The sequence below is a fragment of the Nyctibius grandis genome, chromosome 7 (assembly GCF_013368605.1).
Source record: "Nyctibius grandis isolate bNycGra1 chromosome 7, bNycGra1.pri, whole genome shotgun sequence".
Lineage (NCBI taxonomy): Eukaryota > Metazoa > Chordata > Aves > Nyctibiiformes > Nyctibiidae > Nyctibius > Nyctibius grandis.
The window spans coordinates 18,348,284-18,492,462 of NC_090664.1; the positions used below are offsets into that span (position 1 = coordinate 18,348,284).

General features: G+C 39.0%; 1 protein-coding gene across 1 annotated transcript; it reads right to left on the minus strand.

Moving 5' to 3' along the window:
• Nucleotides 1-5,835: 5,835 nt before the first annotated feature.
• On the minus strand, nucleotides 5,836-118,487 carry PLCL2 (phospholipase C like 2). The gene is made up of 7 exons (XM_068404608.1): nucleotides 118,211-118,487; nucleotides 116,928-117,453; nucleotides 54,719-57,205; nucleotides 51,048-51,251; nucleotides 33,454-33,529; nucleotides 16,120-16,229; nucleotides 5,836-7,103 (listed from the first exon to the last, which is right to left on the minus strand). The coding sequence occupies exons 2-7, from the start codon at nucleotides 117,228-117,230 to the stop codon at nucleotides 6,924-6,926; spliced, it is 3,360 nt and encodes a 1,119-aa protein (XP_068260709.1). The 5' UTR covers nucleotides 117,231-117,453; nucleotides 118,211-118,487; the 3' UTR covers nucleotides 5,836-6,923.
• Nucleotides 118,488-144,179: the final 25,692 nt, after the last annotated feature.

A 144,179-nucleotide genomic window follows, 5' to 3' on the forward strand; every position in this document is an offset into this window, starting at 1 on the left:
CGTAAAGTGGATGGTTCTGTAAAACTGAGTGCAAATAAATGTAAGCATAAAATGCTGCACTCTAGAGAAGGATGTTCAGGAAATGCTATTTCCAGTCCTGCTTGCTGACCGCTCCCTGTCACAGGCCTGAGGCTCTCTGAAACGGAGGGACAGCCATTACTCTCCTGGGAAGCTCCCTGCCCACCTCCACAATTACAGATCCCTGGTCTAAGAGGTGATCCTTATTTTTCTATCCAAAGGAATTCTGTCTTTTTTCAGTAATCCTGGCACAAGTAGCAGCACCAGTACATTATATAAAAAGATATTTGAAGATTTTGTTACATTTTCAGACTGGAGAAGTTTAATAATTATCTGGCTAAGGACGTATCAAAATCACAGCAGGTATCATCAGTTCTGGAATTCGGGACAGAGACTGAGATCTACAGCTGAATCCTAGGGCTTTTTCTAAGATTTCTGGGAGGGGTTTCTTTAATCCATGAAATACCGACTGAGATAAAAAGAAGTGCTCATGCTGTGAGCCACAGCATAAAGCTCATATTGTAAGAGTGTAACAAAATCTTCTTTTACTCTCTTACTAGACAGTAAAAATACTGAACTCCCCAGGACTTGGGACCCCACACAGACACGCTTAGTTTATAATCAACTGATAGGATTTCTATTTCAAAACCCTCTTCACCAATCAGTAGCACATTTGAGTACGTCTGCTAAGTACACGCCACTGAAAAACTACGTAGGGATTAGTGCGCTTTGCAGAACAGTATCTAGTGAAACCTAATGTACATGGCACTCAAACACAAGAAGCGCTGCCTTCTCACGACGTACTATTTATATGTCAGTTTATTTCGCTCCTAGCCACCTTCTGTGGGGGTTATTTTTTTTTTCTGCAGTTACACAGTATGTTTCTTCTGCTACCTCAGAAAGTGGTAGGCGTCATTTCCTCCAATTTATCGATGGAGGAAGCTGAGGGCCAGAGAACAAAGCCCAGGCCTTCGAGTTCCTGCGCTCCGCTTCCTGGCCCTGCTGCTTTCCTTCTCCCAGACTCCACCACCGCACAGGCCAACGCCGCATCCAGCCGAGAAGACCCTCTGCTCCTCCTCGTTTATCTCCATGGGAAACAGATAACTACTGAAACATCTAAGCTCATTCAGAAAGCTCTTCTACAGACTGCAAGATGGCCTAGCAAGGCTGGATTGCTCTTGACAAGGCATGAGAGGTTCATGACAGCTGAATCTCTGGTTGGTTGTGCTACTTCCACTCCAGCTCAAGCTGCCTCCGTTCATACCACCCTCCCACACCACCTCTTGAACACTCCTCTCCTGGTAACACACACACACACACCACCCTCCCCCTTTCCTCTCAACTCTGGCGTGCCGAAGTGGCACCAAGCAGGAGCTCCTCAGAGCGAAGTGGCACAAGTACGTACGCCGAAGTGGCGCATGCAGCTGCGCACAAAAAGCTAAATTTTCGGCATTCACACTTGACCGCTCTCCCAGCATTGCTGCTCTCTTTGCCACACCAGATAATATTGTCAAGGGAAGAAACATTATGCTTTTGTCCCAAGGTACCGGTAATATTTCTAGTACCACTGGGAAGCATTAGAGATGCCGCAGGATGGCACTGGGACCATGCCACCCTGTGGTTTCCCATACTCCTGGGCTAAATTTTTTTTTTTCCCCATCCAATTCTGCATATCTTCCTCCTCCTCACTGCTGCCTTTAAGCCCTTAACTGCCTTTCCAACTCAACTGACTATGGCAGATGCTCCCCTGTGCCTATGGGGGCTTGTTGCTGGTCTTGTACTCAAGCCTTGCTTCTAATCTTTCTGCTGTGCTGCTTTTTGCTACCCTGTCTTTCCACAGCCACACAGAGAATAGAGGTGATGAGTCAGAAAGGGAAGTTTAATAGTGTCCAGAAACAGAAATAACCAGAAAACCTCAAGAGTTTTACTGCCTTTTTCTTATTGAGAACAAGCAAGTTCTAATGAATAAAGAGCGTCACATGGGTTAGTTTTGACAATTATCAAACTGACCTGTCCCACAGCTGCTTTCAAAATACTGAGAGCAAAAGGAATCAGGCAGTGGTAAGAACTGCAGAGATTTTTTTTTTAAATGTTTATAGGAGTCCAAAAGACTGGAGATAATTATAGGATAAATGCAGATCTATTGATTTTTAAACCAAGTTGTTAAATAGTCCATTTAGAAAACTTAATTGGTCAGAGTGGGTGGGTGTGAATAGAAAAAGAAAAAATGTGGTGAAGTCCTACACCCATTACAGTCAAAAGAAGCAAGCTGGTGAATTCACTAGTTTCAGAATTTTGCTCATGGTATTAAAACCCCATGGGCTAGTCATCCTCTGGCAGCAGTGCTCCAATTACTAGCTATATCATAGAATCACAGAATGGTGTGGGTTGGAAGGGACCTTAAAGATCATCTAGTTCCAACCCCCCTGCCACAGGCAGGGACACCTTTCCACTAAACCAGGTTGCTCAAAGCCCCATCCAACCTGGCCTTGAACACTTCCAGGAAGAGGGCATCCACAACTTCTCTGGGCAACCTGTTCCAGTGTCTCATCACCCTTACAGTAAAGAATTTCTTCCTAATATCCAACCTAAATCTACTCTCTTTCAGTTTAAAACCATTACCCCTCGTCCTATCACTACATGCCCTTGTAAAATGTGGCTCTCCAGTTTTCCTGTAGGCCCCCTTCAGGTACTGGAAGGCTGCTATATGGGGATAAAAAGATTTCACAGTGAAGTACATGCCATTGCAAGTGCGTATTGTGCCATGAATATGGCTGTACAATCGCCCTTTTCACAAATATTACTCTTTATGTACATTTTGAACCTTTAATTAACACAAGTGTAAAGCCAGGTAGGCTAAGGCTTAATGAAAGATTATTATACCACGCACAGGACATTCAGGAGTTTCCTTGATCTGTGCAGCAAACAATGCATATAGCAAGAAGAAATCAGTGTGTACTAATAAAATAACACTAATGCAGTAGAGAACTAGGAAATCAAACAAACAGAAGGGAAACTCAAGCACTGCAAGAGTGGAGGATTGGGTCCTTTCAGATTAGTTCATTTGATTAGTAGACCAGAGTTAAAATTTTTAGTCATCTTGGAACTCACTTCCATTTTTCATGCTGGCAACTCTGAATCATCTCTCTCTCTGCTGCTTCAACTGCAAAACAGGAAAAAGTGAATACAGTAACCAGCCATGGAGTCTTATGAAAATATTCTTGTGCTGCATGAAGTAGCTGAAAAAAGGCTTGACTCATACAGCATCTTTCACCATGCTGCATGGCAAGTTTGTGAAATTGTGTGGGGCACCGATCTAGTACTCCTTGCTGCAGCAATGTAAGAATGTGAAGAGAAGGTAAAGAAACAAAAGACCTGAGACAAAGGGGAAATTTTGCAACACTGTACTTAAATCTTGATCCTGCTGACTTGAGTAGACGACTACCACCGACAGCAGAAGGGCCACAACTTCACCAGTACAGCCTGGCCCCCAGCTCTTTTGAACACTTTTACTGTGTTGGTGGCACCAATAGTGCCCTGCACTAAGTGCTGCTGGGGGTATTCCTGGAGAACAGTTTTCTTCTGTAGCTGGCCAGTGTGTTCAGAGGATGAAGGGCACAGTCCCGGGCTCTGTAACTAAATCTCCAATGGCTGCTATGTACCACACCAAGCACAACCGATGAGGAGGGGAGTTTAGGCAGGAAGAATGCAGATGAGGCTTAGAGAGATGCTCCTTTTTCAAAAAGGCACTGTTCATCCTTTTTCTTGTGTTCAAAAAAAAATTCACTGTTAGTGTCTACATGGTTCATCTGTATGTGAACTTTCCCTTTCTCAATTAGTATTTTCTTTTAAACTGAGCAATATGTTGACTTAGGTCTCCATACGTACCCATACTCACCCACTGATTACTGAAGCCAAATGAAAGCAAAAAAGGCAGTTGGATAAAGTCACTTGTGTTTTGGCTCCATCTTTCATAGTCCAAACCTATGTAAACAGTTCAACTGTATTACAGCACATTTAAGAAAATAAAGGCAAAGAAAAGCATTAAGTCAACCTGTGATTAATTTTATTTTGAATCTTAATTTATTTGAATCTGAACCACCAGATCTTGGGTGGTTCTTCTTCTATATAATCTAAAATAAACACTGTAAAAAATGGACTAATAATAAAAGTAAATTGCATCATGGATGCAAAGAATGCTTTAAGAAAATACAACTGAGAAAAATATGCTAATAAATTTGGTTTTGAAATCATCATCACTGGGTTAACAATAGAACCTGATACTTTGCTTGCAGGTGTTTGTGCTGCATTCTTTTAACAGGCAACATGTAAACTCCCTAAAGGATTTTTAGCTACACATCATCTTTCAAGTAGCTGCTTGACTGAGTTCATTTTAAGGCTTTATGGTATGTACAGATCTGGACTGAGTATGAATAATGCACAAAAGTGACCTCCATTTTAAGGAATCAGCACTACACAAGATTCCAAAGACATTTAAACAGTCACTTTGTTAAATGCATATATTTTAACTGGTTTGTTTTTTTTTTTTTTAAAAGCAGACACTATATAAGGATATTATTCAAAAAAAGTATTAACCGCCTTTTTAACAAGACAGAACAGAATCAGAGTAAGCAGAGTTATATATACTGTAGAGTTTAACACACAAAATCTGTCAGCCCTAGCTCATGTGATACTCATCTTACACGTACTTTTTTTGCCTTAAAGCAAAGAAAAAAACACCAAACTCTTCAATGCTTTCAACGTTCCCTGATCTCTTTCAAGGATGTATTGTGCTAAACAGAAAGATACAAACACTAAGAATACCCAAGCCATCAATTCTGATAACCTGGCTGGAGAAGACGAGTCTACAGAAAAGCTCCATTTATGATATGAATTATGTCATTCTGTAAATGCCAGGAAAACAGCAGTGGGCCAGGACTGCTACTGGAGCTTTACTGGGTTTTAGGCCTCTTTGAAGAACCACGCTAACTGTACCGACATTTTTCCACAGTCTACACCTTTCTATTAGGAATAAAATTCAGAACTAAAATGCCAACAGCCTAGGTTTTGGGTTGTCTGATAAAGTGAAACTGTGCTTTTATATTTATGGCCCAGCTGAATCTTGATGTAACACAGTTATATTGCTATAGGTAAATCAGATTTAGATCTTGTAGATTTCGCCCTGGAAGACTAATTTCGTACTGGCTGGGAGTATAGTTAGCAACAGGGAATTTCACATTGCTTCCCATCAACTTCAGGTGCAATCGGAAGACTCCCAGCTGACAACATAGAGAAGGACTGTCTAAAAAGCAACGCTTGCAGGTATTTACCACAGGTTAAATGTTTCATTTTGTACAGCACAGAACAGAACTCACTCCTGGCAAGATCGTAATATCAAGGCATAGAATCTGTCACTAGACACTGAAAGAGCATAGTACCTTCCAAAACTGCTCCCAACCCATGCAGTTTGACATTTAAAGTTCAGGCTCAAGATGTGACATTTACTGTTTTAATTCTGCCCCCCCCATTAATTTTATAATGACTAGAAAATAAATTTAAGTCCCTAATAATTCAGATTAAGTGCAAGTATACCGATGTTCTTGGCCAAAGCTCCATTGACTTGTACAGGATGTTATATATACGTAGATGTTCATTACAATCTGAACGCAGAAACAGCATCTTGAATTGGTTAAAAAAATAAAAATCAGTATAGAACGCATGTCTTGAAGACCTCTAATTAAAACAATGCTTTTCAACAAACATCATCATCTTCCCCTTTTTCCCCATAACTGAACAAAAACTGCATTTTGATCTCTGTAGGATTTTGCTTGTTTTTCTTCAAATTTATTAGCTTCTGTAAATATGGAATAGTCAATTTTATTGTTAAATCGGAAACAGCAAGAGAACACTCTAGGTTGGTATAGTCATTTTACAATGAGCATATCAGCTACAATACCTTTACCTAATGTTGTCAGAAAACCAAAATAGAACCAGAACAGCAATTTTGATTTCGTTTTGACAAACCTGCTTATTGAGATATCACCTATTCTGTAAGGAATAAAATACTTGAAAAATAAAAAAGTTAAAATTTAGTTAAAGGCTTTACTTGTCTGGGAGCAATCTCATAAAACTCTTTTTAATATGAGCACTTCACAAAATGAAAAACTATTTACAACATTTTGCTTGCAGTTTGGTCTCACTATCTACACACATTTGCAGAAGATCTCAGGCAAAAGAGGTTATGTATATTCTTCTGACATAGGCTATCAGATAGATTGCACATTTTCCTTTTACATAATGGCTCTCCTATAGTGCACTGAAGTCAGTGATCACTGTCTAATTACATTCTCATTTGAATTTATGGCTCAACAATAAAATCAATACCACTTCAAAACCAAATATCTAAGAGGCTGAATTACATATAGTGTGAAACATGTGGATTCTACTTGTTTGGACCTGATTTTCAAAATAATAATTCACCTTACTAGCACAATTAAAAAATCGTGCAAAGGAATAAAGGACCTGTGCATCTAATTCATTTGAAAATCAAGGCATCTTGTCAAATTCTGTCAACTGATTTCCCTCTAGTTACAGCTCATTTAAAAAATATTCATTTCTCTATGGCACTCTAATGAACTTTTCAGCACGCTATTACTGAATTACAGTATCTTTTACATATATACTACATTTTGGCCAATAATGTAATTTCCATGTTACAGAATATCATTGCCTTCACAAGCAGAGTTGCTACATACATTCACAGTTTCAATAGATTGTAATTAGCTTCTCCAGTTGTGCTTTAAAAATTCCAAATATTTTCCAACAGTAAGTGCAAAGCAAATGTCCTATGCAGCTACAATTGGTCACAGAGTTATAAACTCCATAATTACGAGAAGAGCATTCTCTCATTCTCCGTTTTCATCACCTGCTTTTTCAGGTATCACCTCCAGACTTCGACGGGGCTTTGAGATTTCTGCATTTTCAGTGCCTGGCTTATTGAGTCCACATGAAAGAGTGGCATAATGGATTTGTTTCAGATTCTCCAGTGCTTCATTTTTAGCATATTTGAGAAGATCAGCTTGTCCCTGTAAGAAAAATACGCAGTTAGAATACACAATTGATAATAGGATTCTACTTTCCCCACCCCCTTCTGTTTGTTTCAGATTAACGCTACAGTTGTCCTGCTCAAAAAAAAAAACCCAAAATGCCAAAAAAACTCAAAATAAAACTCAAAATTGGATTACTTGAAGTTAGTAAGAACCAAGTTATTTGCTTTCTCTGGAGCCAACTGCTTGCATAAACAAAGGGATAGGGATAATTTCTACCTAACAGCTTTCAGGAAAGTAATCTATGCTGTATTTTTAATCCATGGGGACTATAAATGTTTCTGCATAGAGAAAATTGTGAAGCTGATTTTACTACTTCAGGGAGCAGTCAAACTGTTTCGGTTTTTGGTTCTTTGTGATTTTTTTCCTAGCAATGTGATTCATTCAATAGTAGCATGGTAAAGGATCAATGGTTGTCAAAGCATGAAATATGAAAATACAGGTTGGCAAGCAACGTGTAAAAAGGACAGTGATGACAAAGACTTCACAGGGTTGTTTGCAGTTCAGCGCTATCCCCCTTTACTTGCCATCTTACTTTTCATAGTAAGTAAGTTTTAAGTAAATCTGTAGGAGAAACTGTCCCAGACTCAGGTGATTTGGCTCTGTCCTGCATTATTAGCTACTCTGTTTCGTTGTGTTGATTAAAGACCCCTAACAGCAACAGCTCTCATTAGGAGGCTATGGACCAGGCAGTTCCTGCAGCCGTTATCTGCCCACCCTGCCGGTACGCAGGGAGTGAGCAAGCCTGTAGCACATGGTGAGCACGCGTGTCTTACTGGCGGACACAGAAAAGTTCACAAACATGTACAGAAGGTCTGCAAGGGCCAAAGTGATTGAGCTGGGTCTGCACTCCTGAAGGAGAGCTGCCCCACAGCTTACAGAAAACGCAAATGATGCTTCAAAAATACCGTATCTTAAACAGCGACATTTCACACACACACAAAACCAAACAAAAAAAAACAGGTACTGTAGTTCCTTGAGACTGTCAGTTCCCATAATGTCTAATAAGGTACGAACACTGACTGCACCTTTTCCTGTAATTGGGGTACTCATGTCTGTCCCGTGTAAATTCTGGCTCCTCACAGACACTTCTCTTGAACAGGTGCTAATGTCTCTTCTAGAGACGTAACAGCTATATTGCCTCTCCTCCTCTGCCAAATAAGGTTGAAATCCAACTTTACCTTTTGATTTAAAAAATAAAGGAGGAGAGGCAGAACAGCAGTCAGATGAAAACACGTGTGCACTCATGGTGTGATACTTCAGCCTTTCTTCTTTAGCAACTCAGAATATAAATACTATCCTATGAAGTAAGCAGAACTATGCATTTGAGGCCCACAAATTGAAAAAAAATATTGCTTTCTTCAAAGAAATAATGCCCCCCCTCCGCTTATCCAAGACAATAATAGCCAAAGTGGTTTCTTCTGATTACCAGACAGGAAAAAAATCTAGAAGCTCACCAATCACAGCACAAGCTTCAGTAATATTTTCTTCTACAGAAAACCAAGGCTACTTTTTTTTTAAAAATCACTTTTTTCCAAACTGACAAACAACTAAAAGCTAATTTAAAACACTCCAGTAGACTAAATGAGTCATATCTGGAGTGCATCTGTTTCTAGCCCAAGTTCCATTTTACATGGATTAGTAGAATATAGTTCTGGAACTTTAATCAAGTTGTTTATTACAGGAAGAACTGCTAGCAACAGTCTATGAATAAGGTTGCCCAAAACTTCTCATTTAAAGAAAACTGCTTTCAGTTGCTTACATGCTTGCCAAGCTTTAACTACTTTAGCTGATACTCTCTATGCAGGATCTTTGCATTTGGCAGATTTTATTATTATTACTGTTTAATATTATTCTTTAACCTCATCCATATGGTTCATTTAGTTCTGAGAATAAAGACAGGAAAATGCTGTCAGAGTTTTTTTAACAATCAATCTTCCATCCTTCCCTCCCCACTCCCACTTGGGGTAGGGACTTGTCATTCGAATGACTTCACGGACCCAGAGCAGTGGATCCAAGTTATGAGCTTTTAATGAACAAAAATCAGATTTTGAACGTGGTTAGTACAATCGCTCAAGATTTCGTTCTTGACCATTCTTCATCTCTTGACAGCTCCAGTATGTGGCAAGACAATGCATATTCCATTCCCACACAATAATGAATATGCGTTAGAAGAAAAAGTTGGGTTTTTCCTGTATGACTTCTCCAGCTTGCCTTACCACCAACATTTGGTTGCCAATGCAGGCAGTTCAAAAGCCAGACTGGAGGAGGGGAAGGAAGAGCCTGGGACAGGGACTCTGGCGAGGAGGTGGATGGAGAAAAGGAGGAGGCAAGAGCGATCTCTGGGACTGACCTGGCAAGAAGTCTAGGACTGCATATACGGAAGTTGGACTGTACTATACAAAACAGAGACTAGATCTTACTGAAAGAAGAGGTTGAGAAATAATGAAAACTGAACACAGTGCAGCAACACTGAATTTGGACCAAACAGGTGAGTGGAGAAAGGGAAAGACTGAGGCAACATTTGGGACTGGAATACAGAAAAAAAATGGACTGACAAAATCCACCACGTTGAAAGAAGTCTGAAAATGACAGACAAGTAGAAGGACTGACAACTCAAAAAGAGCAGGAGAGCTTGGAAATGAGACTAAAAGCTGGTGAGAGAGAAAAACAAAAAAAAAATGCAGAGCAGGGAGAAGACTCAGAGTACAATGCAATCAGGTAAGGTGATGAGAAAAGTAAAATTAAGACTCATCAGGAAGGATCTCTAGAGAACACGAAGAGGGGGCAATATGAACTGGAAAGCAATGGGAAAAAACTGCCGGAAGAGAAAATCAGGCACCAAGTGGGAACAGAATACCGGATGGAGGAGAGAGAGGAAGGAGGAAGCCAGGGGTCAGTGGGAATGGCTGGATTTTCAGTAGGGAACTGGGAGTATTCGGACAAGATTGATCAGAGATGAACTTCATAGACAAGAGAGGACCTGGGATAAGGGGCTGGATTATTGAAGGCAACAGGGGTTCAGACTAAACACCTTCAGCCAAGTGGGATCAAGTTTAGACCAGGGTGAAATAGAAAAATGAACCTGTGTACATTAGATACTCTCTTCTCCAACACTTAGAATTAAGCAATTGATTTCTGAATGCCACTGAACTCAGAAAAAATTTCATGAAACCAACTGTGTTGTCATTATCTGCTGGCACGTCTTGATCCAAAGACAAAACAAGAGCAACTACTGCTACCAAATACGGCACAAGCTCAAGTGAGAGAAGTCTGCGCAATTGATGTAAAGTGCCTAGCTCTGTTGATGTACCATCATGAAGCCACATGCTGGGGAAAAAAAACAGTATGCATCTTAAAAATTCAAGTTGTAGTCACAGTGAACACTGTTGAACAGTAATACAACACATCTGAAAGGCAGAAAAGTAAAAAAAGTCATCCAGATCTGAAAAAAATGCCCCCACGCACTCAACTGAAAGAACTCAAAAGACCTTCTTTCTAGTTATATATTAAATGTCTCTTGTCCAAGGGCTCTCAAGATTCAGTTTCACAGAATCACAGAATCACAGAATGTTAGGGATTAGAAGGGACCTCGAAAGATCATCTAGTCCAATCCCCCTGCCGGGGCAGGATTGCCTAGACCATATCACATAGGAACGCGTCCAGGCGGGTTTTGAATGTCTCCAGAGAAGGAGACTCCACAACCTCTCTGGGCAGCCTGTTCCAGTGTTCAGTCACCCTCACCGTAAAGAAGTTTTTCCTCAAATTTAAGTGGAACCTCCTGTGTTCCAGCAAATTCTTTATATTCTATGCATTCTGTAGCTGCATAAGATCCTGTGCCACTGAGTTAATAAGTAAATTAATACTACTCTCAGTTGACTACAAGCTGGAACAGAGGAATCTCCCACATCTATGGGCTACTCGGAAGCCTTTCACCTTGTTACCAGCTTCAAATGGCCATACGCTACTTGCTCTTAAACTGCATACTGTAAAGCCAACACAAGAAACCTATCAACAGCTCAAATCCTAGTCAAGCAGATTATCATGAGGAAGTACAAAAAAAAGTATATTCAAAGAGACAAAGCTGGTCCACAGAGACAATTCAATACTGGAATCTGGAGCAGCTGCAGAACCAAACCCATATAACATTTCTCACTATATTGTAGTGCTGTCTCTGTCAGCCCTTCACCGCAGGTAAGTGTAAATGAATTCAGTGCTTTAGTGTTATTTGGCAAATACAGCACAAAACTCAAATTTACTCCCAGGACTGTGGTTAACAGGCATTTTGTGGTAATTCCCATCTAGGAACAGGACCAATACAGGCCTTCCACACCACAAGTGCAGAGCACTGCAAGAGTGCTGTCATCACAGCAGCAGATGGCAACCGTTGCTCCCTTTCCTTCACCATCATTAAAATTCACTAACAGAACCAAGCACTATGTAACTTTAATACCTATTTCACATATTGATGTTTACAAGCTTCGGAAAATGAATCAAGCATCAAGCTGTTTTGTAGGCAGACACAAAAAAGACCTTAAAAAACATCAAAGAACAAAACTGATATTCATTCATAAGCTTTTAATAAACAGCAATGATAAAGGATGTGAATTAATGTGGAAGCCCAATTCAATACCTTTCACAGTTCTCTGTCCCAATATGCCTGCGTCAACTACTCTGTTTTGTTTTTTTTTTCAAATCAACATTAGAAGTCTTCTGTTTGTTTTGACGCTTTTGGCTAAGAGGCAGTGTTTTTATATGATAGCTCCTGAAAGGTAATTAAAAACAAAACCAAAATGGTTCCTATCAGTTCTCTACCTATGAAATAAGATATCATTTCAGAGTCAATCAGATATAGCAACAACTAGAATGTCTCAGCACCGCTTTATAATTTGGTATGTATTCACTCATGATTTTTGGTTAACAGGTTCTTCAGTGAGTGAACATGAAAGCAAAACTGTAGAGATGACAGCTGAAGTAACTGCATGAGCACCCCTTCCCGCCCCCCGCAAAATCCCAAGAAACTGTATTGACTGGGCTTTAGCTCAGGTTCTGGGACCCAAAGCTCGCATCAGGAAAAGTAGGAAACCAGTATCCCTTTCTCAAAGCGTTTCTCTGAGCAGTGGCTGCTAGGTACAATGGGACATACTGCAGTGCTCCACGTCCACCTGACGTGCTCTGAATGCATTTACAGAATCAGGACATAAAAGACTTTAATTCCTAACTTCTAAATATGGGTTTAATTAGGAGCCAAAATCCCATCAGTCCAGAAACATCAAGAGACTAGTAGTTTTAGATATTTAAATTTAACTGGGATGTGGGAGGTTTTCTGAGTACCTACAGGACTAGGCAGCAGCTATCAAAGGCTTTACAAATGCCCCATGGTTGACAACAGTGCTGCCTTAATCCATTTGTAGATTTGGTCCATAAAATTCAGGGTTTTTTTTAATATATATTTAAGAAGTGGCACCCCTATAAGTGCCTCAAGTGTTTCATTTATAAATATACTTATGAAAATAATGTAGGTGCAGAACCAGTGTCATTACAAAGATAACAGATGCCATGAACTGCATGTCTTGGGATTTCTTTCAAGAGAAAGTAATTCATGTTTTCTAATGTGACATGTCTAAAAACTCATAGCCAACAAGTATCTAAAAAACACTGGAGTTAGGAGTCCCACCTTCATTCAAGTACTTCTATTGAACTCTCCCTATGTGTTTAGAACAGCTCTTTGTCGCAAAGAGACTAATTTAAAGATGCTGTTATGTTCCTACTATGGGCACCTCAAATTCTGAGCCTATATAGGTTTCTTTTAAAGTTTTGCTATGCCAGGAAAGTCCATAAATTGTTACATTATGTTGTTTGTAGGATTCTGCTGCAATAGTACTTAGAGTGATTTTCTTTCTTCAACTGTCTGCTCCTTCTGGCAGGAAATGTGATTACCTATGTTTAGAAAATATGAGTACTATCAGCCTGAGTAATAACAATAAATAAATTACAAGCAAATGATCTTGAAAACTGCCTATTTGAAAGAGAGGAATAATCTGATACTGTACAATCTCTAAATCTCTCAGGCAACAAAGTTCACTAAAGCAGACTAAATTTACTCTAAGTGATGTTCTGAAGTTAAACAAATATTTGTATGTGCATATACGGGGTGCATAAGAATGGGAATGCGTGCATGTACACATACACAAATTGAATAGAGATATTTCAGCTGAATTCAAACATACCATACCAATAATAAACCTGGCCACATGGCTTCAAATTAGGAAAAATAAAATCCTTTAAAATAGTAATTGTAATGTGTGTGCACATGCACACACACATATAGATATTTAATAACTACATCAGATGTTCTAAACAAAGAGTTCCTCTAGAATTAAGCTGTCAATTTTGTTATTTTATCAAAGTTTCCATTGCATCAACTCTAGTCACAATGTCCCAATTGAAGAAAAAAGATCAATATGTACCTTGAGGGTAAAGTGCAGCTTAACTGGTTTGGAAAACACATCAGCCACACCATGTGAACACTCTGCAATTCCTCTGTGCGGGAGCTGAGGATGGTGCACATGCAGAATTATTTAGTAATGCTGTTCAAAGCCACACAGCAATTCCTAAACCACAGCCATGAGACTAAAATACCATTCCTAAGTACAAGAAGAATAAAAAGTTAAATCCATCCAAGCATGGCACTGCCTTCGGTGTGTTTGTTGTTCAACTGCCTTGCTTGTTGAACAGCAAAGTTGGGGCCACTGAATAGACAGGGTTTTATTTTTGTGCTGTTCAAGAAGGAAGTAAATTTGACATAGGCAGGGAATTGAACAGAAAGAAGAAATTCTTCTTAAAGTGGCTCAGATTCTCACTCTCCTGATCAATTTTTACTCTAAAGAATGTGGGCATTCACTTTCAACCCATCCTCACATATTTTTTAGAGAACTGGAAAAATGGAAAATGGAAATGGAAATATATAGTATTAGATCAAAATTATGACTGCAGGTCTTTTTCTCCAGACAGGAAAAATAGTGTCTTAGAAACTGATAAACTTTTTCTATTTAATTATGTAACACAAGAAAAGTTAAGGTTACAGCCTATAGTTAAGAGTTTGGAGTGAAAAACCTCAATGTGTCATTTCAAACAAATCACAACCTCTAACTTTCTGTACATCTAAATGTGAATAACAGCACTTAATACATGCCTATGTGAACTGTAATACTTGCAAATAACTTTTAAGATGTAAGAACATACCAGAACTTTCTGTAACACCTCCTGTTAAAGTTTCAACAACAGGCTGATTAAACACCTCACCAACTTTTTTTATAAAGTACTAATTATGGGACAAATTGTACCTTCCTATAGAAAGGATCTTAACCTGCGAGTAGAAAAAAAACAAGTCAATGTTGAAGAGATTTTCTCAATAATCTCTTCAAAAGGAAGGCCTTCTAATGTCGTAATTATAAGGATATGCACAAAAGCCCTTCAGTGCTCTGAAGAGCCAGATCTACCATGTGGGTTCTCTGATTCCTGGCTTACGCCAAAATCACGACTTCATATTTCAGTCACTCATCAACTGCAAACCTGCCCCCCACCAACCCTGGTGTTGTGAATAGAAAGCAGAGATGAAGCAAAGTTACTGCTGTTTCAGGCAGCATTAAAATAGATTTGCCTATCCAAGCTAGAAAAGTAAAGAAGAGCTAAGAATTTATTTCCTTGACACTTGCCCAGACCCACTGAACTGACCCCCCCTCCTCTCTGTCCCCTAGGTAGCACAGGAACAGTACTTTACACATCCCATACAATGTCTTCAGGAAACTCCAATCTAATAAAGGAAAAGTGATAGTCTGATCCTTTTATGTATAAGCAGAATCTGTGTATTTTTAGGCGTATTTTTAGAATGTATTAACCATACATGTTGTAGCACATTTAACCTCTTTTTGATTCTCCTCCACATTGGACTTTTGCAGTGTAACACAAGGTGGACTGGAGCACCAAGCAACACCATGAAAAGCTTAACAGTTGAAACCAACATGGAACGCTGGAGAAATACACATGTATTCCTGCTTTGCTGTAGTAGTTTGCTGTAAGAAGAAGCGATAAGGAATTCTATTTTCAATAAGAATGAAAAATTAAAAAATAAGTGGGAGAAAATAATTTTCTTCATAATCACAACAGACTTTATAGTTTAATGTAGTGATGAAATATTTGACTGAGTGGGACAGAAGAACTCATTAGTGGATGTAAACACAAAACTTGAATAATTTGGGCCAGAAGGACAGTGTCAAGGGAATAAATTAAGGGAGGCAGTTTGCTATCTCTATAAATTTTGAAGTACTCTGCTGAGACGAAAAGCCAGTGATAAGAAACCTGAACTGTTCCACATCCTAGTTTCCTGAGGGTCTCTGGCTGAAAGCTTTTATATACTTCATCACTTACTGTTGTGTCAAAACATAAGCAAATGCACTCGGCAAAATGCAAAGAGAATCTCCAGCTCATATACACTCAACTTACTCCAGTCTGGATTACTAATATAATTTGTGTGTATCATTAATCACCATTCATCACTGACTGCAGCAGCAACAGCTTCCCTTTTGTTTTTCAGTAACTGCATTAACCTTAACACTCGTACTCCCTTTCAAATCACAAAGTAGGATTTAAACAGCGGCATAGCTTCCTCCCAGCCTGAGTCACTTCACGGAGATCAATACGCATTGTTTCATCCATGTATTCAACATTACAGTGGATCCTGTTAACGTTAAAAGGTTGTAAGAAGAAAATGTCAGACAAACTAAATGAAACAACCTCCCACAACAACAGAAAAGAAGAAAAACTCACATTGAGAGTCTGATGTGTTTTCAAGATATATAAACTAAAATGAATATGGTTATAGAAGTGAATAAATCCAGTTGGAACTGTGACATAGAATAATGACCAATAACAATATTAGAATGTCAGTTGTGAATGGAAAAATAGAGTAACTAACCAAAGGAAGACATATTACCTTTAAAATTGTAATGTTCCAAGTAAAACTTTCTACTGATTTTTGCAGTTTTCTTTCTTTTAAGCCTTCTCTTGCTCCTATATTGTGCAGGTTTTCATGAAACTCCATTGCTGTGGAGAATAAAAGAGGGAGGAATATAATATCTATTTAAATGCATTTTTGTGATCACAGAGAGAGCGATTTGAAACTAATAAGGCAAAAGGATAGTGAAAAAGCTTCAGAAATTTTATTTTTCGAGCACAAATTTATCTGATGTAGTAGTGTGCAACGTTATACAACATGCCAATATACACAAATCCCTCTAAGCCAAAATCCACACTGAAGTGCCTGTTGGGTCACTGCCATACAAAGATGGAGCCAAGCAAATATTTACTATACAAAAATACTCTTAAGCACAACTGAATTTGTTGCACTATATGTAAAAAACACTTTGTGAGGTGCTATAGAATGGAAACAGTAATTTCATTACATACTCTATCCCAACAAATTTATTTTGTGCCTTGCTCTTTTATGCACTAAATTTACATCACAGCTGTCCGGCTATCAGCTTATATGCTGGGGCCAGCCTAGAAAATAACCTTCTCACCTTACCCCTGAGGAGAAAAGGAATAACTGTGAAGAAGGAGTGCCAAGCAAACTGCTAAGGACATTTTGCCACACCCATGTAAACTTCTGTGTCCACAAAACCTGTACCTGACAAACTCCAAACCAAAAATTTCTGGCAAAATTCAGATTAGCTTGTTCTAAACATTGAGTACAGTGACCTGAGTTTTAGTTTTAACCCACGACACTGCACAGATATAAGAAACATGATTTGCTTTCCATGCTGCTGTTACAAGTCATATAAAAATGAATTTGAAACAGTTTTGTTCATGCAGGGGAAGTAAAATGTCCTTCCATGGATACACACATCAACACAACACGGATTACACCAACTCTTCTATGGAATAAGAATACACGAAACTGTGCTCTCAGGATCTCCATCCATAATAACATAAAGGGTATTTTGAGGGAAGAAGTTGGCAAGTGGTAGTGACTTACACCTATGAACATAAAACCAAGTTTAATTACAAATTATAATTTTAACTGTGCTGATTGAGATCTATTTGCGTAGTGATTCAAAATTTATATGTAATTAATTATCATGGAATAAGCATACAAACTTGAGTTGGCTGTCAATCCTAGAGTAGAATGACTTTTAAAGACATTAATAGTATCTGTTCTTCGTAATCTCTCTACCCTACACTCATGTCTCTTTACAAGAGAGAGATGTGACTGAATGTTTTCATTGTACATTCCCCTACCTTACTCCTCTGTCTGTGTATATATATATACACGTTTTAAAAATTATTCATCAATTCATTTGAAAGACCAGATTGTGCTTTTTAGCTTTTCTTACTATTTTAAATTTCACTACAAGTAAAATAAATGGCAAATATCTTCCCTGAATTAAACTGCTGTTTTATTTTTATTTCGAACACTTCTCTATAGCTCTGACTCTGCCTCTAGAGTACAGTCTTAAGTAAATCATTCATACTATATTTCTCCAAAACAGTTCTCAAACCAGGTGAGAAATTAAAGTTCTTTCATCCATCACTGTTTCCAAGTATCCATTTCCTGTTCACATCATCCAAAAAAATAAACTCCCAATATGATCATGGAAAGATTATGCACAGATCCATATTTACAACATTACACTTCTAGAGCCACCATGAAAATACACATTTTCTGATCTGTACCATGAATTCTGAAACTATACTGTTAAACTTTTGGAGTTCTGTACCTCATTTCCATCTTTATAAATATTGCCCTTCAAATCCGCAGGCACTAGTGATTGATAATATCCTTGAACTGAAGCTGCTCAGAGAGAGATTACAAACAATTCTGAGGGCCTGCATGATCTATGTGAAATTGGTGCTTTGCAGATTTCAGATTATTCTTACGTATACAAAGTCACTAGTATCTCAAATGCAGAGACAGTGGTGACCACATACTCTGCTAGCCAGAAGAGCTCTTTTCTGGTTCACTGACTACCTTCTATGGTGACTCTCTTCCTTCTTTGCACTCATGCCACATGACATTTCTGTTCTGCCAAAGCCACTCCACTCCAGCTAAATATTCCTGGCAGTTAGCAGCAACATCTCAGTGCGCTTTTTCAGAAAATGGAACAAAGTCAGATCAACCTGCCAGGGCACACACATGTAAACCCTCAGCAAACACGTGCCTTGAGCTTAAAACAGCACTCATCACACCCCTCTCCTCAACATCACTTATGGACTGGATAGGGCACCTCCCCATTATTATGGTAAACGAAAGCTATCCTACTCTAAGGCTAAATATACAACCAGGGACAAGTAGATTTGAATTTTATTTCTATTACTAGCTTGCCTGATAGATTGAAATGGGTTATTTCACCCTTAAGACACAGTTTTTCCATCTGTTGAATGGAAGGAATTATATTCACTATGCAATATATGGGCAACTTCATTTTAAAGTATGAATGTAGCACAGCATTTAACTGTTGACTACATCTCTCTTGGTATTGCTCTTCTATGTTCCTGCTTGTTTTTCTTGCATTTTGTCTTGAAACCATTTAATGCATTCGTAGTGGCAAGGTTATAACAAAAGTGCTAAATTCCAAAACAAAACGGGCTTCTTAGAAGATGAAAGAAAAAGGAAGAAGATAAGAGCTTTTAATTTACAGCTAAATTAATAAAATGAAAAATATGTTCATATAAACTCATGCAAAAGTGCCTTTAAGATATTCATGAAAGATAAGTGGATGTTAACTTTTTTTAAATAAATACACATAATTTTATATCTCCTTACAAGTAAAAATTAAGATATAGTAAGCAAATTACTTTTACAAGGCTTAATTACTTCTAGAATTATTAGTCCATTAGTCATTTCAAACTGCCTGAGAGCACCTGGATGATAACAGACATAATACTAACCTGATTTATCACTCAATATATTTCTGCATATACCACCTGCTTAATCCAAAAAGCACAAGTTACTCATGTTTTCCATTTTTACTGGCAGATGTTAAAAAGGATATCATCCACAAGTTTCTGAGTGATTGATCATGAAGATTATGTAGTATACGTGTTCTTCTTGTGTTCAGATGGAATTTCTTGGTTTTTCATTTGTGCCCATTGCAAAAATGGTTTTATCTATAATGAAGTCATTATTGATTGTTGTCTTGAGCCAGAAAGCTGAGTTCTAAAAATTTCTTTTGATTAGAGATGTCAACTTTACTAAAATCCTAATTTACATAGAATCATTGAGGTTGGCACTCAGCATGGCTTCACCAAGGGGAAGTCATGCTTAACCAACTTGATAGCCTTTTATGAGGATGTTACCCGGTGGATAGATGATGGTAAAGCTGTGGATGTGGTCTATCTTGATTTCAGTAAAGTGTTTGACACGGTCTCCCACAGCATCCTCGCAGCTAAACTGAGGAAGTGTGGTCTGGATGATCGGGTAGTGAGGTGGATTGTGAACTGGCTGAAGGAAAGAAGCCAGAGAGTGGTGGTCAATGGGACAGAGTCCAGTTGGAGGTCTGTGTCTAGCGGAGTCCCTCAAGGGTCGGTACTGGGACCAGTTCTATTCAATATATTCATTAATGACTTGGATGAGGGAATAGAGTGCACTGTCAGCAAGTTCGCTGATGACACAAAACTGGGAGGAGTGGCTGACACAACGGAAGGCTGCGCAGCCATTCAGAGAGACCTGGACAGGCTGGAGAGTTGGGCGGGGAGAAATTTAATGAAATATAACAAGGGCAAGTGTAGAGTCCTGCATCTGGGCAAGAACAACCCCATGTACCAGTACAAGTTGGGGGCAGACCTGTTGGAGAGCAGCGTAGGGGAAAGGGACCTGGGGGTCCTAGTGGACAACAGGATGACCATGAGCCAGCAGTGTGCCCTTGTGGCCAAGAAGGCCAATGGCATCCTGGGGTGGATTAGAAGGGGTGTGGTTAGCAGGTCGAGAGAGGTTCTCCTCCCCCTCTACTCTGCCCTGGTGAGGCCGCATCTGGAGTATTGTGTCCAGTTCTGGGCCCCTCAGTTCAAGAAGGACAGGGAACTGCTAGAGAGAGTCCAGCGCAGAGCCACAAAGATGATTAAGGGGGTGGAACATCTCCCTTATGAGGAGAGGCTGAGGGAGCTGGGTCTCTTTAGCTTAGAGAAGAGGAGACTGAGGGGTGACCTCATTAATGTTTATAAATATGTAAAGGGCAAGTGTCATGAGGATGGAGCCCTGGCATCCCTTGACAGGACTAGGGGCAATGGGTGCAAGCTGGAACACAGGAGGTTCCACATAAATATGAGGAAAAACTTCTTTACGGTGAGGGTGACCGAACACTGGAACAGGCTGCCCAGAGAGGTTGTGGAGTCTCCTTCTCTGGAGACATTCAAAACCTGCCTGGACGCGTTCCTGTGTGATACGGTCCAGGCAATCCTGCTCCGGCAGGGGGACTGGACTAGATGATCTTTCGAGGTCCCTTCCAATCCCTAACATTCTGTGATTCTGTGATTCTGTAGTCCAACCGCCTTGCTCAAAGCAGGGTCAGCTAGAGCAGATTGCCCAGGATTGCTACTCCCTCTGAGTAGCAGCACAACTATCTGCTATATCCAGCCTCCTCCAAGTTTTGTGTCTTCTGTCAGCTTGCTGAGGATGCACTCTGCCCCATCATCCAGGTGATAAACGAAGATATTTGAACAGTAGTAACTCCCAGTATCAGCCCCTGTAGCACACCACCAGTGACTGTCCTCCAGGTGGACTTCATGCTGCTGATCACAATGCTTTGAGCCTGACTAGTCAGCTAGTTTTCAGTTCACCTCACTGTACACTTATCTGGCCTCTACTTCCTTAGTTTGTCTATGTGGATGTTACAAGAGACACTGTTGAAAGGCTCAGTGAGGTCAAAATAAAAAACATCCACTGCTTTCCCCTCCTCTGTCAAGCCAGTCACCTCACTGTAGAAGGCTGTCAGATTGGTTAAGTCTGATTTCCCCTTTGCAAATTCATGCTGACTTTTCCCAATCACCTTCTTATCCTTCATGTGTTTGGAAATGGTTTCCAAGAGGATTTACTCCACCACCTTCCTAGGGACTGAAGTGAGGCTGACTGGCTTTGTCCTACTTTTGACCCTTCTTGAACTTGGTAAACTGTGGTAACTCTACCACTTATGACAGTGTGATGAGGTTTCAAACATCATTACTGGATTCTCTTCTGAGTTTCTGCTTGTGGAATATTAGGGCACTTGGTTTGCATAAGTTGCATTAAGCCTGGTCACCCCTATCCCACTGTAAGTAAGGGCTAGCTGACAGAAGTCATACAATTTTCTAAGTGCATGCAAAATAAAAACACTTCCATCTTTCATAATCTGATTCAGGTTTTCCATGTTAAGGGCTAGCTTTTCAGTAAGCATTCATCCCAACTATTCTAAGTCATGTAAAAACACTGTTATATATGTAACAAAATAGCAACAGCATGATTTTACAGCAGGTTTTAAAACTGAACAAAATACTACCTACAAATTTTCCCAATCATAATGAAAGATTTCACAGCATATCCTTCTCCACTGCAGTACACCTTTTTAAAAGCATTCTCATAAGCAATTCTTCAGTATTTCCTAATAATTAGTTTTCCCCCTCAGTGAAGAATCACTTTCTGGCTCTCCCAGTGAATGCTGATTAGTTTAGTTTTAATTTCATTATTGTCTCAGCTTTTCCTTCTGTCTCAGACCCTCCCTCCTACCCCTGGAATGTATTAGATGGCTTTAACACTTCTTCATCCCTTCTGGGAACACATTACCATTCAAGATGCTCTTCTGAAATTTTATGTACCATTCTTTTCACCCATTTTCAATAACTTCAAACAGCATGAGGAGAAGAGAAGTGCTATAAAGTTGATCAATGCAATAGGAACTCTATATCATGTGAGGACACTAGTAAAAGTTTGCTTGGTTAGTCTAGCAAAAAGAAAACCAAGAGAATTGCTCTCTAGACACACGTCAGTCAGGTAAGACCTTGGACATCAAAGAATCATCGTTTCAGCTAAAGGACAATATTAAGATGAATGTTCATCAGCAAAATTGGAATTTATGAAAAATTTATAAGCACTGTAGATGTGGTTCTGTAAGCAGCCTTGAAAAGGAGAAAATTACTCAAATAAAAAACTCATTCATCTTAAAGTAGCGCTTGGCATGATTAATTTCCAGAAATTCTACCTGGGAGTAGACTTCAGGACCTTCCAGTCCTATGTTTCCTCAAGCACCTGCGTGATGAATCCTCTAAATAATATTACATGGCCGACCTCAAACCTCAATTTATGCTCAGCATATTCTGATGGAATGTTTATATCCATAAACTAAATAAGAACTGATCTGATATGACAGTATAAAAACTGGCATGTCTTATTGCTATGACATAGTTCAACAAAAATCTCTTTTCTAAATAAAACATATAAGGCAATATAACAGTCTTGATGGGCTGATAAGAATTCTGAGCTATCACTTGTTAGAATAACTTCCAGATTAGAACCTTAGCTTTATTTTATAGTCCTGTTTTTTTAATCAGTATTTTAACTGTCACAAATATTTTCAGAAGATACAAAACCCTTCATAACTTACAAAAGTATGTGAGCTTATAATATTTATGTTATTCTTTTGCTGATGCTTGAAATGCTGGAACAAGGAAGATCCATTTCTGTTGCTGCCCTGCATATTGGATGTGTTGGCTTTGTAGTGCCAACATTGTATCTTCAGGTAAAAAAGTTTTACTTGGAGATATATTTCAGAAACAACACTGTAGATACTATTGTAAGTTACTAACTGCCAACTATATTTAGCTTGGAAAAAACAGTTTCTTAATGTCTTCAAAATGAGATAACCTCATATGAAATTCACTATCCTTAATTACTAACTAGAAATGACTCCTATTGAAAGTCAGTTAGCAACTCCTCCCACTACTGGGCTTTCACTATAGTTCCAAGGTACCACACTTAAGACACTGATTAAAATGTGACATATAAAGCAGCGTAAGTGACTCTGCTATTTTTAAATTAGTTAAGATGCATATTTAAAAAAGCAAGTAGCCTTAAGTCATAGAGCTCCATGTGTTTATATTTTTGCTTTTGTACTGTACCATACATATATGTTTCTTGGAAAACTCTGATGATAACTACATGTTTATTAGAATCAAGATGTGAAGAAAGACTGAAACATGCAGAATCGGAGTGCGTGTGTGTAAGGTAGTGGTAGTTCAGACAGTTTGGAACTCTGCGATTTGTTTGCTTTTGTAAGAGTTACTATCCCAAAACTCTGGCATACCACCTCAGTTCATAGGAAAAAAATTCACACCTTTTCTTTTAACTGAGAGTTGAGATACTAATTCTCAAGGAATCCTTAGCAAAACAGTGTGCACAACACTTGCTATACTGTATTTCTAAAGCCAAATTTCTACTTGACATACTCGTTTGTTTTCTTTGACAAAAGCTTTCCTGCCAAGAGCATCATTTACAACCCAGCTGAGACTTGACTACACAGCAGGTGGGCTCCTTCTGGTATAGGTTTTTTCTCTATAAGAACGAACTTCATCAACGAAATAGCACAATGCTAAAACTTTGGCAGTAAGTGTATATACTGAGTAGGCCTAATATGAAATGGGTAGCAAACAATGTTTGTCTATACCTATATAAAATACACACTTATAATACTGCAGGTAAGCACTTAACTCCAGTCAAGCCAAATATATTTAATTTCATTCTTTGCAGAGCACTTGGATTTAAAAGCAAATAAAATATTTTTCAAAAGAGTAATAAATAAGTATTAAAAATGAAATAAACATTAAATATTTTTAAAATGGAAGGAAAATATCATACAGCTCTTGATTGGGTTACTACATATTGTAGATCAATTACTATGTATACTCATCTCGAATGCTTACAAAGTTTCTGTGAATAATTTGTATACACAGATTTGTTCTTTACAAGAAAAAAATATCCAAGAAAGCACTTTATACACTAGAATATTTCTTCCTACACTGTGTAGGTTAAATGGTAATATAGGAAAGGAAAGAATTCTAGGAAAGAATTTATACTGTAAGTACTCATTTCCACATGTAAACATTTAATCTGCACCTACAACTGCTATATTTGGCCACATCTTTGAAAGCCAGGCTTTAATTTTTTACAGCATTAAATGTGTTATGAGGAGAGGCTGAGGGAGCTGGGTCTCTTTAGCTTAGAGAAGAGGAGACTGAGGGGTGACCTCATTAATGTTTATAAATATGTAAAGGGCAAGTGTCATGAGGATGGAGCCAGGCTCTTCTCAGTGACATCCCTTGACAGGACTAGGGGCAATGGGTGCAAGCTGGAACACAGGAGGTTCCACATAAATATGAGGAAAAACTTCTTTACGGTGAGGGTGACCGAACACTGGAACAGGCTGCCCAGAGAGGTTGTGGAGTCTCCTTCTCTGGAGACATTCAAAACCCGCCTGGACGCGTTCCTGTGTGATATGGTCTAGGCAATCCTGCTCCGGCAGGGGACTGGACTAGATGATCTTTCGAGGTCCCTTCCAATCCCTAACATTCTGTGATTCTGTGATTCTGTGTTTCCTAATATTTTTATTTCAGATCACATTCCTTAAACACTCAGGTATTTCAACCTCACAAACAATTTCCTCTTAAAATGGAGTTTATCTGAAAAGTGATTGGGAAAGGAGTCTGGCTACTACATCACATCAACAATAAATCAAATAAATCATATTAGAGAAGCAACAGAAGTCACTACACTAACTGCAAAAACTGCGTCTTAACAGGAACCAGGATTAGATCCTCAAGTACTTCCAAGCACCTACTTCCCACTGAAGTCACCCAAAACATTTTACGTCATAACTAGAGAATCAGAATTTCTTTGCAGATTTGGAGTGTTCTGTGCTTCAGCTTCAAGAAGCTCCAGGTCTGAATTATTTGCATTCAAAATATTTAGGTTAATACTTGATGAAATAATACATTAAGTAAATTAGTTGCTCAGTATTTTTTAATTATTTCAACTTCTTTGGCATTGTGAAGTATCTCTGTAGTAAGCAGAAATGTTCCCCAGACACAGACAGACACGTACTGCCTCTACTTAGATGGTTAAAAATACATTTTGGTGCCTGCTGCCCTTTTATTCTTTTAAAAGTAGCAAAGACAAATTCTACGCCTCAGATAACCTTCTTATCCCAACACCCCAAATGACAACGGCATCACAGCCTGCCGAAAGCCATCCTCCCTGCAAGGACTAAATTAGTATTTAGTCTTACAATTCAGACTCATCCAGTTCCATATACAATGACAATAATTCAGTTTTCAACATAAGACACTTTCTTTAATGCTAGGGAACCACTTATGACATAAGACTGTCACCAACCTCTTTATGAACCACTGTCAGAAGAGATTCAAAGTAGTTGCAGCACCAAACTTATACTGTTATGAAGTTAACAAAGAGGATGTTTCTGACATCTGCCCTTGATTTAATTAAAACTCTGCCACTTCCAGGGGTTGAGTAACCAGCTCCACCTTCCTCAAACACTTTCAAGTACACTCCTGCATAACATTAACCTTCTAGACACCAAAGTCAACAGTATGTGTATCGAGCTACAAACACATAAACCCCACACACCAACACTTTTTGTGTACCTCCAAAACAGCAGTCCTACAAAATACACAGAAAACCAGGCCTTCACATATTAAAACATTTGCTCTGAAGAGAAGACTCCTGGTATTTCACCCCCAATGTAGGGAAAACTTTCATCCACAAGGTCAGTCCTCCACGAAGATGGACTACATTTCTGAATGTGGGTGAAGTTAAGCCACTACCATGTATGAGAATGAATTAATGCTGTCAATAAAAGGCAGAAACACAGAGCTACAAGGGAGAGGATTTTTTCCAGAGACTGCTGTTTCCATTTTTTATTTATCAGCCTTGATTGTCAAGAGAGATGAATGAAGGTCTAAGGAAAAAAGATCCTGATTTTATCGAATGCTAGAAAGCAGAGTTAATATAGTACATTATAATTTCCCAGTCTTCAGATCCTGCTAAGCCCACGTTGTTTCACTGGCAATAGTAATTACAATCTCTTTTGCTTCCACAGGAATGTAACCTCTCCTTTCTTTAATATCACTTTCTGCTTCATAGAAGTTGAATACCTTTTTCTTTCAAATTGCCTGATTAACACAATTACTTAAACCCAGAGCCACTTCCCGCACACGTAGTTGTTATTGTTTGTTGCTATTGTTTAAAATATGAAGAAAGGGAATGTATATCTGAAAGCCTGTTCAACTTTTCAGTGCTTCAGCTAATAACACATATTACAAAATTTGTCTTTCAACCATACTGATTACAACACTTTACTAACTCTGCTTTTTTTTAACCCCCGTCTATGGATAGGCTGGAACTGTTAGTTAGTCTCAGTCAGCAGCTGTTGTACTAGTTATGTTGTCACATGTAGATACAGATAGTCCACAGGGGAATAAATGGCTCCTCATCCTTTCCTACTGTTTTGGATTAGCCTGGAGTCAGGATAATGGTGTAGCCTTTGAGCCAATCTCAGTACATAAAATGCCTGCTGTATTTGTGCACTGTAGCATACTTCTCTATATGTTAAGAGATATAATTAATCTTGCCTCTAATCGTTTTAGCAGGTAGAAGGCAACTGCTAAAAAAATATCAACTACAAGCTAATATAACAGATAAATTTTGTAAATATTTCTGTATTGGGAAAGTCTATTTAAAATCAAGAGTCCTATTTTAGCTTCTTACAACTTTATTCTGATTTCTAGTACATAACCAAATTTTCCAATTGTTTTTGCTCACTGAGGTTGCTGAAAGTTGAACATGCAGATCTAGATAGTCATCATTAATATGATCTGATCTTGTACTGAGCTAGAATTGCATTAGTAGTAGGGGGAAAAAGGCTTCATGTGAAGGGACAAACTCAGGAGAACAATACAAAAGTCTGCGTTAGTTTAAGTGTTTGCCCTGAAAGCAGTAAGTGAGATCATTAAGAACACCTAGAAGCATGGGAAATGTATCCTAGGAATCGTCCACCCTCATGCAAAATCACAGAATCAATCAGGTTGGAAGAGACCTCAGGGATCATCAAGTCCAACCGTTGCCCTGACACCACCCTGTCAACTAGACCATGGCACTAAGTGCCATGTCCAGTCTTTTCTTAAACACATCCAGAGATGGTGACTCCACCACCTCCCTGGGCAGCCCATTCCAATGTCTAATAACCCTTTCTGAAAAGAAATTCTTCCTGATGTCCAACCTGAACCTCCCCTGGTGAAGCTTGAGGCTGTGTCTTCTTGTCCTATCGCTAGTTGCCCGGGAGAAGAGGCCAGCTCCCACTTCACTACAACCTCCCTTCAGGTAGTTGTAGACTGCAATAAGGTCACCTCGGAGCCTCCTCTTCTCCAGGCTAAACAACCCCAGCTCCCTCAGCCGTTCCTCGTAGGTCAGTCCCTCCAGACCCTTCACCAGCTTGGTCGCCCTCCTCTGGACTCGCTCCAACACCTCAACATCTTTCTTGAAGTGCGGGGGCCAGAACTGGACACAGTACTCAAGGTGTGTGTATATATATATATATATCAGATTCCCCAAAAATCCACCACCATCCAAGGTATTACAGTGAGCCATGTACAAGGAATAATATATGAAAAACATGGTGTATGACTGGCATAAATAACAATGGAGAGTGAGATTTGAACACAAACTAAAAAGACCGATCATCTATTCACCTATGCTACCTAAGCTGATCTAAGTGCAACTCTTCACTCCGCGCCTGCCCCCCCACCACCGGCCACAGTAGAATGTGGCTTCAAGAGTATTCAAGGTACAGGGGAAGAACACAGTAACAGAGCCAGGGAGCATTTGCAACCACAGTATAACCTGAGCTGCTGTGGAGCTACAGCTGGAGATGCTTAGTGGAGTTGCTTGAGGAAGAAGGACAAATAGGAAGAAAAAATGCAGAAAAAATGGAGAAAAGAGGAAAGGAAAAAAAAACAGGTAGAAATTATGGACTGAATACAGAAAGTTGAGAGACATATAAAGAAAAGGATTGCCCTGAATATGCCCTTTATTGACACCTTTCCTTAACTATCGGAGACAGCCTATTGTGCTAACAGACCTTCAAAATGACATCGTGCAAGTGTGGAGAAATGAGTTAAAACAATTTGATAGCTGGCTTAGAAGAAAACAGCAACAAGGAGAAAACAGGAAAAAGCGGGTATTTCAGAAGAATGGAGACTGGCTGACAGGGGCCTCAAAGTGCTGTTTTAGTCATAGCAGGCGATGTTGGAGTTTATGTGATGGTAAATATTGTAGATTGTTTACTTTTAACAGTGAACCTCATGAAAAATACAGTAAAGGATCCAATTCTAAGATTTACCTTAAGATCAGCATGTACTACTGATGCGGTTATATACATTAAATATTTCTCAGTTATGAAGTCCAACGGTAACGGATAAAGCAGCTTTTCTTCACTCCCTACCTATGAAGCCATAGTTTAAATGCAGTGGCTTGTAACCAAAAGTCAAGACTTGCTGATGAGAGGCAGTGTTTCAGAAGACATGGATTAACAAGTTCTGCTGGACTTGTGTGAACTCCACAGTACCCAGACCATGAACATTGCAAATTCTCTCTCAAGTCAGGGATAACTATAAAAATGTTGAGAACAACTGATCTAGTCATTCCCTTCCACTGTTTAAACAAAAACTCAGTTGCATGCCTATATATCCAGTCAAAAGTGCTCCTCAAGATTTAATTACATCAATTTCTTTTCCTCTATTAATGGATTATCTAATCTGTACATAATATGTAACACAGAATATTACTTTTTCTGCATCTTACATGCTTTGTTTTGGTGGACCCTAAGTCCTAAAAGCAATTTAGAATGCAAGTAACAGGAAAAAATATAAAAGAAACAGATCAGTAAACACGTCATTTTGCTGAAAAGCTTAAGCAGTAACAGAGGGGAACTGAGAGAGAGAGCTATTTGAATAAAACTGATTTTATTACTTTAATTTTCAGCTACAAGAAGTATTTGCAGTGCTGGTATGGCCACCATCCTAATCTTTTTCTACATGCAGCTCAGATGTAACTTTTTCCCAATGGATATTGTTGTGCACTGTGTTTATCTTTGACAGCATCCAGAATGGCTGGATATTCCCTTTCTTGAAACTGTATCCTGTTTCTGACACTGCTGAAGGACTGCTTTGAAGTACATGTTAGAAAACGTACTCATTTTATGTCTTTTACTACTTGCATTATTTAATAAACTAAGTCCCTGCTGTTTTAGTCACTGTACAGATGGAATAAATAAGACAGTCCCTGCTCCAACAACTTAGAATCAAAGTATGAGGAAAAAAGAGAACAGATGGATAAAGAAAGAGCAGGGATTACAAGGAAGCAATGAAAACTATTTTGGTTAAGGTGGTAGGAGGGCATGTGTCAATCTAGCTACATTTGTGGGATAATTTTAAAAACCAATTCAAAGGAAGTAGTCTGGTGGACGTTTAGAGTGATCCTGTGGGACAACGTGATACAACGCATGACGAAGGCTGACAATCTAACAGGCAGTGGAAACTCTTGCTACCAAATGAGCAAACACATGAGAAGTGAAAGCAGCTCAGTCCTGACATATAGCGAGGAAAAAGTAGAGAAATGAATATAGGGGCAGACATCATCCAAACGACATCCAGGAAAATGAAGTACATAAAGCAAAACTGTAAAGGTCAAACTCAAAAAAGGATAGTGTAGCTGAGATCCCAGAAGATAAGAACCTGAACAAGAGTTCTGGCCCCACAGATGACTAGGGAAGGTTACACCTCTAAAACCATACAGAAAAAAAGGTGATTTGAATTATCAGCACACAGTGCTTTCATGCATATTTATGTATGATATTAGAAGTAAATAGACACTGTTAGAACTGTAGACAATAACGTCATTTCCTGAATTAAAACAGAAAATCTAAGAGAACATTTCTTGTAGGTACTGTCAAGGCTACTTTTTCCCCTGCACGCATTAATTTACCCATACTGATGTTACATTTCACACCTTGTTTTACAATTCTCAGTGTCACAAGATCCTCCTGTACTGTTTCACAGTCATATCTACATTTGATTACATTCAATAATTTCTTTGTTACCAGCAAATTATGTTCGGTCATTATTTGTCCCCTTGATAATTAATGAATACCTGGAATATCACATGTCCTTCTGAGCTCCCACTGCTGAACACCAAAAGGAATTCCTAAGCTGTGGTTCTCTCTTTTGACCAGTGGTGAGCTCAGGCAGTATTTAAATTATAAAGCAAAAGAATGCAATGTAAGATTCAAAAGAGAAGTACAAGAATTATGTGAGTTGGGTACAAAAGAGGCTAGGGATGGGGTAAGGTGACCTGGACACTCAAATTCTTTACTCTAGAGAAGATAAGGGAGCACTTTAGGTCTTTAACAGATCAAGAGGATGGACTGGATTATCTTTAAATTCCCTTTAGCACCTACATTCTATTTTCTTGCAGGACCTTTAGCTGGCTGAACAGCAACAAAATAAATGGCACTGCAATCATTTTGAAGTTGTGCAGATTTTTTTTCTTAATTCTGTTGAAGAATAAGTAGTACAGTGGGAACCAAAGCAATATTATGTTCCTGTATCTTTTCAATAGTTAATGTATCTAAAATGCTTTCGATAACTATTTAATTAAGAAGAGAATGTGTTGAGCTGAAATTAATATGCTGATGTAAAGAAAACAGAGAAGTTTTTTTCATATGGTTTAATTTTAAAGAAACAAAATGAAGAGAAGTTTACAGTTAAATGTTCTCAGAGAATATTAATAGCAAAGAACCTGAATTATGAAAAAAGCCATCTCAAGAATCGTATCTTTGCTTATTCAATAGGCCATCAACCTAAGTAAGAAATAATGGTGCATTTATTTTGAAATTAGTTTCGAATTTTAAAGGAAGCCAAAAGTCTTACTATTAAACTTAAGTTAGAAGACAGTTTAATAGTGTGAGTCCACTTTGCCTATTTAACAGGTTTCTCTTATAAGTCTGATCATGAAAACAAAAATTTACTGCTTATTGGCAGCTTGAGTATTTCTTCTTATTTTAGCAGCTTTTTCACTCTTTGAGCCACAGAACAAAAAAGCCCAGACAAGGGCATAATTTTGCTTTTTCCTTATCAAGAAAATACATAGGAAAACGTATAATCTTTTACTCAGAGTAAAACAGAGTAGCATCTACTGAGATCATGAGATCAATTAGTCATAAGAAAATCTTCAAAAAACATTGATATTAAAAGGTAATTCAATTCAGCTCATTCATCTTAAAAAGTACCTTGACCCTGCAGGGCTAAAGCTGCCCTAAATAGCAGGATCTATTACATAATCCATACTTAGACGTATGCCACCGTGCTGCAGGTTTCTCATTTAAATGAGATCAAAATTTCTTCACTATTTAGCATGGGCTTTAAGACTTTAGCATTCTTAAACAAAGGATTCTTGGATCCAGCTGCACTTCATGCAAAATAAGGTTGTAAGACTCAAGGAAATCAGACATATGCAAGTTTACTGGAATCCATATGAGCCAGTAGAAAGCAATCTTTCCCGAAGGGCAACAATTCTAAAATATGAGGTAAAATAGGCAATTAGCTTTTGCCTTACCTCTAACCACGGATCTAAACTGCTTGAGACACTGATGAAGCTAAAAAAATACAGCACACTATCACCACAAAAATGGGAGATAATTCAAGAAGTAAGCACACAAGTCTACAAGACAATGTCCTTATGGCAGCATGATATATTTTTAGTTTGGTATTTCAGATAAATCTCTCTATCTACAAACAAGATATGTGAAATAATATTTTGTCACTCATGGTATTTATGACTATTTATGTTTGACAGCTTGAAGTAAATAGGACAAATTAAAATTCTGAAGTATTTCGGCAGTTCTGTGGTTTGACTAAAGTTCATAGAGTCTGAGGAATGTGTTCTGTGGATAAAGGGGAGATCTAGAAATTCAGAGTGGGTAAGCCTTCCTGCTGCTTGATCTGAGTTGGAAGGCAACTGCTAACAAAAAAGAGTTTGTAAAGGAAGGGTGAGGGCGGAAGAGCATTATTTTTTTCTTTTCAGGAAAAGAGAAAGAAGAAAAGAGACTGAAATTTACAGGAGAGCAGAGAAGCGGATCAAAGAATGGACGAAAATCATGGAAGATGATGGGAGCTGCGGGATGTTGAATATCAGATAGATTAAAATGTATTTGTACATAAAAAGCTTTTGTCCCAACTGAGTCACACAAGACATGGTTGTAGATACTTTGACTCTCTGGCAGACTTCCTGTTTCTGATGCAAAATGTGATGCATCATTACCCTGAGCAAATTTATAACATTGTTTATAAAAATACTTAAAGACCAAAAGAAAACAAGCATGATTAAACAGCAAGGTCAGACATGCTATTCAAAAATAAGAAGGAAACCTTCGAAACTCAGTCGTGTCCCAATGAGAAAACCACTACAACACATCAGGTGAAAGGCGGGCAATTTGTGAAGGCATTAAGAACTAACTATACAATCTGTTTCAAATATATATCAGAAACAGGAAAACTTTCAGAGAATCCGTGGAACCAAGAAGTCATAACAAAGTTTAAAAAAAACTTTCTGCATCCATGTGGTTTGAAAAGCCTGCCACAGAAGATGTAACTGTCTGCAAAACCAGTTTTACTCTGAACAGATAAAATAGTTACAAATCTGCAGAACGAGAGGGTATCCACCCAACAAATCTAGAGAAAAGCAGGGACGAAATATCTTAAACTACTGTCATGTAACTATCAGAAAGCAAGGTACTTCACCAAGGCTCTTGAAGGCATTAGGCTATGACAAAAGAGGAAAAGTTCTCACATAGTAAAACAGGAGACAGGAGTAAATGGTTAAAAAAATTTCATTCTGAAGAAAGATCATTCTCTTTCTTTCCTGTAATCCTATGTTTGCATTTGTGGAAACGACTACATTGACAAGCTACTGTCCATATATAAAAAGCTCATGATTACCAAAGTCAAGCTGTAATTCTATGGATCTTTGATTTCTATGATTTGAAATGTCCTTTTCACTGTTAAGAGTATACGCCTGAATTACAATAATCTCTTTTTCTCTTTGGGTTTGTTGTTGTTTGGTTGTTGGGGTTTTTTTTGCTACAGTTGAATGAACAAACTCGATTAAAATTTTTGGGAAATAAAGAAAAATGCAGTAAGTTCTTTACAGTATTTTTAAAAAACAGGTTGTACTTACCTGCTTTCTGACACTGTACTATCTTCTCATATAAGCTATCTGTATTTTCCACTAGAGTCCTGACGGTCTGAATCATCTGTAGTGAAAATAAATTAAAATATACAGAAACATCAGTAAAATTCAATTTTTACTGAAAATTTTTAATCTGTAAAAGATGCTTGAATTTGAACTCAAATTGATAATCTCTTACTTGTTGTTAACATTATAAATACATTCATTTTCCTGGTCGTGACCAGACAGAGAAGTGCTCTTAACATAGCATAAAGACATAAAAATTCGATGGGTTTGGGCTGGGATCTGTGAACACTAAAGTAAAATATCTACTCTCTAATTCATTGCCTATCAAAGCAAGTGGAAATTATACAGCTATTTACCAGGTAATTCACTTTTGATGGCTTGGGTGAGATAACCTGGATGCAGGTTTCCTCTTCCTCACTCACTCTGACATTCAGGATGATGACCACTCACCACCCAGTGTTTCCTTTTTCCTAGGGATCATCCTACTGCTTTTCCAGATTTGTTCCTCTACATTTTCCCTTTTTGTGGCTTGACCTGTACATACGTATGAGACAACACTCTATGGAGGAAAACAAATCACTCAAGGATGGTACTGGAGGATAAGGAAAATAAATTATTCCTTTACCTGATCTTTCTAAACAAAAAGCCTTTCATGGAAGCTCAGCTGAAAGCACACCAATTAAGATTGAACCGTGCAGATTTTTCAGCCTAGGGTATGTATTGAGAAGTAATAACTTTGCTTCACTCCTTACCCACTGATGTCTCTGGTATCCACGCAAGCAGACAGATCTCTCACCACTAAAATAATGACTAAAGTTTGACATGTTACTTGTGTGGGTGCTCATGCGGAACTTTCTTTTCCTGAGGAGACACCAATTGCTGTTATGAGCAGGAACGTTCCATGTTACCGTGAAAAAACCCCAAACCTCTCTAACACTCTTCCTCAGAGAAATATTACTTTATGAGGCATGACTACTGTAGTCCTTTCTCACACATATTAGAAGGAACCTTCTCCAGTTGAGTGAGATTGAGGCTGTTTCTCTGAACATTGCTCTAAGTGAGGCGTAAATCAATTTGGAGAAGCGGGCAAGTAAACCTCAGATTTTTAATCATGGCAACTGTGCAAGCAAGTGAGGAGGAAGAACAGCTGCATAGATGTAAACTACTCTACAGACTTCTATTATTTTCAGCTACACAAAAATCCGGTTAAAGTAAATGACAAAGCATTTAAAAATAATTCCAGTTCTGTTTCTATTATTTCAATTTAAAATGATAAAAGAAAATGATACAAACCCCAGAAATTTTAATTTATGCTACATATAAACAATGTGAATAAGCAACCTTACTGTATGTGGAGGTCATCATACTGGATCGTTTAATTTAATCTTCACATCCTGATTAATCTGCATTTAATTTCAAAGTATCTATTTATCCTGATTTATATTATGTCAGTTTTAAAAAAAAGAAATGCAAATTATAATAAATGAGGAAAAAATAATAACTTGATCAGGTTGCTAAGCTGCAAGCGAAATACTTTAGCTTATCCATTTTTAACTGGACTGTTCTTTGGATATAAATATCAATGTTCACTCAAGCAAACACTGCCTATAAACAGAATTATGCTGATTACTAATTAGGTGTAATAAACTGAAGACAGCTATTTTAAAGACAAGCATATTTAAATAAAAGAATACTGTATTTCACCCAGGTAGGCTTCTATAGGGAGCACTGCAAACTAATTATTTCTGATTTGTCAAGGAGAAAGCTGCTTTTCGCTATGTTTCATTTATTATTCGGTCTTTAAAACAGTATTCAGAAATTGAAGTGAAGCCACTATAAATTCGCTTGAAAGGCAAGGATTTTACCTGTTTCAATATGTATGTCATGTAACACATTTGCTTCTGTAATGCACTTAAATGAAGAGAACCAAAACACAGCTGACTTCAATTGCAAATATATTTCCAATAACTGATGTCACTTTGCTAACTATTTGAAAGGATACTATACAGCATCCTCCACTGAGCTTTTGCTGCATTGAAAATCACCTTGAAAAACAAAACGCTGAGCATGTATGGCTCTTGTTTTGTCAGGATGCTAATACACAACAATAGGGACTACAGTGGAATTCTGTTAATAATAATCGTTTCACCTGAGATGCCTTTTGACCGGAGTTCATAAAAGTGAGAGACCAACTGTGCTGCCTATTCAAGGCATTTGTTCTGGAGGAACTGTAAGAAATACTGCAACTGCCCTATGTTAGTCCATTCTGTGCTCCTGACCCCATGTGTATAATAATGTAATTTCTAAGTTATCTCAGTTAGGTCCTATTCCAGACACAGAACATCTCTATTCTTTGTTTCCTTCATACAATACATTCCACATGCACATCGGATAATTTAGAAATAGTGAAGAACAAGTCTTAGCAGTTTAGAAAACTTACTCTGAGACACAGCACTGATTTTCAGAAAGGAGAAAATTCAAAGACGAATAAAAATGCTTACATCACTGCTTCATTTACTTTCTGTATTGACAAAGCAAGGAAGTTGTACTAGTTCTGCAGATGGAAGGAAATGAAACTATTCACTGTATTGGTGCTCTTTCATCATGGCGAGGCTAACATTGAAGAAGAATTTATAATAATGAGCAGATTTAGTATTTCACGGTTTTGGTACTGAAAGTTGCTTTGCCTAAATACACAGATTAAAAGCAACGTTGTCTTTGCAACTTTTGAAAAAAAAAAGTCAATGCGTTTTATGCGACAGAAATTATTCCAATATCAGTTTTTATATTAATAAGGCCAGTAACAGTTACTTTCTTTATGTTTGGTCTCTAAAATACATAAAAAGGTGTATTTAAGATTAATAGCACCACTAAGCAAAACTGGCTGAGCTAGCAATAATTCCAGGGTTGATTGCCACTACCATTCAATCAGTATTATGCTACACCCCAATTTTGTTGATGTCCTTCACTAAGGAAATAACAGAGCAGTATGCTGTGTGCATGAGCAGGTGTCACCTTTTAGTTGTTGATTAATAAAGTAATAGTATTAGTTTATTATAATTTTATTCTTATATTGCTCTTCACCTTGCAGTCACTTTTTAGTATGTATTCAGCTATTTGTTAAATGACTCTCATGGAGTGTTTGAACACATAAAATACTTCTGATGTTCAAGTCAAAATTATAACATCATGAAAACATTCATGTAAATATTAACAGAAAGACTTTTGTTAGACACAGCATATGGAACAACTGAGTATAAATGGTTATATTTGAACAGAAAATCAGCCTTATCCAAATGATACTTGTTATGTATGTGTATGCTTGGTGCAAAAGTAGAAAATTATGAGCAAGCAGGAGCTTCAGTGTGAAAAACAGTTATGTCTGCAGCAGAAAATGAAATTCTCAAGGCCAATGAGTTGTGGAAATTGAGAAGAAAGACCAAGCAGAGTCAAGTATACATTAGACTAGCCTATACTGAACAAGCCAAACAGTAAACAGGTATTTGCTAACCACAGCCAACTTCGAGAATATTATCAGTGACAAAACTGGAGAGAAATGCAAAGAAGCTTAATGTGGAACAACCAGTTGCCAGCTGATCATTAAAAATGTATTGCAAATTATCCATGCCTATGCTAAGGAAAGAACAGATACTATATGAAGTTTAGTAGCTATACTTTCCAGCAAGCCTTTTACAATATTAATTCCCATCTCTAACCTATGTTGCTTTTTTCTGGAATTAAAGATTTAAAATATCCAACAAATATATTTTAAATACAGAATGCATAACATTTGCTGGAATTGCTTCAACTCGCCCTTCAATTCCTGCCACCCCTCCCCAATCTTAGTATGACCAGAGAACTGCTCTGGTACTCACTAGATACTGGACTATCTTCCTGGGTTTTTTTTGGTCGATGGAAAATGGGAAATGCAGAAGGGTATGCTTTTTGAGCCTTGAAGTCATCACATCTTTGCAGAGGCCAGGCTGACAGTTTAATCTATTCATGAAACTCTTATTTGTTAAATCATGCAACCATTTTACCTAGTTATCAGAAAATCCGTCAGTAATTCTAACAAAAGGACAAATGTCAAGAAAGATGTAAAAAAATATTTAAATTATTTTTAAGGAGTTTTAGAAACAAACACTAAATTATTAGTTCAGAGTTCTCAGTGAGGATTAGAAACCTGCATCATATTGTCCCTGCCTTAAAAAACATAATGACAACAGTTAGAAATCAAAACAGTTCTTGCTTCAAACTGATGGAACTGTGTTGCTAACAGTACCATTCACCACTTATGAGACTGTGTCTTCACAAAACAAATGAAAAGTCATATACTTAAAAAACATATCTATCCTCTTTCTCAGCAAAATAGAACTCTCATTAAGAGAGACAGTTACAGAAAACTAAAAAAAAATATACGTCTAGACTACCCTTTAGGCTTATTTTTTATGTTGCACATCTTTGTTAAGTCTGTTTTGTTGTTGTTTTATGAAAGAGAGAAGTGCTATGAACTAACACTGTGGATGTCTATGCATGTATGTGAGTGCTCACACATATGTACACATGCATGTACTTGAGACCATTCATTCTATTTCAGCTGAATTTGAACAAGTGAAGATCTACTTCTACTAGGCTCATGAAGACAAGTCGTCTTGTAGAAGATAGAACATCCTGTTTATGCCCCCAACTTGCGGAGAAGATGTAGATTGAACTCAGCCCCAAATATTTTAAACATCCCATTTAACAAAGAATACAGACCTTGAGTAAGAAATCTTTAAAAAAAAAAAACAGGATTTATTAATTCCTCTGCATGTGGAACTAGCTGGTAGCACACCAAGAGAGACATCAGCTGCATTTTACATTGGAAAAACCAGCCTATGATAAACTGTGTCTGGCTGATGAAACTCAGTGAGGGAAAATACCTTCACTGACAGAGCTGCAACACCAAGGATGAACTTTATTTTTAGCAAGTAAAGCACACTACACATTTACATTTTGAAATCTGTGAATGTGTTGCCAATACTGTTACACCTACATTTCAACAGTAAAACTGAAACCATACTTACAGTAGGTATAAACCAAATCTTTATTAAAATGGTGCTCTCCAAAAAATGCTGCTCACATTGTCCTTTTGTCTCAAATCTCAGCATATTAGATATACTTCTGAGACCACAAACTACACCATTTCTAAAAAACAGTTTAGCATTCAGTGGCCAAACCAGTGCTCTTACCAGTAGTAAGAAAAATGTAATTTGCATTTTCCAGACATTTTAAGTCCTGAATAGTACAAGTAGTACCAATAGCAAATACCACTTCATAAAAAAGGAAAACAAACACAGGGCATCCCAAACTATAATACATAAACTGCTAATACTATCTGCACCATTTCAAAAGATGTGTATGGCCCAGAGAGGGTTAGAAGTTGCTACCATTGCCCCAAGCAACAACCGCAACGAAAGGAACTCTGGTAGGGACAGCATATAAACACTTTTGTTCTCAAGAAGAGTTTTATGTACCAGGAACTCAAACAAAATATGGTCAGTTCTGATTAAATATATGTATAAACTGCACCCAAGCAGTCCAGTATTCAATGTCAATGCACCAGAAGGCACTGTTGTTGTAGCACTGGAACAAGCAAAAGAATTGTTCTTAGTCCTTTCAGCGACAACTGCCATGGTCAGCTTGCTCTGAGGTTGCCTAAAGAGTTGTTTTGAACTATATATATTGCCTTTGATTTTCCGTGGAGAAGAATAGTGTTATAGCAATAAGGAAGGAAATGACTGGAAAATCAGATTGTAAACTTGCATTAAACCTCAGAACTCAAATGAATTGTTCTAACAGTGTGGACACCACACTGAAAGTGTTCTGAAATGTCCAACTTTTAACCAGCACCACCATAAACAACAGAAGTGGACTTCTAATAAGCAGGCGACTCACGTTCACGTTGTTATCCATGGGAGAGCAATGTGCCCTTGTGGCCAAGAAGGCCAATGGTACCCTGGGGTGCATTAAGAAGAGTGTGTCCAGCAGATCGAGGGAGGTCCTCCTCCCCCTCTACTCTACCCTGGTGAGACCTCACCTGGAGTATTGTGCTCAGTTATGGGCTCCCCAGTTCAAGAGGCACGGAGATCTACTGGAGAGAGTCCAACGGAGGGCTACAAGGATGATTAAGGGACTGGAACACCTGCCTTATGAGGAAAGGTTGAGAGACCTGGGGCTTTTTAGTCTGTAGAAGAGAAGACTGAGAGGGGATCTGATTAATGTGTATAAATATATGAGGGCTGGGTGTCAAGAGGAAAGGGGCAACCTCTTTTCACTTGTGCCCTGCAATAGGACAAGGGGCAATGGATACACGCTAGAGCACAGGAAGTTCAACCTCAACATGAGGAAGAACTTCTTTACTGTAAGGGTTACAGAGCACTGGAACAGGCTCCCCAGAGAGGTGGTGGAGTCTCCTTCTCTGGAGACTTTCAAGACCTGTCTGGATGCGTTCCTGTGTAACCTGCCCTAGATTGGTCCTGCTCTGGCAGGGAGTTTGGACTCTATGATCTCCAGAGGTCCTTTCCAATCCCAAACATTCTACGATACTGAGTTCAGTTCGAAACTCAATAAGCAGTGATAAAAACCTTACAATTACCACCCTTGAGACTGCTAGCACCAACAGATCAGTGCTACTCTGTTTTCAAGAGTAAAGGGTCCTCAAGTTCAAACAGGAGTGATACACAGCAAAGAAATATGCTGAAGTGATTGCAAAGTAGCATCTTAACAGAAGGGACTGAAAAAAAGATAGCTGATTAGTTTTCAGAGATTATAACTTTCTGATGACTACTAATGACAAGTGATGAGACGGGAAAAAAACCTGCAAAGGTGCCAGTGGAACAGATTTTTATTATTTTTCTTGGAAAGTTTTTCTTCAAATCCCAGAGGATTTTTAGAAATTAACAGAGAAATACCACAGCCAGCCCATGAGTTGAGTAATCCACATTATGTAAAGCACCTGCTGTTGATTGGCAACAGATGTACTGAGTCTTGTTTAATGACAATTTCATCAAATGCAGAGACATCTATGTGGGATGTACCCATGAGTCCTGAGGGGGCAGACTGATGTCATTGCAAGGCAACTCTTGGGTTATCTTTGACAGGTCACTGTAATCCGAGGATGTTCCTGAGGACTGGAAGAAAGCAAATTTCACTCCTATCTACAAGAATAGTACGAAGGAGGACCAATAAACTACAGGCCAGTCAGCCTCACTTCAATCCCTGGGAAGGTGGGGGAGTAAATCCTCTTGGAAACCATTCCCAAACACATGAAGGATAAGAAGATGATTGGGAAAAGTCAGCATGGATTTGCAAAGGCAGACAACCAATCTGACAGCCTTCTACAGTGAGGTGACTGGCTTGACAGAGGAGGGGAAAGCAGTGGATGTTTTTCATTTTGACTTCACTGAGCCTTTCAACAGTGTCTCTTGTAACATCCACATAGACAAACTAAGGAAGTAAGTAGAGGCCAGATAAGTGTACAGTGAGGTGAACTGAAACTAGCTGACTAGTCAGGCTCAAAGCATTGTGATCAGCAGCATGAAGTCCACCTGGAGGACAGTCACTGGTGGTGTGCTACAGGGGCTGATACTGGGAGTTGCTACTGTTCAAATATCTTCGTTTATCACCTGGATGATGGGGCAGAGTGCATCCTCAGCATGCTGACAGAAGACACAAAACTTGGAGGAGGCTGGATATAGCAGATGGTTGTGCTGCTACTTAGAAGGACTTTGACAAGCTGGAGAAGGCGGCTGACAGGAATGTCATGAAGTTCAGCAAAGGGAAGTGCCGAGTCCTGCACCTGGAGAGGAGTGAGCCCATGAACACAGCAGTACAGGCTGGAGGCCGACTGACTGGAAAGCAGCATCAGAGAAAAAGACCTGGGTGTCCTGGTAGACAAGTTGAACATAGCTAAAGAAGTGCATCGTCAGAAGACTGAGGGAGTTGATGGTGAGTCCACATCTGGAGTGTTCAGTCCAGTTTGGGGCTTTCCAGTACAAGAAAGATATGGACTTACTGTCTAGTGCAGGGCCACAAAGAGAGTTAAGGGACTAGAGCATCTTTTAAATGAGGAGAGGCTGAGAGAGGTGCCCAGCCTGGAGCAGAGAAGGCTCAATGGGGATCTCGGGTGGTCAAACTCTGGAAGAATTTTCCCAGAAAGGTTGTGGAGTCTCCATCCTTGGTGATATTCAACAGCCAACTGGACACAATCCTCGGAAATCTGCTCTAGCTGACCCTGCTTTAAGCAAGGCGGTTGGACTAGATGATCTTCAAAGGTGCCTTCCAACCTCAATTATTCTATGTAAATTAGGATTTTAGTAAAGTTGACATCTCCAATCAAAAGAAATTTTTAGAACTGAGCTTTGTGGCTCAAGACAACAACCAATAATAACTTCACTACAGATAAAAATCAGGTGTGGTTTTGCCCAGACAGTCCAAAGCTGCTCTACAATGAAAATAACTGATCTTTCTACTATCCAAGTGCAGTCCAAAGCACCAAGGTAAGAAAACAAAGCTGCTAACTGCTACTTCTGTACACACAGAGGACTCCTCATATCAAACTATATTTGCTTCAAAGCCGTTAAGTTTTTTAGCAAACATGTTGTCTAAGTTAGAAGTTACTTCTCCAACTATGCAAGAAAATAAATTTAGCACAGAAACACAGAGTCACTGAGGTTGGAAGGAACCTTGGGAGTTCATCTGGTCCAACTCCCCCTGAACAAGCAGGGCCACCTAGAGCAGGCTGCCCAGGACCATGTGCAAATGGCTTTTGAATATCTCCAAGGGTGGAGACTCCACAACCTCTCTGGGCAACCTGTTCCCATGCTCAGTCACCCCCACAGTGAAAAAGTGCTTCCTGATGTTCAGACAGAGCCTCCTGTGTTTCATTTCGTGCCTCTTCTGTCACTGGGCACCACTGAAAAGAGCCTGGCTCTGTCCTCTTTGCACCTTCCCCTTCAGACATTTATACACATTGATGAGATCCTCAAGCCTTCTCTTTTCCAAGATGAACAGTCCAAGCTCTCAGCCTTTCCTCATAGGAGAGATGCTCCAGTCCCTTCATCATCTCGGTGGCCGTTCCCTGGGCTCTCTCCAGTTTGTCTACATCTCTCTGGTACTGGAGAGCCCAGAACTGGACACAATACTCCAGACGTGGCCTCACTAGTGCTGAATAGAAGGGAAGGATCACCTCCCTCGACCATAACATATATCATATATTATGATATCATTAAAAGTATTGTGTCTCCCTTTAGACTTCAAAACACTGTCCTCTTCCAAGACAAATGCAGAGGAAATTACCATTATGCCTCCTGAACTCATTGGCATATTATGATATACATGTATTGCTGTACCTAACTCACAGTGGCAGTATATCCCCATAAGTGGGAACAACATAGGAATAGTCTCATGGTTTCACTTTTTCAGTCTTCCTTTCCTCTCTCACCTCTTTTTGAGATGTTTTATGTTCTAGGAAACACGTACATGGAACAGGTTATTTTGTCTTCAGAAAGAAGCAGGCTGAAATTATGCCATAATGCAGTGCAGGAGCATAAGATATGAAATCCACTTACCAAAACCAATTCTTGTAGGCCCGAGAAAAAACAGGACATCATCTGTTCTTAATTCTGCAGTATCCCAAAGTGATTCAAGATTTCAAGAAAATTTACCAAAGGACCAAACAGTCCACAAGTTCTCCATTAAAAAGTCTTATGTACTTTCTTAATTCCTCATGAGTAAAGTATTTGAGAAAGACTAGGTTGAAGACAGAGAAAATAAAATGATCAGCTCTCTTTTAAACTATGCACACAATGATATTAAACTCTTAAATCCAACAGTCATTTCTCCTTGCTTTCCTGACACTCTGGCTGTTACAGCAAAATGATTTCATCATTTTTAAACTAAAGCTGATAGAACGAAAACACTATGTAAAACGTGGACAGTAAGGAAGCACACATATATGAAAGGAAAATATCCTATATCTGTAAAGAGAAGCAGAAATTTACCATCCTTGTGAAAAAATTAATAGGTAGTGTTATTTTTGAAACGAAAACCATCAGTAGCAGTTCCAATAACCACAATTTTTTTACACAGGAGTGAAAAAGACAAATAGACGATTAAGAATTTATTGAGAAAGAAAAAAGAGAACTATTATCGGAAATAGGGAGTACATTTAAGAGAAGTTGCTATGCATCTGACCTATTTTTAGGCTCTTCCATAAACGTTCTATTGGACTACACTAGAAACAGAACAGTAAGCTAGATGAACTCCTCTTCCTAAGTAGTCGTATTATTTTATGCTCTTATGAATACTCTAAGTCAGCCATTAGCCGTAATGGGAATCATGAGAGGATTCAAAAAGCTTCATGTTCATGCTCTTAACAAAGAAGAAATCTTGACTTCCCAGAAGCATCAAGTTGTCATTATATTTTCAATCAATGTAAAACAGCTCATACTTTACAACACTTGGCACTGGAGTCTGAATATCCAAAATTAGATGTTTGTTTCTGCCCTTGTGGACTGAAAAGCCCAACATAAGATGAGGTTATCATCTGCAGCTCTGTTTTTGGAATCATAATTGCAACTTTCAGTTTAGAATGACTGTCCTGTTATAAAACAGGAAAATAAAAACTCATAATAAGCAACGTAAGTATTTTTGAAGAAACTGCCCAAGCTATTCACTATATTTTCCATCAATACTTTGTTTTCCATCAGTTTTTTGTGACAAACTACCAACTATACAACCAGTACCTACTTAAATTCATCTCAAAAAACAGGATCTACCATTATTATAATTTATTAAACATGGCAAAAAACATTACTGGGACTATTTGCAATGTTAAATTGCAATGAATGATTTATGTTTTCCCTTAGATCTCTTCACCACACAACTGTATTCACTTATTACCTAAATAAAGACAGTTCTAACTCTGAAGAGACTTGATAATGAAATAAACAGACTGTACAAAGACACAGGCAATAATGGAAATAGTGAGACAGTGTGTGTTATTGGTATTTAAACATTGCATTTATATTGCCAACTTTGAAACTTACTGTTTTAAAATACATTATAACAATCCACCACTAAGACTGAGAAAGCTGTTTAAACTCTAAGCATCCACATACCTCATACCTTGATGATCTCTGCAAATCTAGAGGCATCATTAAGTCATACATCTTCAAGTGTACTTAGTTATTTTAGCTAGATAAAAGTTGTTGGAGCTACACCTACTATCTCTAATCCACTTACTGGAAAAACATACCCTAATGCAAAAATAAACACAAGCAACTGTCTTTTCCTCTTGGAACATCCAGTTCTTTTCCTCTTGGAACATCAGGTTAAATTCAACCTTTACTCCATCTATCAGAAAAGAGCTAAGAATTTTAAAAGGCTAAAAATTTAATAGTAACTTCATTTCAATATGAGCATTTGAAAAGGGACTTTGTCAAATGCTTTTGGAAAATCCAACCAGACTTACCTTCCATATCTACACACTTCTTGACTTCGAAGAACTCCAAGAGATTAATGAGCCCTTCATTTTATAAAAGCTGTATTAACTCTTCCCCAACACAACATGTTTCTCTGTTTCCTCTAATTTTCTTCTTCAAATCAGTTTCTATCCATTTTCAGAGTACAGATATCAGCCTGTCTGATCTGTAATTTCATGATCCTCCCTGGAAACCTCTTAAAACACTGGCACCACACTAACAAATTTGATAGTTTTAAGTGAGAGGATACACACAACAATTAGCAGTTTGGATATATCAACTCTTGAGATCTTTCAGAACCCTTGAATGAATATCAACTCTTTCTGGTAATTTTCTTCTCAGTCATTTTGCTTTTCCTGTGTACTATCTTGTATCGGCATTTCAGTTAGAGAGGAATTCTCCAATGAGTCCTTCATAAAGAAGTGATTCATGTGAAACCTTAATCTCCACAGGTAAATGTATGCAAAAACTAATTTAGTGTTGTGGCTTTATTTCTTTTCCTGGGGCTTTCTTTGCTCAACTAGTGGTCATACACACTCTTTGACAGGCTTCCTGTTTCTGGTATTTTCAGAAAAGAATTTACTGTTATTTTTAAGTCTGTATAGGTCATTCCTGAAATCCTTCACTGTCAGCTTTCTTATATTTTTTATTTAACCATAGCAGGGTTAAATATCTATCCTATCTTCCTCATTTGCACATGACTCAGCTTTTTGGAAGATGCCTTCTTCTTTTGAACAGCACCTCCTCCTTTTTGTCCTCCTCAAGTGTTTTTTGATAAGTGGTACATATTTACTTCAAGCTCCCTGTGTGGTATCTTTAGAGTGTCTATGATGTCTGTTCTTTTGACTACTTCTCTTACCTTTTCGTTTTAACAAGGGTCCTTGTGTTTATGTAGTTATGCTCTTAAGTATAAAAGCAAGGAATAATAGCTTTTCAATCTTCTGTGCAAAGCCTAAGTTCTTTGCTTTATAAGCCAGATGATGCTAAGAGTTAAATTGTAACATGGAACACCGATGGAGCTGGACTCTGGAAGACTGGGCTCAAGAATAACATTCTGAACCAACCAGGAAACAGAACACAACAGTCTATGCTAGTCACATACTCCTCAGAAAAGGTACCAGATGGAAAAATCTGGATTTTCTTCAGGTGCACAAAGCAGATAGTGGTCAGATGCTATCACGTGATTCAAAAACACGAGATCCAAAGATCTGAGTTCGATTACAGGAGATTGGTGACCATCTGGAACTCAGCCTTCTCTGCCACAATCAGAAATTGAGTATTTAGAGCAAAAGAAATTTACACAAGAGTTAAAGTAACTTATTCACTCACTCCATTTTAGGAGATAAACTGGTAATTATTAGCACTGGATCTAGTATTTTTTGGTTACTCCAGAAGTTTGCAAGCTCAAAGCGTAATTTCTGGAACAAGGGCTTCTCACTGAATAACTCTGGCACATTAGTAAGCTGAGATGAAGTAGAAAAGTCTTCATCTCCTTGTTCTCTCAAGATACAATTCTATAACCACAGCAGAATGACAGAAATCCCTCTTACTGTATTTGCAAAGTAACTATAACCAAGGACCTATATCAACAACAAGGTAACTAACACACATTTTATGAGCTAAGCACAACTCAAAACAGGTCTGCTAATCATCCTTTTTTAGGCCCTGTGAAAGAGGCAATGGATATATTCTTTGCTTCCTTCAGAATTATGAGCTTCAATCCAACATGCCTGATAGAGAAGTACCCCACCCAATTCACCTATATTCATATTAAGATTACTTTTAACGGTAAAGAATATTTAGGGTTTCGAGCAGTAGCTGAAGTATGAGAGGACAATTAACATTTTACCAAAACCTTGACAATCAGTCCTTTTTAGATAGTCTTTTTTAATAAGCCCTACTAGTAGTACCAGTCCAGTCTATAACTCCTCAAGGTATAGTTTCAAACTATCTACTTCCCAAGGGGATGGACACGTTCAAGTCCAATATACAGGCTATCGTATTTAGTTTATGATACTGGCCAAATTTGCAACTCTATAACATGAAGTTAACTTCCATGTCACTGCACATGCGATCTGCTGTATTGAGTCAGTCGTTGGAAAGAGCCAACAAATAAGGTAACCGGATTTAAGCTTACTATGGAGCTACTAATCACCAGTCATATGGAGTTTTCCAGTTTACTAGCTTTGCTGTAGTTTAATACCTCTCATTTTCATTATCTCACAACCTCCACCACCAATAAACACAGCCCTGCTCTCGAGCCTATCCTTAGGGTGTGTATACAAGATCTATTAATTTTATTTGATTTCATTTGAATCAAATACAGACTTCATATACTCTAGTCTGTAGACATTTTGAATTACAACATAACCTCAACAATAAAAAAAAAACACTCACCACCGGAAACTGAAAAAAATGTATCTAGCAGCATTATCTAATTAGGATTTAAGAACACTTAATCCTAATTATCGTAGCAGCATTACTTTATCTTGTTTCACACAAGTACAGTTCTTTGCCTTTTCCGTGCTAGCTTTCCTCTTAGAAGTAAACGCCTGCTTGCAAAGTTCAGAAAACCTTCTTCATCAGATCGGACACTTCATCCTCCACTAAAGGCAGACAGAGACAGTCAAGTTCTCAACAATATCTGTCTTCATTTGTGTGATCCTTTAGCTTATCTTTGCAGTGCTATTATACTCATCACTGAATAATGCTGCAGACTTAGGACGAGATACTTTTTTTTTCCTCTGGCCATAGCATAACTTTTTAAGGTTTACTTACTGTTTATCTTAAAGGTTATAAGACATCTAAAAGAAAACATGCAACGGTGTGGAAGAGGCACTTGCCTTAACTCCAAGCTTCAGTCTGCAGCACTGATCAGTGATGGGTGTGATGACACCAACAGAGTGCATGCTGAAGTATCACATAAAGGAAGCTGAAGTTCATGAACAAGAGGGAAAAATAAAACATTGTTAAACAGTGAAAAGATGATAGGGTGAAAAACACTCAGGAGCATTGAGAAGCTAGAGAAAAACACACAACCTAAACTTCTGTCTTTCTCAAAAATTCCTCGTTATATTTGTTTTTCATTATGCTGAAAAGACACCCCAGCTCCTATAACATGCATAAAAGCCAAAGATCCTTTTATTTCCTGGGTAAACTTCTGGTTCCAATAATGCTGGTGACAAATTACCCATTAAATTCAAAAATACAGTATTTTAACCCACGAATAGTACTAGCCTTTATCACTTATAGCTCCTCCATTAATGTAGTAGTGATTGCTGACAATATAAGAAAGCATTACATGCTATTTGTTTACATGTAAAAAAACCAAGTATCTAGTGACATGCTGATTAACTTATTGTCATTTGCCTCATTGTTTCTTTAAAACATATAGGTACCTGTGCTACACTGAAGATACTCTCACCTTCCTACATGCCCCTGCAATACTGCACTCTTTCGTAATTATTTCAATGTGGACTGACTGTCGCACTGTAAAGGTCTTACATCCTTTCTCACTTTACAGAGCAACGATAAGTCCTTTAAGCACTTCCAATGTAAACAAATTCTGAGTAATTAAAAATCTTGGCTGAACATTGGTTTCTATGTTTATTATAATTCTATAAAAAGGAGAGTATTTCTGACAAATAAGAATCCCTTCATAGCCAAAAATATCGCGATCCTGAAACAGCAGTACTTTGAGAATACTGTGTGCCACATTGAGAATGCACACAAGGTAATGATTTATCATACTACCCAAGATTTATTTAATAAACATTTTACACAATCTCTGTTATCAACATGATTTCATACCTACAGTACTTAACACACTGGAATAACATAGTTATATAATTTTGACCTATATTGAGGCCTAAGCCAGCAGAAAATAAGACAAGTAGGTAATCATTACTTCAATAGTACATCTACTCTTTCCTAACTCTGGACAAGGCTTCTCATTATTAAGCTGATTTTTACACCCACCTGTTAATTAATCGTGTCAAAAAATCCCCAAGCCAAAACCAACCACTGAGATAAAACGTGTCATTTTGAGGGCTCACTATATTAATTTACAACAAAAACACACAAAAAGAACACTATCTATGCTAGTATGAGACTCTAAACATCTGCCACTATAGCAAGTATCCATATATGAGCTAAATAGCTTCCCATGTCTTCTCCTCTCCTTGAGGAAAGGATGATATAGATGTCTCCCACTGTTTCACAATGTGCTTTCAGAAACAAGAGCTACCAGTATGGCTCCCATGGCTGACTTCATTTTCCAGGATACCCTACAGATTTTAAATGTTTAAAACCTTTTGTCAAACTGGACAGAATATTGGAAAGACCAAAGTTCCACAAATTGAAACACATCTCATTATTTTAATTTATAGGTTTTATTTGACAAAAATAATCTTAATTTTTACTTATCTTCAATACCATTTAAAGCTAGAAGCACTGTCATATTCTTTGCCTTTGTTTGAAATTGAGTCTTTATCCTTTAGGGAAAAGGAGATGGAAGAACGCTTTGAACACACCACTAAATAAATATTCTATTATCCCTACATATGAAAATAGATTTCTAAAGTACACAAATATTCATATCACGCGTAGACTACATGATGCAGGGGGGAAAAAAAGGTATGTGAGAGACAAAGCGCAAACCAAACTTGTAAAGATTTCTGGAGTCATGAGTCACCTCTGTCTAAGTGGCATTCAAACAAAAAAATTAATCCAGACTTACAAAAAGATTTTAAGTATCTGGAATAGCTTAATAACCAACAAGCGGTACCACATCAGGCAGAGACATCTCCATCAACAAGACAGAACTTCATTACGTATGTGTCACAGGTGTAAACCCAACAATCAAGCTTGTTTGCATCCTAATTATAGTGATATCCTATAAGCTACCACTAAGAGGATATACCACTTCTACCATTCCAATCACATTCTGTTGTATTTACGTCATTACTGAACTACATAAACTCTACCTATATTGCTAATTACTAATGAGTGCTTTTTTGGACTTTGGTATAGCATCATTCTAAAGCTACTTTTTCTTTAGAAAGCAGTTTAAAAGATATATATGAAACTGGGCTACTGGTTTCTTTCCTTCATTTTCTTTCTTTAAATAGCAAGGACTGTTTTCAAAACAGTGACTCGATCCTGCCATGTGAGGTTTCTCATTTTAGCACACAAAATGAATGCAAAATTATCCTAGAAACGTTTACTTATTGTCAGACAACTTATCAAACTAAAGAAATCATTAAATAAATAAATAAAGGCTCAATTACTCTGTGCCAGATTACTTCAGTGGAAGGCAGACATTTCAAATCATACTTGTATGGATCTTTTTTCTATACTTTAAATTAATACAAGGCAGAAGGAAATCGGCATTTCTCACTGTATTAGTTCTTCCTTCTTGCAAAATGTTTAATTTTCAGTCTCTAAAGACACAATTTACATATTTACTGAAGTATAAGGGCTGAAGTTAACACTACAGCTGCTTACAGATGTAAAAACCCCTAATCAAATGAGACCTATAAGAAAGATATAGCAAAGTAAAATGAAAAAGCATGTGTAGAATTTAACACTTCAAGGTGCTTATCAAACTACAGTTCCTAAAAGGAGTTCCTGATGTTTTTCTATTCTATGTTGAATCAAAGCCAAAAGACATCACGGTCCACAAACTGGAAAATGTAAAGTAGCAAATGAATGTGAGGTTTATAGATATGCAAAAAGTTTCAAGTTACTGAAAAACAGGTGAATTAATACATCCCTCTTCATCTTAAATCCTCTTGATGATAAACACTTTGCCTTCTGAAGTGTACAAACACTTACTTATTTGCATGCAGTATATTAATATCTATGTTTTACTCAATATGAAAACACTATCAGTTGCTGTACATTCATGGGAATGACTTTCAAGCACATGTAATGAAGCCTGAAATAGGAAGTCACAGGTTAAAATGACTTTTCAAAACAGGCACGGTACTGTATATTATAAAAATAAAGTCTTTCAAACAGCATATAAAATAACCACAAAGGACTACTCACCATGTCATATGCTGTTACAATCTTTTTCAAGACCTCTGGAACAATCCCTTGGAGCTCCATAGCTGGATACTGATCATTGAGATTCAGTACTACCAAGGGTGTAGTATCAGGCCCAACCAAGCGTGTAGACACTGCCAAAATGCACTGCATAAGATTTGCTACAGGAGAGAGGCCACATAATTCTTTGAATGAAACTACTGCATTCTGCAAAAAGGAAAGAAAGAGTTTCCTTTACAGTTAGATATTAATTTTAATGTCTCATTCTTTCCGGGTAAAATACTTCACTGTTATATCTGAGCTACAATGTGGAATTACCTCAGCTTTTCCCTGAAGAACTCGCAGTTTTCCAAAGCAACCAATATCACACATATATTTTACCAAAAACATTAAAAATTCAAACAGAATTCAATTTGCCACAGGAAAAAAAAAATCTATTTAGAACAAGTATGTCTGGTGTCCATCACTAGTAAAATTAACCACGTAAATAAATGAGTTCTAAAACATACTGGTTATATATTTTGAAAAATTCTCAAAGACATTTCAAAGCAATTTTTAAAATGCCACCAAAAGAAACAAAATATTAGATGCTGAATGTCCCAAATAAGCCAAGTGAAGTGGGAGAAGGGATTCAGCCCATTTGTAACTTTAAACATACCTGAACTATAGTCCAGACGTGCTGTGGATCTGCTGGCTCCCATTTGGTGTGATTCACAAACCTAGCACTCAAGTACTGATGTCATTCCTATCACAGAATCACACTTAAGTGACTTTTTAAGGTACTTTAATATAAATACCAATTTTGCATCTCTCCCTAAAATTTATTATAGTTGTATTTTATATCCAATATGGTAGACTATAAAACCATATGTTTAAACTTGAAGAAAATTTCCAGTATTAGAAATACAATATGACTCCAAGTAGCCACTGAAATTCCATGGTGGGAATATTCTCAGCACTGTAATGAATTTAGGATTTTTGTACCAAGTGGGAGCTGGTGATCTATGGCAGGTCTGGAGTTTGTGTTCCTGTAAGAAACAAAAACAAAAATATGATATATTTAAGTTACAAATGTGCTTAGTGCTTCCTTCTCTCACGTCTTACCCAAGAAGGGTATCTGACACAGATTTTCATTTTAATCAAAACCATTTTCCATCTTGCTGGCACAGTAAGGCTCATTTGTGGACAAATTTCTTAGAAAGACATACTGCCAACCTTAATGTAAGCAGGAATCGAACATGAAATATTTTGCTGTTCCTTTATGAGACAAAATACCCAAAGCAGACTTCAAAATATGTATATATAGCATATTCATGCAAAATTATGTGAATACTAAATTACATCTACTACAGTCACTTACAGTGTACTTTAAGTAAATGTTTAGCAGCATCTACTAAATGTCCAGGAAACAGAAACTACTTTTATTAACTGAACGACACCTTAACGACACAATAATTACACAGTTGAAAAGACAGACATTGCGAAGGCCATTCAAACAGATTTTGTTTGAGAAAACATCATGGGTAAGCCATTACGAACAACAATTTTACAGAAAGGTTAACGAGGACCCAGGGAACATATATATTAAACTAATGGCAGCTAGGACAGAACTATGGCTATAACTCTTGCCTGTGGACTTCCAACGCTATAACCAGAGATGATCCCTCATACTGTCAAGCAATTTAAACATGCAGCATCACATCCAGTTTAATCACTCATGTTATACTTTTATCAGTGATTAATATGTAACAAGTTATGACATCAGCTTTTATCATACTACATTTTTTTTAATGTAGTACCTAACAAAGAAGAAAAAAGGCTAGCTATTTGTATGCAGGTTTAGAGAAACCATTAAACTCACTGCTGCACACTTTCTTTTTTTCTCTTCTTCCATCTTATATTTAAAATAAACAAACCAACTTTGCTCTTTATAATCTGGCTCGTGGGGACATTATTTCTTTATCATAAAAATCACAACGATTTATAACGCAAAATTTCAGTAATATAGAAATTAAACAAATCTCACATTCTCTGACATAAGTTGATATTTATTTTGAGTGGTTTATTTACTTTTATTAGCTGTAAAACCTTAGTTACACAGAGTTTAAATTGTGCACATTATATAATCTGTCAGTAAAGCTATGCAAAACTAATATTCTCGCATGTACCTAAAGTATCTTCTTCATAGCATTTTAAGAGATGATACATGATGAATTTAGTTGATAGCACAACTTTCAAACTGACAGAATGAAATACATAAAATACCTTTTAATATCTTATGTTCAAAGAAACCACACTGCAGAGCCTGTTTTCAATTATATCAGTTCTGGAAAACACTGCAGCATGCACAGTAAAGAGTTTAAAGTAGCTACAAAAACTGTATGTTTTCACCATTTCCTCAAGTCTTAGGTTCAGCTCTTCCTTGAAAGGTGTCTTAAAATACAACATCCTTTATACAACAGAATTCTAGCCTTCAACAGGTTAACTACAGGTAAAGTTCACTTTGTATGTAACCCATAACGTGAAATATTTATGAGTCAAAATATCATCCCCGTATTTTTTTAATAATTTTTAGTATAGAAATTTTATATACCAAGTGGAATGGGAGAGCTTCATAATGATATACTAATTTTTTCTTTCATATGAAGAAAAACTGGTTTTAAACCTGTATAAATATTAAAATCTCTTCAATATCAGACTATTCACAAAGAAAATCTACACTGATGTACCTTTAAAATCCAGAAACAAGTCTCAAACATTTCCTTTAATCAGTTTCCCCTTAACATTATATGAGTGACAGGATTTAACAGGTCACTTCATTTGAAATGACCATGCTTGATTTTATTGATCACTGCTAGTACTCGATCAGAAGTTTATAGATAGTTAAAAGCTTTACTAAAGAAAACACAACTTTACAACTCACTTTAAATACGTCTAAAAGGATTTATTTACCTGGAATCTTTACTGGCATCTCCAAACAATGCATTTTGAAGTGGGATCTCTTGGCTTCCACAAAAACAAACACCTCGGCCTGTACTTTTCCCTGAAATTCAATGTGTTTACTATATGTGACCTTTAAGGTAAGGTAATTTCTTCTAGAGGATGCCTTCTGATACCTTAGCACTAATTCCATGTATTTCTAACATATTGTTGCTAGGGCAAATCATGGAAAGCAAATGGTCTTTCTGAAAGTACTGCCTTCTTTTTGGGAATGAGGAAAAAACAAAACCTCAGTGAAACTATGCTCAATGTACTTTCATGCACAAGAAGTTTTCTAATAAGCAGTAAAGTCTCCTTTTTCTATCAGCTGTATTTTCCTCCTGCATTTTTATTTAACTTAATTTTCTAAAACTAAAATATTGCCATACTTTCCTCTAGTCTGTATCTAACATTCCTTCAAAGACACAGGACGAGTCAACAGGCTGGAATTCCAACACCGGAGTCATATCTCCAGTTCACATTCAACAAAATATGCATATGCATCCAAGGTTACCTCAGCAGACAGCATCACCTAAAAGGCTGCTCTGACATAATCCATTTTTAAAGCTGTTCAGTATTAGACTGGAATAACGTAACTTAAAAAATGCAGCATGACTCTTAGAAACATATATCCCACATGCATCAGAATACAAAAATACACATAAGAACCAACAAATTCATTGTAAAAACTGTACCTGCATATTTTCTCTCAAGTCCGTGGCATCCCGAATAGGCTGGAGAGCATTCTTGAACACTTCATCTATTGTTTTAATCCATAATGTTCTCAAAGAAGCATATTCCCTTGACTTCTTGCCCTTCCTCACAGAGAGGCCCCGCTTATGAGGTTTCCCACCACCCCTTCGATTAGTAATGGCCACATGCACAAACAAGGAAGCATGTGCTAAAATTTCACCAGTTAAAGACTGCAGAGGAACGTGCCGATAACCAGTCTGTAGACACTCAAAGGGAATAGTGTATTGCCCAATAAACTCATCCCCAATGTAATCATCATCCAGTACTACAAAACGCACCATAGCTAGTTCTGGTAAATTTATTTGAAATTCAAAACTTTCATCAAAAATTGGATTATCCCCATTCTGATGCATAGTTTTTGTCCTTTGCTCTGCACAGTCAGCAGGGATTCCATGTATTTCAACATAGACGTAAGGATCCACAACATCACCTTTGGCACCCGATCCTTTGGGTTTAGGAAAGTTTTGCCCACTAATGATTTTAATATGAAGCAGCTGAGGAGAAACTCCAGGCACGGTGTCTTTCGTATTTGCGCTAAAGAAGGATACTTCTTCTCTCATGATAGCAGGACGAAGGACATACCCACAGTTTCCATTTTGTCGAAACCAACCAATGTTAAGATCCATCATTAAGCCAGGCGTCTGAAAGTTCATTGCCACTATCTGACAACCACATTTCCAAAAGTCCTGGGGATTCATATTACTAGAGTCAATCCTCATAGGACTGGGGAAAACTCTTGCAAGAAAACGTTTGTTGTAATTTACAAAGTCTCCTGGGTTTTCATTGGCGTATTTGCTAGCAAGCACTTCGTTAAACGAGCACACTTCCCAGTACTTCTGGAGCTGAAATGAAACCTGGAACTCTTTGAACTGAACTGACTTACATATGCTTACCAACTCAGAGAGTTCTTTGCAGAGCTGAAATCGTTTCCCCGTCATTGAGTTTTGCTGTTCTACCCCCTCTTTCCCCACTCTCTGTGACATTTCCGCTCCTTCATCTTCATCTGTAACATCTCCCTCTAGTCCAGAACAATTAGAGGAAAGCTTCTTTGCTTTAATTAGTATTTTCCCTTTTAGTGATTCTGGTGATGGAAGATAAGACTCTTCAATGTTTGGAGACTGTGTATGTAGTTTGTCCCCCAAAATTTTCTTCATGTGTTGCACCATCACTTTCTGCTGCTTAATAGAACAATGATTTTCTAAACACAAAATAAGAGGATATTCTGAAGAAAAAAATGCATACTTCTTAATAATGTCAATCACACTACGGAAGACAATCTGTGACGTCATTGTATGCCCTGTGTAAATCACAGGCTCATTATCTGGACCATCCCATACATCCAGTTCAACACTTCGACAACCCATTTTAAGAGCACGAATGTAACCTGTGATGTCAGAAGGCCCTCGAAACTGATCCTCTATCAAGTATGTATTATGAGATGAATTTATAAAATAATGAGATAAAGGTTGTGTCATATCTTGACAAACTTTTTTATGTTCTGGATCAAATATGTGGCAGTCTGGTGAAGTCAGGTAATTCGTAAACCCATCTATAGAAAGACAACCCTTTTCCTGGCCCTCTTTGGCCGGCTCATATTTCTGAATAATTTCAAGGCTTATTTCTTCTGTGACATGTGCCATACCCTGTTCTGCTTCTAAAAACATCATGAGGTCCTTTGTATCTAGGAATTCTTTATTGCTCGAAAACTGAACTAACAGGAAATAGATTTCAGGTCTGGTACAAAGCTCATGAAAAACTTCAATAAACTCTTCTTTTGTTACTTCAGTATCAGTTTTTTCCTTGGATCTATGTAACTCCTTGAACTTTAGTTCAATTTTATTAGTTTTTAAACCAGGATTTAAGTCTTTTATAAACTGTACAGCATTACACAGGGGTATATGTCCCAAATTATCTACATCTGATTCACTGAACATTTGTGAAAGCCATGAAGTCCGCATATTATCTTGAGTACTTTCTAGCATATCTAGAGTATGTTTTCCATAAGAAATCAGGTATCTTAAGCCAGTAACCCAAACGTTTGCAATGTCCGCTGAGTTAGCAACAAGATCTAGTGACTCATAGTTTTCTCCATATATAATTGAAAATGCACAGTCTTCTGATATCTGGTCATATATTCCATTGCTGCGAAAAATATCTGTATTTTTTCCTGTTCTTACTTCTTTGATTGATTTAATATCAATCTTTGCTTTTTCAGAATCCTTTTTTGAAGGTTCCCAGCGTAGAGACTGCATATCTGCATCTAAAAGAAAATATCGGTGATACACCCTAGAGTTGGATCGAATCTTTTTGAGCTCAGAGCCTTCAACCATCGCATTTATACAGTCACTTGCACTGCTGATCTTTTTCTCAGTTGGCATACTGCTAAACGACACAGTCTTTTTCCGTTCCCGCTTTTGTTTCGTACCATCCTGGTAAACAAGGGGGGTAAAAAAGAAAACATGTATCAGTATGATTTTGCTCAACATTGAAATAGGTTTCAACTTCTAGCTAAAAGTTCATGAAGTAGTTCAAAAAGGTCTAGCATCTGTGTGAAGACCAGTAAGATTGAAATTCTCATTGGAAGCATCACAAATGATAATACTAATAATGGCTTAATATTTGTTCTTGCCTACGTAAGTAATCTTCCAGGGTTTTGTGGTTTTTTTTTTTTAATATTTCGTATGAACACAAAATTAAACAAAGCAAGTTTTGAATGCTAATGAAATAATAATGCTGTATAAACGCATTTTATTTTATCAGTTATAACCTACTTACAGAGATAATGGGTTCTACAGCCAAGGCAGTAGGAAGTAAGCTTTCCTCTGAGTCTTTAAAAGTCCTACAGACACTTGCTGAACTTTGTCAGTACATAATATAATGCTTTAATACTATGCTGACAGGGTCCTCATGAGCACCAGAGAAACACTAATATACAATTAACTACATTAAATCCATAGGACCTGGTCCTAATCTAAGTGTACAAGATGTTAACAACACTTAATAGGCATAGCTCCCTTGTCTACTGCACCTATCCATGTTCTTCCCACATGTGTGCACTGACACATGCACCCCACCCCTACACCAGGAAAACATCTGCATTAGGCTTAAGAAGCTACACTGAAACACAAGCAACTGGACTGGAGCAGACAAAATTCACTGCAAGTTCTGAGTTTCAGGAAATATGACAAGGACTTAGGAGGGAACTGTCTGAGAGGATTAAAGTTTAACTGGTTCCAAAGAAGCTGAGTATCATCAGAAAGAACTTTAATGGAAAATGCAAGACCTGATCAGGAAGGAAAGCAAAAGTGATTCACCTTTGCTCTTAAAACAATGAAATAACCTAGAGGTCTTCATTTACTAGAGAAAGCCTGGGTAGAAAACTGGACATATAAGCCATTTTAAAAAAAAAAAAAGAAAGAAAAAATAATGTCATTTAGCTAGCTCTATTTGCTGTTTGTATTAAGTGCAAATAAATCAGTAACAGATGACTTAAGTATAATCAATTTCAAGAGAAAGAACTGAATTTAAGAAAACTGTGTGCTTTCATTATCTGCATTTTCTGAGACTGAAAAAATGCTGTGTTTTGTTTTTTTGAAGCATCATTTGTCTTGATAAGCTAACTTGTAGTGTGAAATACTTTCATGAAATAATCTTTTTATGTTAGATACTCGATTTAGAAGTGTTCTTCCTACATTCCAGCACAGCTCAAACAATTAATTTTTCAGCTTTATACAGAAAGAATGTTGATTTTCCCTCTAGTAGTCTTCCATTTGAAGTATGTTTCAGGGCAAATCAGCATTGCTTACATGGCGGAAAGGAAAGGAAAAGAAAACTTTTAACGACTGCTACGCTGAACAGATGTTCAAATAAAAACCATCCATTACAGAATGCATTTTCAGTTCGGGGCATATGTGCTGTATGTTTAGTTTCATTAAATAAAAAATGCAGAATTCAGGTTTTGCAATTTAATTTACAAGCATCTAAAAAGCCTTTCATTGAAAACAGTGATTAATAAAGTAAGCAGACTTAATATTTGCTGTTCCATGTTTTAGAAAATTAATCAACTATACAATTCTTGCACCTTTAATAACAGCAGAATTTGCTTTACACAAGTTCTCAAGAGACCAGTAAAAGTGAATAACCGTGCAGAGGACTGCTTTATTCCTAATGGCAAATCAAACACCTGCAATGGATACCACACGGGGCTGAGTCTTGGAATCTCATTACATGTAGTTCGGGTATGAGGACTGCTTTCAAACAAAAGCAAATTTCCTTAATTTAAAAAAATAATAAATTACAAACATTATTTATGTTTACAAAGACTATTGTTCTATTTTAAGCCTAGCTTCTTGTCTGGCTACCTGTCCATCCACATCTCCTAACCTGAAAAAGTGGCAAGGGACAGCCCCACAGAAATGAGCAATGACATTCCTGTCCAGTATTTTAGGGCTTGGAATGAAGCATGCTGCAACTCCCTAATGCTCCAGTTTTCTTAGTTTAGGTGAGGAATATATTTCTTGAACTCTTCAGTGAGAGACAGATGACAGACAACCTCCTGACACCAGAACCATCAAGGCCTAGGAAGTATTACCTTGCCTGACCGTGATTAGTATTTACCAAACAGAAGGAAGGTCTATGCCTTTCTCTATGATCAGGATTGTGTCTGATCCAAGACACTGAATGGTAAGGGAGAAAAAAAATCTGCCATTTCTTGATGCCATCTGACGTAAATAGGTCCCATCTCAAGGCAACTGCATTCCCAACTCTAGTTACTGAATTGGAGTTTACACATGCGGATCAGAGGAATAATTCAATCTACCACCTGGAAGACCATTTTGCTTGCCTGCCAAATGAATCTGAAGCCAGTTCCACAGTATTCTGCATTTCTGCAGGGTAAAGCAATCTCACCACTTGGCTTATTCACACAAAGCCTGCTGGCAGTAGACATCACTGTCTGAACTGATGACCGTGAAGACAAATATTAAAATACTCTTGTGAGCTTCTCACAGCTCTGAACTCCAGAACACCCTTCATAAGTTTTTGCTTCTCCAGCAATGATCCTGAGCCACCGGATTGTCTGTGCGAGTCCCCATCCTGACAGAGACACGGCAGTCACAATCAATCCGCATAAACAAAAGAACTTAAAGGAGTAGTTTCCCAAAGACACTGGCCAGAACGATCCACCTGCCTGAATCATCCACCTGCCTGAAAAGAAACAGAAAATAAACTCTCACTCATAAGCTGAGAATATAATTGCATAGAGTGTGCACAAACTGTATGAAACAGATTTGTGAGACTCAGAGGTACAGTCTGGCATGGAGAAGGAGGTAGATATATTCTGCTATATGATGTGAAGATTTCACCCTGAAAATGGTAATTCATCAACATGGGTCAGGTCTCTCATGGCCTTATGTCTGCCTTGAATCTAAAAGACGGGCACATCAGAAAACTGTATGTATCTGAACGAACACAGGAGTGACTTCTCGGCATTCATGAGACTTACAGTGTTCTTGACGCTGTTCAAGATGCTTGAAGTGAGAATGGCTCTACAGTGGAGATGCATAATTCTGTCCACAGCAGAAGCTACATTTTTTTGTCCTGAAAAAACTTGTAGAGTCATTCTAGGATCTCTCACACAATGAAGACCATGTCAATCTCCAGATTATAACAGGTACTGTCCTCCTAACTCAGGACTTCCCCTAAAGACTACCTGTTCTTCAGAAGACTGTATCATTGAAACCAGAACGACCACCTCACCAATACATTTCCTAAAACCATCTGTGCCACATCCAAGGTCACCTGCAAGAAGTTTTGAGAAACAGACCATACCATGGATAACACTGTTGTGAAACTTTGCTAATATCCACTACAAGTGAGAGTTTAGTTTATCCAGGAGTCCGTATCAATAGAAAGGAAAGTATCTAGCAGTTTAAAAAACAGAAATAATCCCAGATGACATCTATGGCACTTAAGAGACAGAGACAGCTGGAGAAAACAGCTTAAAAGAGCAAATAGGGAAGAGTATTTCCATTACAACATTTTTTTTTATTCCTCTCAAGGTACAGGCAAAGAAATGGTTGTGTGACTAAAACAGCACAATCTACAAAACATAATTCTGGAGACAACAAAGAATCTTGAATTGGACGCAGAGAGATACGCACATCATTCCTGAAGAGCAAAGCTTTTAATACATGCAACTTTATCGTAAGATTACTTAAAGAACAGTTTCAATAACCATGGTAACTGATAGGGACAGTGGCGGAGTTCAAACAGAGATTTGATAACTTAACAGATCAGGAAGACAGAGGAAACAATGAATACTGCCAGGTTTGTAAACATCGACTAAAGGAAAGGATGCAGAGAGTGAACTTCACAACCTATGAATGTCCAAATGAACCATGCCTCAGAAGACACCATGGGGGAAGCAGCACTTCAAAAAACACTCCATTCCAGAGTTACCAAGGGGTTTAGGTACTGCTTGGTACAGTGGAATCTAGAACACTTTGGGAAGAAAATTAGAGCCCAAGTCAGGGGCTTGCCACCCCCACAACGTGCAAAGTGAGGGGCTGCAACTGGAGCAGCGTACAGGAGAGTCCTTCCATCTGCCAATACAGAACAGTCCTTACACTCGCCAATGCAAACTTCAGAGATGGGTGTCTGCGATCCTGCCTTTCTCCACGACTAAAGCAGCTACCTGCAGCTTTGATGCAGTAGTTATGCTGACTGGGATTTGAAGATTAAGGCCTCTATCTGCATTTAGCCCACTAAGGTACTCCTTTTGGGACGGAGGACTTTACAAAGAAAAAACAATGGTAACAAGAGGAAGTGGCAGAATGACACATTTTTAGAGCACTCGTCTGGGAAGTGAAAGTCCCTGATGTCATTACTCCATAAACATTTCACTTGGTGACCCTGAATGAAAAATGTACAAACAGCCCATGCAGTAGGGACCTGAACACTGAATTTTGCCCTCTCAGAGGAATACCCACCTCCCCAGGAGACAGATCCTGCTGCTTCTTGTTTATGCTCTAACCATACAAAATTTCCATTCGTATTTATATACCAGAGGTTCAGCAGCAGCGTGGAAGGCAGCTCCATCCTAGTCTCGAGAGTATGCAGCTAGCACACAAAGAGTTGCACATTTGAAGATCCCCAGGCAGAAGGACTAGAGCCCAATCACTCAATGAGTCAGTGAGTGCTCTGCCAGACAAGAAACTACATAAAAAAATACACCACAAGTCACCTCCCCTCAACCCCAGCACCTTACTGCAGGTTTTTTGACTGTAAATGGCTGAGCTTTGACAACGTGTGAAGAAACTCACGCATCTTATGGCAATGATGGCACACAGTCTTACAGGAGCCACAGTCCCAAGAATGTCTACTTAATTAAACCCAAACAGGCTTAGAAACAAGATGGATGCGGAGTCATTCAGCCTAACAAAGATGGCAATGTCTGTACATATGTGTAGTAACAAGACTGCAATCACATACAGCGTCTCAAGAGCTTTTAAATAAATAAAATTTTTTTTGCATGTAAATTCTGAATTAAGTGACATGTTTGTGAATCTGAGGGTCAATGTTGTGGCAATACTATGAGAAATTGCTGGTGACTGGGTGAGAACACAGGCCATGCCTAAGTTTGGTTAATTTCATTTTTTTTAAAAATCACACTATTATTTCATGTCGTATAGCATAAAAGCTGTTTTAGAAGTAATTTAATGTACATCTGTAGCCAACAGTTGCAATACAATTCACTACTTTATGATCAGAACAGTCTAATGATCTTCATGATGAACATAGTGTGAACCACTCTTCTGACACTATACAACTCATCGATGACTTGCTTTTATAGCACTTATGATACTCAAGTAGCCCATTTGAGTATGAAAACTGCCTGTCTTCATCAAATCCAATTCAGCAACAATTGCAAAATCACCTAGCTTAACAACATGATGTATAACCTAAGCCTATTTCAGGAAGTGGTTAGTAAAAAAAAAAAAAAAAAAAAAATTTAAGCTTTATTTATTTAATTAAGATTCCTAAGCATTTTTCTTCAGCACTGCAAAACAAAACCCCTGAATTTTATAGATTTTCTTTATACTTAAGCATTCAGGTACATCTATATATAGTTAGGTCTATTCATAGGAAAAAAACACAGTTATGTAAGGCACTATTTTAAAACATTCAATTTCCGAATGCATTTTAATAAAAATATTATGAGTAATTTGTTCTTTTCCAACATTTCACCTGTGGTTTTAGAGATACAAATGCAGACACAGATCAGCAAATGAGTTACAAATACAACATCAGTATCCTATTATTCTTCTCTTCATAAATATTTTCATCACAAAAATATTTAGGGTTTTATTTGAAAAAATATCTTTAACTGATACGGCAATAATAAACAGGACCACTTATTTTTGCAAACACAAAAAAACCCCAATAAATTATTATGTATAGGTTGCCTACGTACAGCTGCCAGCTCATTCCAGAACATAACCTGCAGCATTATAAAAGAAGGTAAGCAAGTTTACGTGTGAAAGAGTCAGTGGAAAAAAAGGAAGGAAAATAACAGGTAACTAAAATCAGCAACATTTCATCTTTGTTACACAAAATTTAGCATTGATTTCAAAAGTTATATGCAGTTAAAGGCAGAATGAGAGTTTTCTTTGGAAGAGGGTGGGAAAAAGGGAGAAAGGGGGAGGGAAAGAAGAGAGAAGGTGGGGCAGGAAAGGCGTTTCACCATTAGGAGCCATGTCCTTGAAGGCAGGAGGTCTCCATCCTTGGTGCATCCTCTCTCCTGGAATCAACAACTCAGCAGTAGAATCCGCTGACAGCCACCACTAGGCCTCTCTCCTCCAGCCAAGTATCTTCCTAGTCAGCACCTTTTAAGTTGCCATTACTAGAAGATTCTTACTAACACAGTGACCCAAATTCACTAAAAAGCACGTACTTTATAATGCTTTAACACAGCTGTCCAAAGCTTGCAGAGAGTGTGAAAATCAAAACAAGAAAAAACTCTCCAAGTAATTAGCAGTTCAGCTGACAGAATCCCAAACACTTCAGAAACGGCACAAATTAAATCACATCATGTACAATAGTTTCTGAATGGAACTGTAGCCACTGTTTAATGAAACACAGCACTGAGCAGTTGTATTTAAGACAAAGTAAAGAGTCCTCAACTGAAATAACAGGCATTTGGGGGGAGACAAAACATCAGCTATTTGGAAAATACAAGGCCTCCCACTCATAGTGAATCACTATATTTGAGCTCAGCTTTTAAATATTTTTCCAAACTGGTATTCCTGGCGAATCTGCTGTTTGCGGAAATATTTTAAGAGAATTGTGTTTTTTCAATGTTTGGTGGGTTGACCCCAGCCAGACCCAGTTACACAATGTTATAAACAACAGTGAAGGGGTAAGAAAAACATGAAGATTAGCAGTACAAGTAACAAGTCTTTTTTTAAAAAAAAAACCTTTTTTTTACTAAAGGAATTCTATTATTAAAGGCAAGTCTTACCTCAATATTCAAACAAAAATGATCTATTTTATTTCAGATCAGCTAATTTTGTGATACAGCTAAACCAATTCCCTCTTCAAAACGTTAATTTTCTGTCTTGTCTCTTCCTCCTCCTGCCCCAGCTGCATCTCCCTTCTCCCCACCCCAGCTCTCAGGCCTGCATTAGCACCTGTCTGACAGCCAGTCAGTGAATTCACCTCACTACCTCAGGAAATGAAAAAACCCTTTTTTGCTGAATTAGTTTTATGCAATTTTAGTGAGCTGAAACAATTTGCCATGTGATCAGGTTAAGTATCAGAGCTGGTTCAAAATAACCACTAGAAACGGGGAATTGGTTACAAATGGGAGGAAAGAACTGAATAACTTATCAAGAAATTAATTCAATTAAAATCAATGCAGTTGAAACTGTTCTGTTGAAATCAGATCCTATGTGACTTGACAAGAGAACTTTATGTCATTAGGAAAAACAAAAGCTCTCATCTTGGTCTACCTCACAGAATGTACATCAACAACTTCATAAACATACTGAACATAAAGGCAAGGTATATGAAAGAACTACCAACACCATAACATAAGAGAACTGAGGTTCTCAGGGCTCTTTTGGCTCATTTTATTCTGCCTCATTTCAGGAAAACAAGACACCAGAAAATGTATATTACATGAGAGAGATCACTACTACACTCCCTATCGGAAAGAGCAGAGAGAAGTGGCAGCCTGTGTTGTCCTTGTTGCTTCTAGAGCAGACAATTTAACTCAGATAAAGACAGTGACTGCGATGAGCAGGAAAATAATAGGATACAGTTTTGCAAATAAAGTCTAGACTAAGGCTTTCTTTGAAAACTTCTTACAGAAGAGCTTATTTAGGCATTTGGTCAGTTTACCAAGAGTAAAGAAACCATTTTTTTAGTATGTTTTTTTATGTTGCTGTCTTAAGTATCCTTAGGTTCTTCAACATACAAATGCGCTCGCAGTATGACACACGGGAGCATTCCATGAACCTCTGCTATGAGGCAGATGCTTCTTCCACCAAGATGCCCAAGACATCCAAGGGCATGCTGCCGCTTGCTCCCTCTCACTCAGCTCTTAAAGCTGACACAAGCTGAGCAAGGTAAGAGAATGTCCCAACGCCAAAGCTAAAACTCGCTAAAGCAGCATGAACACATTTCGTGTCTCAAAATGTTAACTGTATTATATTCCTCATTGTTAGTGTTTGCAAGTCATATTGGTTACGTTCTACAAAGCGAAATAAAAGAGAAATGACAGCTTACTTAGAAAATGTTCTCCAGTTAAATGACAGAAGAGCGATTACACAGAGCACTCCTGGTTTTCCTCGTTTACAACAGGTGTTTTGAAATTTTCATTCTGAGCCTCAGTTTTAACCATAAGTGAGGCTACACATGAAAATAGTTCATCCATCTCTTCTTAGGGCCATGTATCTAATAGCAAAATGGATGTCTAATCTCTTGAGGATCAATTAAGTTTTTAAAAACAAAATATTAAATTGAAGTGGTATTTCAATATATTAATTCAGCATACACAAATCCGTATGTTTTTCAAACACATGTAAACAATCTGATATTGCTTACTTTGCTGAAAATAATGGAGTTGTAACTACTTATGCTATGTTTGATTTTGACCTAAACTTAAAAAATTGTTTATAGTAACTAGATCTTCTCCATTCTGCAGTTTCATGCTGCCAAGTATGTTTGCCTTATAGCAGCAACTACTGTAATTCACAGAAATGCATTTATGTTTATAAAGCAATAGAGATAATGAGAGAATTTGATAATATTCTATCTGAATCTTAAAATATGGTAGTAAAAATGACAAACACCACTGAGGTGTTCTTTCCTATGTAAGTATAACTGCATATACATGATAGTAAAATAAACGGGCATTTGGTTTCAGGGGTTAATTTGAAACACAGACGAGCAGGGGAAAGGGAAAAAGAAAAGCCTAAATCTCAAAAGAAAAAAAATAAGAAGCATCTAAGGAAACTGCCCAGACTGCTATGAGCACTGAGAGAGCCAAAGCTTGAGTTATGCTCGGCATGAACGTCTTGGTTTTTAATTTTATTGAGTCAGTTACAGTTCAGGCTTCTGGGTTGCTTTTCCAACGGAGCAAAAGAGGTATCCGGTTTTCACAGATCTGATAAAAGCAAAACATGGATATTTCAAATCCAAACAAGCAGTATTTTAACCAAATTAATATAAACTACAGTAATTATTTATGAAAACCTACTATGTACTGTTCAGTTTTAAACTGAGGAAACTGCATTGACAGAAAGTTGTTAAAATTACTTGATGGCATGAAAAGGGTAATAACCCTAGATAAGTTAATAGAAAATATTTTAGACTCCTAATTTGTCAAGTACTAAGAAATTATATCTGAACTATGGCAAACAGACCATTTTAACTACTATAGAGAAACTCATGTTTATTATAAGCATTTATTTTTTCAGCCATCGATGATTAGACAAAGGAGTAATAGTTATATATGCTTTCAGCTTGAAGAGTAACTGAAGATGACAAAGCTGACAAAGCTGACACTGCAGATGAAGATACTGGAGGATTTTAATGAGCAAGTTGGCTCAATAGGTTTCAGTACGGCTCAGGAGTGAAGAAGCCTCCGAGTTTTTGCTCTGATCCTTAAAACCAGCAAGATGTTCTTGCTGCAAACATGCACAACTATTTAAACTCTGAGCATTTTCAATTCTTCAATAACGTTTTAAATACCCAAATATTACAGCTAAGATACACTTTCATGAACATTTTAATCAAGACCTACGACGAGATTTAATATACAGACTACTACAGCAATCATTCTGAAGATGAATCTCAGATTTTTTTCAAGTATTCATAGCTGCAAGTCAGTTCCACTGGTATAAAGCACAGCATTCTTCCATTTCTCGTTTCACGCATAAACAACAATTTGACTGAATTGGCAAAATAAGTAACGTCCGTAACACAGCTGTTTGGCTTCACAGTTTAAAGCAAAAATACAGCATGTGGGTGACTTATAAAGATAACACAATAACCACGTTTAAAATTTTTGTAATTTCAGATGCAGCACAGGCTCTGCAGAAAGCTGCTCTCCCTCTCCCTGTGCTCCTCCTCTTCAGCATCAGTGAGGAAACAGAAGCCAAGTGTAGGACCAGCAAGAGGGGAGTGTGAGCACTGGCTCAAGCCTCCCTACTCTTTCCCACTCCTCTTGCTAAAGCCTTCCCAGCAGTTTTTACAAAGTTTCCTACAGACGTAAGGGTTGGTTTGGTTTGGTTTGGTTTGGTTTGGTTTGGTTTGGTTTGGTTTTGGTTTGGTTTTTTTTTTTACCAACTTTCCTACCTAGCAGGCCCAGCCACTATCCTATCTGATTCACAACCCACAAGGCAATTTCTATGCAGATTTGTGCAAACACAAGGTGTTGATCATAAGTTGAAGACTACCGTTTCTACATTACTTCCAAATAAGCAAAGCAGATTAAGTGAGGCTTTGAAAAATTTGACAACGGTGCAAAAAAAAAAAGCAAGACTCATTGAAGGTGTTTTGAAACATAAAGACGGAGTTGGCAGCCCTCTGTTCACAAAATAGGAAAACTGTTAATGTGCCCGCCTCTTAATTCTTACCTTTGAGAATCAGTTGACGAACCTAACTCTACAGCTTTCCTAGCAAATTAAACTATTTCTGAAGAACTTAACTTTTAATTATCAAAAGTAACATAATTGTAGGTATTTGCATGTACCTATTTCACACTTTTGTATGATTTAAAATGGTAGAATTGCAGAAGACAAGTAAGGAATCATTCTGAGGGATCATGCTGAAGGACATTTTCAATGCCAAGAGGGAAGTTATTTTCAGTGAGAGGCGGGGTGCCCAAGCCCTTCTGCAATTAACTGTATTAAGTTTCATTTTATGAATATCAACATGTTCTGCATGTCGCCCAGAGCTAAGGGAGACCAGAGGACAAACCACCTGACAAAAACAAGCTTGTAGAGTGTGCATCTTAGGGTGCCATCACAGGTACGTCCTCCATGATGCAATTAAGTTACATAAATTTAAATACTAAAAAAATCAATAATATGGAAAAGAACACCTTAGTCCATGCAGTCAACATTCATATTTTTCAATGCTGCCAATGCATCCAACAAACAAAAATAATTGTGTTTATTATAAATGACTAATTTAGTCAGAAAGCAGAAAAGTACATTGTCTCTCCTCTACTGTGATAAGTAGTTTACATGATACTCCCTTAACTGTCAAACAACTCTTGCTCACAAAAAATTAGTAGCAGATTGACCATGGATGTGTTACATAATATAAAGGACTGACTTTTTCACACATCCATACAGGTCATCCCACCCAACCTCTCAGCACGAGGTTATGACTAAATCACACAATTTCACTTTTAGTGATGTGACAAAATGTTAATTTCCACCTGTACTGCCAATTCATATATTTTGTCCAAATTTCAATCCAAATGTCATCTGCTCTCTTGAAAAGTTCCTGGTATCTTTTTGTGTCCTTTCCTGTTGCTAAGTGTTTTCCAGGAACAACAGAGACGTAAAATTACTGCCTACAGGTTATTTTATCCAAGTAAAACATTTAGGCTTAAGAGGAACAAAATGTAGATATTTTCGTATCCTAAAAACTATCATTACCTCTGCTCTGCAACTTTCTATTCATCAACTGATTTACTTCATTCTAGTGATTGATGAATGGCGTCTTCAGATCTGCATCTTGACTAATGGTAATTGGACCAGCAAATTTCATAAGAGAACTCTAAAGAAAGAGATGGAACTTCACAAGCTGAATTGTTCTGCTTTTGTGGTTTGAGATAAGTTACTTTTTGTCAAGCAGGAGAGTGACCATTACCAATATCAACTCTTCAATGCCATGAAGAGTTCATGTACATAATTCAGTATTAAATTAAGTACAAAACTTGAAACTTTTTGAAACTTACTACTTGCTAAACAAAGATTATCTTCCAAACTCTTCTTTGAGTTGCTACTTCAGCCTCATTACTTAGATGGCAATGATAATTAAACAGTGATAATTAACTTTATTTTTAAGAAGGACAGTTCTTATGAATTAGACAAAAAATATTTATTACGTTACCATCGCTCAGTGATCACACAGGCAGAGATGTGAACCCAAGTACCTTTGCTAAACACATACACATACTGCTGCTTCTGATATGTCTCCCTTGTTGATATTCAGATGTATGTAGTTTACAGTTGTCAGTTACAGGAAATTCTCATTCTGAATGCTACATGAATGCCCTGCTTCCCCCTTAACTCTGCTCTTTAATTATTCATAACAGTTACAAGCACTTAGAAAAGAACAGTGAACTATAAATATTTAATACAAGGTGCCTGTAACAGAAAGACATGAGAGAGACTACAAAAATCAAGCAGTATGAAGTATGTTCATCCTAAGCCAACAAACAATAAGCATAAATCTATACAAACGTTCATCGCTTTGACACACCAAACCTAGTAAGTCATCTGTATGCTTTACCAAACAATTACAATTAAACAAATAAAAATTACCAGGTATAGCTGTTTTCTCCAGACTTTTACTATTTTAAAGGGGTCTATTTTGATTGTTTGCTACAAGTTTACCTTGTGAGGAATGCTGAGGAAGCATCACTACAGGACATCACAGTTTCAAGCAGTTAAAGGATGCAAGAGTCAAGATCAAATACACTGAAGACAATTTCTGAAATCCCACCTACAGCAGCATCATCTTAGCAAGCAGTTAATGATCTTAGCACAAATTCTCAATATAGATTAGAATTCTAGCACTTGGGGTGGTAAGAAAGTATGCAAGAATTTCAAATATCTTAAAATAAAGTTTACAACCCTACTACATGTGGAGGAGGGCTATGGATCCAGTATGCACTCAAATGTCATTATAATATGGCAGGTAAAAATAATCCTACTTTTAATTTTCAGAGCTCATTGTATTTAACACTCAGTATGGGCAATAATGAAAATATGGTAATATTGTAATTGTGTTCTGTGGGGGAAAAGATAATTACTATGAAAACAGGACTGTTTTTTTTTAAGACATACTAGGGAAATACCAATCTTTCATTAAACTATTCATGTACCACATCTCAATACACTGTACGCAGTTTTCTGCATATCTTGCACATCACAAATACTCAAAAAGTCACATTGTAGAGCACAAAAATTAACTCAAACGACATCTAAAAACTAAAATCAATCATAGAAGCAAAACAATTTTCTCATCCATTTACTTCAACTTGAATTACTGCCTGCTCACTCTGAAACCAAAGGCCTTCACTGATTCTGCTCACAGCACAGAGTGATATCCCTGTCCTCTGAAATCAGGCCAGTGTCCCACCACAAAGCCCCATCTGCCTAAACCAATGAGAAAAAAAGAGCATGCCTTGGGGTCAAGAAAAGGCTGAAGAAAAGTTTAGATAATACTTAGAAACTATATTAATTTCCTTATCTCAACCTTATAACCCCCCACAACGCAACCTCACAGGGATTAAATTACTTCATGAGGAGAATTTTTGTTCTTGTTCGATGTAGCAGAGAAACTGAAACTAGAACTATTCCATTACAGTCAACCCCCTCAGTCTCCCAGCTTCCTACATTCAACTGTTTATTTTCGTTATAATTACTGATTTAACAAAACTTTCCAAACACATTTTAATATTTCAATAGTTCATGATTCATTATTTCAAATGATTTAAACATCCATCTTCAACACAGAAACATTTGTGCGAAAAATGTTTTTTTTTCCTAATACTGTTAATCAGAACTGAAAATAAATCACAGTAACCACTTTTGTACATAAAGCATATGCAGATAGCGTAATCAATATGTGGTGGAGAGTATATTTAGATTATATTTGAAAGTTTGCCTGTACAGTGGACAGTAACGTAAAGAAAATTCCAGCTATCAATGACACCAGTGTACCAGGAAAGTACTAGAATGGACACAGTTATACCTGCAAATGCATCTTTTGGTTACCTAGCTTACGCCCCTCAGTAGTTAAATTACGCCAGCAAAAGAAGCCTGCTGTCAGAATCTGTGTAATCCCTAAAAACAGAGCTGCCCCTCATGTCACCTACACCAATGAATCTAGTCAAAAGCAGACAAGCCTTCAGTATTAATACTTGTATTTGAACCCTGAGAATAAAGGCAAACATTGGATTGCTATAATAAAAAATTGAAGGAACTACATTTTGTATATTAAACAACTCTCAGAATACTTTAACTAATACACAGACTAAAATAGTAAATCTTCTAACTTCTTACAAAGCCAGAAAGATTATTAGATAAAAAAACAATTAAAAGTACTGACATTAAAATTTAAAGCTCTTCTTTTTTTTTGCTTTAAAAATAGATTGTATGTAAAACATTTTAAAAGCACATCTTTAACCAACCTTACTCAGATTTGCACACTTTTTGGCAAATTCATGCTGCAACATGACTTACCCTGCTGGACTCAACAGAACTTATGTCTGAAATCACAGAGAAGCCAAAGGGAAGCATAAAAACTGAGAGGAAGCAGATGACCATTAGTGGAATGCTGCTTTAGAAGATTTAGATTTCTGTACTAAGACAGAACAGAAAGAATACATGTAAAGGAAAATAATTTGCTGAATTAATTCAATGCAATGGTTAATTGAAAAGTTAACAAAACTTAAATTATTTGAATATGGCATCTTGCATATTTATACATTTGAATATAGAATTAATTACCTATTATCCACTTTGAATTCTGAACTAAAAATAGTCACATTATAATTGACAATGCTGTAAATCAATCAATTCTCTGAGGTACAAAGTTAACTGAACACAGCAAAAGCATTCAGGCAATATTAACAGAACTGCCCATTCACATCTGTAGTAACTTGCTGCTGGCCAGTTTTTCTGTACCACTGGATTTTTCTGTACCATTGGATATTATTTCCTTCAGTATAGTTTAGAAGGAAAGAACAAGCAATAAGTGGTATAACTATTTCACTGGTATTTGGTAACTTCTCATTCCATGTATGTTGAAACCTTATTTCAGGAACTTGCTCTATGCTGAAACTCTATTTCAAGCATTTACCAAAGTATGTTAGCTATTTGAACTCGCAGTAATAGGAAACAAACTAACTTTACAATAGGAAAGTACACAAATTCCACAAATTTGGAAAATCAACAACAATTTGGTCCCAGCCTATTGCACTGGATTATGTATATATTGCATAATGTATATATGCATTTTGTAAATAACTGTTGCAGTTGTATGCATTACATCGTAAAGGATTCATTTTGGGCTCTAAATTTATAAATACCCTTCATTTAAATACCCTTCATCTCCTGCAGGTCTCATCCCGCACAACATTATTTCCAGAACGTTAAGGAGCTCAACCTTCAGAAACCTCTGTTAAATGGTCTGCACTCATACACAGAAGAAATATCCCAGTTTACATAGAACCTTTTACTCTTTTCCCTACCACAGCATTAGTACACTTTGCACAATGGCATTTAGTTACAATAAAAACTATTGCTTAAAAGTAAGCTACAGATTTATGAGAACAAAATCATGGCAGACTAAGCTTCATGATGATAAAAGTGATTGAGATAGAAGCAGGCTGTTTCCAGGGCTACCAATGAACCATATATTATGTTTTAGATGGTTTCCTAGGAAAATAATCCTAGGGATCACATCGTCTATGTGTATCTCTCTATGTATCCCTCCTCTTAACTTTAGAATTTATTTCTTGATTTCAACTAAATCCGACAAAAGAGGAGATTTAAAGATGACCAGGCTCCACAAGTTTTCCAAAACCAGGAAGCTAGGAAGAAAAAAAGAATCAATAAAATTCAGATTATAAAAAAAGCACAGATCAAAGAGTTCAGACCCCCTTGGATCTCCAAGTCAATCAAGACGACACAATCCTACTGGAGATCACACGTCATTAACCTTGTGGCAGACACAACTGAGTCCAAACCAGAGAAAAGATCCTGCCACTTTCCATAATGTCCTCTCTCCCAGATGTGAGTAAAATTTTAGCCCAAAGAACAATTTTCCCCCTTCATTTCTTTCATTCTGGCTTCACATGAATGAAATGAATATACAACACTCTGATCTAAACATCTGAACTACCTCTCTTTACTGCCTCTCACTCAGATTTACTCATCAGACATTACAGCACTGTCAAGAACTCCCAAGGGCTCGCTAAGAAAAATAAAAGCATGTTGTATAACATTACCAATCAAACCCTTCTCCAAGAAGGGCAGGTATAGACCACCTGCCTCTTCAAAGACAACGCTCTCCGCTCCTACAGAGACCAAGATCCCTTACCTCCTCTAGGCAAGAAATCAGAGAGACGCTTATCTCATCGGAGCACAGCCTGCTGTCTTCCCCCAGAAGTCACCGGCAATTTTGAGAGAGAACAGGAGAGGTTTCAGAACAGATCTTAACCTCTGTCAAAATCCCTACTGTGGTAAACAGGTTGTTTCTTTCCATGTAGGAAATTCATGTATTGCCTGAAGTGCTCAAAACCAGCACTGTACTATTCACCCTCTTTTTCTACCAAGCCAGCTGTAAATTGCATCCATACAAAACCACTCATCCCACTGGCCTTAGCAGGTGCTGACAAGTGGTGGATACATACAAGGGAGTCACAAAACTTCCTTATACAAAGACAGTCTTTTGTCTGTATTAGAACATCTGAATTAAACCGTAAGATTTCAGAAACGAGTTCTTTGTGTCAACGCAGTACAGATTACCCTTATCTCAACTGATTTACCTTCTTAGGGGAGATCAGAGCTTTTTAAGAGGTTAACTGAAGTATTCTTCTGTAGATATTGCTACTGAGGGGCCACAGGCTTTGAGCTAAAATAATATCAAAAGCCTCAGTCCTGTCAGGTCGTCTGGATTTGTCTTGGCCTGCCTGTAGCTGTTTTAGCTTGTCTAGTTATAATAGCAATGACCTAATGACCAGGTGATTATTACCTGCTTTGCTTTAGATTTTGGTCAATTGCACAATGTAACACTATACATTTCTGTAGCTAACAGAGAGTAATGAGGAGTAAATGACCTGTGTAGAGTATACAGTCCGTGACCCTAGAATAAAAACATAGCGTATAGCACAGAGCTGGGAAGACAGCAGGGGCCTTGAAAGTACACACACAGGATGATACCAGTCACCCAAAGGATTTAACAGTCCATTACTGTTAGCCAAAGGAATGCAACCTTGGAAAGTGGGTAGGAACAGTTTTAAGGCAGAAAAGAACAGATATGAATATATGTAGAAAATGCGAAATGATGAGGTAAGAGCAAGATGTTGAGCATGTTAACAAACACATTAAAATGATCCCACAAAGATCTCAGGGTGAAAAGAAAAAAAAAAAACCGAACACCAACATCATATTCTTCCTGAAAAAGGACAGCTCCCTGACAGGACAACTCAAGGCTGACAATTACAACTTGCCCTGACACTTGGCCTCATCCCCAAATGAAACCACTGACTGTAGCATCCATCTGTAGGGGCAGTGGAAGTCTGACCGTAACATCAGAGAAAGGGGTATGTACTAGAAACTGTGTGTGTAAGGACTTTAACCATACATAATTTGAACTGTGTTACTATCATAACTGGACTAGTAAGAATTCTTTCATTAGACTGCTAAGATTTTATGTAGACTGGCAGTCATTCATTGCCTTTCCCTGGAAGGTGTACCTCCTTTCACTCATAAGAGTTTGAGTGTAATAAATTAGTCAGAGTTCTGTAACCTGGACGAACCAAATGGTAACACTTCCTTTCCCATTAACAATCACATAGGTTGCTTGTCTTCCCATACCCAAGTAAATAATCTCATGACACTTAGAATCATATTTAGTTAGCTGATAGCTAATATAACTTGGTGCACAGCCGTTAAAAGGTTAATAGTGATTGGAGAACTCATTACATATGGATAAATAATCCTTCATAATTTTGCCTCAAATATACCAAGAATACTTTGTAATTGACAAATTAAGAGGACAACTTCAGCAGCACCAGTTCTGTATTTGCAGACCTTTTCTATCCAGTCTTCAGTGCAGACATTACACCTGTAAACTAACGAATGACAACCTCAGAACACCGGAAAGCACACAGATTAGAAAACACATTAATGCTGTTCATCTACTGACTGTCTCTGACTCAGAAAAACAAAGAAACAGTGACCATTGGTTAGATGAAATCACACCAAAATGGCTGGATAGAACTATGTACATGTGGCAAAACTCCAGGGAAAAAAAACACAAAACCTGATATAAGAGCACAGTCAATGTTGGCATATTCCTGACAATAGCATCCACACCAGGTTCAGAAAAGTCTTTGTGTATTGACTCATACCAAACTTTAACTTATGTACCACTGAAGTCCCATCCTGACACAGCTGCACAGAACTGTTGAGGTTAGATGGGAATGGGATCTCTTGAGACCATGTAGTCCACCCCCTCTGCACAAACAGAGCCACACAGAGCAGATTGCCCAGGACCACATGCAGTTGGATGCTGAGTGTCTCTGAAGATGGAGATCCCACAACCTTTCTGTGCAACTTCTTCCATTGTTTGACCACCCCCACAGTATAAAGGAGGGTGGTCAAATGTGTTCATTTGGTCCTTTGTGTTCAAACAGAATTTCCTGGTTTTTTTAATAAGTGCCTATTGTCTCCTGCCCTGTCAGTGAGCACTACTGAGAAGAGTCTGACTACCTCTTCTTCACTCTCTCCCACCAGGTATTTATATACATTGGTAAGATTCCCCTGAGCCTTCTCTGCTCCAGGCTGAAGAGTCCCACCTCTCAGCCTCTCCTCATACGAAAGACAGTTCAGTCCCTTAACCCTCTTTGTGGCCCTGTACTGGGCTTGCTCCAATAAGTCTGTTCCTTTCTTGTACTGGAGGGACCCAAACTGGACTAACTACTCCAGTGCTGGGTAAAGGGGAAGCATCACCTCCCTTGACCTGCTGGCAACACTCTTCCTAATGCATCCCAGGGTACTGTTGGCCTTTTTTGCCACAAAGGTGACATGGCTGGTCAGCTTCTCGTCCACCAGGACCCCAAGGTCCTTCTCAGCAAAGTATGAACATTTTGATGTTTCATTGATGCCTTAAAGGACAAAAATAGCTAAAGGACTGTCAAGAGGAAAAAGAAAAGTTCAGTTAACAGTGACAGATATACTATTGATTATTTTTATCACAAGTTAGAACCATCTCTATATATTTGCTTGTTTTAAGCACAATCCAGTTTAGGAGCTTTGCTCCTAAAGGTAGTGTGCTCAGTAAAATAAATGGAATTAAAACTCATTATGCAGAGTGTTCATATTGGCTGCAACCTATGATAATTTCGATATAATTTAGCAGCTACTTGTGTTCTCAACGAAAAAGCGACAATGCTGTCCATGGCTTCTTTACCCATTGTTAGGAACTCCTTTGCTTATTATTTAATAGCCTGTTCCACTAACCATTATCAGCCTCAGGGATGAAGCAGCTGAATAAATCAAACTCTGTAAGACTTAAAAAAGCCTTTACAATTTCAAGGACAATATATACAGCATGGGAGATGGAAAGACACCCCCCTTCCATTACATTAATTCTTATAGGGAAAATTGCTTCTCTCTCTAGCATATCAATTACTGCCATGCTTTTAGAAAAGCATGTTGAGAAAGCCACTAGCTATGGATGTACCAGTTTGACCAATAAACAGTGTTATAAATTTCTTAATCTTCACAACATTTACACCCCTAACACAGAGTTTTGTTTTATAGTATATCTTTACAGGACACCAAGATTCATCATGCAGTTTATACTAACAAAACCACATACACAAGTATATACATTAATCCTAAAATCATAAATCATTTCGGTTGGAAATGACCTTTATGATCATCGAGTCCAACCGTTAACCTTGCACTGCCAAGTCCACCACTAAACCACATCCCTAAGCACCACATCTACATGTCTTTTAAATATCTCCAGGGATGGTGACTCCACCACTTCCCTGGGCAGCCTGTTCCAATGTTTGATAACGATTTCAGTGAAGAAATTTTTCCTGATATCCAATCTAAACCTGCCCTGGCGCAGCTTGAGGCCATTTCCTCTCATCCTGCCACTTGTTACTTGGGAAAAGAGATTGCCACCCACCTCGCGACAACCTCCTTTCAGGTAGTTGTAGAGAATAATAAGGTCTCCCCCGAGCCTCCTTTTCTCCAGGCTAAACAACCCCAGTTACTTCAGCCGCTCCTCATAAGACTTTATCTCTAGACCCTTCACCAGCTTTATTGCCCTTCTTTGGACTCACTCCAGCACCTCAATGTCTTTCTTGTAGTGAGGAGCCCAAAACTGAACACGGTATTCAAGATGTGGCCTCACCAGTGCCGAGTACAGAGGGACAATCGCTTCCCTAGTCCTGCTGGCCACACTATTTCTGATACAAGCCAGGATGCTGTTGGCCGCCTTGGCCACCTGGGCACACTGCTGGCTCATATTCAGCCAGCTGTCGATCAACCCCCAGGTCCTTTTCTGCCAGGCAGCTTTCTAGCCACTCTTCCCCAAGCCTGTAGCGGTGCATGAGGTTGTTGTGCCCCAAGTGCAGGACCTGACACTTGGCCTTGTTGAACCTCATACAATCGGCCTCAGCCCATCGATCCAGCCTGTCAAGATCCCTCTGCAGAGCCTTCCTACCCTCACGCAAATCAACATTCCCATCCAACTTGGTTTCATCTGTGAACTTTCTGAGGGTACACTCAATCCCCTCATCCAGATCATTGATAAAAACATGAAATAGAACTGGCCCCAACACTGAGCCTTGGGGAACACCGCTTGTGACCGGCCGCCAACTGGATTTAACTCCATTCACCACAACTCTTTGGGCCTGGCCAATGGTCAGTTGATTCACGTATCTTTTTATGTTCTGTAAATTACAGAGAAAAGACCATTCAGGCACACAGCCTACCCACTGGTTAATGAGAAAGCATCAATAGAAGCAGTGCTGAAAATCCTTCAAAACAATACTACACATACCACAGTTTACTGTTTAGCTTATTAATGGTGATTATAAACATTCTGAAAAACCTCAAGATAATATCTCCTATGCTCTTCAAGATTATGACTGACAGTCTACAGTTTTCTCAGAGTTTCTGGATCACTTCTAAGTGGTATTGAAAGGTTACTCAAAGCAAGAGCGGTTAAAACACTTTTCCTGTTATAACACTACTAGATAACTTCGGGGGTCTACAAACTAGACAAGACTAAAATGCACTAAAAAAAACAAAGTTCAAAAAGATTATGAAACGTTGTTATTACATAGCCCTGAACTTTCTGGAGCAGCTATTGTTTTTTGGAGCTCAGCTTTCGGCTGCTTCCACCAAACCTTTTTAAGTGATCTATTTTCCTGGCCCCTAGCAAAAATCAGTCACTCCTTTAAGGAGGTGCTGGAAGTCAGGCACCCCAAAATGAACAGTCCAACAGCATCACCACTTCCTATGTCAATGTGAGTATCTTCAATCTCAGGGCACTCTTACAGGACTGTAGTCCTTGTTTAGTTCCTAATTAATAGTTGTTGAAGCAATAACACCAATATTATATTTCAAGATGCATGAAAACATGTCCAGAATTTCCTACTCCATTTAGCTGTTCGCTGCACTTTGCTGTGAATGTGTCAGAGCTACAGAATTACAATTCTAGTTTTGTTCCTATATGCCAGATTGAAAAAATGTTATGCAGAGAAAGTAGATACATTTTATGAATGCATGCAAGTATATTATACATTGACTTGTACGACATTGGCAGGTAAAAAGAAATTTTACACAGGCAACTTGCCTAAAATTCTATGCTGTATGGTAATAGTACTGCAATTCTCCTTGAGATTAAAAGTAAGTTACTATATCCAAAACCAGACTCTAGGTATATATACGTAACTCCACAAATAGCAAGTCTGCCATCCACATCCTTTTGTCATGGACACAACTGAACAACACACACGTTAGCAATACAAGACTTCTCAAGAAAAACTGACAGACTTCTCACAGCTCTGAATCCTGCAGCACGTGGAGAAGTCATAAAAACGAGTAACTGGATGGCAACAAGTGCTAATGGTGAGACTGCACACACATCTGTCCTTGGCTGGTTACAGAGACAAACTGAACAGCTGAACCCAAAGGGTAAACAACAGTAAATCTTTTGGATGCTTTTCATCCAAAGACTTTAACAAGTTTCAGAAAAATGTTCCAAATTCAGACTGGAACTCTGACTCACTGTGTGACATTAATTTGTTTGAACTGACTTTAAATGTTACAAATGTGGTCCAAAGTCTGAGGAAAATGGACAGGCTCATTTGCTGTCATCAGATAAAGAGTGATAAAGAATATTAAGAATATAAAGATAAGACTAAGATTCAGGAGAATAAAAGACAAGGGGCTCGACCATGTATTCTTTACCTCACAGTCAGCTCCCTCATACATAGCAACAGACATGAGCAGTACTTTTATATATGTTTTTCTTTTGTTTATTTGTACGTTGCCACAGCAGGTCAGCATTTATAGAACCTGTGACTTTCTGAAGCTTGCTTGATATGGTCGTAACATTCAACTGGTAATCTTTTTTCTTTATTTAAAGTAATTTAGATAAATTAATTTTATGAATTAATTTTAATTTAATGATTTATTATTTATGAATTCATTAACTTTATTCATTAATTTGACCACTATATAATGTACTTGAATTCTGGAGAATTAAGACATGGAGAGACTTGTTCAGTTGAACATCCCACCATTGTATAACTGTTTTCTACTGAAGCTTTTCAAAAAGAACCACCTACAGCAGTATCATTTGTGTCTCCTAGTTAAAATACTGTGTCCTCTTGGCTTCTTTGTCTAGAGGCCAACAGAGTGAAAACACCTTGATCCACACCTCTTCCTTTTACGTCATGTGAAGGGAGAAGTCATTCTTCTAATGACTTAAATATAATTCATACTAAATGAACTTTATTCGTTAATTATGACATTATGGTAAAAGTAGAAGGCATCATCAAATAATGGTTCATAATTTGGGAGTGCTCACTGATGTCTTTTTAGGAATTTTCAACACACAATTTCAAAGTACATCCTATCTTCAAGATTTTTCTTATTTTTATATTCCGGTGAGACTGCTACTAAAACCACCTTGATATAACCAGTTTTAAATATAAACATAATTACTCAGTATTTTTAGACATTGCATTGGCATGTAGACTTCGGGCCACTTTTCGGGTATATTTACAGAGGCTCCTGGGACACCAGTTACCGGGGCAACCTCTGAGGTCACTGTCAGCTGCTGTAAATTACAGATGTTTCAAGAGACTTCCATTTATGTTAAAATTGCATGTGCCATGCACAAATGCAACCCACTGCACCACATCGAGCCAGTCAAGTTGCAGCACTAGAAGACAGCCCAAGTCCAGAAGGGCGCTTCAGAGAGACTTTCTCTTAACGAAACTGGCAGAGGGGACACGGGGAAAAACAATCATTCTCAACCTCAATACGTCTGAACACAACCTGAAGCCACGTCTTGTCACATTGCCAGATTCCACAACTGCTCTAAGTCTCATTTTCTATCACATCCCTGATCTTCTCAATCACGTACTCTCCTCTCCACTACTTCTTCCCATCTTTTATGGTTCTCTCCCAACCCCAGCAATGCCCCTACTTACTTTGTGTGAATCCTGATCCTTTCCTTTTGTACTCTGCTTATGTGGCTCACAGGACAGCCAAGAGAGAGCACGTGTGGCAGTTCTTTGGAACAACACCTGTGAAGAAAGGCTAGGCAATACAGAGGTGTTGCCTGCTCAGTAAGTCACTACTAAGCGAACAGATAGTGACTGCACTTCCCAGAGTCATTGTAATGAAGAATAAACAGTGCCTCTTCCCTCCACCCAGCTGTAAATGTTCATGAAATTTAGAAAAACTAAATTATGTCCGAGACCGCAATCCTTTAGTCTTATTTGGTAGAAAATTTCTAGTGGCAGGCAGATGGAGTAATTCACTTCCTCAGGAAACCTGGCTGGAAAAATTATCTTCTCATAGAATTATAGTCTAACTTTTATAACTACAACTGTGAATCTTTGGCTTAAACTCTGGTATCAAGGTAAGTAGTTTATTATATACCTCATAGTCTTTCAGTTTTGGGGTTTTTTTTCCCCCCAGGCAAGTAAGGAGGTGTGATCTGTCTGGATCTCCCTATCATTAAAGCGAGAACACATTATATGGGAAATACATTCCAACTTTCATTTGCCTCTTAAAAAAAAAAAAAAGAAAAGAAAAAATCCTCTTAAGGGTTTGCTTTAGTATTCTAGAACCTTAAAAATCAAGTCATTTTTCCATTGTCTGAGCACTCCAGACAGGAAACACATACAAAAGATCAGTCTCCTGCTGGCTTTATATAAAACAGATAATAGCTTTTATAGGACAGAAAAAGACTACAGACTTGGAGAAAACACAGTAAAACCCAGGCTGTTTTCTCATTTATCAAAAATATTTTAGTGCTTATACAGTAAGTCACACTGCCACACAGAACTTTCTAATTTCTTTACTTCACTATAGCCACTCCTTGGTTTCAAACTAATTTGCACTATTCTCTTAGTTTAGTTTATAAGCCTTTTGCTAAGATTTTAGATCAGCAATATAGAACAGTATCTCCTCTTTATTATGTCTTGGTTTTGGAAGGAGACTAGCTGCGCAAGCCTGCAGTATAAAGAAAAAGCTGATTTGTAGCAGATGCCATCAGTTCAGTACAAAAATCCAGTGGAGATCTTTTATTTATAAAAACACATTGAGATGATCAGTGAGAGTTTCGGGATTGTTCTCTGAGCTCAGGACTGCAGACAGAAGAAAGCACAGCTCTGGAACCACTTTCAAAATAGCTGACCCTATTCATCTTCAGCACAGTGGTATATTAAAAACTAAAAACCGATATAAAAAAGAGGGAAGATTCTCTTGAAGTTTTTACATTCATTCAAAAAAAGTAATATGCTTTTTAAAAGTTAAAATAAAAGACAAACTACTCTGGCTTTCTTATACTTTTTATTTTCAATATTAAAACAATCTCTTGTTCACATCTTATTTATTAGAGTTAAGAACACTTCACAGTAAGGGTTCAAATTTCTGAAAGAGAAAAGGACCTGTTTTTACAGTGAGACCAAGCCATGACTCAAGCATAGCAGCACACCATGCTCTATGCTAAATGAATAGAAGAGTATAATGAAACAGTAATGATTCTACCCTGGAGGGGAGAGAAATTTAGGGGTTTCTGGGTGTGTACATACACATACACGTAAACACAAAAAAGAGGACAGGGAATAGCCGTCTTCCAGTCTCACACAGTTCCTACTTTGGAAAGAAGCACAAGGCACTATATCCTGCCAAATATCACCACCTGGATTATGTGTCTCCTGTACTGTGTACTTTCTTCTCATTAGCATTAATGATACAAATATGACTGCATCAGAATTTTATAGACCGTTTGCATACAATTCATCATGTGTAGTAGTGCCCTGATTTCAGAGCAACAGGCTTTCAAAATTTAATCAAAACACACTTCAAGCAGTTTTTTCAGTGCTTTACAATTAGCAAGAATTACCCAGATCTGTAGATTATGGGCAGGTTTGAGTGCATTCAAGAATTTATTAACATAAGCTCTGTGAAAAAGTTTACAAGAATTTTTAGAAACATTAGTAGTTTTCCTTCCAATGAAAAATGTTATTTGAATTACAAGGTTCGCCCACAACATCTGAGGCCCAAATGATGCACATAATATCAGAGCACCAGGTAAGTGGGAAAGAAAAAAAGAATAGTTGGTATTAATTCTGAAAGCTCAGTGAAATATACCAAAAAGGAATGAAAAATAAAATTGAATTGTAAATGTTTATTTAGAGAATTTATTGTACAGATGTAAAGATGTAGAGAATGTGATGGGTAATACTTTGAGACCAATCTGAATTTTGTAATAATGAAGATACGCAATGTTGTTCTCACTAACTCACAGGAGTAAGAGTCAGAAAACGTTTCCAGGCATTTCCTCACTTCTAAATATACAGTCAAGTGACCATAGTTATAGGCTGGAAGGAGAAACTACTCCGTTGTTGCATAAGGTGTGTCCTGGTTTGGCCCAAACCAGGCCAATTAGTCTTAGAGAAACCAAGGTCACTGCTAAATTCCTCACTGCTTATGAGTGAAGAGCTGAAGGGGGGTCGCACCTGCAGGGAGAAGCAGACAGGGCAGGTGACCCAAGATTGACCAATGAGATATTCCATCCCATACATGTCATTCTCACTTTCCTATTTATCACTAACCCACTGCCTCCTGGAGGTGGGGCCCAGGAGGGAGGGGCCCTCCTGTCTCCCACTGATTGGTACCAGCTTTGCCAATTTTCCAGTTAAAAGCCTGCAGGTGTGATGGCAGGGGGAGCTACTGCATTTTCCCCTCTGCCCGTGCTGGGGGGAGCAACTCTGCCTGAGGAGGATTTCCAAGCTCTCGATCTTGCTTTTGTATATATTTGATTATTTCTATTATTCTTATTATACTCTTTTTCATTACTATAGTTTATTAAAACTGTTTTAACTTTCCAACCCGTAAGTCTCTCTCCCTTTCCCTTAGGGTGGGGGGGGAGAGGGTTAAGAGAGAGTGTCTGCCACTGGGTTAATAGCCGGCCCAGCTTTAAACCGTGACAAAGGTGACACTCCCAACAGTCTCTAAGTTTTGAAAGATGCCCCAAGAGTGCTAGCCCTTCACATTTCAACATAAATATTTGTAGACATATTCAATTACTATAAAGTGAGTAGCAGATTACTCCCAAAGGGGTGTCCTGTACTTTTGGAACATTCTGAAGGGTATTAGATACATATTCTGACTGAGAAGAGGGAGAGAGATTTTGATCCATCTACTTAATAATCAGAATTGTTTACTAACATCCTCTAGAAGCATTTGCATTTAAAGCCACAGCATATACACAGACTCATACATAAGTGACTGATCTGGAATTTCTGTGATATAGATTATTTTGAATTGTGTATGTCAGCTTGGTTAATATGACTTCATAGGTTAAACCTGAAAGAACTTTGTCTTTAAAAACAGGCATAAAAGGAAAATAAGTGATGATTAAAAATAAGCTTATCCAGTTCAGATGAAACAGACAATGACAAAACTATTTCATTTGAAGATCATGTCTGCTCTTCAGCCCATCTTTGCAACTGATTCTAATCCTGTAATCCACAAATAAGCAGAAACTACAGTGGAGTAAGAAAGAATTGCTTTTGTAAGAATGATTCTATGTGAAAACAATTACCAGTTATAAAGCAAATAATTAAGGTTGCACTTATAACCACATTTATTACCACATTTTTACATATGAGTCAAACTTAATGATCTATTCCTCTCTTCTTATTACATATATTATATCTTAGCTAAATACTAGCAATTTACAAAATGAAACCCTACCTGAGGTCTTCTAGGAGTTATTGCAAAACACATGAAGCAATTTTATAAAAAATTCCAGGCAAAACCTGAAGTTTAAAAAAATTATTTAAAAAAAACTGCAACAATTTTTGAGTAAGAACTTTTGGTTCCAAAACCGATGACATTTCTACTCCACTCTTTCTCTAATTCTACCAACAGAAACTATTTGTTTAACCACTCTCTAGCTACTAGTTGCAGAATAGCATCCAGAATCTCCTTGTTAATCTGCTTTCAAATCAAATGTTAAAATCAACTATTCTGGATTTACAGTGCAGTGCAATTAAGCAGAATTTGACTCAACAGCCTTAAAATTACACTAGAATCAGCTTGTTCTGGCCATTTTTAGAATTTAGCTTATGATCCTGTTGTTCACAGTCTCCATGGTCTTCCCCATACAACTTAGTAGGAAATTCACCTTAATATGTACAAGTTTTATTTAATGGGTGGCTTTTTTTCCTTCAGACACCACAAAAATCTTCATAGTAAAGAAGTATGCATCCCAGCAACAATAATCACAACAGCCAAAATTATTCATCATTTCCTGAACACAGTACTGTTCAATTCATGAAATCCTACCATTCTGTACTTTCCAATATTGTAAACCAATTGCTTCTAGGCAACTAAGAGGACAAGGAAGAGAGAAAACAATTTTTTATTAATTCAGTGATAACATGAAGTTAGAAAGCAAGTTCTGTAGTCAACAGCAAAAATGTGTTTCTTCCTCTGCTAATGCTACTTCAGCTTGCCAGAAAGATTACCACCCATTTTGCAAAAACGAGCTAGTGTTTTTCATTTAAAAGTATTTGCCAAGTCCTCAACCACAAGAGCCTCTAACTACCACTCATAAGGCCATTGATCGTACCACAAACATTAATTAATCAACCACTGTAATAAAAAGTACAAAAAAAAACCAAAAAAACCAGCTCTCAGAACATGTATTTTAATTTTACAGCCTTTACAAAATGTGTTTACTAAAATTAGCTTGGAAAAGCACTGGGTCAAAAAGAGTTTAAGTACAGTTTATTCCCATTCCTGTTGCAGCTGTTTTAAGAATAGATTTTAAAACTTCCTTGCTCCATTTTCAGGCTGTAGAGTTCAACTAACAGAGTAATCAGGCATCAGGATTTAGTAAGGACGCAGCAGATTGCTGGACGACAAAATCTATTCAAGTAAGAAACTACTACAGTTCGGCTACAATTCTGGACTACGGTTCAGGAAAAGATTATATAGCTTCACTAGTACCAGGGTTACATTGCTATCACACTTCAATAGTAAAAAGCCTTCCTAAAAAAATAAAAGCAAATTCCCATAGAAGAGTGTATGACAGTTGCCAAGCCAGAAAATTATGACAGACTGATAACTGAAGCACAACAAAAGTTACCTAAGATCTTGGCATTCTTCTAAAAAAAACCCTGGTTTTATCCTTATTGATGTAATTTTCTTCCTTCAGAAACAGATGTCTATATTTTTAAACTAACTTTCTCTAAGAACACAGAGATTATGTAAATACTTTCAATGTTCACCTAGTTGTCTGTCTTTCCCTCTTACAGTCCCCTCCTCATAGCTTTTAAATGTATTGGCCTATCTTAATAAAATTTGAAAAAAGAGACAGACATCTGTTAACATCATTTTATTCCAGCAGTTCTTCTAAAAATTGGTGTGAAAAGAAGGGAGACTCAAGTTAGTATTTCCCACTAGAAAAAGTGGGCAAAATTAAGCTGCTCATCGTAACTCATCAACCAACTGGAATATCTATAGCTACCTATACAGCTGCCTAGTCAAGAACGGGGCTTAAAGAACTTCACAATTATTATTGTAAACTTCTTAGTTTTCTAAAGATTTCTATCAAACTTTACAATTGTTATCATAAAACCTAATTTTTTCTGCTACCCATAGAACACCTTGTGTTCCTAACCAGAAGGATGCACAGAAGTCAAGTGTTCAAGAATCTTAAGATCTGCATTGAATCACGTCTCAGATTTAGAATTTCAAACAAAAGTATGTTCTACCCTCATCTTCAGCTTCTTTAGACAGCAAAACCATGGCTGCTGATGTGCCAAATTCCTACAAAGCAGTTTTGGCCACTGTCTCACCTTTAGGCCCAAGAGATTCAATTTCCAATCTCATCTTCTCCAAAATGGAAAAGCTGCGTTTAAGAAGCAAACATCTGCGGTTTGACTGAGAAACTGTTTCATTAACACTGTGACTTCCAAGCGCCAGGTTTCTTTTGCTGTAGACAAGGGCCTAGACGTTCTACCCAAGGAGATTTTTACATAGTCTACCACTACTGATAAACAGTGTACAGCTGGATTTAGGACCTTACGGTCTTGGTATACATAGTTAATCCATTCTGAAACCTGAGTAGTTGTAGCAGATGGTAATCAGAAATCTCTCATCAGCCCCAGAATATCCTCACGGTGTATCATCCTATAAATAAAGCATATCCCATTCCCCTTGGGCTGTAGAACTGATTACGGAATATCAGAAGTTTCTCTGGAAAAGAAAGATACTATGCTGTGATGGCTTACGTCTCCTATTTTTGAAGTGTAGTATTTTTATGATGAAGTTAATGCCGTATTGAAAAATGTTGGACTCATTTGAAAGCTTATGCAATTGCAATTTTACACTAGAATTTCTAATTTATGAATGCAGTTTTAAAAGCATGTTTTGTCTTACTACTGTTCTTATGGGCATATTTTGAGTTTTACAGAGTTGTAGTCAGCTAAGAATAAAACTATTGAAAACTAATAACCTGATTTGGTTTGCTGAATAAATTAGCTCTATGCATTTAAAAGCTAGTGCTACTTATTCAAGGCAGAAAATGGTATATCTGAGGTTTGATCACTGTTGATAGGTAATGAGATATATTAAAACCAATTACATGTTCTGGTTTGTTTCCAGACATCTTCAACAACAATTCAGCATGAGTCCCTTAACAAATAATCAAACATTATTACTCCTGACTTTAATCAGGGCGGGGGGGGGCTGGGTGCGGAACTGACTCCAAACATTGAATTCTTGCCAGCTAATAAGTCATTATATTGACTATATCTTTTACATGTTTTCTATTAATTTCTATCTATTCCTGTGCACATACGAATGTATAGAACCCTTGTAAGTGTCCAATGCTTCTAAAAAATAAAACCTTAAACCAAAACTCACATCACCGCTACGAAATGCTCTCTCATCTTTACTTGCCAAATATCAAAAAGTAACATTTATCCCTTCCCTTTAAAATTAATTTGCAAATAAGGACATCATGTTCTGAAAATCTAGAAAAAAACATTATTTTTAATTACTTCCTGAATGTGGCAAAGTCAACAGTCCTCATTACCTCTTCTGGCAACAAGTTGCAAGTTCTGGGATTTCCTCAGCTATAGGGCCAAAAAGGAACTTTATTTTCACCTACTCTTATATGAGGTCATAAAACTTTACCAACTGAGAACAACATCAGTATCCAGATTTCTTGTTGACCAGGAACCTTATTTCTTGAAACGTAAAAAAATGCAGACTCATCTTTTGGTATATGTTTACATTTGCAAAAAATTTACTCAGAGATCGCAGTCCAACAGGGTTTGATCGCTGCAGCAGAATGCAATACCTATCAATGCTTTATAATCATATGAAATACTTCAGAATACTTCCATAATACTTTAGAACCAAGTGAACCTTAATCTGACGCTTTTAACTTCCACAGATTTCAACAGTAATTTTTACATCTGCATTAGCAATTAATTTATATAACCTTTTTCAGAGGTCTCCCAATCCATACTTGTCTACACAAAATGTCAACAGATTTAGCTATTCTGAAACTTCTGATTGCATCAGCAGCAAACACAGACAAGTACCTAGATAAACATAAGCAATTGAAGTAATAATGCTTATTAAGTAATCAGCAGTTCACGGATTCCACTTTCAGTATTACACTACCTATCTATGCTGACACAAGGGCAGCAGCCACAATCAATGCATGGAAACAATTACATCCTTTTTTTCCAGTGATATAGATCCCAATGATCTGATAGACAAAAAAGGATTCGATACCAAAGGGTATGCAAGTCTCTTGAGATATTAGGGCAGTTCATATGACTTTCAATGCCAAACATGGAATTGCTTTGGTCAGAAGAGGAAGAAATTATTTCCTGAGACTACTGACAATCGAACAACCAAAAAAAGTCCTGCTGCTTCTTAGTAAAGCAGTGAGGAACATGCCTGAACCCCACACTTTACTAATAATCTGTCACAACATGGCATAAACGGTTAGATGTATCCCAATAGACCTTAAAATGTTAACACTAGTTCAAAAATAATTTTCAAGCTTTAATTTTTAATGAAGCTATTTAAGTATCTGTATTGGTTGGGAAGGTTTCTATTACAGACCTTAAAAACAATGGGCAACATTGATTTACATTCATTCATTTATACTTGGGAACCCGAAAGTCAATTTCCCAGCCATTTTGCTGTCATTACACTGTATGTTATCTTGTCAAATTCATGTCCTTATTACTAATAGCTTGTAATATATAACCCTAGAATTCTCCACTTACAAGGTCCCCAGTGAAGGAGGATATTCTATATGAATAGCAGGAGTAGCTTTCAAAACACTGCCTTATCCATTACATAGTTTAATACAGTAAGAATATTTTCAAATCACATTTGCAGTTTTGTTTTAACTATATATACATTGAAAAAAACACAAAAAACCTGAGATGTCAACAGGGCCAATATAAATATTTTTAAAGCTTTACTCAATTATAAAATCTCAATAGTATACTTACATAAATATATTACAAAAACAAGCTGCTAATCTTAGTGCAGCATTCTGTGCCTATCATTATTTACAACTGGTACAAGCTGCTGCTTTGTAATTAACTAATTTCTGTTAGTTACATACTCACATTTCTAGCTGCCATGCTATAAAATCTAAGCAAACACTAACAGCTCCTGCAAGCATACTGACTACAGAATTATCTCAGCAAATTTATTCTGCTCTTGGGTGAGAGATTACAAATGTTTGCACACATTTGGCTAGTTCCTGAAGACTAGAAGTAGGAAGAGACATAACCTCTCCACTGTCCTTCAAAGTTTAAACACAAGTGGCTGCAAAACTGTGTCAGTTAAACAATTACCATAGTATGTTGTGATAGGGCTTAGATGCACAGTTAGGGGAGGCACCTAAACATAGTGATCATAAACTGCCAGTCCCAAAGTTTACAAAAGTAAATCAAGAGTCCATAGTTTTGTTCTATACTCTATAAACTGCTAAACAATAAGGCTGAATGTGTCATTCAAGATCAGGAATTTTATCATACACTGAGCTACCAGATCCTTCAGTATCAAATCATGTAGAGGTATACTCCCTTTCATTGCTGACAGGGCACACAGAACGAATTTCCCAGAGAGAATAAAGATAGTATTCATAATTAGAGAGGTAAGAGTCCTTGAGGATATCCCACTGGGAGTGGTAGAACCTAGGGAAGTCATAAATAAAATAAAAGGAAAATGATGCATGGAGAAGCGAGAGAAGCAAGAAGTTATTGTATCACTACAGCAAGTAGCGTGATGATGGCAACCAGAGGAAAACAAACAGCACTGGTGAGGAAGATGACAAAAGCCATATTAATTTTGTATATTCATTTTTTTTAAGAAATTAAGACTGGCTTTTGTGCAAGTTGATGAAGATGGAAAAAGCAGTTCTGCTTGACCTAGGAGATCATGGAACTGGAGGAAAAGGCAAAGGCAGCCTGAAGAAGTCTTCACAAGGAAAAGAGGGGAAGAAAGGGAGGCAGTGGTGACTTCTCAGAAATGTTCCACATGGTAACTAACCTAAGCTTTGGACCACTTTTCACTGAAAAACAACACAACAGTGGAATGAAACTCAACCTCTAGAAACTGTGTTCACAGAACAGAGACAATACCCCTTCCCTGGCACGCAGGGCCCTCGCAAGGCAATCGCACTAGCATTAGAATGGTGCAGCACAGGCACATTTATAATCAGCAATATAGAACTACTTTCACTCTTCCTCCTTGTAATAAGCATTAATAATCAGTAGTTCTGAACATGTGCATCTTAGCTGAGTAATTCTGCAACTAAAGACAACTGCAGGTTTTTTTCCCCACTCCTTTCAAAGGTACATTTTACTGTGACCAGAACAGACAAGATACGGGCAGTCACTTGGCTGCCGTGGCCTGCTCTGTCTCTGTAAGAGTACAAATCTTTTTACAAAAAGACTCTGAAAGTCGTCATTCCCTTTGTGTATTCCCCGTATCTTATTTTTACAAATTATATCCAAGCAACTCAAGAATCACCTATTTATCTTCAAGCTTGAATGATTTTTCCAGTATTTCACTGTGTTTTATTAACACGCTGGTCTTGCCTAAATATTACAAGCACTCTGAAAATAGTTCAAATGAAATGGAAAAGTTACATTTTTCATTTCAAGTGTCTTCAACCTATATACTCTGCAATTGAGAAACTGTTTTGCTCATGCCATTTTCTTTGAAACCCAAGTACTGAAATTCATCTACAATTTTCTTATCGTTTCTGACTGCAAGTCAAGAAAGCAATGCTCTTCAGCTGACCACAAAATCTAGATAAAAGTTTCCTTCCACAGGTAAGTTTAACGAAGGGGGTGGGGGGAGGAAGCCAGCTGCTCGGAGTCACATCTGTGGAGGCCATGCAGAAAAGCATGACGATTCTCTCATTACTCAGGACAGCAAACACTACCTTGCAGGTCAGGTCTTAATTTGAGAACAGCACGTGCAAAAATTCTCCAACAGAACACGGGAAGTTAATTTTTTGCTTTTACTGGTACGACCCTTGCACTGTTGTGTTTAACACTGAGCTGTATAACAGCTGCTTACTTCTACTTTAGTGAGTGCAAAGTGCAATATCAGTATGGTTTGGCTTCTTCATTTCAGCGCTGCACCAAAAAACATCCAATTGGCTCTTTAACATTCTACAACATTTCACATTTCCTTTTTACCTTCATCTATTAAACATTATCTTTTCCTTAAACTTTAAAACATTTTTAAAAACAACCAAACTATTTTCTATTTCAAAGACTAAGAACAGATTAACAGATATAAGTACTAGAAGCTAGCAAAAACATTAAGTTCTGTGAAGGGTGTTTCTTCCCTACCACCATTCCTCAACCTCTAAATGGATACTAATTAAGAACAACTGTGTTGTTCCCACGTTCTATTTAACTTTGGCAAGTTTTATATGTTAAATTACAACAACTACGGAGTGCAAGCCTGCCAAGAAAAAAAAAAAACAGATAAGAACACCCATCTCAAACGATTGTTTTTAATAGAATAATATCCTTGCTCCAGCATTAACAATTCTAGTACCCTTCTAATCCTAAATATTAAAACAAGAGCAGTTTCTTGCTCCTGTTTGAAGGTATCAGGTTTAACAGAACTAAAATGCTTTAACAGGACTAATAAACTTTCCCTAACAACGCACAAACAAAAACCCCAACTATATGCCATTTCAGTAACAGTTGACCAAAATTTGTTTGATAGTGGATGTCTGCACAGCAATCCCTTCTCTGCAACTTCTATATGGTGTGAATGAAACACAGTCTGCAACTCACACTTTGGCCTTCTACCATACTGCAGCTAAAAAGAAAACTGTCCAGAGGATAAATCTATCGTTCTCTTGGCACTGCTTCCTCCTGCTTGTAGTATTAATACTGTGCTTCTTTTTAACCTTTTCTCCCTAGTGTGTTTCAGAACTGACCATTCACAGATATTTTTGTCAGTGGCAGACTCAGATGCCAAGCTCGGGAATGTGTTTTTCCACCAGTAACAGTTCAGTCCACGGCTGCCTTCCCAGCTGTTTCTCGAGCCTTCTGAGGACCTGTTTGCTAGCCTGTTCAGCTGCTGCATGCAAGGCTAGTACACTCCATGGTAAACCAATGTGCAAGTTCTTCTATGGCAAAAGGGCTTTCTTTCCAATTCCTGCGTTTATGTTGCATAAAACCACGAGAAGAGCCTGAGATACTAAGGGCACTCGCATACTGAGCTCTCTAACAATACAGAAGTAAAAATAACACTGCCTTGTTTTGTAAAATATTCAAAGAAACATCAGTCAGAGAATGTACGATACAAGCTCACGTGTGAACCAAAGAGCACTTCAGCTGGCAACATTCCGATGGCTACAGAAAGTAGTAATAGATGTATGCCAATTTAATTAATGCTAATTTATCACTTTGTGTATCTCGCATTTAAATCAAAACCATTCATGTATAAAATTGCACCTATTTGTGCCAATGTAGTTAGTTACAGGAAAACACTTCAAGTCAAGCTTTGCATTTTCTGTAAGCATTTGATACTTTAAAACCCCCACATACACTGAGGAACAATCAGGAGAATCAAAAATCTTTGGTTTTGTTTAAAGATAATAATTTTAAGTTTTACCTATCAGTTATATTAAGTCAACCATCTAAAACCAAAATTTTATACAAATAAAAATACACAAGGGCTTTCAAGAGCAGTTAATTTAAGGTCTTGTTCTAAATACCTACACAGGGAAAAAGAAGAAGAACAGGTGATACAAAATCTAGGACCTCTTTCTCAAACTAACTCCTGCTAAGCTAGTCACTTATATAAAAGAGGAAATAAAGCAGTCTGAACAATGGAGCAATAACTATGGTCATTTCCTTACAGTTTCTGTGTAACAGTTTTTACGTGAAAGACAAACTTCCTATTCCCAAATATATGAGTACTGTAGATCGCAAGCCACAGAACTTTCTCTTTGAATTCAAGACAAGTTTTTGACAGTTCATGAGAAATTAATTGTTTTCAAATTTTATAAAAATATTATCTTACCTGACTTTTTGACCTACATGTACTAGATCATTCCTAAAAACTGACATACAATTACTGAAATTGTAAGGAAGTTTGATCCACTGGGTAGATTGTGAGATGAAAATTAGAATTGATCGAAGTCTCTCCCTGTTACTAAAATTAAACGTTGTACTTTGAAAAACTCATGAAGATTTCAGCTCTCTTGGCACTGAGAGGAGTGAATTGTCACAGATTGAGCCAAACATTTTAACTAATGCATGTAATACTTAAAAAAATTAAGTACTCTAAAGAGCTGTTAAGCATTTAAAGGCAATAACTTTTGAAAGCCACACTATCTGTATGCAAGTTTTCTGATCACAATATCACATTCCCTACATTCATCAACACCAAACCACAAGAAGTGGTTTCTTTAAAAGACATCAGAGTACTAAACCGAAACACACACAGAGAAACTCCAAACCACGCACACATGTATTTATTTGGGAGAAGGGTATTACTCTCATGATCCCACTCATGGGCATGGGAAAACCATGGTCTGGCTGGGATGGAGTTAACCTTCTTCACAGCAGCCTGTATGAAGCTGTGTTTTGGATTTGTAACTAAAACAGTGTGGATAACACACCAATGTTTTGGCTGCTGCTGTAAAGTGCTTGCACAGTGTTAAGGCTCTTTCTTCCCCTCACTCTGAACCCACTCCAGCAAAAAGGCTAGGGGTGGACAAGAAGCTGGGAGGGGATACAGGCAGGACAAATGACCCAAACTGGTCAAACGGATATTCCATACTGTATAACATCATGCTCAGAAATAGAACTCAGGTAGCAGAAGGGAAGGGTTTGTCTTCCAAAGTGGCTGTTGCTCAGAGAGTTGTTGGTCATCGGTCTGCTTGTGGGAGGTATTGAGTGATTACCTTTGCATCGCTTGTTTTTCTTTCCTCTTTCCTTTGCTTATTAAACTGTCTTTATCTTGAACCACGAGTTTTCTTGCTTTTGCTATTCTCACTCTCTCCTCTGGCTGTGGGAGGGGAGGGCAAGTGAGCGGCTGTGTGGGTGCTTGGCTGCTGGCCAAGGTCAACCCACTACACATGGTAACTTCAAGATCGTTTCCAGCTCTGTTTTCTGCCAAAAGGATCATCACTAGCACCTTCTTGGGATTAGTAACACTGTCCTTGCCATATTTAAAAGACCAATATATGGAGGAAAAAAAAAAACAAAAATATGGAGAAAAAATAGCCAAGAAAAATGCTGCAGAGCAAGCAATAAAATGGGTAAATTTCTGACTAAGAAAACTTACCGATTCAATTTCTTCTGTGGTTGTATTCTCATTACTTTGACACCAAACCTGTATACACTTCTGTAAGTCATAGAAATAATTTTAGATTCTTAAGTCAGAAATAGTCATTTTACCACCTTGTTCAACAGCCATGTTACCAAAGTATTTCCAAACTTTTTTCTCAGTACCCCAGAAACTGCCATTTGTTTTGTCTAACCAGTCAGAGTCCAGATTGTTTTTTCTAGATTCTACTTCCAAACTATCTGTGGCTTCTAGTACTCTAGACAGAAAACATGTCCAACAATCTTCTGAGGAACTAACCATTCTCCATATTTCCCTTGTGAGAAAAGGAGAGTTCTCCCAAAGGACAAAGACCAGAGTTCAAAGCCTCCAACTAGAATCAAAAGTAACAGAAGAATTCTTACTTGAAAACAAAACTACAATTCCTGTGAATCCTCCAGGCAGAGATTCTGCCATTCACAGAATCATAGAATGGTTTGGGTTGGAAAAGACCTTAAAGATCATCTAGTTCCAGACCCCCTGACACAGGCAGGGACACCTTCCCACTAAACCAGGTTGCTCAAAGCCCCATCCAATCTGGCCTTAAACGCTTCCAGGGTGGGGGCTTCTACAACTTCTCTGGGCAACCTGTTCCAGTGTCTCACCACCCTCACAGCAAATTTCTTCCTAATATCTAATCTAAATCTACTCTCTTTCAGTCTAAAACCATTCCCCCTCACCCTGTCACTACATGCCCTTGTAAAAAGTCCCCCTCCAGCTTTCCTGTAGGCCCCCTTCAGGTACTGGAAGGCTGCTATAAGGTCTCCCCAGAGCCTTCTCTTCTCCAGGCTGAACAACCCCACCTCTATCAGCCTCTCTTCATAGGAGAGGTGCTCCAGCCCTCTGATCATCTTCGTGGCCCTCCTCTGGACTCATTCCAACATCTCCATGTCCTTCTTATGTTGGGGGCCCCAGAGCTGGACGCAGTACTCCAGGTGGGGTCTCACGAGAGCGGAGTAAAGGGGCAGAATCACCTCCCTCAACCTGCTGACCACGCTGCTTTTGATGCAGCCCAGGATACGGTTGGCCTTCTGGGCTGCCAGCGCACATTGCCAGCTCATGTTGAGTTTCTCATCAACCATCTCCCCCAAGTCCTTCTCCTCAGGGCTGCTCTCAATCCATTCCCCGTCCAGCCTGTATTTGTGCTTGGGATTGCCCCGACCCGCATGCAGGACCTTGCACTTGGCCTTGTTGAACTTCATGCGGTTTGCACGGGCCCAGTTCCCAAGCCTGACAAGGTCCCTCTGGATCCCATCCCTTCCCTCCAGCGTGTTGACCGCACCGCACAGCTTGGTGTCGTCGGCAAACTGGGTGAGGGCGCACTCAATCCCACTGTCCATGTCGCCAACAAAGATGTTAAACAGCACTGGTCCCAATACCAACCCCTGAGGAACGCCACTTGTCACTGGTGTCCACTTGGACATCAAGCCATTGACTGCAACTCTTTGAGTGCGACCATCCAGCCAATTCCTTATCCACCGAGTGGTCCATCCATCAAGTCCATGTCTCTCCAATTTAGAGACAAGGATGTCATGCAGGACAGTGTCGACGCAACCAGATTTACAAGGTCATCTTCCTGAAGTTTTTGGGGTTGCATTTAGTTCTATGTTCTAACTTGGATATACAATAAAAAAATAAAAAATAATTTTTAAAAAAAGCATGGAAATAATACAGCTAGTTTTTATCTTATTTTCATTCAATCAGTAGTAAAAACAAGGCATCAATAAAGCTTGAATCCTAATCAGGAGCTGTGGAAGAAATCCTCTCTTGTAGCCTCAGCTTTTAGGGATGAACACTGAGAAATGTCATTTTCACATCTGCAGAATACTCTCCAGTTCCAAATAATTCAGATTGACCTACTAAGGACCCTCCAGATCAACTGGATTTTATCAATTGCCGTCAGTACATTACTGAACACTATGGACAATCACTGAACAGTTTTCTGTTCATTTTCATCTCATACACACCACTCTTCCCACCCACTGAGCATGAAGAAAAAATTCCAGTACCCATGAGATAGCCACAGGTATCTTAAGTTCAGTGCAAGAACTTTGTTAACGGATTCAACCAGAAAGCAATTTCTGTTAACAAAAGGCCAGCTTGAACTCCTTGAAAAGAGAAAAAGGCATCAAGAATGAAGAAAATAACCTTCTCTCCCACATGCAGAAGTAATCAAATCATTGCAAGAACTAAGAAAGGTTTTCTTTTTTATATGGGTAAAAGAGGCGAATGGAAAGGAAGGAGAATAAATAAAAGATTATAAAGTTCGTATCTCCCTAGAGAGGCCAATTCTGGGAAGAATAATTCTAAGCAGATTTACAAAAACTAGAAGAAACAGAGTGAGCACGTACTGGAAGCAGGCGTCGTCTAAACCAAAAAGGAACAGTGTCAGCAATTTAATTCAATACTTTTCTGTGACCTTTTACATTTTAACAGCTGAGAAAAGCTGTTAAGGATTGAATAGCACACAGTTTAAGATGATGAATCCTTTGTGGAAGAATCACAGTAACAGTGTACACGCAAGAGAGAGGACAGAAAGTGACTACACTTCAATAGTGAATGAGGATAAGACAGAACGGAGACATCTAAACAATGCAAACAAGATAGAGAAAACAGGACTGTCAAAGTTTAAATGAGGATGTTGATGTGACAGGTGTTTCAGAAACTCAATGTAACAAAGACTATCAGTGGGAAATTACTACTAGCACACAAGTTCATGGAGTCAGAATAAACTGTTAGTGTGGAAGAGTTCTGCTATAGGGGAAAGGTGGCTTGCAGTTAAATCAGATAAACTAACTCTACCAACACATCACAAGATCCCTATGCATTGAGATTCCAGGTGTGGCCAAGATTCTTTCACATACTGTGGAAAAAGAGGCTGAGGGACACAGCACGTTATTAATAAAAGACTTCCATTCTTTCCAAGTAGACTGGACGGCTGTTATGTTAAAAATATGATTCCAAGTTCTCAAGAAATCTTGTAAGTTACACATCATACATGACTACTTTATAGGACAGCAAATGTGACATCACAATATTAACTAATAAGTGAAATAAATAACATGAATAAGGGATGACTTGTCACCAACTCACCCTATAAAAAGAATTAAGGAGACATCAAATTAAACTAGCAGGTGGCAGATTCAAAATTAAGAAGAGAAGGTACCTTTTCCTTACAAACACATTCAAGATACAGAACTCTGAGCCACAGGACATGCCACAGATGCCAAAGTGCACAGGGTTTAAAAAGAAACTTGGAAAAGTAACAGTAGCAAAACCTGTCCTTTAAATGTAGATATTAAATATGAGAATACCACCTCTGACTCAGAAAACCCTGAGCAATAGGTCACTGAAACATACTAGGTCAATATTGAGGGATAACAATAGATATTTACCTCATCCTTGCACTTCTCTCTGCAAAAAGCCTGGGGGGAGTGGGGAATGGGGGGGTTGCGGAGCAGGGAGGAGCCGTGGACTTTAGTACTAAAGTCAAGCACAGGCCAGGGCTTCACTGCCTGTCTGCTCCTTCCTCCACACTGAGGTTTCTGAGACAATGGAGCATGCTGTCCTTGCTCCAAGCGCTGTGGAGCTTGAGAGGCTGTCACAGCACCTAAGCACCTCTCCGAGGCCTTTCAAACTCCACAGAGGTGACGAGGCTACACAGCTGGATGCTTGGCTTCACAAAGCTGCTTTGCTGCAGCTCTCACCCAGCTTTCCCAGGCTGGCAGCCTTGACTGCAGTCAAGAGCTCAAGGACAAAGCAGCCCAGGAGGCAAAGGCAGCTGTGATGACTACACTGGCCCTATCATGACCATATCCTCCAGGTGACCTCATTGTGAAGCACCTGGGTTGCTGGAGGGGCCCCCATGTGGTACTTTGGTACCTTGTCCTTCCCTGTGCTAGAATCCAGTCAGTGCTTGTGGATCAGGGACAGGGCAGCCTGGACATCGACCACTGAGTTGTCTTTTTCAGTTATTAAGAGTTCAGCTTTTGCCAAGCCATGCAACTCCACTCCTTGTACTTTCCCGAGCAGATTGTCCCCATCTAGTATCTATTCAGTAGGCATGCACCCATCAGTTTATTTTGTTCTGTTGCTCATCCTTTTCCAAGATGACCTTAGCTTTGCCTTCCTTGCATGCTTCTCAGAGCCTGCATTCAAGCGCTCTTCTGCATGCCCGCTCTCACTGGAGGTGTGATGATGGGCTAGATGCAGAAAGGCCATTCTTAACAGAAGACTTAAGAAAGCTTAAGGAAGAGATGTGTGTTGGAGAATAAACAACTGTAATTTATATTCCACTTTTTAGGTCTCTGATCCACTTCAAATGATGGAGATTGTTGCACCACCATGCTTGCTTTACAGCACACCACTGGAACAAATCAGCTGCTAACAGATTTAGTTTAACAGCTTCTAAAACCCAATTTTATTTTCCAACAGGAACACCAGCTAGATGGAAGTGAGTTTTACTGAGGAGCTTACATACAGAGTCTTTGCAATAACTCACGGCAATAACTCGCTCATGACAAGGATCCTTCTACCACATCTGTGGCTAGCCCCACAAGAAGAGGAATATATAAGGTAGCTTTGAGCTACATTCCATTTCCTTTCTCCTTGGCTGTATCAAAGAGTAAAGGAAAATGAGATGTAGAAGAACCAGAGCAAAAGAGATATGCAACTCCAGTACTCTGTACCTTTCCCTTTTCCCTTTATATAAACACTCTTCCTTGATGCTCTGATCTGCTTTGTGGTGTGTTTTTTTAACAATAGAAACTTGTTGGAACAGCAAACTGGTATCACTATGGACTAGAAGCTAGTTGTCCCATTTGGAACACCACAGCAACACAGCATTCTCTTCCTATGTACTTAATTATCTCCAAGCCACAAAATAAACCTGAAAGGTAACTAGTATTTTTAATTAGTCTCAAATTAAAAAAGGAGTACTTTAAGTATCTCCACATTTAATTTTATGTTGACAATTTTAAATGCAAGTATGTCCTGGTTTGGCCTAAACCAGGCCGATTTTCCTTTCAGTGATTTTTACTTTCAGCTAAGTCTCCTCTAAGTAACTGCACTTTCTGAAACTAACTGCATGTTTTGCAGACAGTGTCTGCTTCCAGGACTGATAACGCTCGAAGTTTGTAGTTATCGCTGAGGCACCGGTAGGGATGTTGTGCAGTAAGGCTCTTGCTGTACTTGTTCTTGAGAGAAACCAAGGTCACTGCTGGATTCCTCACTGCTTACGAGTGAAGAGCCGAAGGGGGGTCGCAGCTGCAGGGGGGAGCAGACAGGGCAGGTGACCCAAAATTGACCAACGAGGGTATTCCATTCCATACACGTCATTCTCAGTATAAAGCGGGGGGATCACGAGGGTCTCGCTCTCTTTCTGCTATGGCCGGTGTCCAAGGAGGACTCCGTCTGTTTTCCTGCTGCCCCCGATCCCGATCCGTGCATCCCTGAATCCAGCTCTCGACCGTCGCTAGGCCCAGCCTGGGCCTTCCCGGAGCCTGCCCTGCAGTGCCGGTGGTGACGTGGCTGACTTCAGGGGAGCTCAATCTTGGTTTTGTATATATATTTGTATATATTTGATTATTTCTATTATTGTTATTATACTCTTTTTCATTATTATAGTTTATTAAAACTGTTTTAACTTTCCAACCCGTAAGTCTCTCTCCCTTTTCCCTTTCCCTTTCCCTCTGGGGGGAGGCGGGGGGATAACAGAGAGCATCTGCCGAAGGTTTAATAGCCGGCCCAGCTTTAAACCGTGACAAAGTAGAATTCTGTTTTATTCACACATTTGGCTCTTCCAATGTCAAGAACATTCCTATGAATCAGGAACAAATATCATGAAAACCACAACTTTGATTCAACAATACTCATATTATATAGGATATTTTTTCTTTCTGGTAAACTGGTCTTCCCCTTAAAATACATATATCCACCAGAATAAAAGTAGTCTATTCAATTAATCCTGTGCATTGAACTAAACAGAACAAGCTTACAAGTCTGGCCCAAGAAAATGACAAGAACTTTATGCTGCTACCTTTTAAAAGAAAAGAAAAGGCTCCAAAAATATGAAGTGATACACAATGGACACACATGCTACAAGAAGAAGAAACACATAGAATAAGATAATTTTATGCATATATTAGAGAAAAATAAAATGGCACTGTTCTTTTTATTGTATTTAGCTACCAACACAGGTCAACTACTAGAACTCCGATAACAGGCAGGCCAGAGAAGAGACTCCCCACAGTCTCGCAAAAAAAAAAAAAAAAGGGAAAAAAAGGTAACGTGTGGATGGAATTAAGTGAAGGAGTTACATGATGCCACCTTAAAAGGCAGCTTTTTGCATCAAGTGCTTATTTCCTTCTATTTGAAAAACTGCCAGATTTCTTTCCAAAGTATTTGTTAAGAAACATTTTCTTGATCACGGTTCTGTCCCTTACATTGATTTCTGAGACCTTGTTTCTCTATGACATATAAGTAAGAACAAGTGACTCAGCCCTAATAAGCTTTGCAATAACTGAAGGAAAACAGATTGTGAAAAGTTGAGCATAACAAATACCTTTAGTAAGGAAATCCCAAATAATTTTGTCAAGGAACTGAAGATAAGACACCTATAAACTTTGAAGTTTTTCTAGTATTCATGGTTGAAGTTACAGCTTAAAATCAAACTTTTTTTAAAAAATTCTTACACAAAAACAAAACAGGGTTATAAAATTCTAGCAAGTGTCATCTTCTCACAATCAGTTATTGTGAACACTGAAAGAAAATATAAAATGTGAGATAAGTACATTTTTCAGTTACAGTTTGTTTCAAAGTCTCCTACAGTTTTAGTATGTTTCTTATCATGTTTTACAGTAACAAATTACATTAAAACAAAGATTTCCTGGAGGCAAGGAAAAATGGCTTTTCATTGCTGATTTAAAACAATGAGTTTGGCAAGCTACAAAAACAACAGGGATGGAAATGAGGAAGTTTCAAGCAGCATACTTTCTGCCTCACAGAACTGATGCTGGTGTAACGCACAGAATGACCACAGACACAGTGAAGAGAACTCTCCTGTATCATCTACATAAACACAGTCGGATGAGAACGTTTCTTATGCCTGAGCGGTAGTGCAACGTAAGACAGAAGTCCAAACGTGTTTTATTTTGTCTTAAGTGTTGCCTCTCTCCCTCTCCTTAATGTAGCAGGTGCAAGAATGGCAGCCCTGTTTGTTTTCCCTCTGGAACATTGGAGAAAAGAAAGCAGCTTCCTCTCTGGGATGACCATGACTTTCATGACAAGCAGGGTAGCAACAAAAGAAAAATACTTTAGACACAAAACTTTATTTCTATATTAAGAAAGAACTCTTATAAACTAAGCGCCATCATAAAAAGAACTGTATTTCCAGAACGAGGGTTAAGAAATGTCACATTAATTTCATACACCGTAATGCTGAGAGAAGATGATTTGACAAGTCACAGACGGATTTTGCTGCTGCTCCAGAACTGCCTCTCACAGTAAGATCTCCCAAAACACTTTCCAGCAAGAAATTAACTGGCATCCCAGCAAGAAAAAAAAAAAAAAACCACACCAACACAAAATACCAGTAAGTGTAGCTTTCCACACTGCTATACCGTGCTGAAATCCTTTATGAGCTACCAAAGCTGTAGGTAAGGGACTCAAAAATATTTTGCCTCATTCAGTCACATTATTCTTGGCATAAAACTCATCCTGATCCATGACCAGAAATCCATTATTTTTTCCACCGGCTCTCAAAAACTGCCCTACTACTTAGCAACAAGGAACATATGCAGCACCAACACTTAACACGCCTCCTTCTGTCTGTTATCGTATGTAATTCTACACTTTCCAAGTACCTCCTTTGAACACGGTGACTATGATTTATATCTCAACTATCTGTGAAATCACTGTATTTCCCCTTCCTTACCCTAGCATTCCCAAGCCTCTGGTTTCAGAAACCTTGGACTCAGATTTAAATTCCTGCCAAGTTGTTGGCCTGAAATAATACAGAACTACTTTTTTTTTTCCTTTCTAGTATAACAAATTAAGAGCTTTGAATTGAGGCCTCGCTCTTTTTTTCTGAAGTTCTGCCTGTCAAGAACAGCATTTTAAGAATTTTTAACCATTAGAACTTTTTTTTTTAACTGGTATACTTTAGGTCCTCAGATTTCTGTAACTGGTTATAAGTTTTGAGAATTTTGTAGAACTCCTTATCCTAATTTCTTTTCCTCTAGAGAAATTTTTATAAATTGTCAACTAAACAGAAGTTTGTGAGCATCTGATTCCTGTTATCACCACAGTATGTGGATAAAGCTTTCAGGGCCTCTATTCTAACACAATTCAGAAATAGATGGTAATTTCTCTCAAATTGCTGAAACAAATAGTTTAAATATAGGATCAATTTAAAGAACAGATAACATTCTTCCTAAACAGAGCTAAGTTTTAGACAATTAACTACAAAACTCATGAAATCTTTGCTATGAGAAGGAGTTTGAAACTACTTGAAATATACATTAGCACCTTGCTAATCTTGCTAATAAAATAAAAATTAAACAAAGAAACAAAATAATAAGGCCAAGTATGTAAATTGATAAAAAGTAAAATGGTTTATCAGTATTACATTCTGTTATCTAATGTTATCTGTCCAACATAATAGCTGTCTGCATAACAAACAAATGATCTGCCAAATGTCATGGCAAATCTAATGATACTTGGTGTTTTCTTAAAGTCCTTATGGATACTTAGATCTCAGAACCTCCAGATTAACTTAAAATTTGATATGTATTCATACATTCCCATGCCAAGACTTGGAAAATATGGCACACATGCAGAATGTCTTAAGTCAAAGGATCACTGACAGGAAACCAATACATTAATTTTCATATCTTATGAGTAAAAAAAAAAAAAAAAAAAAATCAGAGTTTGAGGACTTGACTTGTGATTTTTGAATGTTAACGTTAGACAGCATTGTAGGTAAACGTAACAGGAACGCAAAACATGTACTTCATACACTTTAACTCAAAGGGTTTCATTACAGTTAAACCAAAGAAAAGGGTAATTAAGTAAGCAAAAGACTATGCACCATCTAAAGCAACTGGGGGATCAACAAAGGAAGAAAATTCAGCTGGGGAGTCCCAAAAAGTTCAAGGATAAGGCTGAAGAAGTTACTGCTATGCTTACGAGTTTGCTTTTCATGAGGACTTACTGCAAGTCAACTTCATGGACAGGAATATTCAATAATATTGGTTTTATTCTGAACACAATCAGAATTCAAGGACAGGGAAGATTACGAAGGGCTTTAAACTGCATAATCAGCTGATCAGTGCAAGACCAATACTGTTTACATTGTCCTGCAAGGATCTCCAAAAGTTCATTAGCAATGTCTTCTAGGCTAGTAAAAAAAGGAAGGTTCACACAACTGCACTGCTAACAATTATGTAAGATTTTTAAATCAATGGACCAAGAGTTCACTCTGTATTATATTTCTGAAAAATCCTGGAATAAAGCAGTAAACAAACACAAGAGCCCACCTGGTTTATGATCAAAGCAGCAAAGACAAGTTTGCAGTAGAAGCCCATGACTCATTCCCATCAACCACTGTAAGTGGTGCAGATCAGACATTTAAAATAAGGAAGGGTCACAAGGTGTACATTTCTAGAGTACAGAACTGTATTCTAAATATTTTAAGTAGTAAGCCAAAAAAAAAAAAAGAGTAGCTCTCAGTATGACTCATTTTGACTCTTGCAAAATTTAGTGACATGGCAGATAAGGGCAAGGTTCTGAACCAAAGAGAAAAAACATAATGTTGCTTCGCATTTCTGTTTTATATCCTAAATAATTTCACTTGTATTTGTTTTTCACAAAAACTTTTTAAACATTTAACAGCTATGTTGTGTTTTAATCATGTTAAATCACAAGGTGGTATGTTTTCTCTGCAAAAGATGCATTTAGTTGATGGTATTCCATAATGTAATTTTACTAAATTCACCAGAAAAAGTGAGAAAGACCTGAAATAAATTCAGTAATTAATTATTCACTTCAGAATATTTGCAACACATGCAGGGATTGTTTGCAGACTGTACTATAAATCTAAACATTAGAATCTAATTTTTGTTTAAATAAAATTAATTCCAGATTCTTAGGTCTGTGTCAAGTGGTTAATCTTGCAAATCATTTTTTAGATGCCAAAGCTTTAATCACAAGGCTCTTTTCTATCCCACTTACCCCCTACCCCCAAATGACTATAGTAAATTTTATATAACCACTAAGGACAGAGTTGAATTTGGGATTAGAGGTGAAAGAAAAAAAATATATTTGCTGCAGCTGACCACACTTTAAGTATATATTTGAGGTATGATTTCTGGTTAATATAAAATTCATCAGCAATTACCAGGACAAAAAAAAGGTAGATTTTTTCCTGGCAAGGCAGGAACTCCTAAACTACTATTTTGGGAGGTTAAATTCGATATTTATGGACAGTAATATTTATTTCCACATGTAAAACAATGTAAATCCATGTCATATTCTATTCCTGTTACTCCAACTGTGTGTCACTTTCAAACAGAAGAAAAATAACACATAATCAGACATTTTAAAACAAGCATTAGAATTACCTGAAGCTTTGAAACTTAAGAATTACATAAAGATAATGTTGCTGACAGTGATGCTCAGAAATTATGAGGCAGGCACTGGACTTTGTCACAAGGCGGACACACAAAAGCACTGAGGATTCAGGAATCCTCAGACATTCAGGAACAACAAAACAACAAAGGCATCTTTGCATCTTCTCCCATCTCAACACATCAGCCCGACTGAGAAGGAACAGGCTAACAGGGATTATTCCCCTTCTCAGTAACCAGAAAGTTCTGAAGAAGGAAAAACTAAAATAGTAATTTCCCTCCTCAAAGGAGAAAGAAAGGGGAAAAAAAAAAAAAAAAAGTGGGGTTGAAAAAAAGGAGATAATCGTAAGAAAAACTCAGGACAGCATCCAAACAGAGATCTCACACCATTTCTGCTTTCAACAGCTCAAGTGACAAAGTGTTGGGATTTCCTTCCAAGATAATGCTGTTGTATCAATCTTGTGGGACCTAAAAACTTCTAGTTATTTTTATCCTTCATTGCTTACTGTAACCATTTAGTAACCTTTTTAATCCTCAAACAAATCCTTCTCTGAGATGAAACATTAGATGCTCTTCTATTTTCGGGAAACTATCTGATCTTATTGTTATACTTTGCATAAGTTTCCTAAAGACTAGAAATGCCTCTTGGCTCTTCTGGGCTCTGACACAGGGGTCCTGAAGAGCCTCACACGTTATAAAAGCAAAAGAAATAAAAAAATTAAATAAAATAATGGATTAACATGAGTGTTGGGCAAGAACCTTAAAACTCAGAAACCTAGGACATCCAAAATACCAACAGATTGCATTTAGAAAAACAAGGTCCTTCCTCTTTCTTTCATATTTAATAGCTTATTATGAAATGAAAGCACTTTTATTAATACTATATTTTTCAGCTTTATGCAATGTCCATGCCATTTTACTCTGTTACTGGGCAAACAAATGTACTTGATCGTAGCTAGATGTGCTCACCTGCAATGTTTTGTGTCACCAGCACCATAAAAAGACTTTAACACATCAAAAGATTTCTAACAGAACTTCAGTCTCCTGCGAAGATGCTGATGCCAGCCACTTCCAACACAAGCATCATCACCAGCACAGCCATTCTTACACAGTTCTTCAAAGAAAAGGCTTTAAATATTTAGTATAAGGTCTTAACAGCACTCTCCTGTTGCCAATTAGTGACAGTGATACTATTTAAATCTTTGATGATGACAACACTAAAAAGAAATAAAATTACAGTCCAACTTAGTATCATAAAATACTGCTAAACTTTCATTATGCTATAGTGGATTTACACATTTGACTAGCACACATTTGGAATACCATTTTAGTCCCGCACTGCAAAAAATTTAATAAAATGGAATGAAAAAATACATAAAAGGGCACCAGAATGAAAAAAGCACAGAAAAGCTTCAACAGGTGGAACAACTAAATACATTAAGATTCTTTAGCCTGGGAAAAAAAAAATGATGTCACAAAGCAAATGTGATGAACACATTCCAACTCATCTGTGGAATAGAAAAAGCGTTCTTCTAACACATGAACCAGGGGACAGGACAGTAGGTAACCAAGTAAGTAGCTGCCAGGTAGAACCAGGCAGAAAGGGACTTCTTCACACAACACATAGTTAAGAAACTGCCAAAGGACGTTACAGTGGTGAAAACCTTACAAAAGTCAGAGTGGCCTTTCACAATTAATGGTAAAAAAAACCCATAAGGATTATTAAACACAAAGATGTCTCAGCTCCAGATCACTCAAGGCTGGGAGCAGATGTCAGGAAAGAGGCTTTTTCTATTCTTCTATCTCATAGCAGTTGCTGTTGGAGGCAAGTTGATGAGCCAAAGGGACGTTCAGACTGACCCTGGTAGACCTTCTTAAATTCACAAGGGCTGGCAACTTTTGAAGACTGGGGGAAACATGCATCTACCCCAAGTTGTGCAGTCAGCCTGCATCGTAGGTTCAGGCCTCAAACCCTGGGGGACTTAAAACCCACTGTGAAGGTTGACAGCCTTGCACTGGAATCCGTACTCACTTTTTGTTACTCTTTTTTGGGCATTCACAAGCGGACACGAACTATTGCAGTATTAAACACACCACACAGAGAGCTCTGCTCTGTTCTAGTACTTTGCTGAGAACAGAAGGATCTCCACTAGCTGTTAAAGAAGAAAAGCAGAGTATGGCCAGTCTGTGGTCCCTCTGCTGCTGAAGCACAAAAGCCAAGCTGTATGAGGGATGGGGAGAGACCAAAGACAGGGAGGGACAAACATAGAGGGTGACACGATAGACAAGGTGACACAAACCTGAACCAGGCCAAGCAGGATTGTAAAAGACTAATGTTAAGAACTCTTCCACAGCCTTACTTCTAAATCGACAAAATACCGAAAGATAACGCTCACACCCAAAAGCACTCAGTGCCTTCACACTGTACCACCACTCTCACAGCAGACTCCACATCAGGCTGGCCATTCCCTGAAGAAGGACCAAGCGTGAGGCACATGGTATGCGTTACTTAAGATGAGGAGCAAATAAAGCTGAAAAGTGTCAACTCAAACAATGGTTGTGAGATGCATCACTGCAACTACTACAACTCGGGAGAACAAAGAGAAAATAAAGGAGAATTGGAGTTTAACAAATGAAGTACATCCAATAAGCCATAAAATGCTCTTGAGGGTTCTTCAAAAGCAAAAAAAACATAATACTATCTGAACTCAAACTACTTATGCCTGCTCTAGCTTTCTCCACTATGTGGTAGTAATGTGCCATGACTAAATACATTCTCATTTCACATAAATATTAATCTTTAACTCTAGGATTCAAACTGAAAATGCTTTTTGCAACAATCTGTTATCAGCATATCTAAAAAAAACTGATTTAGTGACTATTCTCTGTAAATGGCGAAATACATTTCAGTTGATTCAAGCTATTTCCTTAAGTGATTTATTTCCAAATGAGTTTTTCCTGCCTTATGTAGCAAAAATGTATGTATTTCTAAACACATAAATATTGCAATGAATGTAAGTATTATTTCAGCAACTCAGAAACTAACTTTTTTCTATAATATGTACATGAAAGATATTCATTCTGCTTCTAATTTACTAAAGGAGAAAGCATGGTAGGGTGTATTAAGTTGCTGTCTTGCCTTTTTTTTTTTTTTTTAAACAATTTTCCTTTACTGTTTACAGGATTTACCTCAACTCAACAAATAACTTGTCTACCCTAAAAACACCAACAGTAACTAGTAGGAAGAAAACAATCTAAACAAAAGCTTTGACAGTGAGCTGAATTCCTGTCCTTTTAGTCCAAATTACACTTTAATAATAGAAAGAATTAAGCAATGAAATTAATTTTAATTTAAAAAAACATTACACTTTATTTTAAGGAATGCAGCTAGAGTAAACAGTTGACAGACAATGTCAAACACTTTTGTCATCGGGAACTAGGTAATGAAATATATAAAGTGTCCAGGATATTCCATCATAAGAGATGCTTCACAAAACAAAAACCACACAGGCCCTTCTGCTGCTGCAGAATTTCACAATCATTCTTCCTATCCTACACTAAAAAGGGCAGTAAAGGATGGGGCTATGTTCACCTACATGGGTGCTAACACATCAAGGCACACACAGAACCTTATAATGTCCTGCCTTTTTTAGTGAAGGCAAAATAACAATGCTGGTAAGAAGAAAGGAACAAAAAAAAGAAAAGAAAATAGGGAAATAAAAAAGAAGTTACAAACACAGAAGTTCAACCATAAAAAGTATTGAAAATTCTGTGGAAGTGCCTTCTAAGAAAAGAGCAGCAGCTCTTTTTCTTCTGCGATACTGATTATCTCATAATTAAGAGGAAATATCAAACCATTTTCAGCACCTTTTAGCAAAGGTATTAGGACAGTCATGACACTAATATGCATAATATCAATTATCTCCTACATGTTTGTAAGGTACCTATTTCTTACACCAAAATAAAACCCACAAATAAGTTTCTTTTATTAAATATTTTTACAGTAAATTCAGAAATCTGACTTAATATCTTGTTACTTTATATCTTTCACTTTATAAAACTCTCAGACACTATTCTGAAAAGGGTTTTGTTTGTTTGTTTGTTTAAAGGCACTTCCTGGCTGCCTGCGCTCATGAACTACGTACGGGCTACAGTTTCCAGAACATGCATGTTTGGTATCTGAAAAGATCCCTGAACACAGTATACAATCTGAAGTACTCAGGGGTATTTTATTACTTATTCCAAAGGGTCAAATGACATTACAAGGAACCCCAGGAGAGGCAGAAATGAAATCACATCTATTTAACTTTCCCAAGGCTGCACCAGTTAACACTGTGAGCCTCAGTACCGCTGATTTCCAGTCACATGCTCTGTTGCACCCTTCACTGTCTTGAACATTGGTGTTTTGTGAGGTCAAGGTCTAGAAGGGAAGAGGTAGGTGAACCCAGGCATGCTCCTCTTCCGAAGCAAGGGACAGATGAGTCTATACTGACAGTTCTTGAAAAGAAACTAGTTAAGGAGAAATTAAGAGATGTACTGCAGTCAAAAGGATGGGCAACGTATCCTTCCAAAGGATCGCTCCGTACGTAATCTCCTGCAACAGGGAGAAGTAAGTGCAGTGATGGCACTACCTCATGTTTAAAAGGCATTGCCAGATGTGAAAACCAACTGTAAAACAGTAATGATGATAGTCTTTATAAACACAACTGCAAAACAGGGAAGGATGACACTTGCTACTTACTCTCCTTAAAGACAAACAAGCAAGCCCCTTTCAAAGCACCCTTTTTTATGTCAACACTGCAGTCTAGTAAGTATACTATAAATTTGTACTTACTATTATTTTAATATATTTAGAAGGAAAGACATTTTCTCATAAACTGTATTTCTGAACTAGATTCTGCACCATCAAAATGCCCAGTTTACAGGTGGTAAAGAGTAACAATAACTGATTTTTATTTTAACCATGGAGTACAGAATTTGAACTTACATTTGAAACCCATAAACTACCATCATTTAACAAAAAAATCACGTATCATTGGATGATGGAAATAAGAGCATAGTTAAAACTGGCTGTTCACCTGAAGACGGAAGAGCTGCATGCATGTTAGAAGGTAAGTTAAAATCGGAAAGAACCTGACAAATTGAAGCTATGATCTGAAATAATTAGAATGCAGTCAGTAGGACAAGTACAAGCTTTTAAACTCTGTGCAGATGATTGCTTTTGCCCATATACAAAGAGGAATAATCAGCCAGCAGTTCTGCATAGAAGGATCACAAACAAAAGGTGATTAAAAGACAAAGAGCATCATACTGAAATTTATTAACAGTTGATCCTGTAGCGGAGCAGAGTAGACTGACCTCTTGAGGTCTCTTCCAGCCCCATTTTTAAACATCCTTCAACACACACATGCTGATGCTTTTTATCATATTTTCCTCTTCTCCATGTACATTAAACATAAATTATTACACACCTTTCTTCCCCCAAAATCTACCTGCCTATTTATATTTAGATTTGTGAATTTTGAACACATTTGTGTGCAAAGATAAATATTTTAGAATCAACGCACTAGTATTATAATACATGTTTTAAGTTAATTTTGCCCTCAAACACAGCCAATCAGCAAATTTTATTTAAGGGGTTTTTTTAATAGAAGCAGCGAGAATAATACAAAGATCGATATCAATATCGCCCATGGACCAGCAAAGGCTGGGAAACCACGCAATTAACTTGTCCTGTCAGTCTCAGTTTAAATTTTTTAATCTTCCATGAATGCAGTCCAATCATGGGAGAAATGTATTATCTGTGAGCCGTGCGTAGGAGACCACTGCTCTAATTCCTAGTTTAAAAGACGTCTAAACTAATAGTCATATCTTTGATCAAGCCTGATAATAGGCATAAAAAAATCTCATCAGGTATTCATAATGATTTTTAAATTCCATTAATTGGTTTTTCACCACTGAACAGACTGAACATGTTTTCTGGATATTCTAAGGATTTGGGGGGGTGGAGGGGGTGAAGGAGTTGCTATTATTCACACTAGCCAAGCTCTTTACTCAGTCAACAGAAATAGACAGATAAGACAGATAAGCTCTTCCAGAAAGGAGTCAGAGAAGCTAAATTGATCCAAATTAAGCTACCTCTCCAAGTCATCTTTTGGAAAAAATATTTTCTCTTCATGGGCTATAGCACATAAGCTAACTAAATTACATGCTGAACTTGGGTAAAGTGAGTATCCTCGTGTATACATTTCTACAAACACTTTTTTTTTTAATTGTGTTACACTTATCCAAATAAAATTTTGATTACTGGGGTCTACAGAAAGTACTAATGCAAATAAAAATACATACCAAATGCAACGCACAACATACCCACTCAGTGGCTGTAACATATCTCAGTCCAGCGTCACTGTTACAAGCAGTAAACTGCCTGATATACATGTCTAATGTATATATACAATACTATATGCAAATACCTAAGGTATACAGCTTTTGTATGACACAAAATATGATTTAGAAAGAGCTACTATATGGTGTTCAGTATTGTTTTAAAATATAGATTATATTTTTAAAAATTAGGAAACTAGTACACAGTAAGTAGTAGAGGATGAAGAAGAAGGAATACAAATACTGATAGGTGCTTGAAACCTTCTATAGTCTAGCTGAGAGTCCAACATATCAAAAAGAAAGTAACCTCTAAAAGAAAGCTCCAGGATTTATCGAGCTGTAGTTAGCCATTCAGATCTCTCATACTATCTGACAAACCAAAGATACGAGATCAATCTACAATAAACAAACAAGAAGAAACTAAGGAACAAACAAGCACAATAAATCCAGAAACAGCTCCTCAGAAAAATCTATGCTTTGGTTGTCTAGTTGAAAGCCTGCCCAAGGAAAAGCCATAGGAGTAGCTCGGCTGATATTCCTGTCTTTCTTCCACATGGATCTTCTATAACTAGGAAGAATACAGCTCATACTGTCGCGTTGTGTTTCCAAGGGGAAAGGGCATGAAGAAACAAAGTACACGCTGGTTTTCTTCTTTCCTCTATATGGCTGTTTTCTTTGAACTTAAGGAGCCTTAGTGCCTTTGAGCCTGTGACTGCTCAATCAAGCGTACTTGAAAATGTCTAGCACATTGAAAAGTTACTTGAGCATAAATGCATATATATAAAAATAAATATCTCAACAGCATCATTACACAGGTTTCTTTCCCAATACGAAAGAAGACTGAAAATCGGGTAATTTCATATACTTTAAACTGATTCCAGCAACCTAACTCACTTACATCCTTTTAGATGGAAGCTGAACATGTATGATCTATTCCTGGGTCTCCACAAAGACTTGCTAACATGCCATTGTGGCTAAGGTAATTTAAGGACTGCAGAGAACCTAGATCTACTGAAAACACTACTTTACAGTTTACCATGAATGCAAAAGGCTTTATTAAAGCCTTTAAAACAATCAGAGTGGTAGAAAATACTGCATAACATTCTCCATATTTCATATTTTGTACACCTGATACAAACAGGTATACAGTATAAACTAGAGATCATAGAAGACTGAACGAGATAATAACGTATGCTGGCATTTTAATAAGAAAAAAGATTATCTTGATGCATACACTGTAGAACTCCCCAGCTGCAGAAAGACACAGATATAAGAATGTTTAGTTTCAAAAGCAAAGCTCTGCTGAAAAGTATACCCTAGAATATCTACCTGCTAAATTTGGTTCCTCTCTTCTCACAGACTTTGGAACTTACGAGTTGCCCATGCTCAGCAAGCGCATGACTTTACAAAATGAAAGCTTGAGTTTACACCCAGAATAAAAAAGGGAGATACAAACTTGTTTAAGTTATCGGCCAAGAAATTTATTGACACTGAGATCAGTATAGTATTACTATATGCAAAAAAACCCCTGGACTTTGCTTCCAGACACATTGACAAGAACACTCCTGCTCACAGAATGCCAACCCACCTTTCTCCATTTATTTTTCTTTGTTGTCTTCCTCAATAACTGCAGTCTCTCCTTAAGTATATCTCTTCTCATGTTATTACTGTAACACCTCTCCTAATACAGATGTATCTATCCCGCTGGATCTCTTTCTGTCTAGGTCTATAGCTTTGACAAACTGTGAGGTTCTGTAAGCATTTATTGGAGACCCCTGGAAGCAAGTAGCTCTGAGGAAACAAGTCATTCGCTGCCTTAAAGATTCTCAAACTCCTACCACCTCAAAGTCTCTTTAAGAAAGACGCGGAGGAGCCTCACACAAAAATAAAGCAAGCTCACTGCCAACTGTCAGAGCAGCTAAGAGAAGTTCACAGGATGCTTAAATCCACTTTGAACTGTAAGATGGACTCACTGTAAATCCATTTTACAGAATATTACAGGAACTGCTGCAGGAAATTACATTATAGGAAACCATAGCCAGTTCCACCAAGGAAAATATTATGGAAAAACAAAGTAGCGACCGAAAAAACCACTACGTACAAATAAGTGGTACATAAATTAGCTCACAAATCAGGTATCTGAAGCACCTAAATCCCATGAATGCAGAATGTGTCGTCACTATCACCTCTGAAAAATCAGAATCTCATAAATATGTAGAGTAAGAAATAGAAAGTGAAAAAGTCTCCATAAACACAGATGTGCAGCCTCTAGCCCTCAAATTTGGTTCAGCAAAGGTAAGCAACAAAATAGGCTATTCCATAAAAACTGCTGCAAATGAAGGGTACAATCTTTAACACTTTCAGACTAAATGCAGCTTATATACAAGAGTGAAAGGCCAAATAAACTACCATGGTATGAAGATCGTGTTAAGTTTTTCCAGTAACAGTGGACTTACCACCTGTCATCATCCTAGATGACACTTCAACCTTGAATAGCATATCCTCTAGTACCAAACAAGAAAGTAAAAGTCAAAACAATGCAAGTGCACAAAATAAATAAAAATAGAAAGAAAAAAATATGGAACCAGTGAAAAAAAAAAAGAACAGAGACTGCAAGTAAGAAAGGAAAGGAAAAAAAGTCACCAACTGCTCTTGAGAAGAGTTATGAAAATAGACAACCAATGGAAGCATAGACTAAAACCAAAATAAAATAAATTTCTATGCTCCTGACTTTCATGCACAAACATGCGGTTCTAAAGAATATAATCTCAACTGGAACTGTTATTCAAATGTCAATTTTCTGCTTGTGACTCAAAAGCCTACACAGTAATCGGCAGGCAAAACATTTAAAGTATTAGACATTCCATAAATGTGCATTTTACAGATCAACTACCAATGTTGTGTTTTGCATGAAGGTATGAAACCTGCATCTGCATGGGACAGACCTGTATCCTGAGATTACCCCGTATATTCTTTAAGAGCAGTTTTACATCATTGATATAAGTTACTAAAACTCCAAGAACATTTTCCAAAAATAGATTACATTTTACTTTTTCCACTCTGTTTTACAGACTTTTGCTCTGCAAGAGCAGACAAGAAAAAGCATCTTAAGGTTTACTACTCATGCCAGATTTTTCAAAAGGTTTCATATCGAAAACTAGGCACCTACACAGCCGGATTCAAACTACCTGAGAACTGCTGAACTAAGCAGGTAGAATATTCAGTATATATGAAGACAAGTGATTTTTCCCAGAAGTATTAGAACAGTCATATCTAAAACAAACATGGACCACATAACTTTAAACGTAGTGTTGTCAGACTTTTCCACTCATGTCATAATTATTCAAACGATAACACAAAGCCGTAGTAACCAGTTTTTGGCAGTTAAACAGATCACTGTTCACATTTGCAAAATGGTATTCATCAGTAATAATACCAAAAAGTTGAATAATTTTATATTCCAAAGTGCTATAATTTCTGTAGAAACTAAGATCCTTGACCTAGGTATTTCTGAAATGTAACCCAAAACATAGTTCCTTATCTCTTGCTTCTTGATCTTAGTATATATGACGAATCCCTAGGTATTGTATCCTTGTTTGGTCCCCAGAGAGGCAGAAGGTTGCTGTATAATCAAATCATACACTACAAAGTAGTATGATGGCATTATACACACTGCAAACAACGCTAGTATCTTTCTTGGCCTACCGTAGAAGAAACAAAGAGTGTTAGGAAATATCAGACCTGTAAAGAAATCACTGGCAAATCCAGTAAATATTAACTTATTCCAACACCAAGTTCAGCTGCCCTTTGTCTATTGTTATAATTTCTTTAACAAACACACAAACGTACACGCCCAGCATCACTGCTCGAACAGGAAGGGTGGGTGCAGGCTGTGAGATGTGTTCCACTGCTGACTGCCCTTGCTCTCCCCTTGGTTTTTACAGCAAGGTCCAGCAGATGGTAACACAACTTGAGATACACTACTGGTCTTGGATTTCCACACGTGTTTTTCTATCACCCAGCCAAAAGAACTTCATACGCTGATTTTGGAGGCATATAAATATCTAAGACAACAAATCTAGCTTGATTTTGATCTAGCTGATCTTCATTAAACTCAGTTTGCAAGTACTTGAAGTTGTGCTTCATTTTACAGCTAGTAGCAGGAATTTCTCTATGTTCTCTTAATCTTTTCACTGGAGTTGGGAAAGCTAACCCAAGGCAAAGTGTTGTCTCTCAGGAACCGTGGAAAAAAGAACAACTGTATTGATATAAATAATTGTACTGAAAAAACACTCCTATTCCTTTTTCCCCAATCTACATTCTACCATTGATGCTCCTACTTTTCAAGCTGAAGCATTAGCACTCAGAATATGCAGAGCTAAATATAAATAAAGATGTTTTTATAGGTGAAGTACAACACAGCCTCCTGTTAAACGAGCTGTCACTTTTAACAAGAAGAATGCTCCCTATTCTACCTTCTCCCACCCCCAGCCCAATGAGATCCCAAATCTCTCATCACCTGCTGTGTGCCTGTCACACACACAAGCCAACGAAGCCACAAATTTCTCTGCACAGGTGCATCCCAAATAAGAAGGATACTGTGTAATCCGTGTCTCTCCCTGCCAGGCTGGTGCCCATGTTGTCTTTTTAGAAGCCAGCTAGTTTCTCCCGCCTTCTCCAACAGGAATTAGAGCCTTCTGTTTTAATAAACCTCAAAACATGACACCCCCCCCCCACAAAGTGTGAATGTGTATAAAGCCATCCTCTCACTGGTGTCCACTTCTGACAAAGGAAAAATCAAGTCCCCTCACCCCAGCGGGGAAAAAAAAAAAAAAGAAAAAAAAGAAAAAAAAGAAAAAAGCCGCCTATCCTTTCATCTAGAGCCAGTACTCTGTGAGCCAAATCTATTGCCCGCATCTCCCCGCCTCTGTCACAGAGAAAGAGCCAAGATCCCGATGGGGAGGAGCAAGTGCGCCTACCTTAATTATGCTGCTCCTCCGGGGGATGCCGGCTTTGCCTTCTCGTTGTTGACTGGTGCAAAACCCTTTCTCTTTGCTGCTGCTCTCCGGGCTCGCAGGAGGAGCTGATCCCGGCTCCCCGCCGGCTACCGCTAGGGCACAGTCCCCGTTGGACACCCGGCTGCCCGCGCTGTCAAAGCGCGATCTCCCGCCGCCGCCGCCTCCTCCTTCCCCATCCCCTGCCTTGAAGGCCACCTTGCCTTGGGCCGGCCCCGGGGAGGAGGGCAGCCCCCCGCCGCCGGTGCCGCCACCAAACTCCGCCATCAGCCTCCCCGGCTACAGCAGAAACAATATCGCTGTCCCCCTCCCCTCCTCCGGCAGCTGCTCGGCGGTGGCTCCTCTTCCGCTTTCTGTGTATTTACGATCGGGGGATTTTGAGCAAAAGTCTCTCCCCTCCGCACATTTGGCAGCTGAGGCCGCGTAGCTGCAGCGGGGGGGGCGGGAACGGGGACAAACGTCTCGGTTGCGTCTCGGCGAGCACCAGCACCTGGAAAGGAAAAGAAACGAAACGTGACCGCCCGCCCTCACACGGGGCGGGGGAGCGGGGCACCGCCGCGCGCCCCCCTCCGCGCACACGCGTGGGAGGGGAGGGACTGCGCGAGGCGCCACGCAAGGCACACGCGCGACCCGCCGGGTCTGGTGCGGCACCGCGCCGCCGGCAGCCCCGCCGGGAGGGAACCCAGCGCGCACGGAGCGCAGCCCCGCCGCGGCGGAGACGAGAGGGGCCGGGCCGGCCCGACCGCTGCCCGCTCCCGGGGGTGGCGGGGGGGAGAGGTTTGAGGGGGGCTGGAGGAACTGCGCTGTTCGGGCTGCTCAACCGGGAAAACGAGAGAGATGTTGGTGGCGGTGTTTTCACACTTAGAGTGAAACCCACAATCGCAGAGCAACGAAGCGGGAGCGAAAAGAGAACTTGCAGAACAGCACACGCCAAACCCTCCGGCCCCAGCCCGAGGCAAAGCCCGTCCCACGCACAACGCGGACGACCCGCCGCAGCCCCGCTCCGCCACGCGCGACGGCGAGAAGCGGCGGAACCCCAGCAACGCCGCCCGCCGCCCCGCGGGGCACCGCCATCGGCAACTTTTCTCCTCTCCCCGCTGCCTGCCGACATCCAGCCGCCCCACAGCGGCTACAGCCGCGGCCCGGGCAGCAGCACCCCCAGCCCTCCCGCCCTCCCGAGCCGCTACCCGCGGTGCCTCCACCCCGCAGCCGGCCCCCGTCCCGCACGCTGCGCCCCCGCTACCCACCTTGGCGGCAAGGTGGCAAGGGGAGCCCCCCGCTGCCGCTGCAGTAGCCGCTTTTTCCCCCCTCTCCCCTCCTCCCCGTTATGGTCGCCGCCTCTGCCCGGAGCCGGATACGGAGAAAAACTGATTCATGTCGCTGCTTCCCTCGCTCTCTGCCGCCGCCGCCTCCCCTGGCTCAATGCTCGGCAACAGCCCCGAGGGGGGAAAAGCCGGCAGCGCCCAAGGGAAACGCAGCCCCGGCCGCCCCCCCTAGGAAACTCTCCGGGGAAGGCAGAGTGAGAGCGCCGGGCTCGCCCCCCGCCCTCCGCCCGCCGCTGCCAATCACAGGGGCCGGCCCCGCGCGGATTGGGCGGCCCCGCCGCCAGCACCCCCCTCCGGCAGCTCGGCGGCGCTCTGCCGGAGGGCACGACCGCGCGCGCCGCGGCGGCGGCGACCGGCCCCTTCCCGCGCCCCGGGGTTACCGAAGGATTCCTCCGCAGGCTGCCTGCCCGCGCACGGCGCCGCCTAACACAAAACCGCCCGCTCCTCCGCGCCCCCCTCCCGCCCCCGGCCGCATCCTCCGGTCTCTGCTCCTCTCCCCCCCTGGGGTCGGCGCAGCGCTGCTCGCACCAGCCGGCGGCTCCCGGGGCGCCGTAAGTCCTTCCCGCCCTTCACGCGCCCTGCCCGGCGGCCGCGCCCCTGCCCATCCAAGGGGCTGCGGCGGCCGCCGGGGCACGCAGGAAGGGCAGGGGGGCGGTGGCCCAGCGGTCGCTCCGCGGGCCGTGAGGTGACCTGCGGCCGCCGAGGAGATAGCCTCGCCCTGCCGCCGCGGCTTCTCCGGCGCTCACGGCGGGCGGGAGCTGACGAGTCCAATTAGATCTATTAATTAATAAAGGAAAGAAGGTGACGGAGTGCTGGAATAATAAAAGCTTCGTGAAAACTGCAACTTGACAGTTACCACAAGAACTGTGCCCGCAACAAAGCAAGCACGGCCGGTGTACCCTTACATACCCCATACGTACTTGTTTACCACGAGTGACTTCGTGTATGAGGAATAATTTAGAGCCACACGTTTATTTTTACATCTTGACACGGCTGTGTATTGCAATACCTTGCTGTTTCATGATTAAGTTGAATAAAGGGAAATGAAATGCCGCAGTTGAGGCACTTGGCCCTCTGCTCGAAAGTCAGAAGTTGAGTCAGACGGGGAGTTGCCACATCGAGAGCACGGGTGAAGTTAGGAATCTCAGAAATAGGAGCGTGAAGAGTCACGCTGAGCGAAGAGACACCTAAGACGGCCCACGCCATCTGACCTGCGGCATTTGGCTGAAGTGCTTAATGCAGGAGGTAGACTCTGATTATAGTCAAACGAAAGGACCATGCTTTAATTTAGGTCCCCCCATCTCCTCTGGAGATGGCTGACTGTGTCTGGAGCCTTGGCACCAGAGATCAGACACCTATCGTAGATACCTAGAATAAGGTAGCGTAAATAACCCCTTTGGTGTGCTGGTGCAGAGGGTCACACAGTGGAAATGCTGGAGAGAAGAGTGCATATTCAACCCTGTCCCTCAGCTCCAGGGCCTTACCACAGACTGCAGAGCAGTGCCTCCATCCGTTGGTGGCCCACAGCCTTGAGGTGTCTCCAAAGGGAAGGCTCCTCCGTCTTCTCCTTAAGGACACTGTCCTGGTTTAGCTCAAACCAGGCCAAATAGTCTTAGAGAACCCAAGGTCACTGCTTACGAGTAAAGAGCCGAAGGGGGTTGTACCTGCAGGGAGTAGTGGACGGGGCAGGTGACCCAGGATTGACCAGCAAGGTATTCCATCCCATACATGTCATTCTCACTTTCCTGTTTATCACTAACCCACTGCCTCCTGGAGGTGGGGCCCAGGAGGGAGGGGCCCTCCTGTCTCCCACTGATTGGTACCAGCTTTGCCAAATCTCCAGTTAAAAGCCTGCAGGTGTGATGGCAGTGGAGCTTTTGCATTTTGCCCTCTGCCCGTGCTGGGGGGAGCTACTGCCTTTTCCCCTCTGCCTGTACTGGGGGGAGCAATTCTGCCTGAGGAGGATTTCCAAGCTCTTGATCTTGGTTTTGTACATATTTGTATATATTTGGTTATTTCTATTATTATTGTTATTATATTCTTTTTCATTGTTGTGGTTTATTGGAACTGTTTTGGCTTTCCAGCCCATGGGTCTCTCTCCCTTTTCCCTTTCCCTTTCCCTTAGGTGGGGGGGGAGGGTTAACGGAGAGTATCTGCCACCTGGTTGATAGCTGGCCCAGCTTTAAACCGTGACAGATTTATTGGCGCCCAACGTGGGGCACGAGAGAAGCTCCAACAGGTTACTCTGATAAGTTGAATCCTGGCTCTGGTGGGAGGAGACCCGGAGAGCTCAGCTGAGAGAATATCAGATTTCTTCCTTTGAGATTTACGAGGGGTTGGAAAGTTAAAACAGATAGTGAAGATGGTGATGTCATTTTTGAATGCTGTGTTATCTCATCTTTTTATGGAGTTTCTTTCACAATTGAGTATTGCAATGATGCCTTACCTGCCGTGGGCACTGTGTTATTGCTTGCTTCTTATGAATGTTTACATGCAGTTTAGCAGTGGGCGCTGGTCGAAATGTATTGTTTTTGTATGGGGTTTGATACTGATTTATGCTGTGATAAACTGGGCAGTTAATATTCCGATCTCTTATCTCTATGACACAATGATGGGCAGCTTTAATCGCGAATCAGTAGCAGCGACTTCATCTGCACGCTCCAGGCATCCTTTAGCTGATTCTGTTAATGATTACACTTCCAGTTTTACTTTGGGAAATAGTACCTTCTCCTTTTCTGCCAAGCTGATTCCACTAGATTTTGCGAAATTAGGATGGTGCTGTCTAGGTGGCATGTTTTTATTTTTGGTTGTCCTGAATGTGTTTCTGATGTGGGATAAGATTAAATATCGATGCAGGGACAGTTGTAGGTGTTATGCAGCCACCTCAGATCCTACAGTGTGTACTGCCGCTACAGCCACTAAACCCACTGAAACCTCAGCAGCCTGTACCACAGCTGCTACACCCCCCAAGATGGCCACTGCAGCTACTCAGACTCTCAGCACTCCCACGACAGCCACTGCATCTACTCAGACTCCAGCATCTATCGAATCTGTACCAATTGCTCCTGTAACCAGGAAGAAATACCAAAAGAAATCAGCTCGTGAAGTGAAGGATGATGACTCGGAGCCTTCTAAGGCAGAGCCATCATATGACCCAGGTGAGGGCCCTTCTCAGGCAGAGTTAGGGCCTGACACAGATGGGGGTTTCCTCGATCGTCCTTTTAAAGCAGACCCATCACAGAAGAAAGGCCCTTCTAAAGCAGAACTATCACAAGAGGACTCGGACGTAGAGATAACCTACCACTCCTTATCCCTGAAGGACCTGAGAAATATAAGGAAAGACTTCAGCCGTTATGACAGTGAACCTATTATTACCTGGTTGCTCCGATGCTGGGATAATGGGGCAGACAGCATGCAATTGGATGGCAGAGAAGCCAGACAGTTGGGATCCCTGTCCAGAGATGGTGGTATTGATAAAGCGCTCGCAAGAAAGTCAAACACTGTCAGTCTCTGGAGGCGACTCTTGTCAGCTGTAAAGAGCAGGTATCCCTATAAAGATGATGTTATGAGCCACCTAAGCAAATGGACCACTATAGAAAAAGGTATTAACTACCTTAGAGAACTGGCTGTGCAAGAGATCATTTATAGACACCCACGGGACATTGTAGATCCTGTAGATCCTGATGAAGTGGAATGCAACCGATCCATGTTCCGGAAGGTTGTGAAGAATGCTCCACCGACATATACCCATACATTGTCAATATTAGTATGGGGAGAAGATGCTATGGCACGATCTAGTGTGGGCGAAATGGCTAACTGTATGCGACAGTATGAAGATAGTATTTCTTCCCCACTGCAGGCACGCATCTCGGCTGTGGAAAAACTGACTAAGGAGAACAAGGACTCATTTAAACAACTGTCAGACAAACTGTCCATGATCGAGAATAAACTTGACTCTCTACCTACACAGGCGCGCGTTGCAGCTGTTAAGAGAAAACGTTCTCCTACAGGACCAGCTCAAAGGAAAAGGAACACATCACGAGGTATCCTGTGGTTTGCCCTGCGTGGTTATGGGGAGGACATGAGCAGATGGCATGGACAACCTACCAGTACCCTACAGGCACGAGTACGTGAGTTGCAAGCTAAAAGAAATACCAGAGAGAATTTTTCTAGGAGGATGGTTGCTCCAGTTACCAGTGAGCAGGACCCCAGTCAGGGGAGATGGGCCTCAAATCACTTTTTCCCAAGTGTGAATAGGAGAAATGAAGGTCCAGTCCCTGTGAGCAGCATGAATCCATTTCTTGATTAGGGGGGCCCTGCCTCCAGCCAGGTGGAGGAGAGGGACAACCGGATTTATTGGACTGTGTGGATTCGATGGCCTGGCACATTAAAACCACAAAGGTATCGAGCCCTGGTAGACACTGGTGCACAGTGTACCCTAATGCCATCGGATCATAAAGGGGCAGAACCTATCAGCATTTCAGGAGTAACAGGAGGATCTCAAGTGTTATCTGTATTGGAGGCCGAAGTGAGCCTAACTAAAAATGAATGGAAAAAGCACCCCATTGTGACCGGCCCAGATGCTCCGTGCATCCTTGGCATAGACTACCTCAAGAGAGGGTATTTTAAGGACCCAAAAGGGTATAGATGGGCTTTTGGTATAGCAGCTGTAGAGACTGAGGACATTAAACAGCTGTCTACCTTGCCTGGCCTCTCAGAAGATCCTTCTGTTGTGGGGTTGCTGAAGGTTGAAGAACAACAGGTGCCAATTGCTACTACCACGGTGCACCGACGACAATATCGCACCAATCGAGACTCCCTGATCCCCATTCATAAACTGATTAGACAATTAGAAAATCAAGGAGTGATTACCAAGACTCGCTCACCCTTTAATAGTCCTATATGGCCAGTGCGAAAGTCTGATGGAGAATGGAGATTAACTGTGGACTATCGTGGCCTAAATGAAGTTACGCCACCGCTGAGTGCTGCTGTGCCAGACATGCTAGAACTTCAATACGAACTGGAGTCAAAGGCAGCCAAGTGGTACGCCACCATAGACATTGCTAATGCCTTTTTCTCTATTCCTTTGGCACCAAAGTGCAGGCCACAGTTTGCTTTTACCTGGAGAGGTATCCAGTATACCTGGAATCGACTGCCCCAGGGGTGGAAACACAGTCCTACTATTTGCCATGGACTGATCCAGACTGCACTAGAAAAGGGTGGAGCTCCAGAACATTTGCAATACATTGATGACATCATTGTGTGGGGAGATACAGCAGCAGAAGTTTTTGACAAAGGGGAGAAAATAATCCAAATTCTTCTGAAAGCTGGTTTTGCCATAAAAAGAAGCAAGGTCAAGGGACCTGCCCGGGAGATCCAGTTTTTAGGGATTAAATGGCAAGATGGGCGTCGCCAGATCCCGATAGAGGTGATCAACAAAATAACAGCAATGTCCGCACCAACTAACAAAAAGGAAACACAAGCCTTCTTAGGCGTTGTGGGTTTCTGGAGAATGCATATTCCAGATTACAGCCAGATTGTACGCCCTCTTTATCAAGTGACCAGAAAGAAGAATGATTTTCAGTGGGGCCCTGAACAACGACAGGCTTTTGAACAGATTAAACAAGAGATTGTGCATGCAGTAGCCCTTGGACCAGTCCGTACGGGACAAGATGTTAAAAATGTGCTCTACACCTCAGCTGGGGACAATGGTCCTACCTGGAGCCTTTGGCAGAAAGTGCCAGGGGAGACTCGAGGTCGACCCCTAGGATTTTGGAGTCGAGGATACAAGGGCTCCGAGGCCAATTACACTCCAACTGAAAAAGAGATACTGGCAGCATATGAAGGAGTTAGAGCTGCTTCAGAGGTAATTGGTACTGAAGCACAACTTCTCCTAGCACCTCGACTACCAGTACTAGGCTGGATGTTCAAGGGTAAGGTTCCCACTACCCATCATGCAACTGATGCGACGTGGAGTAAATGGATTGCATTAATTACGCAGAGGGCTCGAATAGGAAACCCTAATCGCCCAGGAATCTTAGAAGTAATCATGGACTGGCCAGAAGGCAAAGACTTCGGAATGCCACCAGAAAGGGAGGTGACACGTGCTGAAGAAGCCCCACCATATAATGAACTACCAGAGGATGAGAAGCAGTATGCGCTGTTCACCGATGGATCCTGCCGTCTTGTAGGAAAGCATCGGAAGTGGAAAGCTGCTGTATGGAGTCCTATACGACGAGTCACAGAAGCCACAGAAGGACAAGGTGAATCAAGTCAATTTGCAGAAGTAAAAGCCATCCAGCTGGCTTTAGACATTGCTAAACGAGAAAAGTGGCCAAGGCTGTATCTTTATACTGACTCATGGATGGTGGCAAATGCCTTGTGGGGGTGGTTAAAGCAGTGGAAGCAAAGCAACTGGCAGCGCAAAGGGAAACCTATTTGGGCTGCTAAATTGTGGCAAGATATTGCTGCTCGGCTAGAGAAACTAGTCGTGAAGGCACGTCATGTAGATGCTCACGTACCTAAAAGTCGGGCAACTGAGGAACATCGAAACAACCAACAAGCGGATCAAGCTGCTAAAGTGTTCCAAATAGATTTGGACTGGGAACACAAAGGTGAACTATTTTTAGCTCGGTGGGCTCATGACACTTCAGGTCATCAAGGGAGAGATGCAACATACAGATGGGCTCGTGACCGAGGGGTGGACTTAACCATGGACTCTATTGCACAGGTTATCCATGATTGTGAAACATGCGCCGCAATTAAGCAAGCCAAACGGTTAAAACCTTTGTGGTATGGGGGACGGTGGTTGAAATATAAATATGGGGAGGCCTGGCAAATTGACTATATCACACTCCCTCAAACCCGCCAGGGTAAACGCTATGTGCTTACCATGGTGGAGGCGACCACCGGATGGTTGGAAACATACTCTGTGCCCCATGCCACTGCCCGGAACACTATTCTGGGCCTCGAAAAGCAAATCTTGTGGCGACATGGCACGCCAGAGAGAATTGAGTCGGACAATGGGACTCATTTCAAAAACAGTCTCACAGACAACTGGGCCAAAGAGCATGGCATTGAATGGGTATATCACATCCCCTATCATGCACCAGCCTCTGGGAAAATTGAACGGTATAATGGGCTGTTAAAAACTACCCTGAAAGCAATGGGGGGTGGAACCTTTAAAAACTGGGATAAACATCTGGCACAAGCTACCTGGTTAGTTAACACCAGGGGATCTATCAATCGAGCTGGCCCTGCTCAGTCAGACCTTCTACATACAGTAGAAGGAGATAAAGTCCCGGTGGTGCATGAAAGGAATCTATTGGGAAAAACTGTCTGGATTCTTCCTGTAACGGGCAAAGGTAAACCCATTCGTGGGATTGCTTTTGCTCAGGGACCTGGATGTACTTGGTGGGTGATGTTGCAAGATGGTGAAGTCCGATGTGTCCCTGAAGGTGATCTGATTCTGGGTGAGACTACTTAAGTCTGAACTGCATGTTGTTGCTGCATAAGTGTCTTTTAGGTTAAGACAGTGGTGATGCGACCGGAGCTAGCTTCATCAAGTGGCGTCCAGTAACCTCCTCGAGTCTGACATCTTTAACCTGCAACCCGTGGGCACGAACCATGACAAAAGAGAGACTGCTAGCCAGAAAGACTGCTGAGAGACTGCTAACCAGATGCAAACCCACAATCCTGAACCAAATGAACTTGATGGACTTTTTGCATAAAGATGAATCATAGACTAGTGATATGTATATATATATTTGAAAATGAAAAGGTAGTGGTGATCTGAGTATGACATGAATGGTATGGAATAAGGGGTGGAATGTCCTGGTTTGGCTCAAACCAGGCCAAATAGTCTTAGAGAACCCAAGGTCACTGCTTACGAGTAAAGAGCCGAAGGGGGTTGTACCTGCAGGGAGTAGTGGACGGGGCAGGTGACCCAGGATTGACCAGCAAGGTATTCCATCCCATACATGTCATTCTCACTTTCCTGTTTATCACTAACCCACTGCCTCCTGGAGGTGGGGCCCAGGAGGGAGGGGCCCTCCTGTCTCCCACTGATTGGTACCAGCTTTGCCAAATCTCCAGTTAAAAGCCTGCAGGTGTGATGGCAGTGGAGCTTTTGCATTTTGCCCTCTGCCCGTGCTGGGGGGAGCTACTGCCTTTTCCCCTCTGCCTGTACTGGGGGGAGCAATTCTGCCTGAGGAGGATTTCCAAGCTCTTGATCTTGGTTTTGTACATATTTGTATATATTTGGTTATTTCTATTATTATTGTTATTATATTCTTTTTCATTGTTGTGGTTTATTGGAACTGTTTTGGCTTTCCAGCCCATGGGTCTCTCTCCCTTTTCCCTTTCCCTTTCCCTTAGGTGGGGGGGGGAGGGTTAACGGAGAGTATCTGCCACCTGGTTGATAGCTGGCCCAGCTTTAAACCGTGACAGACACCAAGGGGCAGCTCACTCCTCTGAAACACTGAGAGCCGCAGGCATGATGCCGCCTTCTGTCCATGTTAAGTGATTAGATAGCTTGGAGTGTGAGAGGCCTTATTTCAAACCCTTCTCTTCCTGAAGGGATTCACATCGGGGTCCCCACTGCCATTAGACAGCCACCAACTTATGGACTGCTTCTGGCGAGAGCGCTTTCCTTGGGAAGCTGTGCCACACTATAGAAAGGAAACCAGGAGACACTGGGCCAGAAAGAAGACAAAGCACAAGTGGGAATGTGACTGCAGTTTAGCAGTAATCTGCTTATGGGTGTTAGTAAATAATTGTCTTAGTAGCAAGGAAAGGACCAAACAACTCACCCGTGAGGTGAGAGGTCTAGTAACTAGATACAGGAACCCACTTGTGTTAGTATCATGGAAGTGCTACACCACTCTCACGGAATAAATCTGCTTCAGATGCATAATAAGTACATGTAATAAATCATTAATCTCTGGTCCACAATGGTGTTCATCACTGTAGGAAAAAGGGACCATGAAGTATGATCCAGCTTGGAGGACAGTATGAATCTATTTGGCGGATATTACTTATTCTGTATCATTTCTAGTGGGTCAAGGAAGTTCAGAACCTGACACTGCTACATCACTCATATATATGCTCCTAATTTTAATTAAACTATTAACAATGCTTAAGTTTAAATGAAAACCTAGACGTTTGCAAGATTTAGGCTGTAAACACTGAGGGACACTAATATTAAGATTTTAAATAGACAAAGTTTGTGTTTTTTATTAGCTGGAGATAGAATGATTTTACCATTTGCCCTTATCTGAACATCTTGCCTTGCCATTTAAGGAGGAAAAGGCAGCCTTGAATATTAAAGGAACGTTCAGTATTGTATCTGCAGATGCGCACATCACAAACCATCCCTACAGGAGACTCTTTGTCGTTAGGATCATCACTGTTTCTTCTGGAGGATGAGATTTTGTCACGGTTTAAAGCTGGGCCAGTTATTAAACCTGTGGCAGATGCCCTCTGTTATCCCCCCCCCTCCCCCCAAAGGGAAAGGGAAAGGGAAAAGGGAGAGAGGCTTCCGGGTTGGAAAGTTAAAACAGTTTTAATAAACTATAATAATGAAAAAAAAAAAAAAAAATATATATATAATAATAATAATAGAAATAATCAAATATATACAAATATATATACAAAACCAAGATTGAGCTCCCCTGAAGTCAGCCACGTCACCACCGGCACTGCAGGGCAGGCTCCGGGAAGGCCCAGGCTGGGCCTAGCAACGGTCGAGAGCTGTATTCAGGGACGCACGGATCGGGATCGGGGGCAGCAGGAAAACAGACGGAGTCCTCCTTGGACACCGGCCATAGCAGAAAGGGGCGCGACCCTCGTGATCCCCCCCCCCTTTATACCGAGAATGACGTGTGTGGAATGGAATACCCTCGTTGGTCAATTTTGGGTCACCTGCCCTGTCTGCTCCCCGCTGCAGCTGCGACCCCCCTTCGGCTCTTCACTTGTAAGCAGTGAGGAATTCATCAGTGACCTTGGTTTCTCTAAGAATAAGTACAGCAAGAGCCTTACTGCACAACATCCCTACCGGTGCCTCAGCGATAACTACAAACTTCGGGCGTTATCAGTCTTGGAGGCAGACACTGTCTGCAAACATGCAGTTACTTAGAGGAGACTTAGCTGAAAGCAAAAATCACTGAAAGGAAAATCGGCCTGGTTTAGGCCAAACCAGGACAGATTTACATGCAACAGGTACAAAATGTTATTAGAATCATTTGCCACAGAGTGTTGCCAGTAAACTGGTGAGGAAGATGTGTGCTTTCTGTCACGTTCCTACTTAAGATGCACATACTAAAATGCCAATTTTAAAGCCTTTAGCAAAATTTCATCAGTCCTGTCTCAGCGAAAAAAGAAGAAAAACCCCTCTCTTTTCAACTCTGCTTATCTGTCCAACCTGTATAGAAACAAGATAACACCACTGAAAAAGAAATCATTTAACTTTAGCCTTGGCGGTTCTGTAATGAATGATATCAAGACCTGCAGACACCAGATTTTTAGCTGTAAAAGTGATGATTTAATAAAAAGGAACCAGTAAAACTTCTGAACCTCATCTTAAGGGCACATGCCTTCAAGTCAATATAATAGTACCGGCATTATGCTTATTCTAATTACTGAAATTCAATTACTGATAAAAACATGGTATCAGACACTAAACTAGAAAGGTTGTGCTAGAAAGATGGAGGTAGCAAATAATTATTATTCCCAAGCTGAGATTTCTTCTGATGGCCATTCACTGATTTTTATTATTGCCCCATTCTGTTTTACAGAATCTCCTTAGATCAGGGAAGTGTTTATTCGGATGCATTTTGAATGCATTAAGTTGAAAAATACTTCCATGTACAAAATGAAGCTTTTCTGATAAACCAAAGTCCCAGAAGTGGCCACCAAGATGGGGCTACCCTAGAGAGACCTTGTTTATCCCAGTGAGCTCAGGTTTCCGAAGCAGTTGGTGTAATACTAATGTAAACCGTATACTTTCTTTGCCGCAACTTTTTGAAGATCACGAGGTGAAGAAACTTTCTCGTTATCATTATTCAACAGTGGCCTCAGCAGGTTCTATTTGTTTAATTGTTAAATGAAACAAGGATTATAATGGAATCAAAAACACCTCTGTGACAATATTTAACTGTCTATCATGTGCACATATTAGCTATTTTCATAAAATCCTATCAAATATCAGAGTTCCACAGCTAAGCTAATATTACCCATTGAACTTTTCTAACCCAAACAGTGTGGCAGTAGAAACCTGCCAAGAAACAGACTACGTTTAAACCCCTAACCAGTGACTAAATGACAAGTATTTAAAAAAACCAAATACCAGGTTATTACTAATATCTTAAATATTTTTTATTACAAACATGAAAAACTTTAATTAGCAATTCTCTTGTTTAAATGTTGCTTTTCTGACATCTCTGCTTGGAATATGTTTTTTCATTATTAGAAGTATCATCTCTACAATTCCAGTGATAATTTTTTAAATTGCCTGACTTGATTGTTCAGGTCACAGTCTTACATATACTTGTTTGTTTATTATACTTGTTTATAATTAAGTATATATGTTTAAGCAGTCCCATTACAGTTGGAATCTAATTCATAATTAATCCAAAGCAAAGTTTAGCTATAAATAATGCATTATTGCATATAACATCTGTAAAGTGCAGGTGTCGTATGCACATAAAAAGAGCAGACTGTACAAGTAGGGGAATATGAACTGATGTGCACTAAAGAGAGCAAAAATGCAGGTAGGCAAACATAGGCTAAATTGACAGCTTTGTTTACTGGAAAGCATTTGTTAATGTTATGTACTTGAAATTAATTATCTTTATAATTTTGGGAAGTTCATTATACTAGTATGATTTTTTTTTTATCAAGCAGATCGACCATTTGAGCCTATTAATTGCAGCCTAAGGAATGTTTACTCTCTATCCTACCTATCATGCCAATTACTTTGGCTACCAGCCTACTAAATTTGACAGTTGAGGATTAACAAGAGCTTAAGAGTAGATCAACTCTTCCCCTACAGACTGTTGAATCCAGAAGGAGTGTTTTTCCAAATCAGGATCATTCAAAAGTTCTTCTCTGAAGTGTTTGTTATTAAGACTATCATGCTGTGGGGTTAGTTGATTGCAATGTAGCTTTAAATCACATTGCTTTGAAAATGAGACTCTCTGTTTGTATGTTTAAAAAAAGGTCAAGATTTTTCAAAACTGAGCAACAGTATTCCCTGCCTTTTAAAATAGTGAACCAGACACTTTAAGGAAAGTTAAAGAGCAGACATGAAGGACTTTCTGGAAATCAGGCTCTCTTAAGGCCTCAGTTTGCAAACTAGAAATGAAGTCTCTTTTGAAAGGCTTGACCTGGGCACTAATTTTGAGGAATTCTGTTGGGGATCCTGAAGTTATCTTAAGTGGAAATTAGAGTTTATCGTAGTCTGATAGCATGTTCTTTGTTTGCTACTCTTGAAAAGGCTGAAAATCCAATCTTTTTTGTTTGATTTTAGTATCACCCTTTGGAAAAACTTATTTGGTAACAATAATACTTGAGGTTATACTGGGTAAGGTTTCTATGGAGCAAAATTTGTATTTTCTTCTACTAGGAAAGACAGACACAGTGGATAAGACTTGCATCATGCACATTTCAGCTGAAGCACATATGTTTTACCAGAGAGACTGCAACAACAAACCTGTTCTTGAAGTGTTTCTGATGCATCATTAAAAAGAGCATACAAACAGTGTTTGCCATCTCCTAGCGTTGTACTCTGCCCTCTGAGGAGAAGTTACAGAGTTACAAAATGGGCTGAGAGACAGAATTCTGCACAGGATTGGATTTAATTTCGTCCCTCCTTGTATTTATTAGTAACTATTGGATATATACAGAGGCATTTGACTTCTGGGACATACAGCATTTCATAAGTCATCTATTTTTGTAATTTGAGGCATCTGACACTCTTATTACAGGAGCATGCAAATGAAATAGCCCACAATGAGCTTTTATAACTTCTTCAAACCGAAACTTTTCTTTTGCAAACTAACCGTATTGTTAATATGGATCAAAACCTTTCCTTAAATTCTCACATAGGAAAAACCAGAAAGCTTTTAGTTTTTAATTTCAGGATGATATGCTTTGCGAATTCTCTTCATAGCAGAATATTAAACACTTTCACTGCTTTGAGAAAAATTGCATCTCTTCCATTATAGGAGAGTAAGTAAATAAAATAGGTTGATTTTTCTCAGCCAAGCTCCTTCTAAATTTGTCTTCATTTTATCATGTCCATGAGGGTAAACACTGGGTCTACACATGCTTAATAGGAATTGCAGTGTGTTATGTCTTCACTTTGAAGACATAATAGGAAAGTTAACAGATACACACTTCTGCTGATAAACAGTTAACTATATGCTGGCGTCAGTTTCTCTTGTTAGAAAGCTTACGACACAATACCACAGAAAGAGGAAAAGATATGTATAAAAGAGGAATGAAGTTCTTTTAATGAATGGCAGTCAAAATCCACTTTATTCACTTTAGCCTAGTAACTTTTTCTGAATTACAAGAAATCATATGGTATTCTTAGTATATGCCCACAAAAGAGGTACAGGGAGAACAGGAGTTGATTAAACTCATCATACCCCAAGGCACAAATGCGTTTCCTTTTAGTCATGTGAGAAAAATCACACAGCACAAATTATCTGAAACAGTTTTTTAAAAGGTTACTAACATATGGTGGAACGTAGTTTTTCATGCTGTTTGACCTGGAGCCTGGTAGAGTGCATCACAACAGCCAGTGAGATCGTATCCTGTAGTAAAGCTTGTAATGCAGTTCCTTAATCCCATTAATTTCTTTCTTATTGCTCACATATGTAAAATTAACATCGTCTCTTGTCCCATAGGGATGGTAGGCTTGGGTATGTTGCACTAACCAGCACAGGTCCTAACAGAAGTCAATTCCACCATTGAATTTGTTACCTAATCTTTCAACTTCTGAAGCATAAGTCAACAGTCATATTTTTGCTTTATTTTTAGCTCTAAAAATGCTAATAAGTTACAGTATTTATAGATGCTTTCACATGCATATTCAAAACTTCTGTACTAGAAATAGCTTTATGGTTGAAACATCTGGTCAGAAGACCTTAACTAAGCACCTATTGTACCATTACCACAAACTGATAAGAGTGCAGTAGGCAGAAAATACTCTTCTTAATTTCTCTGAAACATTTATATTTTGCATAAACCATCCATGAAAATCAGGGTCCTGACTGTTAATGTAGCTTTTTGTATATTCCCTGGATTTTCAGATGAATGTATATGTACAAAACCTCACTGTCAATATACGGCAACTCCATGTTCTGAATAAACAGCAGCTGAAGTAAGGGGAAAGCACCACTTTTCTTCTGCCAAAAAAACAGAAGGGAAATTCCTCACTTGCGTTCTTTGCTATGGCAATGTACTCCTGGAACAAGAGTCAACATGAAGGGCAATATCTAGTGGGACAATGGTAAGACTAAGCAGTACTTGAAGAATTTCTAGTTCTCTCACCTTTTTGCCTGCATGTATCAGGAGGCTGGGAAAAGAAAGTTGTTCCAGCTGGCATTCCTCTGACTCCTTTTTGTACAGAAAAAATTTTCCATCCTTCTTTCTCCCATGCAGCTCCTCCTTCCTGTTAGAGATCTATACGTTTCACTTTTCTTGAACTCATTGCACAAATTGCTGGTTCTTCCTCTGTCTAAGGTAAAAATCTACAGCCAAGTTCAATCCGTTGAGCATTCCTAAGTCACTGCCCAAGGACAGAAGAAAGAAACCCCAGAAAAGTTAGGAAAATAGTATATTGGGGAAGAGGATGAATGAAGAAAATTAATGAAAAGGGACAGCAGAGAAGGACAAAAGGACGTAATGGTAAAACCTATTAACATTTACTTATAACAAGTTTCAGGATTACTGTCATCATATTCCATAGCACTAGTGTAGTGACAGGGAAAAAGAAAAGAGTGAACTGTGAGGTAAGGGCAAGTCGAAACTGGAGAGGGAGATAAAAGTCAAGGAATTGGTAAATGGAAAGCCATGGTAGGAGAAAGGGAGTAAGAACTGTTAGCCACTGCGACTGGAAAAGAGAGTTGAAGACAGAAGAGGACAGAAGGAAATAAAAAAAGTTGATCAGATGGAACAAAAATATATCATTGCAAAGAATGTCTTGAGATACAGTATTATAATAAAATTCAAAGAACTTACTTAGCTGTCAAGGCTTATGACTGTACAGGGGAAGAAGAAAACTAATCTCATGAAATTATTATGAATGTAAGAACTCCTTACCTTCAGATATGAAGAGAAAGTAACAGACACAGGCTGAAGAAAGGATTTTCTCTTTCAGACTGCATTGCTAACATTGATATGTTCCATATGCATTTTGTCCAGCAGAAGCATTTGAGGCCTAAATACATGCTTCTGGACTATTTGACATTAGTCATTCCAGTATTTAATAAAGTCCCTTTCTGGGGAAAGAGGATGTTGGGGTTTTGCTCCACTTAAAATGGTTCTTTTTCCCCCCTAAGTTCCTGAGTTCTTCCTAAGCAAGAAACAGAACATGAATTTGCATATCTATGAAGAATAAGATCAGATTGCTGATTTTAATCATTTTTTAGTTAAAGTTATTTGTATCTGCATTACAGAAAAGACTAAAGGCCCCAGTCAAGATCAAGGCTTATTGCTGCTGACACTGTATAAATATATGGCACCGCTCAGTTCAGAGCTGGCACATAGCCATCCAGCTTGGAACGCAAACAGCGTGATCTTGCATCTGCTCACAAAAGACCACATAGACATTCTCTGGGTAAGTTAGGAAATGTCTAACAGTTGAAAATGCATCTGGGACCTCCAGAATTCCTGCCCCCCTTTCCAAACACTTGATCATCTTTCTTCCCTGGAAGAATGTCCTCCAGTGCATATGTCTGTAGCTAGAAGGAATTTAGGACAAAGAGTAGTAAAGAACTGAAGCACTGTGTGTGCCCAAAGGATCTGCCAGTCTACATCAACAGGCTTCACTGATTTCTACCAGTGTACATCTTTGTATTTTCATTTGTTTTAATTATTTTAAGGCACCTCATACACTTTAATCTTATTTGAAGTGTCAAGTAAGAGGCAGTATAGTCATACCAGCTGCTTTACATAAATGATTCTGTACAGGTACAAAGGGTGATGGTGTCAATGAAAGGAAAATAGTCTTGATTAATCTTCATTAAGTGCAGCATTTTAACATAAGATAGGCAATGAAATTCAGAAACTGATTTACTTAACTTCATATCTTTTAAGCCTCACAAAGGTTCCCTGGGCATTTAGAAATGCTGGTGTGTTTATCCCAACTCTTTAGAACTAAGTTCAGCTCTTTCTCTGACCAATTATCTCAGAAGTTTCAATTCTGCTGATTTCAATCATTACTTCTGGCTGAGGAGGTACCACTTAAAATGTTTAAATATTGTTCAGCTGGAAAAAAAAAACCAGTTTCTTTGGCTTTTCTTTCCTACTATCTAGCTTGTTGAATTATTAATAATGCTTTGTTTCACATTGTTTATCAGCATGGTTTCTGGATGATGAGTATGCACACACACACGTGTTCACAACTATTTTCTTTGTTTCCACATTCTGTGGTGAGTGTCCTTTGTTTTTCCCAATAAAATACAAAGCTGTGCTCTGGAAAAAAATAGATGAAGTTACATGAAGCAGATGAAATAGATGTTTCCAGCAAGAGAAACTATGTGAAAGGACCCAATAAAGCTAAAGAACAATATACAGCACTGTTCGCCAGTACCAAGCACAGGAAACACCTCACAAATACTGGTTGTAAATATAAACATGAGTTGCCCAAGGAAAAGAGCAAAACTGGCCAGAAAAACAGTAGGTTCCAGAAATGGGTAATTTATTTGAATTCCCAGGCTTTGGAATCAACTTAAGATTTTAATATGTGAATGATTTACAAATCCAGTGGGAATCCAAAATGAATTCAGAAAAAAAACATTTACCCTAAGGCATTAAGATGATTTCATTATAGGTGAACCAGTTTTCCTGAAATTGTCTAGTGGATTTTTAAATTTAAACAGGAGTAATGTAAGATATAGAAGCTGCATAGTAATTATTTCTTTTCTTTGCAGTTAAAGACTGACCTTTCAGTTCACTAGCACAAATTTCTCTGACATATCAGCCAGGCAAAGCAAAGCTTCCATCTTGATTTTATGCTTTAATACATGGCCTGGTTTGGGCCAATACAACAGTTTGAACATGACAAATCCACCAAGGATTAAAACATACTATTCTATATATGGAGCTGCTTTTCTTTCAGATGGAGACTATAATGAGCGATAGCCTCCCTTCTGCCTTACCTTAGCCTAAAGAATTAGTGCTAGATAAGTTGATACATGGGTTCCTTGGTTGTCAGACTGGCAAAAAGTTTGTATAATACAAACAGGAGGACAGGTATTCCCAGAGAAGCAAAAAGCACTGGGCAGCAGCTTGACTTTACATATTTTACATCTTGCAAGCTATGACTTAATTAAAACGTACAGAAATTATCTGCATATCTGTATTTTGTTCTGTAACCTAGGGCTCTCAGGGTATTCTTTATCAGGTTGTCAACTAAAAAGAATTACATACAGGATTTTTTTTTTCTTATAAAAAGAGAGCAGTTGAGAAATTCAACACACAAATTAAAGTCTCTCTATCTACATACAGGAGCATGAAGTTAGGTTGGCTACACCAGCTGAGGGTATGACCTGCAAGACCACAGCTACATTAGCTACCCTGAAAGGAATTGTGTTTGATTCATAGCGACATGCTTGGGCTCACATTATCTTCACTTTGATCAACAGAGAGAGAGGATCACTTGTATTTAGATTTTTTCCATTTTTTAGTGTGGCCAAGAGCAATCAGTTACACTGAACCTTTGTGGACTGCAATTCATGGACTTGGGACACTTCAGAGAGCTAAAGATCGGGAGGAAAAGAGTGTACTGCATCATTCAGGCAAGTCAATTTTGAAGCTATATTCATTTTTACGTGACCTCCCCAGCAATGGAGCTGGGACTGCAGAAGCAGTAGTGCACAAAATAGTCCCCCACTGCAAAACGCGTGCCAAAGAACCCCATAACTCTGAGTCGCTAACAAAATAATTATGATCTCAGTCAGTCCCTCTTCTTTCCAGGCCTATTCCATGTTTCAAATACCAAAGGAAGTTTCCTTTGTCCTTTCCATTCCCTAGTATTGCTGCCTTTATATAGTAATAGTCTTCTCTGCAGTAATGCCAATCATTAATAATAAACTACATTCCATAACAAATGAACAATTATATTATAATTTGATACTGTCCTTTTTTATTTTGCTTCACCTTTCCGGGACTCTGAAGGCTACAGCCATTTGCAACAGGTCTTCTTAGGGCCTTGTCTGACGAAAGACAAAATGTTCTGGCCCTAATCCAGGAAAGCACTTAGATACATGTTGACATTTAAGTAGATGAGTGGCCTTAGTGAGGTCAATTGGACTACTTATTTGTGTAAAGCTTAAACCTGTCCTTAAATACTTTGTTTGATGGACACAGGCTATTCAGCACTTTGAATGATTGAACCCTTTGTGAGATCAGGCACAATTATAATTATTGCACAAACGCTTTATGCAATAATAATTGGCTTCCAAATTATTTGAAATATGCAAGTTTATACTCTGTGAGCAATTACTGTATCAAATTTCAGTCCAACCCCATGAAAAAGGTATGCCATTACTTCCAATAAGTACAAGGTCTTTCTAATTGTCATTGTGTATTTCTGCAGCGTTGTGAGGTGTGGAGATTGAAAGGATAGGATGTATTAGGGTCTGAGTGTGACCTCAAACCTGCCCCTCTGAGCACAGCTCAGTCTCTGTCAGCCCTGGTTTGCTCTCTGGCAAACATTTGCAGCGATGCTAGTTCCTGCATCTCTGTGAGGGAGCTTTTTTTAAAACAAGGCAAATGACCAGATCCCAAACTCGCTAGCATTTTTGATGGAAAAAGAACATCAAGATACCTCAGCACTATGTTGCCTGTCTAATCACAACCTGGTATTGCAGTGTGGCAGCAGAATGATGGTTCTTTGCTCTGTAATCCAGCAAGTCGATTATTCAATATAAGCCATCATAGCTCAGATTTAGTTTTTATTCTTCCTCTACAGTCACTGAATGGTTGTCTGCCCTCATTACTGATATATTTTTCCTGTGCAGCATCGTTAACAGAAATTCACAAAGAGTGAGGTTTTGTGGTCACTTACCAGTTCTTTCTTTGAGGTACAAAGCACAGAAGGGAAAGAGGATACACCTTTTATGAGGTCTTATAGGGAAGTCCAGCCATGTCTAGCCTTTACAGACCTCTCCGACACTGCTTATTTCCGCTGTGACATACTGGGTGCAAGGCTTTAAGGGCTCAGTGAACAACTGTACTAGGAGGAATTAGTTTGTTAACAAGTGACACGGTCGTGGATTCAGAACAACAGTGCTCATCTTTCAGCATCCTTCAGACTTTCATCAAATAACTGAGATTAAAGACTTTAGCAAAACTCCAAGGCTTTCTTTCTATTAGAGCAAAATTCCTTCTTGGTCCTGATATGCATACATTACCTATATAAGTAAACAGGAAATATTAATCAGTGAGATCCTAATTACGAATTTTCCAGTGCTTGTATACTGATATTTTTTATGATATTCAAGTTGTTCTGAAAGAGGAAAAGTGAAAAGCTAACACACTGATTTGAAGGGTGTCACCTCCTTCATGCGTTCTTCATCCTGCACATGAACTCTCTGCCACCAGCTGAATGCCACAAAAGGTTATTACGGAGGAGTTGATCTCTGACCTTAAGTTTTCCAGTACACAATAATCAGTGGAGTGATCAACATCTGAAGATGCATCAGTCTTTCTTCGTAGCATACCGACATTCGGCATGAAGGGAAACATTACTCCACAGGTAAAATCCATAAGGTTTACAAAGCTTCTGAGTTTAACCAGCTGCCAGAAAAAAAGAAAAGTAAAAGTTGCATTCAGTTCCATTCAAATTAACACCCTGAGATTCAAAGACTATCTCAAATCGCACTTGGGCCACACAACTCTCTTCGCTTCTCAAAACAATGTTGTACATCTTGCAGCAATAAACTGCCTTGCAGGCATTCGGCACTTCCTCCTCACTCTACGGTAAGAAAGACCACGAGAAAAAGCCCGTCTGCCTCCGACGCTGGTCAGAAGCAGGAAGTCAGGGAGGCATCTGAGAACACCACGTTAACCCGGCCTGTTGAAATCCTCGCGAGCACTTTGTCTGAGCTTGGCCAAAGGTTAAACTGGTTCCTATGAACTAGTCTCTTCTGCCTTAATTTTATGCTAACTTTCTGTTGCATGGAAAACAGGAAGCTATGGCCAGATTAAATTCCAGCTAAAATATTTTCTGTTTTTCTTTCGTGTTTGTTTGTTTGACTCAGCAAATCTATTGTTTTTTAATTGTTTTTATTACAACACCTAGCACTTCAGAAATCCAGGAACTGTCAGAGCATTTTGGCTTTGAAATACATTCATTATCATCCAGAGTTTTTAAGAATATCAGTTCAAAACACTTCTGCATGTTTATTTTGTTACAACACTATCAGTGCAGTATTCTAAGGAGAACACACCTTCGGAAAGTATTCGAGAATGTATATTAAGAAAAAGGAACATTCCTCTTTCCAGAGTATGCAAATTTTAAACGTGACTTGAAAAAATAAGCCTAGCCATTAAATTCTAACACAAGAAAATAACCTGCTGAGTTTTTTAACGTGAAAAAAACTCACAAAACCCTATGAGAACCTTGACCCAAACTCCTCTTCAAACCTACCTGGAACAAATATCAGTTTTCTAAGGCTTCTGCTCAAGTGTGTGCAGTTAAGCTTTCTCTTTCTCTTTTCCTATCAGTGTTTCCAAAGTGCCTCCCTCTCACTGGTTACCAGGCAACAGAACAATATTGCTCTGCATGCACATCCAGCAATAACTGACATTATACTGTATTTTTGCAGAGTTTCTCAAAGAAAATAAAGATGTCCTGAAATGCTGTCTTGTGTGATAAAGAGCTACTGCCCAGAAGACATTTAAACACTTAAAGTGCTGATTTCTTTCTTCATAGAAATGCAGAGATTGAAAAAAACCCTCTTCTCTAATAGAGGAACTCCCATCCAAAGTGAATTTATAATGCTAAAATAGACCACACTGCAGCATAAAGCTGCTTCAGTTGTTATTTCACACAATTAACAGCCTTTTAGGTTCTACAGCCACTTGCATAAGCCCTTATCTTATAATCAAGGCCAAACTAATGAAGCAGCTACAGACATCAAGTTAAAGTACTCTTCAGTGTCCTAAAGGCTAAAATGCTGTCTGTATGACAAAGCTTTTTTTTTTCCTTTGTTTGCTGTTTTGATGTCAATAAAACAGTCAAGAAAGTTCAGCAGTTTGCCAAAAAATCTTTTCTTTTGATACCAGTTATTAAAAGTGGGCCCAGATCCAATCTAACTGCACACCTTTTCTTAACCCAAATCATCATTGGCAGGGAGGGATGGTTTGCAGCCCTTCAGCCAGGAATCAAGCTGCATTCGAGAAAGGTCTGCTTCTAGGTCTTGACCAAAGTAACTCTAGGTCCTTTTATGAGGTTGTGATTCAGTTTCTGATTTCACATTGTATGTCAAATTCACCTTTATGTAACACTAAGGTAAGAAATTGAAGGCTTTTGCAGTTTTTCACTCCCAAACCCAAAGAGAAATCTTTATTAATTATAAACAAATATCCCAGGTTTAGTGGTGGACCTGGCAGTGCTAGGTTAACAATTGGACTCGATCTTAAAGATCCTTTCCAACCAAAATGATTCTATGATTCTATCTAATCCCACCAAAATATGCAATGTACTGAATTCTTAATCCCTAATTCTTAGTTACTAAAAAGGTATGCAGCTCAGTCTCAAAAAAAAAAGACAGTATCAGTAAATAGCCCTCACAGGTGTGTTACACAAATTTATTTTAAAGCAATGTCAAGGGTGAAATCTCAGAATACTCAACAGCCTGTTTTTTGATTCTGCAGTGGTCAAATTGCATCATTTTATAAGGCATTTTTTATTTCAATTATTGGGTAGCTTTCAATTTTTTTACACTTCTGTTAGAATTTTTTTGTTTGCTTTATTTTAGATGTAATACCGTAAGTGATTAATGTTTTCAGCCTAGATAAAAACCGGTTCCCAGAATGATTTGAATCATGACCTTCAGGACAGACAGTGCCTCAGGATATATATGGCACCTGAAAAAAATTGTTCCATTCCCTACTGCTGTTGATGTAAAAGTGGTATACAACTACTTGCTAGATAACAGCTGAAAGATTTGTGGTTCACTTTCTTGGATCTGGGAAGTGCAGTACAGCATAATGGTGCATTCTCAGCTTGTCTAGATAACATAAATAGCATTGCTGAATGCATACATTTGACACTTTATTTGCTCCAAAAGTCAGCATAGATGAGCACTGAGTCTGTATAATAAACACCTCAGTTCTGTTTCTAGCTCTCGCAGGAGGAACCAAATGCAAACGCTGGACTAACTTATTTACAGAACGGCTGGAGCGTTAGCTGGCTATTGCCTGTGGTGGGAATATTATGCCTTGGTCAAAAGAAAGACTCCAGTCTGCGCTGAAATATAAATAGCAATCACAAGAACTAACACCTCAAGGCATGACCTGGCTTGTAGTTTACTGCCATTTCTTGTATGCAAGTCCTTGCCCATGTACAGCTTCTCTTAACTGAACAAAAAATATCATCAGCTTATTTTACAATTCATAAAATCCAGTACACTCAAGAGTACTTACTGAACCTTATATAAAATCCCCAAGCAGTAGGCAACAGCATATTTTCTCTGCAGAAGAAAGCAAACAATTAAATCAAATGGGATGAGAGTGAGTGAAAAGACAATGTGTCTACAGAAATCAGCTAGATCCCTTATGTGTTCATTCTAACAGTTGAATTTATTCATAGAAGTAGAATTCTTTTGAGAAAAAAGTTCAAGTCAGGCATCAGAGGGGAGGTGGTGGTATCTGGACTCCCCTGAAGCCCACTTCACTTTTTGTCATATCCAAGTTATAATATTGGAGTAGTCTTACTAAATAATGGGGGAGAAAAACACACTTTAAAATGAGTATTTATTTTTTATACATTGCCAATGATGAGAAACAATATTTGCATATTGAGTCCCTTTCCACATATACAGGCACACAACTTGCAATGCAATTATTTTAAGCTAAGCCAAAGGAAAAGATAGATTGTGCTATCGCCTAGAAACCAATCAATAGCCATTGTAAGGATCAATAGTCTAAAAAACTATTGACTGCTCATGTCACAACCTGTACTTTCCATTCCACACTAAATACAATTGTAGATCAATATTTGCCAGATGTCCGTTTGGAAACAAAACATTCTGGCTATGGTCTCTGTCCTTAACCTTGCAAAAAATATCAGTCCTTAAATTTCAGTTAAACATCCCCTGGTGTGCTGTAGTATTCCACTAGCAGCATCTCCCAGAAGTCTCATTATCTTCCTTTTCTAATCATAGCGAGGGAGGTACTTTCCATGGCTTTCATTAGTCCGTCCCACATCATACGAATCAGACTTCATCGTTCTGACAGTAGAGATGTGTTTATTCGGAAGGGGGTGAGAGGAAAGTGCCTGATATAGTAATGAGGGGCAGTTCCTTATCTTTAAAGAAAGTTGACTATCAAGACTTATACCCCGGTCAAGCAAGCATGCTTCTCTTGCACACCTATATTATTGATGGATCTCCTCCTAAAAACAATCACTCCTTTTTTAAATAACAAAAGGCTGAACAATACAAAAGCTCCTCAGCTGTTAAAATCCCACTGCTGCTCCCTTGAAGAGATTTGAGGCGCTGAATTTGTTGAGTGTGGAAACGCTCCTGTTTCTCAGTTGTGGGTGGCACGGGCACAGGCACTCACGCGCCCTGAGCCCAGGGAGCTGCAGCACTGACCACGGTCCCACGCGTGTTTGTGGCAGAGGGGCAGCGGCACTGCCACAGGATTTGCCTTCTCCAAGTCCTGCGGGGAGAACTAAGTGCTGTGGCACTTTGCATCTGAAGGAGGAGCTGGATCTTGTGTTGTCAGAGAGGGAGAGAAGGTTTAAATGGGTAATTTTTAGAGACTGTCAAAACTGAAAACTGTAAACATTGTTAACATTTCCTTCGAATTCTGGCAGGGGATGAAAGCCGCCTGGATGCGTGCCATCCTACAGTTGCAAAAACGTTTAGCAAACCATATGCTGCCCTAGAAGACAGGTCCTAGACAGATCCTCTCTGATAGGTTTGAGAGCAGCAGCAAGCAGGCCTTGGGGCGCCGCTGCCGTTGCCCCATCGCGCACTGCTGCGCTTCGTGCTTCTGCAACCAGGCTCCCTACGTGTGCTGCCCCACAAGGTCCTAGGGGTGGTGGGCAGCACTAGTTTTGACATGGGAAAGCATGGCTGCATCTCTCTTCAACTGTAAATAGTTCCGCTTTCCATTTACATTCATGTAGTAAGGATTCAAATATCCTTCTGATTTACTTGCAGGTTTTTAAATAGAGTCTAAATTTCCTTTGCATTTGATTTTGCATAGTACGGTTCTGTAGAGAATAGTTCCCCTGTATGAATATAATTCTGCAGTAACTTTATGGGCATCTTTAGTTCTACATCAGTAAGAAATGAGTGTCTGCAATTTCAGAGTCAGACATTAGGATTTTTCACAAGTTTTCTGTAGCTTAGAAAAAACACTGATTTAATAACTGCAGTATAGATGTTTTTAACATGCTGTCAATGACTGCTCTTCAACATGACTTCAAAAATTAACATGGCAATTGCTTACATTTTACTCTCTTATCTGAGCAGCCCTGGTGAATTTGTCAGTACGCTAGTGTAACTGAAGCAGAATTCGGCCCGGTGATGCAAGATGCCATTAGCATTTCAAAACAGGCAACATTTTGCAACAATGACAAATATCCTAAAACTCACATAAATTACATAGATTTGCACAGACTTCTGTCTGGTTGCACAAAAGACTCATTTTTCCCCTAAATGGCTAAATCTGGATCCCTCATCCTCAATCAGAGGTTCCCGCATGCCTACCATCTCAACATTAATTAATTGTACGCTTCTCAACCCTGTGTCTTCTCAGTCCCATAAATTATTCTGGCCCTTTCAGCCTGACATTAATTACAGTGCCTCACAGTTCACACTGACACACTTTATCTTGGACTCAAACTGTCTCTCGTGGTGATAGCTCCAACCATTACATACCAGTCCTTCTACAGTTCATACTGGTCTCTCCCAGGATTAGTACAGATAGCCTGTAATATAATTAGCATCAGCTTCATCACCCTGTCTTTTCCACTGTCCATCTCTGCTCCTCCTGCACTTATATAGGTTCTCCACTCCTTCTTCAGGTCCAGGGAGGAAACTTCAGATATCATTCACTCCTGCCCATAGCCTTTAACACCAGGGAGAAGGAAAAACAGGGTATTTCAGCAGAGACTGGGGCACAGAGAAAGCTTAAAAACATTGAGAGCTTTTCTTGTAGATTAATGTCTTTTCCTAGCAGATTGTTTGATAGAGTAGTTGGTTTGAACACTGCAGTCACACCAAGGGATTGGCAATTTTTCAGCTACCGGTTATAATCTAGATTTCTATATTGGGCAAAAAGTGAAGATCCCAATAGTGTCTAATTTAGATATACTGGGCAGGGTTGCCTAGTTGGGCAAAAGAGCAACAGCGTGGTCGGCTCCTGTGGGTACGTTCCAGCCCGACAGTTCTGCAGCATCTGTATTTTGGTGGCTTCATCG

Coding starts and splice junctions, on each gene's coding strand:
- PLCL2 (XM_068404608.1), bottom strand. CDS start 117,230: ATGGCGGAGTTTGGTGGCGGCACCGGCGGCGGGGGGCTGCCCTCCTCC. Junction 57,206..116,927: donor GGAGGAGCAGCATAATTAAG/GTAGGCGCACTT, acceptor CTTGTTTACCAG/GATGGTACGAAACAAAAGCG. Junction 33,530..51,047: donor TTGTAACAGCATATGACATG/GTGAGTAGTCCT, acceptor TTTTCACTACAG/ATGATTCAGACCGTCAGGAC.